This window comes from Bos indicus x Bos taurus, chromosome 3, assembly GCF_003369695.1.
Source record: "Bos indicus x Bos taurus breed Angus x Brahman F1 hybrid chromosome 3, Bos_hybrid_MaternalHap_v2.0, whole genome shotgun sequence".
NCBI lineage: Eukaryota > Metazoa > Chordata > Mammalia > Artiodactyla > Bovidae > Bos > Bos indicus x Bos taurus.
This window is the reverse complement of record NC_040078.1, coordinates 59,648,817-59,792,995: the sequence shown is the minus strand read 5'-3', so window position 1 is coordinate 59,792,995 and position 144,179 is coordinate 59,648,817. Positions and strand designations below refer to the sequence as shown.

Sequence of the window (144,179 nt, the reverse complement as noted above, 5' to 3'; positions counted from 1 at the left end):
TTTTAATTCATGAACAAAGAAATCATCTCAGTTCTCTTAGCATCATTTTCTCCTAGTGAGATAGTAATATTTTACATGAATTTAATGCTTAATGGTATATAAAATATTTTCATTTCAGGAAATAATTCATTTAATTCTTATAATACATCTTCAGTAGGAGTTATAATAATGATTGGTAAGATTAAAAATGGCTACTATTTACTGAGTACTTATTCTGTGCCTGCTGCTGCTGCTGCTAAGTCGCTTCAGTCGTGTCCAACTCTGTGCAACCCCATAGACGGCAGCCCACCAGGCTCCCCCATCCCTGGGATTCTCCAGGCAAGAACACTGGAGTGGGTTGCCATTTCCTTCTCCAATGCATGAAAATGAAAAGTGAAAGTGAAGTCGCTCAGTCATGTCCGACTCTCAGCGATCCCATGGACTGCAGCCCACCAGTGTTATGCTAAGTACTTTACATACATTATCTTATTTAATTCCTGCAATAAAGTTGGGATATAGTTCTCTCCCTTCTTCCATGAGAAAATTGAGGCTAGAAAATGCTAAGCGACTTGTCTAAGTGCTCAGCAGAATTGTTGGGATTCAAATACAGTATGTCTGGTTCCCAGTCCAGGAAAATTTTCACGCATTTCAGCTTTTTATCTGAGATGACATCAGTTTTCCTACTAGGTTCAATTAAAATACCTGAAATTCTTCAATCTATAACCTTTCCTAAGCACTGTGCTGTGCTTAATCACTCGGTTGTGTCCGACTCTTGCAACCCCATGGACTGTAGCATGCCATGCTTCTCTGCCCATGGGGATTCTCCAGGCAAGAATACTGAAGTGGGTTGCCGTGTCCTCCTCCAGGGGATCTTCAGAACCCAGGAATTGAACCCAGGTCTCCTGCATTGCAGGCAGATTCTTTACTGTCTGAGCCACCAGGGAAGTTGAATTAATAATGGAGTGGGTAGCCTATCCCTTCCCCAGCAGATCTTCCTGACCCAGGAATCGAACCAGGGTTTCCTGCATTGCAGGAGGATTCTTTACCAGCTGAGCTACCAGGGAAGCCCTTCCTAAGACTAGATAAACACAAAATATAATTGTGAATGAACTGTCCCAAGATTATACCAAAAACATTTAGAAGTAGGGTAAGGGAATTTAATTGCTTTCCTCTTACTAATAATGATAGTTTTACCTTATGTAGATATTTCATTGTCTGGTCTCAGTTCTGGACAGTATTAATTATTTGTAGGACAAATCCTTAATGTAGGATTAAGGATGTGTGTGTGTCTGTTTATGCAATAGTAATGTATAAACCTAACCTCATAGGAATTAAATTTATTCTTTGACTTCATTAGCACTTCAGGTTGAATCACTGAGTTAACTAGCCACAGATCAAATTAGTTTCAACTTCATTTAAAATGGAGGAATATGTTGCTAAAACTGAAAGTTATTCCACTTGCTATCTTAAAATTCACTAGGTAACAATCCTAATGTCACTTGTTAAATTATTTGTTGTCATTTGGAAAAAAAGAAAGATTTACTGAAAAAATCAGCCATTTTAGAAACTAAGTGGATAAAATGTACACTTTTCATCATACTGAGCTAGATTTCTCTTTATTAGGAATCATGTATATTTTTTAATCATTATTTGTCTCAAAATGCCTACAAAAATATTTTGATTCTGTGCTTCTATTCAGGGCACAAATAAGACAAGGAGAAAATGAACAAAAGTGGCAAAGTGTTTTATTACGTCTTATCAGGTTTATTTTGAGGCCATGGCAACCCACTCCAGGATTCTTGCCTGGAGAATCCCCACGAACAGAGGGGCCTAGTGGGCTACAGTCCATGGGATCGCCAAGAATTGGACACAACGACGACTAAGCACACACCAGGTATATTATTAAATATGGATAAATGTATATTATAAGCTTTAGTTAAAGCATCATCTGTAATTTTTTCCTTATAAAATGTGCATGGGAAATAAGAGATACAAACTTTTCATCACCAAGTAAGAATTTTAGTAAGTAAATGATTATCAATAGAGACCCAGATTTTTTATTCAGCCTGTAAGCTATTATTATTCTCAGTGAATGGAATAATTATTATAAACAATACAATATTTTCAGAAAGAACTGTCCTTACCTCCTTATCTCCTATATGTGTATAGACTTCATACTTACATATATATATATATATATATACCCAAAAAAAGAAGTCGAGGTACAAAGAGTTAAGTTAAATGTTTTGTCCACAGTCACAGAGCAGAATCCAGATGACAGCCTGGTCTCCTGACTCCTTTCACAATGCTGCCACCCTTGCTTGATAGGCTTCACTCCAGCTCAGTCTGAGAAGGACACTATGTCCCACTGATATCCTTGAATCAGTTCACTCAAGCAAAAGGTCATTTTAGACAGAAAACTGGTTCGACTGATTTATTTCACCGTGTTGACCAATTTAAATAAAATGAGCAAACCAGGGTGTTTGTTTCTGTGTCACACAGACATAGCCTAAATACTCAGTGCTATTACACTGGCCTCCATGACCCATTTTCGACCCTGTCCCCTTAATAAACACCTCTCTAATTAGAAAGTGACTGAAAGGCAGGACAGAGAAGATGAAAAGACAAAAGATGACACCTTCCTAAGCAAACACTACTGAATTACAAAAGCAAAAAAAAAAAAAAAGCTATTTTTAAAAATTGCAACCACAAGGGAGCAAATGTATTGATCGTATCATTGTTTTTTTTCCTCCTCGTTGCTAGGATGTGGTCTATATTAAAAGATAGCAGTTACCCTGGTGAAAAGCTTCCCAGAGCAAAGTAGCAGTGCTCCCCCTGCTGACCAAGAAGCCCAGGTTATTTTTTGTTTTGTTTTGTTTTTTTGTTTTAAAACAAACAAAAAATAGGGCAATTAGACATTGTTAATAAATAGCTTTAAACTTTACCTGCAAAACTGTATTCCAAAGATATTTAAATTTATTTAAAAGACAGTGGAAATTTCCTTTCTTGCTCCATATGATGAAACATAAGGCAAATTCTGACTAGGTGCCAGGCTTCTCACATCTTCGGGCTATTTCTTTGTTTGGTCTCTTCAACTCAGATTCAACCTGGAGATTAAGACTTTTTTCACCTTTATAATTTAAACTCTGAGTTCAATTTGAACTTTTGAAATGTCCAGGGGTAAGAAATTGCTTGTAATATTAGGTAGTGATTTTTGAAAATTACTAGTTACTTGTAACGGAGAAGAGAGGGAAAGAAAGAGAATTCTATAAAGATCCTAATTTTTTTCAGCATGGAAATTACTGAAAGCATCTAACATTGAGCTGAAAAGTGGCAGAGATTGGGTGATCAAATTATGGAGGGGCAGGTAAGCTCCACTGAATTTGAGGGGTGTACAACCTATCCAGTTAGCTATTAATATTACCAAAGAGAGTAGAATTTAGGGGAAGGATTTGGAAATAGAGTTATAGATTTAAAAATCAACTTATATATCACAGTTAAAGTCACATGTATCAGTGAGATCATCCACAGAGAAAATAAATAAAGTAGAGAAAAGAGCTGAATATGAAAACTTGTAGAACATCACCAACATTTAAAGAATGGGCAGAAAAGGAACCATTAGTAGAAACAGAATCTTCATAGATTTTGGAGGAAAACTAAAGAAATGATTATAAGATTGACCAAAGTAGGAGAACATGTCAAGAGGGAATATATCAACAATGTCAAAATCCAGAAAGGTCAAGAAGGATGAGAACTTAAAGAAACCATTGGCTTCGCTATTTAGAAGAACCCTGGTGACCCCAAAAGAGCACAATGGTGGAGGCCAAACTCAATTTTAGTGACAGCTTAAATGGTAGATTAAAAAGTAAAAGTAATGAAAATAAACAGCACTACTGATACATCTGGGACTGAAGAAGAAGAGAGAGAAAGACAGTGGTGTCCTGAGGAGAGAGTAGGGCAGGGGAAACTTCCTAAGACTTGATTTGAACAAGTCTGAAGGTTAATGAAGAGCCAATGAAGAGAGAGAGACAGATGAGAAATGATTGGTTCAGACAGGCTAGTTGGGAGGGGAAAGGATCAAGAGCCCAGGTTGAGTCTTCAAAAAGAATAAGAGTACGCGTTCTTCTTGGACACCTGGGCAGTTAAGAAAGTATGTACACACCACTTTTAGATGGTGGTGGGGGTGGTGATTTCAGAAGAACAGCACTGAGATGAGGGCTTAAGGAGAACAGTGAAGGTTTTATGCTAGAACAGTTCTGTAGGAGGAAAGGGAAATCAAACCAACTAAAGGTTTGTAAAAGAATCCCTGGGCAGTATTGAGAGGATAGTGAGACTGGAAATGTAAACTGAAGGAGATAAGTGTTGGCACAGTCAAATGCTTTTCTACAGCAGCAACAGGTAAACCAAAGGTATAAGAAGGAAAAAAAAAAATCTGTAATTGGGCTGATTAAGTGATAGATTACCAAGCAATGCAATAAGTAATATCCTGGTGAGCCTGCAGCAAAGAGTTTGGCTGTGGTGTGCAGGAAGAATGTGGAAGGAAATGAAGCCGTGGGCAGAAGGGATGGGATGGAGTGTGGAAGGTTGACAGTCTGGGAAGCTGAGATGAGATCCAGAAACCAGGGATGTCAAAAGAATTGAAAATCCCATTTAGTGGGAGACTGAACTTGGAGAGAGAGTTTGAAGGACAGAAGCTGGAGTATGGAAGGGGTTTTGAGAATTCAGAATCTCTGGGATGGAGCCATTGCTGGCCTATGAATTGCTGACTGAGGCAGAATGAAATGAAGAGCCAGATGCCAAAACCCTCAGAGAATTCCTTATAAGATGTGGAAAGATGAACCTGAATCAGATTATAATGACTATAAAGATGGGAATCTATAAGAGGTTCCCATTTTTTAAGCCCTACTCTGTGCCAGGCACTCTGTGGAGGTAACTTACACATGCTATCTCATTTAATTATTTCATTGTTGCTACTCTGTGTGGAGCTACTATTGCTCCCATTTTGTAAAAGAGAAAACTGAGGCTCAGTGATATTAAGTGATTTGGCAAAAGTCATTTAGTCAGTAAATGGCAAAGATGGAACAGGAATTCTCCCGAAGCACCATACTGTGTAATTTAGTGTTGTGACCCCAGCAGCTAGCAACACCGAGCACATTTTAGGAGACAAAAACTACTGTCAAGAGAAGAAGGAAGGAAGGGAATAAAAGAAGGAGAGGAGGGAGGGAATGGGGAAAAAGTATAGATTAATGACAAAAAAAAAAAGAAAGACTTGAAAGCTCCCATACTTTCCTCTATATCCCATTGCCTCTGCAGAAGGGTGTGGTCTATTGTGATGGCAAAATTTAATTACCGGGAATAAAAAACAAAGGAGCCTTCTATTTACTTCCCTCCGCTTCCCTCACCATTAAACATGGGGGTTTTATTTTTAAATCGGAAGCCTAAACTAAATTAAGTTGCCTACATCAAGCTTCCTGATTATCTTCTATCTGTCCTAAATTGTCCTGTGGGCCAAGTAAAGAAAACAATGTGTTCTCTAACATGGACTTTTCCAATATATGATCACTGCTATCAGCCTGGTGCCAAGCCTCCCTCCACTTTCATTAAAGTAATGGAAATGGGCTTAGATTTCTCTGGGGACACAGACTATTGATATGAAGGGCAATTCAACTGGATTTTGCCCGTCAAAAGCTGAAGGGAGAATGAGAATTGTTTTGTGTCTTTGCAGACGCTAGTGCTTTCTCACCACACTCACTGGAAAGGAGAACATTTTCACAAGTCTTTATTTTTGTTACAATATTTTTAAGAGTGTAATGCTGTAATAAAAGAAAACTTAGCCCTTGTATGCTGGCTCTTGGAATAGTTTCCACGACCCTTATCCATCAAAACAAGCCTCGTGACATTCACCACAGTGAAGTGTTGTTAGCCTCCAGGCAGGTTGCTGCTGCTGCTAAGTCACTTCAGTCGTGTCTGACTCTGTGCGACCTCATAGACAGCAGCCCACCAGGCTCCGCCATCCCTGGGATTCTCCAGGTTGGGGGCAGGTAAATAACAGCCTCAAGTTTTTGAGAGCAGAGATCAGACCTCCAAAAGGCAGGAGGAAGTACACAAAATGAAGCTCTTGGGCAATCTACATCTAGCAAATCAGGCGGTTTGCAGAGGTCTCTGTGGGAGAGTGTTTCTACCGTGTCTCTGGGGGCTCTGCGGCTGTGGAGAGTGAGAAATTAGAACATGTGGGGACCCATTACACCTCCATCTAGCACAGCTCTACTCTCACTTGTTTTATATGCTGGATTTCTAAATAAGGTTTCTTTTAAGCAAAGATCATGAGTACTAAAAAAGCAAACAAACAAAACCAGAAAAGCCTAAGGTTCTTTCTAGTTCCAAAAATATACTCTGGTTATAAATCTACAGTGCAGCTACCCCAAAGGTAGAATGTTGTGATTTACTGTGGTTTGACGAGATCCATGAGGATTTATTTGTTTGCTCAAAAATTGTTCCTATAAAATTCTAGATGAAGGACTGAAGAAGGAAAGGTTAGGAGAGGTTGAGATTGCTCTCGGGAGGAAGGAGACCTCTCAAGTGACCCTGAGGCACCAGTAGCCAAGGGACATCACGGGGCCCTGAGGGGCTGCAGTGGAGAAGGGCCTCAAACAAGGCTTTGAGCACCTAGTAAAATCCATGCTTTAATAAGACTGGCCCTAAATACAGCTTCAGCAAAGAGCTTGAACGTTTTTTTCTGGTATCCAGGGAAACATAACTGAGGGAGCACAGGTGGTAATCCATCCTAGAATTGACAGGGAAATTCCTTAAAGGCATGAATACTGAGTCTGTGTCAAACAAACAAGCTTGGCTAGTCAGAGGGAATCAGCAACTATGATCAGAGAAGACAAAATAAATATTTAAGAACTTTGGGCGTGGGCTTCACTGGTGGCTCAATGGTAAAGAATCTGCCTGCCAGTGCAGGAGACAAGGGTTCGATCCCTAAATCGGGAAGATCTCACATACTGTAGAGCAACTAAGTCCGTGAACCACAGCTACTGATTCTGTGCTCTAGAGCCTGTGAGCAGCAACCATTAAGGCCACATGCCACGGCTACTGAAACCCACGCACCCTACAGACCGCACTCCACAAGAGAAATCCCCGCAATGAGAAGCCCGCACACTCTAACTAGAGAGTAGCCCCCATCTGTCACAACTAGAGAAAAAGCCCATGCACCAGTGAAGAACCAGCACAGCCAAAATAAAGAAATACAATTATAGAAACAACAACAACTTTGGGTATGGGTGGGAAGTAGAAGGATAAGGGACAATAGATCCTTCTCTATTCTAAGCCTGAGGAAAAAAGACAGTTAATTCTCAAATATGGGGTCAAGATAGAATATGTAACATTCTATATCTGTACATTTTATGATTAAGATTTATTTTCAGTTTATGAAAGTAATCCTTAGGGACAGAGGTAAAGTTGTTAATAGTAGAAAAGTATTAGTTGAAGATAATGCATACATTTTCTAGGCTATTTCTTTTTTTTTTTTTTTCTAAGAACAATGCCAGCTTATTTTACACTGCCTCTCGAGGCAGTGAACCTGGGAAACAGCGGGCTGATCATGTAAATTGTCTCTGAGTTTAGCTTATTCAGCACACGTCTCACTCTTGCTCATGAGGTCAAAATGCAAACAAATCAAGCCTGGGAGGGAAATCCAGGCCAAGGGAAGCATCTTCATTTTTTTTTTTTTTACTTTATTTTATTTTTAAACTTTACAATATTGTATTAGTTTTGCCAAATATCGAAATGAATCCACCACAGGTATACATGTGTTCCCCATCCTGAACCCTCCTCCCTCCTGCCTCCCCATGTGGATCCTGACTTTCACAAACGGCTCGGCATCTTCCACAAATGGTGGGAGAACTTTAACAAAAATATATTCTTTTGAACCTGGCCCCTTCCTGCACCGCTAGAAAGCAGCTTTATTGGAGACAAGCGATCCATTTATTTGAGCATACTCTTTTTAGGCAGTTGTAACTTTTTCCACCGTCGTACCACCACTCTGTACTTCTCATTGCTGATCTTCTCCCTCAGCACTTTTTTCAGGAGAATCCACATCACTTTCTCTGTTTCCACTTCTATATCCTCTCCAATGAGAAGATCCAATGCATCTCCCACTTTAACCTTTCCCGGTATCTAGGCCTGTCTTCAGGATAACATCAAACTGTAAAGACTGTACTACTTTGTCCAGGTCTTTATAGCCTTTGACCTCACTAGGGTCGTCCTTTGGCTCCTCTTCCAGCTCATTCATGTCATTATTGTCCTCCTCTTCATCAGAGTGCCCTTTGTCTTCTACTTTTTGCAGTCTTTTTAGTGGATTTTTTATAGCTTTTATTACTTTTGAGTTTTATGGAAAAATGGCAAAATATATTCTGGAGATATTAAAAGCCCTGGGAATCTCACTGAGAAAATGTTACGGAGGAGTGTTTTATAATTTGATGCCTTTAACTTGGCACTAGACAAATACAAGTATCGATTCCAGGAAACACAGCCTTTATGTGAAGGTGTCCCTCGTTGTGCTCTGCAGAGTCCAATCCAGGCATCTGACTTTCTTAAAGTGCTGCTGGGCAGTTTGAAGCTAGTTATAGCTATGGTACATACTACCTGTACATCAAGGATGTTCCTCCCTCCCTGCCCCCCTTTGCCTAGGCTATTTCTTTTGATTCTTGAATATCTAAATCCTCTCACAGCAGCTTGCACATAATAGGTGTCCAATAATTATATGTTGAGTGAATAAATAATAAAAGATTTTCGTGAGCATTAAGTCATGGGATCATTGACAGCTTCTCTTACCTCACGCCACTGACAGAATCTTTTCAAGGACAAGAGGTATATCCTTGAGAGCTGCCACATTAGTGGTGGCTGAACACCATCAACACTATTAAAGCCTTTAATGCTCAAATTAATGATTCCTGAATAGAAGGGTAATGTAAGGGAACTCTGCAAATTCAAAAATGTGTGAAGCTCTTACTCTGTGTGTGTGTGTGTGTCCGTGTGTGTGTGTGTGTGTGTGTTAGTCGCTCAGTCGTGTGCACCTCTTTAGCCCACTAGGCTCCACCATCACGTGATTTTCCAGGCAAGAATATGGGAGTAAGTTGCCATTTCCTTCTCCAGGGGATCTTCCTGACCCAGGGATCAAACCCAGGTCTCCTGATTGCAGGTAGAGTCTTTATTGTCTGAGCTACCAGAGTATATACAGAAACCACAGTCTGCTTTCAGGGACTAGCATTTGGGTCATAATGCTAAAGTTTTCGAAACATTAATTTTGAAAAACGTGAATTTATACATGTTTTTTACAATACAATACAATGGTGATGCCGTGCATTTAAGGTAGTTCTAGGAAAACATAAACAGTTGCAATGTAATCAAGACTGCTGGGAAGCAGAACTGCTGTGAAGGCTGAGTACTTATATATAAAAAGGAAAAGAGAACAAGTTTGCATTCCGTTTTTTGTCAAAAGATCTTCCTAGCTAAAATGTTTAGACTAGATTAACACATTCAGGAAAGGGTTGCTCTTAGAAAATGAACTATCCCTAAGTATCCTAAGTTTCTTTCTATATAAGTCACAATTTTGTAAAATGGGGTAGGTTTCTATGAACATAAAATACTAATTAAAATCATATTTGCAATCTACTCATTTGCTGTTTAAACAAAAATTTCCTTGTTGATTACTGTTGAGAATTCTAAAAATTATTCCCTACTCAGTATTCAACTTTATTATATGGTAACTCATTATTAATAACAAACCCTTGATGATGACCAGTACCCTGTACATTATTAACGAATTCTTCATTCATGAATGTATGCATACTCCAGAATAAATGATGGCATTGAAACGGAGCAATACCATATGGTCCTTGCCCCCTCCACCATGTCCTCTGGATGCCTTAGACTGTGGAAAACTTTAGTCAAAGAATAAGTTTAATCAGAGAAGTGGGAAATGCTGAAACAAAGAAAAACAGTCAAAAGAGACTAAATAATGATAATAATGTAGTCATTAAGCATAGTCAAGGATTTTTAGTTCTTTCTCAAAGGCTATGGATATAATATTCTGAGCCATATCCTGTGAGCTGTCTTATAGATACCAAAACAGCAGGTGGAGAAGTTAGCTACATGATGACCAGACTGGACCCTGGACTTGAGCTGCCACAATTCCAAGAACTGACCACAAAGAAATGGGAACAAGTGCACCCCGGAGCTAAAGATTAACCGTACCTAAAACAAACAAGATGATGCTAGTCAGACCACGGATGACCAGTTGACGATGACTGTTAGAGGTGATTATGTTGTTTCTGCATGCAACCTCCCCCCAACCCCACTCTGTCTTTAAGAGCTCTCACCTCCTGCTTGTTAGTGGGGGTAGTTGGCCTCTGGACAGATGTCTACCACCCTCCCCTTCCCAGCTGCTGGCATCTGAAACAAAGCAAACTTTCCTTTCCACCAACCTGGCCTGTTTATTGGCTTCTGAGCGGCTAGCAGCTGGATTCCCCCTACACACACCTTCTGGTAACAGATTTTGGTGCCCAAAATGGGGGCGGGTAGATTACAAAGTCAAAATCCAGTCTTCTAGTCATATATTCTACTTTCACTCTAATCTGTTTGCATTCTATTCTGTTAAAAAATAAGTCAAAATATCTCACTTCTCTGCTCAAAACTTCACAATGGCCTAAAATCCCAAATCCTTGCAAAGGCTATAAGATTCTGTCTGGTCTCATCTTCTATGACTCTGCTGCTTGTTCACTCAGCTCCAGCCATGCTGGCCTTCTTGCTGTCACTCAAATAAGCCAGGCACACATTCCCTTCTCAGGACCTTTGTACTTGCTGTTAGCTGTGCACGGAACATTCCTCTCCCAAATATCCTCGTGGCATGGTCTGCTCTTCCCCTCACCTCACTCTAATATCACTTCCTCAGTAAGGCCTCCCCTGGCACCCTAGCTAACACTGTAATATCACTCCTCACTCTGGATGTTCACTACCCCCTTTCTCTGTTTTATTTTTCTCCTTAGCACTTACCACCATCTAAAATAATAGACTGTGAGCCCTTCAAAAAACAAAGGGGTTGGGGCACCAACCCTCTGTGCAGTCAAAAATCAGTGTGTAACACATAATTTCTCTATATGTAACACATATAACCTCTATATCTGCAGATTCAACCAACCATCAATCCTGTAGTACAATAGTATTTACTAATGAAAAAATCCAAATAAGAGTGGATCCATGCAGTTCAAACCCATGTTGTTCAAGGGTTAACTGTATATTAGTATCTCTCTTATCTGTTTCCTCACTAGAAGATAAGCTCCATGAGGGCAAGGTTTTTCTCTATTTTGTTCTCCAGCATCTGAAAAAGAGTGTTCCTAACAGATGCACCAGAGAAGGAACTGGCAACCCACTCCAGCACTCTTGCCTGGAAAATCCCATAGACAGAGGAGCCTGGTGGGCTACAGTGCATGGGGTCCCTGACAGTTGGGCACGACTGAGCGCCTTCACTTTCACTTTTCACTTTCATGCATTGGAGAAGGAACTGGCAACCCACTCCAGTGTTCTTCCCTGGAGAATCCCAGGGACGGAGGAGCCTGGTGGGCTGCCATCTTTAGGGTCGCGACTTAGCAGCAGCAACTTAGCAGCAGCAGCAGCAGCAACAGATGCACATAGGTATTTGTTGGATGAATTGCATGGAGCCAAATAGCACCAATCTCCTGAACTGAGATTAAGTAGGAAATGGTGAGAAAATATGTAACTTAAATGCATCAGGCTTTACTACTTTGGATCAACTGTTTTTGATCAAGTTAGAATATCTGTATAATTGAATCTCTGATTAGTGGATGATTTTACCTTTTCTATCTTTCCTCCAACAAAAACTTTACAAGACAATGTAATAAGTAGCAAAAATACTGTTTTGTATTTCATTCACTTTTCTATTGCTTTCTACCACTTTAAAGTGATAATGAGAGGGATTAGAAGTAACAGTAAAAAATATCAAAGACCAAAATAATACCAAATTGGGCAAATACAAATAAGGTCAACAAGACAGTTGACCTTATCAGTGGAAATTATCAAATGTGGGCACAAAGATACTTCTTCAGTGAGGCACCCTCTCTGGTTGGGGTTGTTTAAGAGATTAAATTCAAACAAGGGGCTTCCCTGGCAGTCCAGTGGTTAAGACCGCATACTCCCAATGCAGGGGACACAGGTTCCAAATGGTGCAGCCAAAGAAAGAAAAATAAATAAATTCAAATGAAAAAATATATTTAAAATTATACAGATTAATGGGTTAGAAGGTCATTCTCATTACACAAGGAGGCAGTGTTGCTCAGAAAGACAAAAGATGCCACATCATTAGCTGAAGTCAGGGCTGTGAATCATAATCAGATACCAAAACTACTATGGAAAGAGCCAGCATAATTTTCCATTTAACTACTGGTCCAATTTCTCCAAAACTCACTACATTTGAACTAAGGTTGCAAAAAAACCAACACAGATGCATTTATAAAACTCCACTGGAAGGTGCTCTGTTTGAATATTCTTTCAAATACAACCTTGTTTCAGACCAGGACTTTGCCTTCCATAGGAAGACTTTCTTTCAAGAATGCTCTTTAAAAATTTTTAATTATTTAATTAAAAAAAAAATTCTGTAAAACAGAATTATCCTTCAGTAAAAAATAAATTAATTTTAAAAATTTTATTGAAGTTTAGTTGATTTACAGTATTGTGTTAATTTCAGGTGTGCAGTAAAGTGATTTAGCCATATATGTATAGATTTTCAGATAATTTTCCACTATAGGTTATTACAAGATATTACAACATAGTTCCCTTTGTTATGCAATACATATGTTTCTTCAGTTCAGTTGCTCAATCGTGTCCTACTCGTTGCAACCCCATGGACTGCAGCACGCCAGGCTTCCTTGTCCATCACCAACTCCTGGGGCTTACTCAAACTCATGTCCATTGAGTCAGTGATGCCATCCAAGCATCTCATCCTCTGTCAACCCCTTCTCCTCCTGCCTTCAATCTTTCCCAGCATCAGGGTCTTTTCCAGTGAGTCAGTTCTTCACATTAGCTGGCCAAAGTATTGGAGTTTTAGCTTCAATATCAGTACTGTCAATGAATATTCAGGACTGATTTCCTTTAGGATGGACTGGTTGGATCTCCTTGCAGTCCAAGGGACTCTCAAGAGTCTTCTCCAACACCACAGTTCAAAAGCATCAATTCTTCGGTGCTCAGCTTTCCTTATAGTCCAACTTTCACATATATACATGACTACTGGAAAAACCATAGCTTTGACTAGACGGACCTTTGCCGACAAAGTAATGTCTCTGCTCTTTAATATACTCTCTCGGTTGGTCATAACTTTCCTTCCAAGGAGTAAGCGTCTTTTAATTTCATGGCTGTAATCACCATCTCCAGTGATTTTGGAGGCCCCCCCCCCAAAAAAAAGTCTCTCACTGTTTCCATTGTTTCCCCACCTGTTTGCCATGAAGTGATGGGACTGGATACCATGATCTTAGTTTTCTGAATGTTGAGTTTTAAGCCAACTTTTTCACTCTCCTCTTTCACTTTTATCAAGAGGCTCTTTAGTTCTTCTTCACTTTCTGCCATAAGGAGGGGTGTCATCTGCAGATCTGAGGTTATTGATATTTCTCCTGGCAATCTTGTGGAGAAGGCAGTGGCACCCCACTCCAGTACTCTTGCCTGGAAAATCCCATGGACAGAGGAGCCTGGTAGGCTGCAGACCATGGGGTCGCACAGAGTCGGACACGACTGAAGCGATTTAGCAGCAGCAGCAGCAGCTGGCAATCTTGATTCCAGCTTGTGCTTCATCCAGCCCTGCATTTCTCATGATGTACTCTGCATATAAGTTAAATAAGCAAGTTGACAATATACAGCCTTGATGTACCCCTTTCCCAATTTGGAACCAATTTGTTGTTCCACATCAGGCCCTAATGTTGCTTCTTGACCTGCTAACAGACTTCTCAGGAGGCAGGTAAGGTGGTCTGGAATTCCCATCTCTTTCAGAATTTTCCATACTTTGTTGTGATCCACACAGTCCAAGGCTTTAGGTGGAGTCAATGAAACAGAAGTAGATGTTTTTCTGGAACTCTCTTGCTTTTTCAATGATCCAACAGATGTTGGCAATTTGATCTCGGGTTCCTCTGCCTTTTCTAAATCCAGCTTGAATATCTGGAAGTTCATGGTTCACAGACTACTGAAGCCTGGCTTGGAGAATTTTGAGGATTACTTGGCTAGCTTCTGAGATGAGTGCAATTGTGAGGCAGTTTGAGCATTCTTTGGCATTGCCTTTCTTAGGAATTGGAATGAAAACTGACCTTTTCCAGTCCTGTGGTCACTGCTGAGTTTTCCAAATTTGCTGACATATTGAGTGCAGCACTTTCACAGCATCATCTTTTAGGATTCCAGCATCAACAACTGGAATTCCATCACCTCCACTAGCTTTGTTCATAGTGATGCTTCCTAAAGCCCACTTGAATTCACATTCCAGGATGTTGGGCTCTAGACGAGTGATCACACCATCATGATTATCTGTTGTGAAGATCTTTTTTGTATAGTTCTTCTGTGTATTCTTGCCACCTCTTCTTAATATCTTCTGCTTCTGTTGTGCCCATCTTTGCATGAAATGTTCCCTTGGTATCTCTAATTGTCTTGAAGAGATCTCTAGTCTTTCCCATTCTATTGTTTTCCTCTGTTTCTTTGCACTGATCACTGAGGAAGGCCTTCTTATCTCTCCTTGCTATTCTTTGGAGCTCTGCATTCAAATGGGTATATCTTTCCTTCTCTCCTTTGCCTTTAGCTTCTCTTCTTTTCTCAGCGATTTGTAAGCCCTCCTCAGACAACCGTTTTGCCTTTTTGCACTTCTTTTTTCTTGGGGATGGTCTTGATCACTGCCTCCTCTACAATGTGTTGAACCTCCATCCATAGTTCCTCAGGCACTGTATCAGATCGAATCCCTTGAATCTATTTGTCACTTCCACTGTATAATCGTAAGGAATTTGATTTAGGTCATACCTGAATGGTCTCTTTCAGAATTTTCCACAGTTTATTGTGATCCACACAGTCAAAGGCTTTGGTGTAGTCAATAAAGCAGAAATAGAGGTTTTTCTGGAACTCTCTTGCTTTTTCGATGATCCAGTAGATGTTAGCAGTTTGATCTCTGGTTCCTCTGCCTTTTCTAAAACCAGCTTGAACATCTGGAAGTTCACAGCTCACGTACTGCTGAAGCCTGGCTTGGAGAATTTTGAGCATTATTTTACTAGTGTGTGAGATGAGTGCAATTATGAGGTAGTTTGAGCATTCTTTGGCATTTCCTTTCTTAGGAATTGGAATGAAAACTGACCTTTTCCAGTCCTGTGGTCACTGCTGAGTTTTACAAATTTGCTGACATATTGAGTGCAGCACTTTCACAGCATCATCTCTCAGGATTTGAAATAGCTCAACTGGAATTCCATCACCTCCACTAGCTTTGTTCATAGTGATGCTTCCTAAGGCCCACTTGACTTCACATTCCAGGCTATCTGGCTCTAGGTGAGTGATCACACCATCATGATTATCTGGGTCATGAAGATATTTTTTATACAGTTCATAGGAATACCAGACCACCTGATCTGCCTCTTCAGAAACCTGTATGCAGGTCAGGAAGCAACAGTTAGAACTGGACATAGAACAACCGACTGGTTACAAATAGAAAAAGGAGTATGTCAAGGCTAAATATTGTCACCCTGCTTATTTAACTTATATGCAGAGTACATCATGAGAAATGCTGGACTGGAAGAAGCACAAGCTGGAATCAAGATTTCTGGGAGAAATATCAATAACCTCAGATATGCAGATGACACCACCCTTATGGCAGAAAGTGAAGAAGAACTAAAGAGCCTCTTAATGAAAGTGAAAGAGGAGAGTGAAAAATTGGCTTAAAGCTCAACATTCAGAAAACGAAGATCATGGCATCCAGTCCGATCACTTCATGAGAAATAGATAGGGAAACAGTGGAAACAGTGACAGACTTTATTTTGGGGGGCTCCAAAATCACTGCAGATGGTGACTGCAGCCATGAAATTAAAAGATGCTACTCCTTGGAAGGAAGGTTATGATCAACCTAGATAGCATATTAAAAAGCAGAGACATTACTTTGCCAACAAATGTCCATCTAGTCAAAGCTATGGTTTATCCAGTAGTCATGTATGTATGTGAAAGTTGGACTATAAAGAAAGCTGAGCACCGAAGAATTGATGCTTTTGAACTGTAGTGTTGGAGAAGACTCTTGAGAGTCCCTTGGACTGCAAGGAGATCCAACCAGTCCATCCTAAAGGAGATCAGTCCTGGATGTTCATTGGAAGTACTGATATTGAAGCTGAAACTCCAATACTTTGGCCAGCTGACGCGAAGAGCTGACTCATTGGAAAAGTCCCTGATGCTGGGAAAGAGTGAGGGCAGGAGGAGAAGGGGATGACAGAGGATGAGCTGGTTGGATGGTATCACCGACTCAATGGACATGAGTTTGGGTAGGCTCCAGGAGTTGGTCATGGACAGGGAGGCCTGGAGTGCTGCAGTTCATGGAGTTGCAAAGAGCTGGAGACAACTGAGCAACTGAACTGAACTGAACTGAATGGTCTAGTGGTTTTCCCTACTTTCTTCAATTTAAGTCTAATCTGACAATAAGGAGTTCATGATCTGAGCCATAGTCAGCTCCTGGACTTGTTTTTGCTGACTGCATAGAGCTTCTCCATCTTTGACTACAGATAATATAATCAACCTGATTTCTGTATTGACCATCTGGGTTATACAATAAATCCTTGTTGCTTACCTATTTTATTTTTTATTATTTATTTATATTTGGCTGTGCTGGGTCTTTGTTGCTGCGCTGCCTTTTCTCTAGTTGCAGCGAGCGGGGCCTACTCTCTAGTTGTGATTCACAGGCTTCTCATTGTGGTGGCTTCTCTTGTTGTGGAGCACGGGCTCTAGGGCTTGTGGGCTACGGTAGTTGCAGCTCTGGCTCTAGAGCATAGGCTCAGTACTTGTGGTTCACAGGCTTAGTTGCTCTGTGGCACGTGGGATCCACCGGATCAGGGATGGAACCCGTGTCTCCTTCATTGGCAGGCGGATTCTTTACCACTGAGTCACCAGGGAAGCCCAGGAATGATTTTAAAAGGTAACTTTAAATAAAAAAGGTAACCATTTAAATTCTATAGCTTTAGAATTCTATAACTTGTTTCAGCAGAAATTGAAATCTTACTTCATTTAAAGTAGGCCTGCAGGCATCCGGGGCTTTGTTGGCTGTGCCAGTGGTGAGGACTGAGGATTTCCCTTCTCCTGCTCTATCAGTGTCTTATTAATTCACTCTTAGAGATAAGAACATTGACAAGGTATGCCATGGAGATTAGAGTTACAGCTGAATTAAATAAAAAGTCAACTAGAGTCATGAGTTTTCCTTGTAAAATCAACTCTCAATTATTCCCTACGTGGCTTACTATTTGGTTGATTTTCCACAAGGAATGTTAATACCAGGCTGACTTTCTCATGCTATCAGCATTCTCTCAAATCGACAGCCTGTCCCCCCCTGATGAGTGCCTCTCAAGGGAAAGTCATTTTAAATGCCACTCACCTAAAGCAAATCATAATTAGGAAGGGAAATTAGGTTAGGAATGCTGTGCATTCCCAGGCCAAATAAACTATTCACTCAAAATTTTGAATCATTAGTATCAGAGTCCTGCTTCCTATAATAGGGAAAAACTGGTTGCTGGTAGAACTGTACTTTTCCTTAAGACAGATGATATTTTGGAAGCATACTTCTAAAAGTCTAATCCAGAACTCTGGGTGACCCAATAATCTGCATTTTCACAAGTGGGTCCTAGAGAATAAGAGGGCATATTCAGGGCCTTCATTGTATTCTAAGTAGATCCAAGGAGCATTCTTCCAGCTGTTGCTTATCTTTTTTTCAGTTCCCCCTCCCTTCCAAGCCAACATTGTGTAACAGGAAAATCAAAATGGCATCGGTATTGCCAACAGAGCTATTTAAAATAGAGGTGGGAGGCCATCAAGGAAGAGTGACTGACATATGTCTCAGCCCAGATGGGGCTTTCCCTAGTGGCTCAGCAGTAAAGAATCATCCTGCAATGCAGGAGTTGCAGGAGACACAGGTTCAATTGCTGTCGGGAAGATCCCCTGGAGAAGGGCATAGCAACCCATTCCAGTATTTTTGCCTGGAGAATCCCATGGACAGAGGAGCTTGGCAGGCCAGAGTCAGACAGGACTGAAGTGACTTAGCACGCATGCACTTACAGCCCAGATGAAATCTGAGCTTCAATCACTATTGTCTCAACATAGGCATCCAGAACATCTTCCCAATGATCCAGAAACTCAAAATACTTATTTGACCCTTACCCTAAAATAAGTCATGACAGCTTATCCATCTATTAAGGACAAATACTTCCGATTTTTTCCTATTTTAAGGGAAACTTTCCCAACCCAGAATATATCAGACTCCCTGATGTGCCTAGAACTCAGTGTGCCTATTTTTTAGAGCACTTACAGTAAAAAAAAAAAAAAAAAAAAAGGACAAATACTTCCTTTCTTGTGTCATAGTTAATCATAATTGCTGCCGGACAATTTTAACCATTTTATGGCTTGTGCCTTATAAGCCCCTGACTCACTTTCCAGGAACACTCTTGTTTTACCAAATCTGTATCTCCTGAACTGCAAATCTTAAGATCCTGAATAAAGTTCTTTGTTCTTTGCAGCCTTGATACTGATTATTGTTTGACATTTGATATGTGTTTGAACTTAATGGAAAGTAAATTACAGAAAACACTTCCAATCTCAGGATAAGAAGTAGGATTTTTTTTTTTAAGTTGAACATTCAAAATACTATAAAATCCATTGAGGCCAGATATGATTTTTTTTTCTATTATATATGAGTGAAGAGAGTTTAAACATGTGTTCTTGACTAAATATGCTATCCATTTATTTCCCTTGATTAGTGATTTTTTTCCATTTTTAAAACCCAAAGCTCTTTCTTCAAAAAATCTTATTTAGGATCCCAATTTTTAAACAGATAAAACAAGGCTACACTGGTTGAAATGAAAATGGAGGCCCAGAGCCACTTTTATGCTCATCACTTAGCAACCTGCAGATCCCAGAAAAACTTCTGTGCAACCCTAGGTTTCTGTAACCAGTGGTTTGTTCCACTGCTCAATATACTCTTAATTTTATTATTGGATCAAGCCAATCTTCAGAGAAATACGTATTTGAAAAGTGATTTGGGCCTTCATAGAATTGTCAGACTTCCCAGATAGCACTAGCAGTAAAGAATCCACCTGCCAAGGCAGGAGACACAAGAGACACAGGTTCGATCCCTGGGTCGGAAAGAACCCCTAGAGAAGGAAATGACAACCCACTCCAGTATTCTTGCCTGGAAAATTCCATGGACAGAGGAGCCTGGCAGGCTACAGTCCATGGGGTCACAGAGTCAGACATGACCGAGCACACATACACAGAATTGTCTGAAAGTATAGAATTAAATTTATTCAAATTGCATTGTTATCCTTTTTTTTAATTAAAATAGATTTACTTAAAAAGTAACCCAAGGATCAAGAGTTATATTTAGTATAATGGCCAAAAGCATAGACTTTGGAACTAGATTGACCACGTTTCAAATCCCAGCCTTTCTATTTATTAACCACCTGACCTCAAGCAAGTTACGTGACTTCCCTATGCCTTTGCAAAAAAGGAGATGAGGACAGTAATACTATCTACCTCAGAAAACACTGTATTAACATGCTATATATAAATGAGAAATAAATGAATTCTAGTTTATAAAGCAATCAGAAGAATGCTATAAAATGCAATAAAGTGAATGGTCAGAAAATTCTTTTCTGTAACCTCAGTATTAAGAAAATTTCTTTCACCCAAAAATATGTATTTTTATTATGAAAGCACTGTGATTCTTATAAATGAATACTTCTTCACTGTGGCAAAAATACGAAGATATGTCTCTACTTCTCCCTCTAAGGCCCATGGGAGAAAAATTAGATGACTTCTCACTGAAACCATACAAAGCCCCAGAGTATTTAAAAAGTAATCCATGTAACTACTACTAGGTCAAAGCTGGCACATAAGTATATAAAACCTATTACTCTCTTTGGGCTACAAGTACTCTTTCCATTACACCACCCTGCATTCTAGGTGGAAGGAACCACAAGCCCAAAGAAATGAATACAGAGCATGTTTATAAAGTAGTAAATATAAGAAAATAGCATAGGTTTTTATTTACCAAAAATTCATATTAAATTATTATGTATCATTAATTTAAAATATTAACATTAAATAATATAAACTTCATAATAGTAGATGGGAAAACAATGGAAACAGTGACAGATTTTATTTTCTTGAGCTCCAAAATCACTGCAGATGTTGACGGCAGCCAAGAAATTAAAAGACGCTTGCTTCTTAAAAGAAAAGCAATGACAAACCTAGACAGCACATTAAAAAGCACAGACATTACTTTGCCAACAAAGCTCCATATAGTCAAAGTATGGTTTTTCCAATAATCATGTGTGGATGTGAGAGCTGGACCATAAAAAAGGCTAAACGCTGAAGAATTGATGCTTTTCAATTGTGATACTGGAGAAGACCTTGAGAGTCCCTTGGACAGCAAGAAGATCAAACCAGTCAGTCCTAAAGGAAATCAATCCCAAATATTCATTGGAAGGGTGGATGCTGAAGCTGAAGCTCCAATACTTTGGCCATCTGATGCGAAGAGCCAATTCATTAGAAAAGACCCGGATGCTGGGAAAGACTAAGGGCAAGAGGAAAAGGGGGCAACAGAGGATGAGATGGTTGGATGGCATTACCAACTCAATGGACATGAGTTTGAGCAAATTCTGAGAGCTACTGAAGGACAGGGAAGCCTGGCATGCTGAAGTCATTGGAGTCACACAGAGACAGACATGACTGGGCGACTGACCAACAACCAAATGTGCTGAATACCTATTCAACAGGCCCTCTTTTGAGTATTTTACACATATTCAGTCATTTAATTTTCACAACAAATCTGTGAAGCCAATAAAATTATGATTCCCATTTTACAGATAAGGTAATTAAGAGTTGGAGACATTAAGCAATGACACATAGGTAGTAAGTATCAGGGTTAGGACTCAAACCAGTTTTACCTGACTCCAAACCTGTGTTCCAAACTGCTCACAAAACATGACTTCATGTGACATACGTGAAAAATAGGAATGAGAAAACTTATGTAAGACATACTGCAAAGAAGGAATCCATGGAGTTCAGCAACTGTTCCAATGTATTAGAGAAAGGGAGGGAGTTAAAGATGACTCAAGTTGGAAATGTGAGGAACACGGAGAATAGGGACGGTGTTCAAAGAGAGAAGTCAAGAAGAGCTGGCTTCTGGCAGCGTGATGAGTTCATACGTAAACAGCACTCCTTCCAGAGCAGGAAACAGTGTGTACAGCAGAGTGTTACTATTTTCACGCTAGTTTATGCTACTCAGCCATCAGATTTTCCAAAAGCCTAGGCAGAGGCTAGACTGGAACTCCTACTTCTTGACAGTCTGAACAGATTTTTCTATCCTCCTTTACTATTTGAACAATAAGCATGATTTTAAAAGTGGTCAGAAGAAAAAGAAATCAAAGAAAGGTGCTAGTTTCTTAAGGAATGGGTAGTCTTTTTCTCTAGGAGTTAAAGCAATGAACACATCCTTCTGCAGAAGAGCCACCAGTATTTTGGCAAGAGCTATACAGGGAATATCAAAATGGGCAGTGCCATCTCAGCAGAAACAGAAGTTCCACTTTTTGTGAAAACTTCTGTTTCTTCCACAGCCACCACCATGACTACCACCACCACCACCACAAAATAAGGGGAAATTTTTCTGAGAAAAAAAAAATTCATGATTGAAAAAAAATGTTAGGTTTCTGCTTTTAATTAGTTGTTGGCTTAGGCAAGTAACTTGACTTTTCTATGCTCACCTAGTTCCCTCCTCTAAGGACTTGGTAGGTTGTTTAGATTTTATTTAGCTCAGTCTTCGCTTGGACTGAACTGATGCTACAGTTGTGTCCACTGTTTTATATTCCATTATTCAAAAAGGTGGAGAGGAGAGACCAAACAATATTACAGCTGAAAGTACTGCTACTGTTTATTTTGTGCAATTCCTTCAGTTTATAAATAAACAACAAAAAAAATGAAGCACAGGGTCTTGATTCAGCTGGTCAGCAACAAAGTCCAGTCTAGAACTGAGCTACTGATTCACAGTTTGGGCTTTACCCAATGCACCACTGTGTCCTTTCTAACCAGCTGGTTTAGAAATACTCACCTTTGGACTTCCCTGGTGGTCCTGTGGTTAACACACCATGCTTTCAAAGTAGGGGACATGGGTTTGATCCCTGACCAGGGAACGAAGATCCCACATGCTGCGTAACACGACCGAAGAAAAATACTCACCTTGGATGAACTCAGAGTGAGTCACAGGGAAAAAAACAAACAAAAAATATTAGGCCTCACTGACTGGAGTGAGATTTATGTGTAGGACTTAAGGTTCTTATTAAATGAAATTTCATAACACATCACTTGAGACATAAAAAAAACTGTGTTATGTGCTGTTTATAGCACAGTATAATAGCAAAGTCTTCAGACAGAATCTCTGGTCTCACCATAGCAGACACAGCATACCCTCAGAAAACCTGCTGCTGTGACTACAAAAGGAAAGAGATGGTACCTTTCTACCTGAGAGTGCCCACAACAAAATCTTCAGTTGGCTCCCACTTTGACTTTGCTGCTAGAAAAGGAAAAGAAAAAAAAAAAAAAAAAAAGACTATGTTCTGAACTAGGCATACAGGAGAGAAATTGGGTGATAGACGGTGCCAGCCAAGTCCTCCAGCAACATCCCAGGTTCCCATCTTCAATTCTCTTTTTCTTTACTGCTGACCTTTAGAAGGATACAGAAATACTGTTGTAAATAGAAAACTCAAAAATGGAAACTCTGGTGAGAGTCAGCTGGCACTGGTGAAGGAGCTGTGCGCAGAAGTACATGCTGTCTGCACCAGGGGCTGGCTCTGCTCACAGCCTCTGTGGTGAGCTGTAAAGCTTCATACAACCATCTGGTGGACACCCTGGAATTCCACAGAGATAGGCACTAAATGGACACGGAAAAGACTTACAAAGCCAATTCATTGTTTTCATAGATCAGAATCTTTTTACCATCTAGACAAGAGTGAAAATGAAAAAATGAAATTAACTGCTTCCCCCTTTTGAGGTAAAAGCAATCTGGAAAACAAAATAACTGCCCACTCTGAACATAAAGGAACATATCTCCTCTGACACTTGTGTGCCTCAAGTCTTCCAAGGGGTTCTTTTCTTAATGATGTGGCTTTATGCCGTTTACAACCCCAGATCCAATATACTTAGTATATCTCTTACTCTAAAATGAACTTTTTTTTTTAAAGTTGCACTAATATTCATTTATTTATTCATTCATCAATAAATATTTATGAGTATCTCTGATGTGCCAGGCACTATTTCGGGTGCTATGGATATAGCAGTGAATAAACTAAATTCCTGTCATGGAACTTATATTCTATTTGAAATCTCTCCCTAGATGTTTGTTGAATCAGTGAATGATAAATAATACTGGGGGTAGCCTGTGAGAATTAGGTGAATTAGAGCATAAAGATGTGCTCAGTTGCTCAGTCATGTCTGACTCTTTGAAACCCCATGGACTGTACCCCACCAGGCTCCTCTGTCCATGGTATTTTTCATGCAAGAATACTGGAGTGGGTTGCCATTTCCTCCTTCAGGGGATCTTCCAGACCCAGGGATCAAACCCTCATCTCCTGCATTGGCAGGCAGATTCTTTGCCACTGTGCCACCTAGGAAGCCCAGTTTAGAGATGGGCTGTGAGCTATATAAAACCTAAGATTAAAAAATATATACATATATATTTTATAAATTGATCCTTGAATTTCATCTCATTCCCGTTCAACTCTCTCTTTAGGTTTGTCTAAACTGCTATAAAATAAAATAGAAACAATTCCTAAGAACTATTTCTCCCAAGACACTGAGCATAAAATAGCAACAAAGGAAAAAGAGGTCCTTATAAACAGAAAAGAAAATAGAACCTGGTAATGATCACCCTCATCCAGTGAAGTCCTACCTCCTTCTACAAGCATCAGTTTTTTAAAAAATCCAGTGAATCTCAAAGACCAGCACTAAGATAAGTAACAACCTGGTCGAAAACTTACTTCAAGGAGGTTCAGAGATGACCTTCCACAGCCTGGACTTTGGGGTTCCATGTTGATTAAGTTCATCTGAACCAGTGGTTTACTGCTGACCTCCAGTCGGTGGCATCTTAATTTTCATAGTGTCCTGGGTGGTGCAGCCAGTGGAGGGATGGGTCAGACAAACTCAAGTGTTTCATAATGTAGTCAGGCACAGAGCAAGTCCTTTGCCTCTGGGAAGTAAAGTTATGAGGATAAAAGCTTATGACGGAAACCACTTCTAGCATCAAGGAATGTTAACAAACAGGGCAACATAGACAACAAAGCCTAGGTAATTATTAAAACAAATGTCCAAAGAAAGGCCATCATTGGATGAAGCTATCTCTCTCTTTACCCTCCTAAGCTTACTGAATGAAAGAGGTTTATTATTACATCAGGAAAAGTTAAAAAAAAATACCAAAGCACATAATATTTGCTACCAAAAATAATGCTACCTTCATCTCAGGGTAGTTTCTCCTTAGAAGGCAAACCTATAATAAAAGGAATGAACTAGGTTTTATTTGCCCTCACTCTTGTATAAAGTATCATAAATATTACTATTGGCTATATTCATATCCAAGAAAAGAGCTAAAGTCAAACAATAGTTTTCAAATAATACCAAGGATATGCAAGTTTAAAAAAAAATCCTTAAAAAAAACCCCGAAATATAAACATGAACAAGAATATAAAACAACTTGATGAGGTCTAGAGTACAAGTTGCTTCCATCCTGAGGAGAGAATTAAGAGGTAGGTTCAAATCCTGATTTGCTCCCTGGATCATCCTCTCAGGCAGTTCCTCACAAGAAGGACAACTTCATTACCAGTAATGATTAAGTAGTTAGAAGCAGTTCTTATTTAATTACAGGAACCCAAGTAATGATGAGCAATAGATATAAAATACATATATTGAAAGAACATGTACAAAACTAGTATTATTTTTGTGAAGTATCTTGTATCAGAAAGACTTGGGGAGGGGGAGATAAATGGGGTGGGGGTGGGGGCGGGGGCAGGAAGCAGATGTAAAATGAGGAGAGGAAGCATAAGCAACACTTGTAAAAATGGTTGTTAACTAATTCTAATCTCTTGCTTTTTAAAACTTTCAAAATATTTTGAGTATCGGTTCTCTTCTTCTTCTCTTTCAAGTTTTCATTCTTTTCTCCAGTTTCCTTTTATAGCTTTTCTCCCTTTGGGGACTTTTCCTTTTTCTTTGTCTCCATCTTCTCCATACTGCTAAGCTCCGAGGTTCTGTGGTTAAGAAAGGGATGATATGAGAAGAGAGAATAAGAGTGTGACCAGAATTAGAGACTGAAACATTTACCTCTCTTAAGCCCTAGCTCTATAAGGATGTCTTTATAACCTGGTAAAAATGATCACAGAACATGGCAGAAATGAAGACTTAGGAAAGAAAGTCCACCATTATAAAGTCCAGTCATGAAACATGTTCAAACATGCACAGTCATTTGCTGCACCTCCATATATTCCACCATCTGGATTTGATATTACATAAAAGCATAATAGGAAGCACTGAATGCCAGAAGGTGTGAATGAAAGAGATGACTAAACAACACCTCGCCAGTGACCGAAATCCAGTGTTTAAGATGGACGGGTTGTTGTCCATACATTCTTGGAAACCCAAGAAGTGTGGCTTTCCAGAGCTGTTTCAGATGATTTTGCATTTCAAAATGCATGAAAATTGTTCATCTTGTAAAATAGGCATAATCATTGCTGGCATTACAGGGACTTAAAAGGGCCACTATGTACCCAGGAAAACAACCTGATACATCTTATAATAAATGTACACCCTCCATCCATGAGTAAAGTATAAAATGAAACAAAATACACAAACAGAAAAAATAAAGAATGCTAATGAAGATATCTTGAAAGATAACCACCAGGGGCTTCCCAGGTAGGGCTACTGGTAAAGAACCCATCTGTTAATGCAGGAGACATGAGACACGGGTTCCATCCCTGGGTTGGGAAGATCCCCTGGAAGAGGGCATGGCAACTCACTCCAGTATTCTTGCTTGGAGAATCCCACGGACAGAGGAGCCTGGTGAGCTACAGTCCATAGTGTCGCAAAGAGTTGGACACAACTGAAGCGACAGCATACACACCATTATTTTTATTATTAAGCTACTGGAATATTTTGAAGTGTTAATTGCCTTTCTTTTCCTCCTCTGTGTCTTTTTATTTTTCTTTCTTAGTGTCCTTCATCATCCTTATAATTTCCTATGTGGTCATTCTACTGAAACTGAGAAGCCGGTCTTCTGAGAGCCGGCGCAAGGCTCTGTCCACGTGCAGCTTACATATCATCACTGTGCTTCTGGTCCTGGTGCCCGCCATGTTCATGTACATTCGACCCTCCACCACCCTGGCTGCTGACAAACTCGTCATCCTCTTTGACATCGTAAAACCACCTTTGCTGAATCCTCTGATCTACACGCTGAGGAACAGTGAGGTGAAAAATGCCATGAGGAAGATCTTCAGGGTCAAGCGGAGCTCGGGGGGAGAAGTCAAACTACAAGGCTTCTCATGAGCCTGGACTTGGGAGACTTCCCATCTTTGTAGCATCTAAGACGGTTTTGCATCTCTGGTCTGATTCTTGTAATGACAACTCTTATTCTTTTTCTAATAATATTCCACTCGCCCCCTCAATCTTTGCAGATTATCTGCAGAGTGAGGCACTAGGAATACAAATAAAAGTAAAATGTAATCACTACAACAACAAAAAAAAACTTGCTTCCCAATTCAGGCACATAGAAATGATACATTTATTGCCTCCAAGTAGTTTTGGGACAAGACAGAAAGTGGAAGATGGCAGCAAATCATTTTCATCATTCTTCCAGGATCTTAAGAGAACACAGTGGTTTTGTAAAGGGGACGTATGTTTCTTGCTGAACATCGAAAAAGTGTCTTGGCTAAAAATAAAAAGGGAAGAAGACTGTCATAAATAGATTCCCTCTGATCTAGGTTGGCGGCTGAGGGGAGAAGAGAGAGAGAGGCGGAGGCTTGCAGATTCTGAAAGCAAAGTAGCTCATGTCCTACCAGAATACTAGTGCAGCAGCGAGACCCAGAGATCAAAGGCTGCCTGCTGTGTCTCAGCTGGGAGAGCACAACAACCTAAGTACAAAATTTTCAGATAAAGTCCGTCAGGTCAGGTCAGGTCAGTTGCTCAGTCGTGTCCGACTCTTTGCGACCCCATGAACTGCAGCACGGCAGGCCTCCCTGTCCATCACCAACTCCCGGAGTTGGTAGCTAAAGGTAAAGCATATCATTCCCACAGGTGATGTATAAATTAAGGTTTTTAGCTTGGCAGCATATTGTACCTGGTTTGAGCAAGAAAAGAATGTATTACCTTAAAAGTGGAATTTATTGGAAGGTTATAGGGAAGTTCAGGCTTTCCAGATGGTGCTAGTGGTAAAGAACCTGCCTGCCAATGCAGGAGAATGAGAGATGTGGCTTCAATTCCTGGGTTGGGAAGATCTGGAGGAGGGCATGGCAACCCACTCCGGTATTCTTGCCTGGAGAATCCCACGGACAGAGGAGTCTGGCAGGCCACAGTCCATAGGGTCACAAACAGTCCGACATGACTGAACCGACTTAGCATGTATGCATGCACAGAGGGAAGTTCAAGGAACCAAAAGCAATTTGGGAAGATCTAGCTTCAGAAGGGGAAGATTGAAGTAATTTTGATGACCTGAGTAACAGGAAGTACGGGCTTCCTTCAGGGTGCTGACACCAAGTTCATCAGCTACAATTTTTTCCCATCCTGAGTCACTCCTCACAAAATTTAAATTCCAGGAAAAGCTGGATGAAACTTCCTTAGATCCCTTTTCAGCTAAAGAGGGTAGAATAACTTGTCTGATACTTGCAGGAGATGGTAGGTATTGGAAGGGTTAATTCCTGAAAGGAAAATTTAACTGCTATTACAAAACATGACAGAAAGAATGGATGCTGGACAGGCATAAATAATACATGCCAACTATAGGTGCCAACTTTATATATACATAAATCTCATATGGTTGATCACTTTTTTAAAAAAGTATTTATTTATTTGATTGTACTTGGTCTTAGCTAGGGCATGAAGGATCTAATTCCCTGACCAGGGATGGAAACTGGGCCCCCTGTGCTGGGAGTGTGGAGTCTCAGACACTGGACCACCAGCAAAGTCCCCTGGTTGATTACTTTTTGATACACTGTTCATGTGTAATAATCAACTGGAAGAAGTTGAGGTTCAATTTTTTTGAGTATTCATCATGTCACTCTCCTGTTTACAACTATTCACTGATCCTTCATTCTTTCCAATTCCTTTATATTCTTCCAGTCCTTGCCTATCCCTCCAGCTTCGTCCTCAGGCCCCTTCCTTCAGCACTGTACATTCCCATTATACTAAGGGACATGCAGTTCCTTGAATACATTATCTTAATATTCACAAGTTTTTACACATGCTACTCCCATTGCTTGGAATGACCATCCCTATTCCTTGTCTGCCTGCAGAATCCTCTCACCCAAATCAAACACTTCCTCTTTAGGATATCTTTTTCTCCCTAATATCCTTTCCCCATCACTTCTCTTCATCATGGTTCAGTTCAGTTCAGTTGCTCAGTCATGTCCGACTCTTTACGACCCCATGAATTGCAGCATGCCAGGCCTCCCTGTCCATCACCAACTCCCGGAGTTCACTCAGACTCACGTCCATCGAGTCAGTGATGCCATCCAGCCATCTCATCCTTTGTCGTCCCCTTCTCCTCCTGCCTCCAATCCCTCCCAGCATCAGAGTCTTTTCCAGTGAGTCAACTCTTCGCATGAGGTGGCCAAACATCATCATGGTATCCCCAAATAAATTCATTTTTCTATTACAATTATTTGCTCATATATTTGCCTCACCTATAGATACATGAGCTTTTAGGAGTAGTTTCTGAATATATAGTTGTTGAATTGGGACTTCCTTGGTGGTCCAGTGGTTAAGACTTCGCCTTCCAATGCAGGGGACTTGGGTTCAATACCTGGCTGGGGAGCTAAGATCCCACATGCTTCAGGGTCAAAAAACCAAAACACAAAACAGAAGCAATATTGTAACAAATTCAACAAAGCCTTTAAAAAAAATGATCCACACACCAAAAAAATCTTTAAAAAAAACTTGTTGAATATATTAGTGAAATTTTCCAATTATATACCACTATTCACCCAGGGCTCACTCTGCTTGGAGTTATATACAGGAGATACAGTAGGGATTCATACAGAACATTTACTACCACATTAATTCCCTGTTAGGGGTATGCAGTGGGGAAGGAAAAGTGTTCTAGGAAAGACATAGGTTTTCATTAGAATCTCTTAATATTCACTATTCCTTAATTACCATGTCTACTTGCAAGCACAATGCACCATTTCCTGCCTATTTTATTTGCTGATATTACTTTTGCAAATTTTATTTGTCTTCATTTCATTTCTGAAATGGTAAAGTTCATACTTCAAATTATTTATAAATTACTAATGAAATACTGGTTTTACATTCCACTGTACAGCACTGTCCCCTAAGAGCAAGCATGCAGGAGCCACATGGCCTGGGTGTGCATCCTGGCACTGGTCAGGTGACTCTGGGCCAGAATATTCGAACTCTGTGCCTCAGGCACCTAATTGATAAAAGTAAGGTCCGTAATAGCACCCAAAGCATTGAATCATTGAGAGGGTTAAATGGGTCACAGATGTAAAGCACTTAGAACACTGGTTGGCAGGTAAAAAGTGCTAAATAAATGTTAGCCACCATTCTTATTGAAGTAAAATGTATACCCTACCACAGTATCACAATTTTTTGTCATGAAAATAATACAGTACATGAGAAGTATAATTACAGAAAGCATTCAGAAAACATGAATTTGTTTCTATCACAGTAGGATTCAGGTTCTTTGGTGTAATAATCAGGACACAAGAAACAGTTCAAAACCACTGTAATTTAAAACCACCCTTAGGAGCTAATGAATGAATGGGGGAAATAGGATAATATGCGGACGTGCTAATTCACCTCAGCCGTGTCTGACTCTTTGTGATCCCATGGGTTGTAGCCTGCCAGGCTCCTCTGTCCATGGGATTCTCCAGACAAGAATACTGCAGTGAGTTACCATGCCCGCCTTCAGGGGATCTTCCTGACCCAGGAATCGAACCCGCGTCTCCTGTGGCTCCTGCATTGGCAGGCAGGTTCTTTACCACTAGCGCCATCTGGGAAGCCCAAAATAGGGTAAACAGAAATCCAAACCCACTCAGGGATGCTTTCTCACACAAGAGCTTAGTAACTGGGAAATAACCAAATAGGAGCCCAATGAGATTATTTAATCTGAAGTGGCTAAGAGAGGAAGTGGATTGCCTCTAGTTGGGAGAATTTACTATGAAACTGACCTTTGATAAAGGAAATTTAAATAACTTATCTACTCACTGTAAGTCCAGTTGAAATGAAGTTGGTACCATATAAAACTGGCTTTCCTAGTTTTCTAAACATGCTGGTCACTCAGTAAGATTTATGTAATAAAATATGTTTTAATCTTGTTCAGGAGTTTCCAAATTGTCACACTATTTATATGACAAGATGCTTGGAAAGACAAACATTTCTGTAGTTTGTGCTTACTACAAATTGATTAAGGACACTGCATGTTTTTATAGTCATGAAAATAAGCATTGGCCCTAATGTCCAGGATTAAAGCCAATTGATCTTAAGGACAGTCAAGCTTTAAGACAACTTAAATCACTAAAATACCTTCCCTCCTCCCTAATCTCTCAGAGTTTATCTTTTGATGGGATGTGTATTAATGAGTCAAATCAGATTACTGGCTAGGGAAAAATAACTGTGCTATTTTGGCATGTTTGGAATAACATGAGGATGACTTACTCGGTGAGTAAGATAACTTACTCTGTAAATTATAGTATAGAATGAATAGTATTCTATAGTATATCTATAGTATTCTATATTATTTATGGAATGAATGAATGAATGAGTACTAGAACAATCTTAATAAGATTGTTAATAAGTAATAATCTTAATTAATCTTACTTAATAGTTTATATGGACTGAATGTACTATATTCATTAAACACATTTCTAAGTTTAGGAAGACTTCCATTTTTAATAAAGATGCCTAAGAATCAATGCCATGACTCCTATTTAAGTGTTTGATATGACAATACAATCATCCTCTGGAAAAGACAACACACTGTATTTTCTCATCTAGAACATCACACCTGAGCAATCTATGTTAGATGTTAGTTTCAAAACAATTGTAGCAACGTTTCTGTTAATTTGAAAGTGTAAGTGTGAAAGCGTTATTTGATCAGTCACGTCCAACTCTTTGTGATCCTGTGGATTGTAGCCTGCCAGGCTCCTCTGTCCATAGAATTCTCCAGGCAAGAATACTGGAGTGGGTTGCCATTTTCTCCTCCAGGGGATCTTCCTGACCCAGGGATGGAACCTGCATCTCCTGCACTGGCAGACAGATTCTTTACCACCAGGAAAGCCATGTTAATTTGAAATAAAATATTAAATAGATGATAACTTTTATTAGCTATGTACAGTACATTAGGTGCATCTTCATCTTGTACAATGCAAGAAGGCACTAAATCTCCCCATAAATGGTGTGAAAGTAAAATCTTATTCAGGCATTTAAAAAAATAATTTTATTTATTTATTTTTGGCTACGCTGGGTCTTCGGTGCTGCACGGACTTTCTTCTAGTTGCGAAGTGTGGGAGCTCCTGTCTAGTTGTGGTGCTCCACGGGCTTCTCTTTGCGGTGGCTTCTCTTGTTGTGCAGCATGGGCTCCAGGGCACTCCAGTTTCAGCAGGTGCCGCACATTAACTCAGTCGTCGTGGCTCCCGGCTTCCATAGCTGTGGTGCATGGGCTTCTTAGTTGCTTTACTGCCATGTGGGATCTTCCCAGACCAGAAATCGAACCTGTGTCTCCTTCACTGGCAGGCAGATTCTTTACCACTGAGCCACCAGAGAAACCCCTTATTCAGGTATTTGAAAACTATTTTGTTCCTGAGAAAGAAATCTGGAAGAGAATTTTTCCTGGCTTCTGACCAACAATTTTGTTATTGTGTCAACCAAATAATTTTCAATTTATTATGTCAGGAAATCATAAAGATAATTCTTTCCCACTTTTTACAACTGGGAACCCCTGAGGTTAAATCTCTTTTTAGTTATAGATATGGGAAAGTGAAAGGGAAATCACTTAGTCGTGTCCGACTCTTTGTGACCCCATGGACTGTAGCCTACGTCTCCTCAGTCTATGGAATTTTCCAGGCAAAATACTGGAGTGGGTTGCCATTTCCTTCTCCAGGGGATTGTCCTGACCCAGGGATCGAACCTGGTCTCCCGCATTGCAGGCAGATGTTTTACGATCTGAACCACCAGGGAAGATATGGCAAACAAATACATCAAATATATATACATACATATATATATATATATATATATCACCTCCACAAGAAAAAACATGGTTTGAAATAATTAAATGAAAAACAAATATTGTTTCAAACTTCATGCATCTGCCTCTATTACAGGATCCACATTTGACTTCATCAAGGGCTTTGTTCCTGAGAATTCACTGCAGTCAAGAAAAGAAAATGAGTTATATGCAGCTGTATGGGGTTGTGTTCAGTTAATCATTTACTCTAAGTCATATGGACTGAAAGGCATGACCCATGGTAAATTAAAAGAGCAATGGACTAATAATTCATAGCTTAATCTGAACGCTGTTTTAAATCTCTTTGAATTTCCATTTTCCCACTGGAAAAATGGTGAAAATGCCTGCCTTGCAAGAATTTTAGGAGGACTGAGATGCTATAACAGAAATACTTTGAGACTATCTAAGGTTAGTTGTATCATGCTGCTGCTATGTTGCTTTAGTCGTGTCTGACTCTGTGTGACCCCATAGATGGCAGCCCACCAGGCTCCGCAGTCCCTGTGATTCTCCAGGCAAGGATACTGGAGTGGGTTGCCATTTCCTTCTCCAATGTATGGAAGGTGTATCATAATTCCAAGTATTTTTAAACAGCTTTGGTTTTTTATTTTACATAGATACTAGTAAGGAAGACTGGGGGGATGATGAATGGTTCCTTCTACTGCAAGCCTTTTTTAGAATTTCTTAACACATATCAGCGACCAGAACAAGATAATATTTGTGATCCTTGATTACTTTAAAAAACAAAACACAATTTTAAAAAAGCACAAAAGTTAAGACTGGTAACTTTCCGTTCAGCTCAAAATTTATTTTAGAAATGATAACTTCACAACGAACTATTCACCTTCAGTCTTAAGCGTATTTCATAGGGATGATTTAAATTTCTGATATTCTGGTTCCCACTGATGAATTCTCCATTTTCACAAGTTTTGATGAAGTCTATTCACTCTAGACAATTTATGCAAACCTAACTTGAATAGCTGATTTTTACTTTATCCCCTTGAGTTCCTAGAACTGCCCTGATTAAATTTTAAAATATAATTACAGGTAGCACATTGAGTCAGTCAGTTAGTCAGAGAAATCTGAGCTCTGAAAGCCTACTTCCTGCACCACACTGCATTAAGTACTCTGGAGGAGGGCGGGGGTGGATGGGAACAGTCATCATGAAATGATTTAAGGATTATTATTAACACAACAGATCACCAAGCACAAAGTACTCAAGTGGAAACTCTATACACAAAAGTTCAAGAAATGGAGGATAAAAGAAGCACCTTTCCAGCTTTAACTGCCTGTCCTATATATTTAGTAAATGTGTTTTATGACTGCTAGTACTTTGCTGGCATCCCAACAAAATAAACAACATTGGTCTACTTAACAAATGGGCAGTCTGGGTTGGTGGAGAGCAGTTCTTTAATTTATTTCACTTGGTAATACTGCTACCGCTTTACCAAGTGAAGGGTCAGGGAGACATTTTTTTTAAAAAACAAAACTTTTTATTCTGGAATAATGTTCAGTCAGTTCAGTTCAGTCACTCAGTCATGTCCGACTCTTTGCAACCCCAGGAATCGCAGCACGCCAGGCCTCCCTGTCCATCACCAACTCCCGGAGTTCACCCAGACTCACGTCCATCGAGTCAGTGATGCCATCCAGCCATCTTATCTTTGTCATCACCTTCTCCTCCTGCCCCCAATCCCTCCCAGCATCAGAGTCTTTTCCAATGAGTTAACTCTTCGCATGAGGTGGCCAAAGTACTGGAGTTTCAGCTTTAGCATCATTCCTTCCAAAGAAATCCCAGGGCTGATCTCCTTCAGAATGGACTGGTTGGATCTCCTTGCAGTCCAAGGGACTCTCAGAAATGTTGCAAAAATAATACAGAGTGTTCCAATATACCATTACCCAGTTTCCCTTAATGTTAATATTCTACATTGCCATAGGACGTTTTTCAAAACTAAGAATCAACATTGGAATGTTACTATTGACTAAACTCTGGAATTTATTCTAATTTCATTTATTTACACTAATACCTTTTTCTATTTCAGGATTCAGTCAGTCCTTACACCCTACATTACATTTCATAGGAGTGTCTAATGTCTTACTGCTGAAATTTAAAAAATCAACTGTTTCTGGGCAATGAGGCTAATCAGTCAAAATATTAATGTGGAACAGTAATAAAAATAAATTGAGTGTTCAAGAGGCACCTGGGCACACCAGAGTATCAGATTCTTAACCTTAGCAAAAAGTATGTATGATTTTGTAGGTAGTCATTAACCTCTTTTATTTACCTAAAGATGATTGTATCAAGACAAGTTCTACCATCATTTCTAGAGGGCTCTTGGTCATTGTTGTTTGGTTTTTGTTTTGGGTGTTTTTTTTTTTTTTGTATATCCATGAGAATGTTTTGATAAGATTACTCTTTTGCTATCACCTACTGTAGACACCTAGATTTTCCAAACAAAGACATGAGAAGAGGCTCACTTGGGTCCCAGTTAAGGAAACTTACCTTAGATACTAGAGAAACAAAACCTTAAGTAGTCTGCTAAACATGTATCAGGGGGCTTCCCTGATGGCTCAGTGGTAAAGAATCCTCTTGCCAATGCAAGAGACATTTGATCCCTGGGTAGGGAAGATCCCCTGGAGGAGAATCCCCTGGAGGTGGTTGCCACCCACTCCAGTATTCTTGCCTGGGAGAATCCTATAGACAGAGGAGCCTAGCGGGCTACAGTCCAGGAAGCCTCAAAGAGTTGTATACAACTTAGCAACTGAACAAAAACGGAACGTGTATTAGAAGATCATTATGAGTCAAGACCAATGGGTTTCCAACTTGGGCATGCACAAGGATTACCAGAGGGCTTGTTAAAATACAGATTTCTGAGTTCCATCCCCAGAGTGTCCAACTTAGAGGGTCTGGGCTAGCCCAGGTATTTGCATACTAACAAGTTCACAGGTGATGTGGATGCTGCTGGTCCTGGTACTACACTTTGGGAATTACTTTTGTTGATAGTCGTATGAAAGAAAAATAAAGCCATTTTGTTCTGATGAGGTTAAGTATAATCACAGGTCTCTGGATTTATCTGTTGCCTACCAGTTTGATAAGGGATCTGTTAAATCTCATTTCATGTCTGTGCGAGGGCTAAGTTAGAAAAATAAAACAAAGATATGAGCTTTCCACAGCAGTTCTCACAAGTCTGTCTTCCCTTCAATCAATTCAATCATTTTTAAAATATTTGTTGACAATAAATTATTATAAACCAATCATAAATTTTTGGCCTGAAACAAGGCCTCTGATCAATGAAACTTAATAGGGTTGGGGGATTAAACACACATCTTCAGCAGTGTTTCTGAAACTCTGCTGTGTTTATGGATCACCTAAGGATCTTTCAGGTGGTCTAGGTGTGGACCCTGAGATTCTGCATTTCTATCAAGCTTCCAGATGATGCATTGCTGCTGGGTCATGGATCATACTTCAGGTTAGGTATATGCCTTTTGATGATTTTATCAAATACAAGATGTTCTAGCATCTAGTACTCTCTGGAGAATCTTGGAACTTCCTAGTAATGCTCTGTCATAGAAATAGTTCTTTGGGTGCCTGATTCACTTTGCTGTACAGCAGAAAGTAACACAACAATGTAAAGTGCCTACACTGCTGCTGCTGCTGCTAAGTCACTTCAGTCATGTCCGACTCTGGGTGACCCCATAGACGGCAGCCCACCAGGCTCCCCCGATCCCTGGGATTCTCCAGGCAAGAACACTGGAGTGGGTTGCCATTTCCTTCTCCAACGCATGAAAGTGAAAAGTGAAAGTGAAGTCGCTCAGTTGTGTCTGAGTCTTAGCGACCCCATAGACTGCAGCCTACCAGGCTCCTCCATCCATGGGATTTTCCAGGCAAGAGTACTGGAGTGGGGTGCCATTGCCTTCTCCACCTATACTCTAATTTAAAAAGAAAGAAAGAGAGAAAAAACCAACAAACAAAAAAAGAAATAATGCCTTTGACTAAGGCAAGTTTCGGAATATACAAATCTGCATCCTGAACCCAAGTCTTTAGAATAAAAGGATAACTGTAGGGAAACTAAGTCAACAAAATCTCCCTAGAGTGCACTGGTACACGGTGGAAACTTCTTGAATCTGGTCACTTACTGAGGGGTCTTTTATCTTTAATCTCTACTTTTTTACCCTAGTTAATCTACTAAGTAGGAGTGACCTAGGGAAAAAATACACAAGAGTATAATCCAGTTCTGCAGTTTCTGCCCAGGTCACTGCCATGAATGCTCATCTCATGAACATGTCTTCAGTTCCTGAGACTGTTCTTCCATCTCCTTAACTGTCTCTGTCTCAGAGATCCTCCTGGCTCTTATGATGGAATTTCCAGGAAAGCTACTGACTTTTGTTATTCCCCCAACAATATATAAGAACTTATCAGACCTTATCATCCCTGTTAGAATGTAAAGGGATAAAGGATAAGGAGTCTTTTATATCTATTTCATCTGGTTGCTACAGAGAAAAAAAAAGGAAGCTTCAGAAAAATTGAAAAGGTTTGCTGATTGCCTCAAGAAGAGGAGGACTGGCTATGAAAATGCATTCTTTTCCATAGTGGGTTGGAAGAGAAACCTTACTCAGAATCAACTAATAGTATAAACTGTGGGTCTCCCAAGATGCTGCCTGAGGATCCATCACAGCTGGGATGGTAGCATGCATCCTGAATAGGGTAGAAGGACCCCCACAAAGCCCCCCTCAGACTGCCTCTATAACTAGACTCCCAGAATATATTCAGGTGAATGGAAAGGTGTCTCTAGCTAACTAATGGTGGCAATGGAAAAGTCAGGCAACCTTCAGGGGTCCACAGATGAAAAAAGGTAACAGTGAGATGGCCTAGCCCTGGGTGGTATACATCAACAAAAGGCCCTCACTACTCACAAGTCTAATTCCCTGATTCTAACCCTGCATTGCATTATGGGCACTACCATCAGTAACCTGGAGCCAAAAGAAACCCCTATTCAAAAAAAGCAGAACTTCAGAAAACTATTCACTACTGTAAGCTTGACAACTTACTAGTACCAGAGGACTTCTCTGATGAAACTAGTAGTGATTTCAACATTGTGATTTTTTTTGATACTGTATAAAGAGTGTGTCAATGTATAGAAGAAATGCATAACTCAGTGAACCAATATTTTTCAGATGACCAATGAATGCATGATGTTACAAAATCATGCATCAGTAAAAGATCCATTCAAAATGTAAAACAGACCAATGGAGTTTAAGGTAACAGAACATAAAGAGCTTGTTGATATGATTTTAGATTATACGGTGCAATTAATCTTTAAAATTCAGGGTTTTCTTGATAGCTCAGTGGGTAAAGAATCCTCCTGCAATGCCGGAGACCCTGGTTCCATTCCTGGGTTGGGAAGATCGCTGGAGTAGGGATAGGCTATCCACACTGGTATTCTTGGGCTTCCCTTGTGGCTCAGCTGGTACAGAATCCACCTGCAATGTGGGAGACCTGGGTTTGATCCTTGGGTTGGGAAGATCTCCTGGAGATGGGAAAGGCTACCCACTCCAGTACTCTTGCCTAGAAAATTCCATGGACTACACAGTCCATGGGGTCACAAAGAGTTGGACACAACTGAGGGACTTTCATTCACTTTCAATCTTTAAAAAACTTACTAGTCAAATATTAATGTAATATCAAAAAGAACATCTTTGGCTATCTGCTAAAGTTCTTAAACACTCCTCCCTTTTCCAATCACAGACCTGTTGGAGGCCAGATTTTTCATTATATTCTTTAACCAAAATGGTATGCCACAATATGTTAAACACAGACATTAGATACAAATGCAGTATCTCCCATTAAGTCAGACATAAAAGAGATTTGCAGAGCATGTAAAATGTCACTTCTCATTGGCCTTTTTGTTTGGAAAAATATATCTATTTTCATAAAGTGTGTATATTACACATAATCGGTTTATTATCATTTTTAAATAAATTTTTTCTAAGAAAATTGAAGAAATTAAAATTTTCTACATGGTAAATATTGATAGATATAAAGCATATAAATAAATGTTCTTTGGAGTCCCCAATAATTCTTTTAAGCTTTTTATTTAAAAAAATTTTTTCCAATAATTTTCAAGGATAAAAATTTAAAAACTGCTAGCCTAAGCTATGGGTTTCCCTTGTGTCTCAGCTGGTAAAGAATCCGCCTACAATGCGGGAGACCTGGGTTTGATTCCTGGGTTGGGAAGATCCCCTGGAGAAGGGAAAGACTAACCACTTCAGTATTCCGGCCTGAAGAATTCCATGGACTGTATAGTCCACGGGGTAGCAAGGAGTCAGACACGACTGTGACTTTCACTCCACTTCACTTCAGCCTAAGCTAAGGACTACGCTTCTATCAGCTTTCATTTTTGTGTCTGATAATTATACAGAATGCTTGCTGTATTTTGTTTGTGAAATGGTAACAGTAGAATATATTTTACATCACATTGTAATTCTATGATAACGGAAAATTAGAACATAAATGTGGCGGAAAATAAACAGTATTGGTTATAAACAACTGATATTTGTATCTCTGCTTTGGGTGATCTAATCACAACACATGGGTTAACAGATATGGAAAATATATTCTGAGCTACCACAAGTAAGTGAAGTAATGAAGCAAAGTCGCTCAGTTGTGTCCGATTCTTTGCGACCCCAGGGACTGTAGCCTAACAGGCTCCTCCATTCATGGGATTTTCCAGGCAAGAATACTGGAGTGGGTTGCCATTTCCTTCTCCAGGAGATCTTCCCAACCCAGGAATTGAACCCAGGTCTCCCGCGTTGTAGACAGATGCTTTACCATCTGAGCCACAAGTGACTTACAAATACACCTAATCTGGTTCTTTGAAGAAGATGTGAGAAGAAATTTGGTCTTGATTATAAAACATGGTAATGGTCATAGAACCTCTCATACTCTGGGGATTTGATTCTGTACTTGGGCTCTCCCCATTGGAATTCTTTGAGGACAGGGAGTTGCTTTTTGTTTTTTAATTCTATGAATACATATATTAAAAAAGCCAGAGGATCTGGCATTAAGTATGACTTAATAAATATTTGTTGAACGAATCAATCAACAGAATACTAAATACTCAGATATACAAAAGTCATGCCAGGCTGATTTCTAAATTATATTTATGCTTGTTCCATAGTCAGAAATATCATCCAGAAGCACTGAATACCTTACAAAAATATAAATAAAAGCTTTTGTGATGAACTCAAAAAACAAGAAATCACTTTGCTGCTAAGTCACTTCAGACGTGTCCGACTCTGTGCGACCCCACAGACGGCAGCCCACCAGGCTCCCCCGTCCCTGGGACTCTCCAGGCAAAAACACTGGAGTGGGTTGCCATTTCCTTCTCCATACTAGCGTGTGAGATGAGTGCAATTGTGCAGTAGAAATCACTTTAGGAGATGATATTTTAGTGAAACTGGATTTTTATTGTGGTGTTACTTTTCTTGTTAAGGATCAGAAATGTGTATCAACATTTCTGATATGGTGGAACTACATGCACTCTGCAAATATTAGCAGACAGAAAAAAGAAAAAAAAAACCCTGTTTATGCAAACAGCCCACCTTGAAAGTGAAAGTGAAGTCGCTCAGTCATGTCCGACTCTTTGCGACCCCATGGACTGCAGCCTGCCAGGCTCCTCTGTCCATGGGATTTTCCAGGCAACAATACTGGAGTGGGCTGCCATTTCCTTCTCCAGGGGATCTTCCCAACCCAGGGATCAAACCCAGGTCTCCCGCATTGTAGGCAGATGCTTTTACCATCTGAGTCACCAAGGAATGCTAAGGATAAGACTACTCAGAACATAAAGTGAGGACTGTCCTTCCATCCAACACCATCATGGCCAAGTTTAGTGTCTACTGAAAAAACGTTAAAAGTCTCAAGGAAATTATTACAATCTATAAAAACTTCTGGAAGAAAACTGTTGGTTTCCTAATATATTTCTGGTTTCTGGAAAGGCCAGGATATGCATTATGTCTATTTCATAGTGTGGAGTACATAGAGATGACAGTATTAACCATACAGTTAATCTGCAGGTTTCCAGCATTTGAGAAGTCATCGTATTTGAGTCATTCTAATTCAGTTTTGGGTAGGAGTGTGTGTGGCTCTAATATGGCCTCACAAAACTGTATTCATTCTACTCATTGACTTTTTTAACTTCTTTCAAAGGAGAGCTGACATCCTGAGAATTGTACTGACACTGTGAATTCTTGTAATAACTTCTCTACCATCTTCATTAGTCACTAAGACAATTTAAGGTATACAATAAACAAAAAAGAGGCTTCTCAAACTTCTATGAGATAAGTAATTTAATTGCCAAAAACAGGTCTTGGATACCAGGGAAATATTCACAAATGAGAAACTAGCTCTGTAATAGTTCTATTGTCCCGTCAAAAGAAAATTTGGAGAGCTTTACTTGATATAAGCATTTTATTGAGCAAGAAACACTGCTCAAAACAGGGCAATTTTGAGCTGAAATGTGGTTAGAAGCTCAGCATGCAGCAGTGACAGCTGAGTTTAAAAAGCATGAATGAGGGAGCACATTTGTGTGTGTGTGTTGTGTGTGTGACTGGTTACTAGAAACTTACAGTCTTTATATGGTAGCAGCACTGTGTAAGCTTAACTGTCTATAGCGATTCGCTGGGAAGCTATAAGGTCATATTGACCTGAAAAAAGCTGTTTTAGTTTTAGAGCAGAGTCAGACTTTAGGCAAATCTGGACCGTTTAAAAGTTTTAGTTGTATGAGTGTTTGGTCTAAAAGTATATTCAAAATGAGGTCTCTATTTTGGTTTTTCTTTAACCATTAACAAACTGAATGACATAATTCAAGCTCAGAGAGCATTAATTTATTACTTTGTGTTTCTTAAATAGTTATAGCACATTGTAAACAAAAAATTTTTTATCCCTAAACTTTGTATTTCTTTTTCCTCATTCAATAGACTAATATTTTGTACTTTTGGAATGATTTCTGTTATGTAAAGAGCTTAAGTCATACTGTAAACACAGATCAAATTTTCTCAGCAGAATCTTAGGTTATATTTGTTTGGATCACTGAACTCATCTGGTGTCCATGTGTTGTATTCCAGGGTATTCTGGAATATCATGTATATTTGTATTCTCACATATCAAGTAAAAAAAGTTATTAACTATCAAAATTAAGTGTGTTATTTTAAAATAATGTATAGTCTATTAGGAGTAGGCCCTGCAAATAATAAACAATAAGGCAGTTACTGAAAAGAAGTGCATGGAAGAAATGGACCTCAAACTAAGGAGCACTCAACATCGAACACTACTGAATACTTACACTAGAATTCTGTTTTATCTTCTTCCAAACTGTAAGCTACTTGAGGGCAAGCATGATGTCTTTTTTCCTCAACAATGTTTAGTTTAGCCTCTACATCTAGAAGTAATAAAAATAACTAGTTAGCATTTATTGCATGTGTATGTTTCTTTAATGTACGTTATCCAAAGAAACTATGTGGTAATATTAGCCCAGTTAACAGATGAAGAAAATGAGGCTCAGAGAGATTATTGATTTAACTGAGATTTTACAGCATCTATGTGACTGAATCAAAATCTAAACACAGATCTGAACACAGAGCCCACTGTTTACATCACACTTGCTCTCCCTATTCATTTGAGTAGTATTAAACACACTTTTGCTGAATTGGTCAATACTTTTGTGATTTCTTCCAGATAAGAATTCTATTCTGATCATAAAATCATTTTATTCAACTCATACAACCATCATTATCAACAAGTAAGGAAGGCAATAAGCAATGAAGGCAGCCTCTATAAACAGCTCATGTATGGCACCTCTAAATAAATAAAGACAGTTACCCACTTCAGGATTATTTTATTTTTACAAGGAAAGAATGTACTATATGTAGAGAGACAGAAAATATTAAGACTAGAAGAGACTTCCAAAATATTTCAGTCTGTTTTTTAGATAAAGGTTGGTCTGTCTCCTCCTGCTGCCCCACCCCCACCTCAATTACAATCTGATTATTCCTTTTTAAATAAGTCAAGTAATATTTTCATGACCACTTGAAGCTAAACCTGTAGGCTAGTGACTTTTTAGCTCCACACTACTTTTTCCTTTTTATTGTACTGTATAATTCAAATCCAGTTTTGGATCTAAACAGACAGGTTTTGTTTTCTAATCACAATTCTAGACTTGTAGCTTGGTAGAAGGTTTTGGTGGGGCTTGTATTCTAAAATACAGTTTTGGTATCTTTAATATCGTGTTTGAAAGAACTTGAAAAGGTGAAAATGAAGGATGGAAACCAAAATATTAGACTATCAAAACACCCAATGTCAATATTGAAACATACAACTTGAAATTATGGTAATTTCTTGAAAATCAACTGTTGACAGTAAACCAAAAAGATTGTTTGGAGGTCATTTTCCTAAAATTAGAATGAGGAATATAGCAAAATTTAATCACTGGGAAAACATGTTTGCTTTCATGACACGCTACTCTCTTGATTTTTCCTTCTCATTCTCCTTTACTAGGTCCTCCTTTTCTTTCTAGCTCTTCATGTGAGACTGCTTCAGGGTACAGTCCATCATTCTCTTCTCTATTTCAGTTCTTTATCTACACTCACTATAACAGTTTGAATTACTATCCATTAGCTGATGACACCCCAGTTCTGATCTCCAGCCCATACCTCTCTCTCCAACCTTCCAGTCATTCAGTCAAAAATCTGGGAGTCATCTGTGACTCTTCTCTTTCGCCTTTCATTCAATTGTCAGGAATTCTACCTCCTAAAACAATCTGTTCACCTCTTACCACCTCTATTAGAACCACCGGTTCAAGACATTCATTTCTCCCCTCCTGTCACTTTCCCTCCCCTACAGTCCACTCTCAGAAGAGTCTGAGTGATGCTTTTAAAATATGTCATCACACCATTCCTTTATTCAAAATCTTCCAAGAAATCTGCATCTCACATAAAAGCCAAAGTCCTTACAAAATCTTACACAATCTGTCACCCTAACCTCCCACGCCCACTCCTGCCCACCTTTACTCTCCTCTCTCATTGACCTCTGGCTTCAATGTTTTCTGAACAAGCCAGGCTCGCTACTGACTGAAGCCTTGGAGCTGAACGTTTCCTTGGCCTGGACAGCTTTTCTCCTAGATAAAAAGCTTTGCTTTTCTCATATTAACAGCTCTTCCCCCAGATAACTGCCCTGTATACTCCATTTGTTGTTACTGTTCAGTCACTAAGTGGTGTTCCACTCTTTTCCGATTGCATGGACTGTAACGCACCAGGCTCTTCTGTCCATTTGAATTCTGGGGCAAGACTACTGGAGTGGGTTGCCATTTCCTTCTCCAGGGTATCTTCCGGACTCAGGGATGGAACCTGGGTCTCCTGCATTGCAGCCAGGTTCGTTACCCCTAAACCACCAGGGAAACCCATATGCCCTTCAAATCTCTGCTCAATAATTAAGACCACTCTCAGAATCCTATTTAAGAGCTGTAACCCATCCCTTTATCCCCTCAACACTATGCATATTTAATAGCTTACAACAGTAATTATTTGGGAGATCATTTTAGTTTCTAGTAGAATGTAAATTCTATATTGTTTTGTACTTAGGCCATAGTGGCTCAGTGGTAAAGAATCCGCCTGCAATGCAGGAGACCCAGGTTCTATCCCTGGGTGGGTAAGATCCTCTGGAGAAGGAAATAGCAATCCACTCCGGTATTCTCGCCTGTAGAATTCCATGGATAGGGGAGCTTGGCAGGCTACATACAGTCCATGAGGTCGCAAAGAGTCCGACAGGACTGAGCAACTAACACTTAGGTTTGAAGGGCTCTCACATTGATAACAGTCAATAATGGATTTCAGCAATTCATTTCACAGTTCACACGCCTGGGCAAGCTCCGTATACTCTCCTCAAGCCTAAATTTCAGCACCTCCATAAACTGATAAAACTCAGCAAACATACACTTTCCTTTAAGAACTTCCCGACCCCGGAAATACTAGCTTAAGGACGGGGGTGGGAAGAGGAAGCTACTTCCGTTTCCGTACAGACCACAAGAAGCAAAAATACCATGGCGAAAGCCGGAGATAAGAGCGGCGGCAGCGGAAAGAAAGGCCTGAAACGCAAAGCCGCTACTGAAGAATCTCAGGAGGCTGCAGTCGGTGAGGATGGGACGACGGAAAGCGGAGTCCAACCCCCAAAGACGGCTGCCTTTCCTCCAGGATTCAGCATTTCGGAAATTAAGAACAAACAGCGGCGACACTTAATGTTCACGCGGTGGAAACAGCAACAGCGGAAGGTATGAGGCGGCGTAGTCGCCAGGGCGCGTGCGCGGTGTCGCTCTGGAGCCAGTGGGGTTGGGCGGACTGGATGATGCACATGCGTGGTCACCCCTGCCCGGGTCGCAGGCGGCGCTTATTAATCCGGAAGGGGTAGAGGCCAAGCAACCTTGCCCTGGTTCCTGCATCCTCATTTTTACCACACTCTCGGCTCAGCTTTCCGTCTCAGCAGCAAGGATTGCTTTCCTTGTCAGCTCTGTTGTCCTTGTTTGCGAAAGAAAGCAAGAAGTCTTGCTCTCCCTATATTAAAAATTACTTTCCTGCCTGGCTCCTCTGCCCCCCGCCCCCACCCGCCAGACTTAAAAGGCAAAAATTTTGGTCTCCGATTTACCTCGTCAACCCAAAGTTGGTTAATGCCTAAAATCTGCAATACAGGCAGTACAAACATCCAAAATGATCCTTCTCTGATTGCTGTAGCCGCCCTTACCGAAGTTAGACTGTAAAGTTTATAGAAATTGGATTTACTCTTTCCCGCATTGTCCTACGAATCTAGGAGGTAAACACATAGAGATAAAGCCCAAGTCACGGTGCTTACTTGTGGTTTAATTACGCTTTGAAGCAAGTTGCTTATTGCATATCGCGAAAATTCATACACAATATTCTTTTTACTTGCCTGCTGCCTCTTGCTAGACTTGTTAAGGCCCTGCACAGTGTCTTATTTGTCGTAGGTGACAAAGTGCTATTGGAGTACTTGGAAGGGACAAAAAATCCATTTTGGTGCGCACGTATGGTGCAAGGGTGTCTTAGATTTCTTGGGTCTGTAATTTCTAATCGGAGACCTGGTGGATTGAGGATCAACAGGCGCTAGGGAAAAGAAATTTTTTAGATTGTGTGTCAAGCATCCTGTTCAGAGGTCCCCAGAAGTTACAGATTTACAGTACATCCTGCAGATTCTGAATAATAAAATCATATTTTGATTATACAATGTTTGAATAGCTAATAATGGATTTATTGTAAACAATGTGAAAATTCTCATTATCATTATTTTTAGCTCTTTTCAAGAGAAGCCACCAGATTAGCCGTAAGTTTTCTTTAGGTTGCAACTTGTTAGGAATGCAAAACAACAAAAGCTTGTTAATTTGTTTAGTATACATTTTGCACTTTCACTTTATTTGAGGCTTTAGAGTAAACGATAAAGCTAATGAAATTTTAAATATTCAAATTTGTCAATTTAGATTATTTTGAGGGAGCAAGATCATCTGGTTTACAATAACTTGGGTGTGAAAATCTAAATCTGGATGTTTATTTTAATACAGTTCTAAGACTGGTCAGTTTAAATATTCATAGCATTAGTAATTTCATTATGTGTTTGCTATGTAAATAGTAGTTTCTCAATATTGTTCTTTTCTTTTTTAAATCCTTTAGGAAAAATTGGCAGCTAAGAAAAAACTTAAAAAAGAGAGAGAGGCTCTTGGTGATAAGGTAAATAAAATTTTTAGTCTTCTGCTTTATATCTTGTATTAAGGAATGTTCCCTGATATTTACATTGAATCACTTTATTTTAAAATTTATTATTAAATATTTTGAATGTTTAAAATAATGTAAAAACAATACAGCACACCCCTTTCTATCCTTTACTCAAGAAATTAAGCATTAATAAATAGTGTTCAAGTGTCTTATGTGGTATTTTCTGATTGCTTTCCCCTCCAAAGACAACCACTCATTGGGACTTCCCTGGCAGTCCAGTGGTTAAGATTCCACACTTCCCCTGCAGGAGGCAAGGGTTTGATCCTCGATTGATTGGGGAACTAAAATCCCTTTGTCCCGAAGCAGGGTCAAAAAAAAGAACAATAAACCATGAAATTGCTTTTTATTATTCCCATGCACTTTCTTTGTTTCCTTTATTATGTTTGTGTGCATAAACAGTAAATACAGTAGTAGTGGTATTTTGCATGTTTTCAAAATTTCAAAATGGTGTATATACTTCCAGCTTGCTTATTTTACTTTATGTGTTTGAGAGGCATAGACACATTATCCCTGACTGGGAATGAAGAAGATCCCCACCATAGGCCTGTAACTGGAGTTCTTCAGACTGGAAGCAAAGGCATTTTGTTATGCTAGGCTGAAGAAAGGCATGGTAGGGCCTCTTCTTCTGTAGGGTTGGGATGTGTGAGAATGAGAGCTGACACAGAGGGTATAAACCTGTGAAGAGTGAGAATGGGGAGTAGGAGGAAGGTGAGACACCTGAGTGGATTGTGGCAAAGAAGAGAGCATCAAGAAAGGATTTAGCTATTTTTGTGATACTGACAAAAAATGAAATCTTTCTATTGAAAAATTTAAAAAGAACTATTGAATGCTTCTGCATTATTGCACAGCCAAATTATTTTCATTTTATTTATAGTTCTAAGTTGCATTTTATACTTGAAAATTTTTTTAAATGTTCAGTTCCCCCCTCCTCCCATCTCTTACTTAAGATGGAGTACCAAGTAATAATAAGCATTTGTGAGGAATGGAAAAATACAGACTATATACATATACTGTATACAAACTAAATACTACTTTTTCGTGAATTCTCTTGAATAGTATTAGATTAAATCACAGGAAATTCCAATATTAAGACTGTTTTCACCTGCAAAATCCTATCAAGCAGTGTTAGTCTCTTTTTAATTCAGTAATCAGTTAGTTACAGCAAATTAATATGCTGATCACCATTTGAAAATATCACCGTTCTTGTTTTTGGATTGATAGATGATCTAGAACTGCCTCTTTTTAAAAAATTACTTAAAACTTAATATTTATTAAAATAATAAAGAATTCCTAAATAGTTTGTCAGGTCATATTCATCTCTGTTAGTGTACATGTATTTTAGATTAGTTTTAATCATGTATGGTTATGGTTTTGTGTTCTTGCTCCTTAGAATTTCATTTACACAATTTCTTGATCTAAGCGGAGTGTGTGTGATTGCTGATGCTAACGGTATTCCATTCAGTTGGCGATGCTGTAGTCATCATCTTGTTGTTGGACATTTGCCCTATTTACTGTTCATTCCTCTAACCATAGTGATTATACATATTTCTTTGTATAAATTGCTCCCCTTTTCTTTCCTTACCAGAAATTCTCTAAACTAGAATTACTAGTTCAGCAGAAAGATACAGATTTGTAGCCTTTGTTAGATATTTCTGAATAGCTTTCTGAAAGTATTCGAACAAAGCTTCCTAAATATGTACCTTTGTAATTTTTCTGTTATGTTTGATATTTTTCATCTTTGTGAATAATATTACATCTTGAATTCGGTTTTCTCTTTCTGCCACTTTTGCCTGGTTTTAAGCCATTTTATCCTGGCAGCAGTTCTTCCAGTAAGTGCATGTGTGTGCTCAGAGAGTTAAAAAGCCTCTTACTCAGTATTGTTACTAGGACTGATGTAGCAGTGGGCTGAATGAGAAACAGGTTGACTTTTTGCATTATTTGCAGATTTTTGTTATTCTTCCTCAAGCATAATGCAAAATTATTAATGTGAAATGCTTCCCACACTTAACATTTTTTTCTTTTATTTAGGCTCCACCAAAGCCTGTACCCAAGACTATTGACAACCAGCGAGTATATGATGAAACCATAGTAGATCCTAATGATGAAGAGGTAAATGTTAGAAGTCTTAAATAAATTTGGGTAATCACATTTGATAAATTATCTGTTCTTATGCCAGTGTTTAAAGTTCTAGCTGGTGAAGTTGTATTAATGGATTGATTTAGCTATAATGCTGGCATGTTATCTTATTATTTGTTGAAGATCATTTCATAATTGGGTTTTCCAACAATGCTATAGAAAAAGTCAATTATTTATTTTCTCAAAAGGTATTTTATGCTTAGATAAACTTGTCATTTAATCAATAACATTTCCAGTGTTTTTTAATGTCATTTGAAAAGCAGTCCTTGTTTTATAAATTTTTACTATAGATATGTGTAGTATTTGTTAGACATTTTGACAGCTAAGGTAATCTGATGCTATTTTTATGTGTGTCCATATAAAACTCCTGGTTTCAAGATAATTTTTCACTTTTCCCTTTAGTTTGCAACAGTACAGTGAAAGAGTCAAGGTTTTACAACACATTCATGTACTTAATTATCAGAAACGGATTTCTCTTATTAGAGTGAGAAAGGAAATCAGTTTCTTTCTTCCACTCTTCCTTCTTTATCCCTCTTACATAACCAGTTTCCCAGCACCATTTTTGAAGTAGTACAGCCTTTCTCATAGTAAATTTTAGTGCTGTGTGATATATTAGTTGTCCGTGTGTGCTGAGTGGTTTTTTTTTGGTAGCTTGTCACTGGATTGGTTCTTTAGTTTCTTAATTATTTAGCTTCATGGTAAGTTTTGATAGCTGTGAGGGAAAGATGCCCCTTGCCATTCCCGTTCTCAAATCCCTCTCTTCAAGAGTGTTATCTTCCTGGATCTTTCATCTTCCATATAAAAGTATGAATCATACAAAATCAGATCAGTGTCAGAATCTAGGTAGTATTGGGTTGGCCAAAAAGTTCGTGCGGGTTTTTCTGTGTCATCTTAACGGAATGTTTTACAGAACAAACTTCTTGTCCAACCCTATATGTGTGTGTGTATATATATATCCACTATATATATATATATATATATATATAGTATATATGCACGTAGGTAGGTAGTGAAGTGGCTCAATTGTGTCCAACTCTTTGAGACCCCATTGACTCTAGACTACCAGGCTCCTCCATCCATGGGATTTTCCTGGCACGAGTCACTGGAGAGGGTTGCCATTTCCTTCTCCAGGAGATTTTCCCCAACCCAGGGATTGAACCCGCGTCTCCCACGTTGTAGGCAGATGCTCTACCGTCTGAACCACCAGGGAAGTCTTAGTATATATGTATGTATGTATATATATCTTATTTCAGTTCAGTTCATTCAGTCGTGTCTGACTCTTTGCGACCCCATGGACCGCAGCATGCCAGGCCTCTCTGTCCATCACTAACTTCCAGAGTTTACTCATCTCATGTCCATTAAGTCTGTGATGCCATCCAACCATCTCATCCTCTCTTGTCCCATTCTTCTCCCTCCTTCAGTCTTTCCCAGCATCAGGGTCTTTTCAGATGAGTCAGTTCTTCACATCAGGTGACCAAAGTATTGGAGTTTTAGCTTCAGCATCAGTCCTTCCAGTGAATATTCAGGACTTTTTTCCTTTGGATGGACTGGTTGAATCTCCTTTCTGTCCAAGGGACTCTCAAGAATCTTCTCCAACACCACAGTTAAAAAGCATCAATTCTTCAGTGTTCAGCTTTCTTTATAGTCCAACTCTCAGATCCATACATGACTATTAGAAAAACCATAGCTTTGGCTAGATAGACCTTTGTTGGCAGTACTATAATGTGTCTGCTTTTTAATATGCTATCTAGGATGGTCATAGCTTTTCTTCCAGGGAGCAAGCATCTTTTAATTTCATTGCTGCCATCAGCATCTGCAGTGATTTTGGAGCCTCCCAAAATAGAGTCTGCCACTGTTTCCATTGTTTCCCCATCTATTTGTCATGAAGTGATGGGACCAGATGCCATGGTCTTAGTTTTCTGAATGCTGAGTTTTAAGCCAGCTTTTTCACTCTCCTCTCTCACTTTCATCAAGAGGCTCTTTAGTTCTCCTTCACTTTCTCCCATAAGGGTGGTGTCATCTGCATATCTGAAGTTATTGATATTTCTCCTGGCAATCTTGATTCCAGCTTATGCTTCATCCACCCCAGTGTTTCTCATGATGTATTCTGCATATAAGTTAAATAAGTAGGGTGACATTATACAGCCTTGACGTACTCCTTTTCCTATTTGGAACCAGTCTGTTGTTCCATGTTCAGTTCTAACTGTTGCTTCTTAACCTGCATACAGATTTCTGAAGAGGCAGGTCATGTGGTCTGGTATTCCCATCTCTTTCAGAATTTTCCACATTTTGTCATGATCCACACAGTCAAAGGTTTTGGTGTAGTCAGTAAAGCAAAAGTAGATGTTTTTCTGGAACTCTTTTACTTTTTCGATGATCCAGTGGATGTTGGCAGTTTGATCTCTGGTTCCTCTGCCTTTTCTAAATCCATCTTGAACATCTGGAATTTCGTGGTCCACGGACTGTTAAAGCCTGGCTTGGAGAATTTTGAGCATCACTTTGCTAGTGTATGAGATGAGTGCAATTGTGAGGTAGTTTGAGCATTCTTTGGCATTGCCTTTCTTTGGGATTGGAATGAAAATTGACCTTTTACAGTCCTGTGGCCAATGCTGAGTTTTTTCAGATTTGCTGACATATTGAGTGCAGCACTTTCACAGCATCATCTTTTAGGATTTGAAATAGCTCAACTGGAATTCCATCACCTCCAGTAGTTTTGTTCTTAGTGATGCTTCCTAACGCCCGCTTGACTATGCATTCCAGAATGTCTGGCTCTAGGTGAGTGACCACACCATTGTGATTATCTGGGTCGTGAAAATCTTTTTTGTATAGATCTTGTGTATATTCTTGCCACCTCTTCTTAATATCTTCTGCATCTGTTAGGTCCATACCATTTCTGTTTTTTATTGTGCCCATCTTAGCATGAAATGTTCGCTTGGTACCTCTAATTTTGCTTCACGGGGCCTTTAAATACTGAAAATGTATTTCAGTGAATATCATTATTTTCTTCATACAAGTTATACACATAAATCTTGTTAGAACTATTCCTGGGTATCATATTTTTTTCTTATTAGTATAAATCACATCTCTCTGAAAACTATTTGATTTGCTAATTTACAAAAATGAGATTGATTTTTGAATCATGATCTTTTAATCAGAATTCACTAATAATTTTTCTGAATGGTTTCATTTGATGTTTAGGTAATCATTTCTGCAAATATGTTTTTGTTTCTTTCAAACCATTAACAATTTCTTTTGTGCTTACTAGAACTGCACCATAATGTCAAATAAATTTTAAAAAGCAGTATTATCCTCTCTTCCGTGTTACTAATTTTAAAGAATACTTCAGTGTATCATCATTAATGCATGTGTCATTAGTGGTAGATTTTCCTTATGAGTTATGGAAATTCCATTCTTTTTTTTGCTGCTTTGTTTGTTTAATGATTGAATTAGAAAGTTAGATGTCTTTCCTGCAAATATTAAGATAATTTATGCACTTTTCTGCAAATATTGAGATGAATATCCAGTTTTCTCCTTTATTCAGTAATTTAATAAATGAAATGGACTTTCTAGTGTTAAACCTGTTCTATTCATGGGGTAAATCCAATTTAGTTAAGGTGTTTTATCTTCTTAAAATTTTGTTTTGGTTTGTTAAATGCATTGTTTAGAATATGCTCATGAGTGAGACTGAAGTAATACCGTTTTCATTCCTAAACTTCTTTATTTGAGCTTTCACCAGAGACATACCTGTTTTGTTATTCTTTTCAAGTTACTATTTTATTTCTCTATTAAATGTTTTCTAATTCACTTATATCTCCTCTTACCTTTATTATTTCTTCTATACTCTGAGTTTATTCTATTTTTGTTTATTTGATTAACTCATTTTCATCTTTTTATGATGAGCAGTTATGGTCATAAAATTCACATTTGCTATAGCCCACAAGTTTTAAGATGCATTTCTTTCATCATCTATATCTGAGTACCTCTTCTAATGAAAGATGATTTCTTCTTGCTTGCTGTATTTTTTTAGTTCATTGCCCCCCCCCCCCCCCCCAATCCTTATTTTTTCTTTCTTTCTACTCACTTGGGGTTTTAGTTGCTCTAGCTTCCTAAGATGGAAGCTTAGATTATTGATTTTATTTTTTTTTCTAATATAAGCATATAAAACTCTGGTGTTCGCCCAAGCACTGCTTTAACCACCTTCCATACATTTTGATGTGTTTGTGGTGTTTTCATTTTCATTCTGTAGAAGATATTTTCTGGTTTCTCTGGTGATTTCTTCTTTGGCTTACAATTTTCAAGAAGTATATTGTTTAATTTCCAAATATTTGAGGATTTCCCCGATTTCTGCTGTTGATTTCTAATTCAATTTTATCGTGGTCTGGGACATATTTTGTTTCATTTCACTCCTTTTCAGTTGAATAAATGTCCTAGCATAAGGTCTATTCTGGAGAATGATTTATCACAATCTACTTCTAGTAAATACTTACACAATTCTGGTAAAATACAGCAAGTTTGCACCGGTATAGCTTTGTGACCTCCACTCTTACTCATGCTGTTAATTGTCAGCTCATGTTGTTATGTTATCTATGTTATAAACCCAGTGTTGTAATTACTGCTTTAAACATCCTCATATTTAAAAAAAAAAAAAATTAAAGAGTTTACACACAAAACACGCCAGCAAAGTCTCATGTTTACCTTCAGCATTACCTGTTTACAGTCCTCTTCTTTCCTGCTTCTGGGTCATCCAGTATTGTTCTCTTTCAGCTTGCAGGATTTTCTTAAGCCTTTGTTTTTATAGCAGGTCTGAGATCTAATTATCTCAGTTTTTGTCTTTTTAAAAGCGTTTATTTTGCCTTTTTTTTTTTTTTAAATTTTGTGGGACATAGAATCCTTGGTTGACCTGTTTTTTTCTTTGAACTTGTTCTATTGAATTTTGACCTTTACTGTTTCTTTTGAGAAACCAGTCATTACATTTTTCCCCGGCACATGATTTATTAAAGTTTTCTGGGTTTTTTTGGCTTTTACCGTCTGACACTGGTGTGTTTAGGTATTGTTCTTTTTTTTAATTCTACTTAATGTTTGTTGAGTTTGGACCTGTCAGTTAAGTTTTTAATCCATTATTTCTTGAAATTTTTTTTTTTTCTGCCATCTTCTGTCCCTGAGGAATTTCCTTTTAACACACTGTTGAAATGGTTAACATTATCCTAAAAATTTCTGCAGCTTTGCTCTTTTTGCTATGATTGTGTTCTCCATCCTTCAGATTGGATCGTTAGTAATCTGTTTTCAAGATTATTGATTTTTCTGCATCTTAGATCTATTTTACAATATTTTTACAGGCTAAAAAAGCCTGTATTTTTCCTTAATTCCTTGGATATATTTGTTATGACGGCTTTGAAATTGTCACTAAATTCACCATCTGGACCCATTCGGTCAGTTTTTATTGACTTCTCTTCCTGATTATACATCATACTTTTCTGTTTCTTTGTATATCTAATATCTTGGTTGAAAATTGGACACTTTTGGAAAACATTGCAGTAACTCTGGATTGTTTTTATTTTCTTTTACAGGTTATTGATTTTTTTGTTGTTGTTTTAGTAACTTGTCTGGACTTAAACTGGAATCTCTCTGACAGTAGCATTACACTACTGCTTAATTTGTGTTATTTTTAACCTCCCTTCCTAGAGATTTTCCCCTGTGTTTGTGTGACTCAATGGTCAGCCACTGATTTGGGTAGAGGTTGCATTGTGAAACCTTGGGCCCCCAAGACATACATACCCTCTGCCAACTGCGGTGCGTGTGGATTGAGGAATGCATTCAAAGTTGCAGCCTTTCTCACGTCTCCCTTGTCTTTCATGTGCACTGGATTCTCAGGTCTCTCTTACGTGTAGCTTAGTTGTCAGTCAAGGATTTGGGGAGAGATTATGTCAGTTTGTCTACGATTTTTTCACTTCCAGAGCTCTCATTTAAATTTCTGGCAGAATCACACCTACCCTGAACTAGGCCTGTAACCTTGGACTGGCGAAGCCAAGTTCACCTGCCCATCCTCGATTCTGGTCTACCACCTCTGGATCCAGGATTGCTGGTTCTCGCTTACTATTAGTCCTGAAGTTGATAAAGTTACTGTTTTCACCACCCAGGTTGATACGGGAAATGGAATAGCTCTAGGCAAGATTCTTGATGTTACTTGCCCACAAATGGATCCATTTTTCTAGAATGAATGCATCTCAATTTCTTGAAATTATTTTTGACAGTTTTTTTTTTTTCCAGTTTTATATTAGTATTCTTCATCTAGAAAATTATCCAACGTCTTCATGTTGCCATTAACCTGACCTTCCTGGGCCCTCTTTAAATCACGAGTCAGCTAGATACCCAGTGTTATAGAATCCTACTAGAATTGCTTGTAAAATGCTGGCCCAGTAGTGTTTGATGTAAAGTTATCTCTCTTTCTGTTTTCAGGTTGCTTATGATGAAGCTACAGATGAATTTGCTTCTTACTTCAACAGACAGACTTCTCCCAAGATTCTCATCACTACATCAGATAGACCTCATGGGGTAAACATATCAATTACTATAGTTCTTGAATTCTTAATTTTCTTACATAGGTTATTTAAAATAACTTCGTTCAGAAGAGTTAAATTTTTAGTAATTGCCTTAGGTAATGTCTGTAAATAAGCTAAATGTATCGGTGATGTGATGTAGGTTCACCAAGTGTGATTCTTCGTGATAGGCTTTCTCAGCCTCAGCACTGTGTAAACATTTTGGGCTGGATTTTTTTATTGTTCAGATTGTCCTGTTCATTATAGGATGTTTAGCAGCATTTCTGGCCTCTATCCACTAGATACCCATAGCAGCCAACTTCTACCACTACCATCAGTCATGACCACCAAAAATGTTTCCAGATATTTCCAAACATCCCTTGATTACAAAATTGTCCTTAGTGGAGAATGGCTGCTTTAGGTAGATCAGCCTTTGATGGAGGATGAAACTGGATTTCATTCTTCCCTAGCCTTGCTCTCTATTAATAACACTATAATGATTACTTCTTTCCTTATAAATATATGCCACTTAGATTTTTATTCTTTTTCATTTTTGAGGATTTTGTTATTTTGTTTTATAGAGAACAGTACGACTCTGTGAACAGCTCTCTACAGTTATACCAAATTCGCATGTTTATTACAGAAGAGGACTGGCTCTGAAAAAAATTATTCCACAGTGCATCTCAAGAGATTTCACAGACCTGATTGTTATTAATGAAGATCGTAAAATACCAAGTATCCTTTGTTCTTTTTAAGGCGTTTTCTTGTCTCCCCTTCACCCCCTTTTAAGATATATTTAAAAGAATAAGAAAAACTTTTAGAACATAATTTTTTCAACCAGAGAATTATAGATCTCTATTCCAGACTCCGAACTGATTTTTCCTTTTCACTCTGCAAGCATTTGTTAAGGACATGCTATAAGCAAGACATTATTTGTTAGTAAAAGATAAACAAGAGAAAGTCAGCTTCAGGGAATTGATAATCTAGTAGGATAAAATAGATATGTAAACAAACAAAAATATTGTGTAGATAGTACAATTACAGAGGGCAGTAGAGTATACAGTACAAACTTTGGTAAAAATCTGCCCTGGGGACATTAGGGAAGAAGTACTTGACAGAAAAAGACGCCTAAACCCTGTCTAGGTGGATATGGGTGAATGAGGTAAGGCAGAGGAAGAATACCTATTGCAAAAATATAACTGAAAAGATATAGGTATGAAGGTGCTCTCCCAGTTGGGGATCTGCAACTATTTTGATATGGCTAGATTTTGTGTTGCCAGAAGTGGTGTCACAATATTGCATTTTTGAAGTAGGTATTTGGGCCCATATTATGTATTTCAGATACCAAGAATAATCTGTCCTTTTACTATGATTCTCAGATCCAAGGTGAATGTGTTACCTCAACCCTAGGTATTTCTTCCTATTTTGAGATAAGAGATCATACAAAGGATGCCTAGATTTGTTTTTGTCATTGATGTTGTTTTACTTACTCATTGCCTGTGAACTCAGTAACTTTAAAGATGGCCAACTGAATGTCAAAATTATTAAAATTACTAAGGATTTATAAACAATGGGGATAGTACTTCCATGCTGCCAGGATAACATTTTTAAAAAATCAACGAATACTGCTTTTTAAAAAATAATGGTCCACAATCTATTTTTTTCCATCTAAATAACTTTTATGGTGTTTATTGTTTTCAGTATAAGTTAATTAAAGACATCCACTTGATCAGTCGTGTCCGACTCTTTGCAACCCCATGGACTATAGCCCATCAGGCTTCTATGTCCATGGGACTTTTCAGGCAAGAATACTGGAGTGGGTAGCCATTTCCTTCTTTAAGTATCCCCTTGTACCAGTTGCTTTTCAGAGACTTTTAAGACTGAACTAGCTTTGTATTGTTAGTCATTTTATAATTTGGCTGGATTGTGAGTTTAGAAAAAAAGTCTCTTGAATACTTAGTCTATTCCAGAAGAGATCTGCTTTGAAGATAGTAATCCCTGCCCTTTTAAAACATGTTGTCCCCACCTCCACCCCGCAATGAGGTTTCAAGACCTTTGTTCCTCTGTTTGGGGCAGTACTTCCTCACTTTCACTTTTTTACTCTTCCTTATTTCTAAATGGAAATTTGACGTAGAGAGCAGCTTATATAGGGTGTTTTACATTCCTGGCCTTTGAGTCGGTCATAACAAAGTAACTTTCACATCAGTGGTGACAAAATGCCTCTGTGTATTTCTGACTGCAAATTACCAGCTAAGGTTTAGGACTCAGGTGTAATCCCACCCCAGTTTAGGTACGCCGTGTAGCACTTGAATGAATCTTCCTGACCCTTCTCAAACTCTTCATTGCTAAAATCATTACTGAAAATCGGGATGAGTCCTGTGTGGCATGGTTTGTGTTAGAGATTAGGAATAACATAAGTAACACCTTTTGTACAGTGCAGGTACTTAGGAATTGATACATTTGGATTTTGTACTTTCTTTTGACACAAACCACAACTTAGTGGAAATTTCTAGAAAAGATTCAAGCCTTGATTTAGGTTAAATGACTTCTACTTCTCTTAATCCCCTTAAGATTTTATGATTTTTTTTTTTGTAGTACAAATGATATAGAAATACTTTTGGCTGTACCTCATGAGTATAGCCAAACCTTGAAGCGAAGGGAAGTATTCAAATATTTACTAATAATCTGCTGTGTAGTAGGCATAGTATCTGTCAGAAGTAGATCTTAGAGTTAATGGATTCATTGGGAAGAAAGGCATTTGCGTAATTGTAACTCAAATGACAAGTGCTATAGTAACAGAGCTGAGAATATTTAGAGCTTAATTTTGACTGTAAAAAGAGATGGCATTTGAAGCAGGCCTTAATTGATGAGTAAAATATTGTAGATACTTGAAATAGCATAAGCAAAAAGCACACGATAGGATTAATGTTTATGGTGTATTAGAGAGACTGTCGGTGTCTACCAGTTATGAAACAAGATGTAGAGATAGGTTATTAATAAAAGGGTAGTGCAGAGCCGCAGTTTGAGTGCTATGCTGATGTTTTTATAGATGAGTCTGTTAAGAGTAGTTTCAAACTACCTATAGCTGGCAAAACTATCAAGGCATCTAGTTTTTCACTTAGCACATAAGAAGCTATGAGAAACCACAAATACAATGGCACAGCCGAGTCCCATAGCTTATTACTTACAGAACCAAGGCCTAAATCCAACTTGATTAGCCTATATTAGGAGACAGATGTTCTTGAAGTGGTGAAAGAAGTCAGATCGAGCAGAATAGTGTTTTCCTAAGCTGGGTGGAAAAATCTCAAGGACCTCAAATAAGACAGTAACACCTGGGGTAAAAGAGGCAGCTATAGAAGTGAGGAATTTATGAAGGTAAAAGCAATAAATGGGATCTGGTGGTGGGAGAGGAAGAAGTTGAAGATGATAACCACCATAGTTTCTAATTTAATAAATGAATGGGAGAATGTTGATGTCTTTTAAAGATGGCAACATCTGTTTTATAAAACTTATATTGTGTGCAGATACTTGTAAGTCTAGTTCTGACCTCCTTTTAAGGTTAAGTATTTGAAAGAATCAAGTTGTGCTACAAAGGCTTGAGCTGCATCCCAAACTTTTAAAGCCCTTGGGCAGCTAGCCTTGATTGTAGGTAGTTATTTTATATTTCATTTGTAATTTACAGTTTATAGCCTAATTCTGTTTGTGGTAGGGTCAGTAAGTGGTTAATTAATTGGTTGATTTTAAACTGTAGTACAGTAGTCCCAAGAATTAAGACCTTGTCTCTTGAGAACACTAATAACCTTGATTTCCAGAAGATGTATCTGGACTTAGGGGATATTCAAAACTGCATATCCTGGCCTTACAAATGTATGAAAGGTATATACAGACTATATTCCATTTGTGGTGCTACAGTTATGCTAGAATCTTATCCTTATTCCTGTATTATAGTAGTGGATTTTAGCTCTTTTCGTTTACTTCAGTGCTTAACATAATCTGTCTTTCTGAAAGATTCGGGTTGATTTAGGTCTTTTGAGTTTTGGGTATGGTGTGAAAATCAAGTCAAAGGAATACATGCACCCACTTATTCACCTGATAGGTGAATTACCTACAGATTTTAGGAGACTTCGGGCATACAAAGAACTAGTTATTTAAACAGCTTAAAGTTTAGATTACAGAGTTCAGTGTGTCCTTAGCTTTTTGAACAGATGGATTAATTCTGAGTCACCTGCCCAACGGCCCAACTGCTCACTTTAAAATGAGCAGTGTTCGTTTGCGTAAAGAAATTAAGGTGAGTTTTATGCATTCCTTGACTGGCACCGGTCTCCTCACAGTATGATTAGTATATGCTGTAATCTGTAGATTAATTGATTTAATTTGGGGGTGGGGCTGCTTGGTTTTGTGATGCCGTGTGGTGAGTGGGAGCTTCTGGTTGTGGTGCACTGGCTTCTTGCAGTGGCTTCTCTCCTTGTGCAGCATGGGCTCTAGGCACGCAGGCTTCAGTAGTTGTGACTCAAGGGCTCTAGAGCACAGGCTCTGTAATTGAGCATGGGCTTAGCCACTCCATAGCATGTGGGATCTTCCCAGATCAGAGAGGCTATCTATAGTAATTTGTCATTAAGATAACTAAAATGTTTCAATGTCATGTGAATTCTAAAACTTCAAACTGCAATGAGATGTATTTTTGCTACTTTCTTGTGACTTTTCATCATTTTTCTAGAGAAGAGGCAAAGACCCAACAGAACACATACCAGAAATAATTTTGAACAATTTTACAACACGACTGGGTCATTCTATTGGACGTATGTTTGCATCTCTCTTTCCCCATAATCCTCAGTTTATTGGAAGGCAGGTTGCCACATTCCACAATCAACGGGATTATATCTTCTTCAGATTTCACAGGTGAGTAAAGTGCTTTAACTCCTTGGACTTTGACTTCAATTATGAAACACGTTTGCTATATAAACCTGTTTCCCAATGTATTCTGACAAGTACTGTAGATGAGAAATTAAAACTGACATATTAAAGAAGAATAGTTGGGTTCATTCAGACTGACTTCCTTAACTCTTTTTCTTTAAGATACATATTCAAGAGCGAAAAGAAAGTGGGAATTCAGGAACTTGGACCACGTTTTACCTTAAAATTAAGATCTCTTCAGAAAGGAACCTTTGATTCTAAATATGGAGAATATGAATGGGTCCATAAGGTATGTGCTTACTCTATGAAAAGCCATTTAGGCAATTTTAAAAAGGATGGAATGAGAATAAAACCATGCACTTTAAGTTTTGAGTATTTATACCTTAAATTATGCTTGTGCATTTATTCCCATGAGTTAAAACTAATCTCTGATATAGCATTCTGGTCTAGAGATTAATCTTTGTTCACCTAAAACATCCCTAAAGATCAGTGGTTTGAAAGGTGGACCAGTAGCATCACCTAAGAACTTGTTACAAAGGCAAACTGTTGGGCCATAGACCTGCTCAATCACTAGCTTGGGGAGTGGGCCAGCAGTCTGTTTATAAACCTGTTATAATGATTCTGCTGCATGCTTGAGAATTATTGCTACAGAGAAGTTTGGAGATCATTTTAAATCATAAATGAAAATGATACTTTAAAAATACATAGGCCTGACTTTAAAATTATATATATATGCACACACAGGCCTGAAGATTTAAATTCAGTCTCAGAGACAAACCAAGAATGTTTTGCACTATTACCTATGAATGTTAACTTTTTTTTTCCCCCTCCCCAGCCCCGGGAAATGGATACAAGTAGAAGAAAATTCCATTTATAAAGGACTGAGAGGATGGTATTAAACTGTGCTGAACAGGCCTGGAGTTTATGAAACAAGACTTCTCAAAATGGCAGTTACTGATTTTATAAACCGTCTTTCATATCTGAACAAAGTGTCAAGTGCCATGAATTACCACTATTTATGTAGCAAATAAAAAGGTCATTTTGTTAAGAGTTTGTAAGTTTCCTAAAATCTAATTCTCTTATTTTTAGGTAACTGTGAATAAACTGGAATCAAGATTCAAACTAACATTCCCATTTGTACTTTCATGGAACATGTGGGCTGCTGAGAAATACAGTGCTTTGGTAGATACTGTGTAACCTAACCTACTGGTTTTCTATCAGACTAGTATTCATAGTTTCAATTCTGTTTCCTGAAAACACATATTTTGGGCCAGGTGTCTAAGATGTTTTAATTTCTTTAAGCCTTTCAAGAAGGATAAAAAGTTTTAAAGCAAGATGGCTTCCTAAGGACTTAGAACAAAAGTTACAAATTATTGATGCTTGCTTTTTTGGTTCCTTTTTTCCTTGGTACTTCTTTACCTCATTACATTGTACTCTAGGGCTCCATTCAGGAATTAACTCAGGCTCTGAAATTTTTCTCACATCTTAAAATGGAATTATGTCTAGTCTTTACTATCCTTATTAGGAGAGCCACCTAATATGAAGTAACACCCAACAAAGGAATTTATTAAAAAGTTAACCATGTAAATAACTCATGAACAGAAACTAGTATTATTAGCAGCCTTCTCCTGACCTTAAAAAAATAACTTTGCAGTCTTTAATTCTCTAGTAATCTTGTAAATACATGGCATAAAGTTATGAGATGAATGGTTAGAACACTAAAAATTTAACCACTTAAAAGTATGATGGGGAAATTTTCATTTTTTAAGTGTTCAAAACAAATTAATACATAAAACTTTTATACTAAGTATTTTATTGTATGTTGCCATCAGTGTATATAAAATAATTACCCTTGTGAAACAGAAAATTATGAATATTCAGAGAGGTAGACATTAAGGACTGACAAAAGTAGAAGTTTGTATAGTATGGCACGTTACAGAGAGGCTTTTGTACAGGCTTCAAATTTAGCTTTCCTTTGAATATTCACTGGTTTATGAAACGTGGTTTGGAAAACCTGAAAAGGAAAAAGGGAAAAAGGGAATTAGGGTAAAGTATCATAAGAACAATAGCTTTTTTTATGAGTACCAGTACATCTTACAGTACATCACTTTTAGGGTATTTATTTGAATGTCAGCTTATAAAGTGCTTTCAATTAAACTGAGCCTGTTTTTTTTTTTTTTTTTCCTTAAAAAAAAAAAAGACATCCCAGTTGGTTTTTTTTGGTGGGGTAGGGCGGAGCAGTGGATAGGAAATGAGAAACCGGATAGAACATGCCTGAATGAAAGGACCTAAAGAGTAACTTACCAATACATCAAAAAAAAAAAAACACTCTGGGGATTCTAATTTTTAAAAAGGTTAATATAAAAATCTCTTACGATGGGAGATATCTGAATACCTCTAGAAAATGAGCAACAACTGAAAAGAGCAAGATGCAGTCACTTCTATATACCCACATAAATCTATACACAAAGAAAAATATACACACAGATATTGACTATAGCAGGAGAAGGAAGTGGCGACCCACTCCAGTATTTTGCCTGGAGAATCCCAGGGACAGGAACCTGGTGGGCTGCCGTCTATGGGGTCACACACAGTCGGACATGATTGAAGCGACGCAGCAGCAGCAGCAGTGTTTTAATAGCAAAGAACTGCAAATAGCCTAAATGCAACTCAATAGGACAATGAATAAATAAACTAAGGTTTATAAACATGATGGAATACAACAATTAAAATGACTAAACAATCTGTGGATTAACACAAATCTCAAAAATAATGCACTAATAATTATTCCTTAAAAATAACAGCTGGGTTTTAGAACTATAAAACAATAAATACACAGGCATAACAATGCCAGAGTAGGTTATTTATATGGAAAGGTAGAAAAAGTATCTTTTACTTCTTTATAAACATTAAAGGTTGGGAATTCCCTTGTGGTCCAATAGTTAGGACTCTGGTCTTTCACTACCAAGGGACCAGGTTCACTCCCTGGCTGAGGAACTAAGATCCCATAAGCTGCACAGCTTAGAACTAACAAGGTAAACCATTTAGTTCAGACAGTAGATAATTGGTTTTTTATACTGATTTAAAATTTTCTGTTACTTCATTACAAAAAGTTTTATAAGAAGCATAAACAGAATCAGTGGTGAAAATGTTTAACCTCAAGTTTTGCAAATTACAAAACCGAGATAGGCAGGAAATAGTAGCAAACAATCTGAGATCTGTTTGGCAGGGGCTCAGCCAGAAGTACTCTTAAGCTCCAGGTGGAAGAGCAAAGTTTAATTTGGCAATATTTTCAAGGTTATTAAATTTTAAATGTCATTTCTTACTGAATAACTTTACTTCCAGAAGTTTATTTTAAAGAAATGGGTAGAGTATATTTATAGGTACCAAGATGTTCACCTCAGTGTAGCCTCAAATTTGGAAACCTCAATATTTGATGAAGTATAATTTAAGTTATGGTACAACCACAGAAAAATCTCATTTACAAAAACTATTAAATGAGAGCACCAAAGCCTAAGCACCAGACCACCAGGGAATTTACAGACTATTAAATGAAACAAGAAAATTCAACTTCAAAAAAAACAAAACTGCATACTATAATCACTTTTCAATGATTTTTTTTTTTTTTGTCTTTAAAGGAAACATCTGTTAACAGTGGTTATTTCTAGGTGTGCAAATCATGGTAACTTCTATTTTAATACTTTGGACTATTTGTTGCTAAAATATCTATGCTTTAAATTACACATATATTTTTAAAAGTTATCAGTGTGAAGACTTAAATACAGATTTAAATATAGATGTTTTGCATCCATGCCACTCAGTGTGCCAAGGACCACCAACATCAGTATAATATCCCAGACCTATTGTTTTAGAATCTATTTTAACACAGTGATTTGTAGCTACATTCAAGTTTGAGAAGGAATGCTTTTACATCCAAATACTTTTCCTAGCCAAAAGTGCTTCAAATCATAATATTCATAAACCTGTGGGTTTTATTATACTGCCAGGATTAATAGCCATTATTTTACTTTGAAATCAGGATTCTTATCCCAACCAGAGTCAAGTTAATTAGGCACTGATCTGTATTCTATGAAATGAAACTATGAACAGCCAGTTAAGAAGCCACACTTACCAGTATTTTAAATTAAAATAAACTTATGAAGAAAATACAAGAGGAACCATAACAATTTTGGAATTTCTCAAAATTGCCAGAAGCAAAAAAACTTTTTAACTATTAAATATGAAGGTGCTTGAATGTTGAATTACTTCCTTAAACTCAAAGGTGTTTTTTTTTCCCTGTGTTTGGAACCTTAACCAATTCAACCAATCACGGTATTTACTAGAGACATGTTTTTACTTATACAGACTTCCTGGACACTCCCAAGTCTGCTGCTGCTGCTGCTGCTGCTGCTGCTGCTGCTGCTAAGTCGCTTCAGTCGTGTCCGACTTCGTGCGACCCCATAGACAGCAGCCCACCAGGCTCCCCCATCCCTGGGATTCTCCAGGCAAGAACACTGGAGTGGGTTGCCATTTCCTTCTCCAGTGCATCAAAGTGAAAAGTGAAAGTGAAGTCGCTCAGTCGTGTCCGACTCTTCGTGACCCCATGGACTGCAGCCTACTAAGCTCCTCCGTCCATGGGATTCTCCAGGCAAGAGTACTGGAGTGGGGTGCCATTGCCTTCTCCGACTCCCAAGTCTACTAAATTTAATTAGGGAGGGCACAACTATGCAACATGGTATTTTAGGAACCAGCTTCTGCATTGTGAGGAGTCAGAATATTTGCAGAGGGTGTGCAACATATACAGAGTTGTCTTTATAACAAGTAAATGCTCTGACTAAAGTCCTATGACTTCATGAAGGCAGTACCGTTAGATTCCATTTTCAATTAACCACACATCATGTTGTCTGGCCACCTCTCTTGTGGGTTAACATTATACATTTTTGGACACATTGGCATCTGTTCTGCAAGGTACAGGTTAACATATAGAAGTATGCTTTAAACCCACCCTAATTTTATTTTCTTAATCCTCTGAAAACCAACCCACTGTCTCCCACCATAAACTTATATACTTCATTTCCCTCTCATGTAATCTTTACCTAAAAAGAATAAAGTTAAAACCTTTGGTCTCCAACTCCAAATGCTTACACTATGTCAGTTTATGCAGCTATCTCCTCTGTTGGCACTCACTACTTCAATTCTTTTCTATGCTATTCTAGTAGATCATAATTAATCCAAATCCAATGACAATATTTTAAAAGTCACCACCATGAACACAGTAGATTTCTTTAAATGTCTTAATATTTCCTAGGTACAAAAAAATTAGTATTTGGGAACACCAAAGTACACCATCAGGCAATACTATAAAGGGTAACATGGCTTATCACAATAGTGAAATTTTCTAGGAACCCCTATATCCTCTTATGGTTATTAAATTATCTACTTAACCCTCTGATAAAATAGAAACAACTAGTCTTCATGACTACTAAATCAGCGAATTTCATCAATCTTCACAAAACAAGACTGGAAAATCCAAGTGCAAAACAAAAGTATGCTAAGACCCTGCTCAACTTATAAAGTGCTACAAAGAAAGAAACCTGACTAGTTATCCCTACTAATTTTGTTGTTTTAATTTAAGGAAACTTACCTTGTCAAGATTCGTCTTACTACAAAAAGGAACAGACTTTCTGGGGCCTGAAGGGATTTGTACTTGAAGATACTCCAGTCAGCAGAGGGTCATGTTGAGCATTCTGCAGACAGAACTGTTTCAAATCTGCAGCTGCCTGGGAAACCTGTATATAACAAGCAGTGGGGGAAGAGTGTGGGAGGTGATGACAATGTTTTAATTGAAGTTTCTCAAATCTTTAATAAAAATATCTTCCAATAAACACTTAAAAATATATACACTAATTGAAGATCAACAGTCGTACTGTTGTTTGGTGGCTAAATTGTGTCTGTCTAAATCATGTCTGACTTTTGCGACCCCATCAACTGTAGCCCACCAGGCTCCTCTGTCCATGTGCAGGCAAGAATATTGGACTGGGTTGCCATTTCCTTCTCCAAGGGATCTTCCCGACCCAGGGATCAAACCTGCATCTCCTGCTTGGCAAGTGGATTCTCTGCCACTGAGCCACCAGGAAGCTCATCAACAGTCATATACTGTCAACATACACATATGTTTGATATACAGTCATATACAGTCAAAACACTCCATGTAAATAAAACAAGCACAAACAGTACAACTCCGTTTTATCTGCAAAGCATAGCACATCTTGCTAGTTTACTAATAAACAGGATGTTCTAGTGTAACCATGAAGGTACTCAAAATTTTTTTTATTAAAAGCAGTACACAGGATATTATAGGATAAAGATAAATTAAAATGCTAGTAAACTATCACTCTGTCTTGAAAGCAGTATACTGAGAAAATGCTGTAAGTGTCTTGGTATTGCATACCATCAGCTGTTCTATGTTATAAAATTGGACAATGACAGTTTCTGCTCAGTGACATGTGACTCAAAGGCTGATTATTAGCAAACTTCAGTTTAAGAACTTTATTGAGCAGCCTGCCTTTAAGAAACTGTTTGCCTTAAATGTGACTTAATAAATTCATATATATACAAAACCATTCAAACATGACTTACAGAACTTCTGTGGTTTCACAGTTAAAACAACTTTATACCAACTTCAACATCTACTATTTGTATATATTCTGTTAAGGAGTGGTGCAGGACACCAAAACAATAAACTGAATAGTTCAGATATATAACATGAATGACTAAAGGATGCCTCATTTATAGTATCCTAACTCTTGAATTGTGGTTTAGGAAGATGGGGAAGGCAATCATTTATTGTATTCTGTTTTAACTATCCACAAGAAGGATAAGAACAGGTGTCCAATCTGGCTGGGTAATATTTAGCCTCTGAAAGGGAGCTAAGGGCATCACAAGGGCTCTCTATACAAAGAATTTCTGCAGATGACAGCTTCTGGTAAACAGATCCATCACCATGAGATGAATCTAAACTCTTCTTGGAATCTACTTATATGTTTGGTTTCTACACCAGCCCAGGATAAAGAGTTTGATGAATTTATTTAGCAACTGTGTAAGTAGTTTAGGGTTCCAAGTACTACAAGAAATGGGCACCCTGCTCTCCCTCAAGGGTGTAGCTCCAGTGGGGGAAGGGTGGTATCATTTTTCACTATCTTAAAACATGGTTTCAATTCATTCACATTAACCAGCAGTGAAGAATCTACTGCGCTTCCCCTGTGGCTCAGCGGTAAAGAACCCGCATGTCAATGCAGGAGATATATAAGAGATGTGGGTTTGATCCCTGAGTCTGGAAAGATTCCCTGGAGAAGGGCATGGCAACCCACTCAGTATTCTTGCTGGGAAAATCCCATGGACAGAGGAGTCTTGTGGGCTGTAGCCCATAGGGTCACAAAGGGTTGTGAGTTTACGCTAAGGACATGACTGAGCATAAACATGATAAAGAATCTGTTAATTTTCTGCCAAAAATGTAGGCAGACTCCAACTTAAAAACTTCTCATCACCTCTATGTGCCAAATATAATTCTAGGCCCTGAGAATATGTAAGAACAACCAGGTCCCTGTTACAGAGCTAACAGTTCAGATGAAGAGAGAGAAGATGATCTGCAGAAAAAAAAAAAAGAATAGTTTGTTAGATCAGGACCTGTGGCAAAGTGTTTTCAAGGAGGTGACATTTAAATTGAGATCTCAGTGACAAGAGATCCAGCCAAGGAACCAGCAGTGAGAAAATAACCAGCGAGAATTCCAATCAATGGGGAGAGTGGAGACGAAGGCTTAAAACTCAAACAAACTGCTAGGTCCTAAGGCACTCTAATAATAACCATCAGAGAGGTTGAAACCCTATAATCCTGGCATAATTATCAGTGCCCTCTTTCACTCTAAAAAGTGCCCTGGGTTGGGAACAAAGTGTATGGTCACCAACCTGGGGAAGTTTGTCAAGCATTTGTCATAATTTCTATCAACTACTCAAACAAAGGCTTTTTAAAAATAAACTCGTGCTAATTCAAAAGTAAAATGTCACTACAAAAGCATCTATAAAAGTCATGGGTAAAACAGAAGCACAAAATGAAATCTAACTCACCACATTTTGCAACATGTCCAAAAAAAAGTTCATTTAAATTCCTCCAAGGTGAGGTGCTTTCCTCCTTGCTACACACAGCCCTGGCATTTAGACTTGAGATTTCTATAACCAAACCCTGGTGATGGCTTTAATGATTCCAACCAAAACCTTTCGTACTGGAGGAAGGCACCTCGCTGGAGAGTTATTCCAGGGGCTAGGGTTTTTAAGGTAAAGCCCTCAGAGTACACTCATTTTCTTTGGAGACTGGAACTAAATACCCCTACTTAACACTTCTGCTTTCAATAAGCCTTTTTTTTGCGGCCCTTCCCATTTTTTTCCTTTCTTGGGCCACTCCAACCTAAGATGAAGGCACACCTGAATAATAACAATGATTTCAGAGTTAAATCCAGGCAAGGCTCACCATTAATCACTGGGATGAGGTAAGAATCTGGAAATTAGAGAAATGGATTCAACACAGCAATGGAGTTTATAGCACTTTAAGGACAGGAAGGGAGGGGAATCCCATCCCAAGACTGATGGGAATTTCCCTTCCCTCCAGCGATGACCACAACTGGGTAAACTAGGTTCCTGGCATTTCTACATAAGGAAATAGGTAAAGGGAGAGCGTCTTACAACACAAAACACTTCAGGGGGAAGTAAAAACTAGTGTGATGAGTAAAGAATCAAATCATCTTGGAAACTGGCTGTTTCTTTCAACAGAGTGCATGGTTTATATTCTTCCCTGTTTCTTTTCTAATTACAGTGTTTCACATGTAAACTGAGTGCACCAGAAAGAAGCCAATCCACGCAGGATTTAAAAAATCAAGAAACTTGAATAGCACTTAACGTCAGCTTGTCATATCAACACACACACACACGACTTTTTCCCCAAAGTAAAAACCCCAGGACAAGGTCAATGCTACTAACCAGACGCCAAAATAAATAACACTGGTCCACCCTAATTACTTTTTCGAGTATGCAGACCAGGAGATATGCCCAAGGTCAGATCACAGCAAAGTGCAAAACAGATATGAAATGCACGCTTTGTCCGAGGTTGCGCAGGGCACCAGTGGTAATCTTAGACACTGTAAACGTTTCCAAAACAGGCTTCTTTAACCTACAATTAAAGTTATGCAAGAATTCGTTTTCAAGTGTGTGTTCGGTGAATAAGTGGAGCTGGAAGTAAAACTCGACTACTAAAGGGAGTGGATTGGGGAAAGTTCTGACATGAAAAAATACTTCTGTTCTGAATCAAAAGGCGGATAAAACTCCGTCCGGTGACCAAGAAACGGGGGAAACGGTCGCAAGGGCCGGGAAGGGCGCGGGCGGAGGCGCAGGTCTTGGGGAGCCCTGCCGCGGAGTCACTGCCGAGGGAGAGAGACAGGGACGAGGGCCGGAATGCGGAAAGCGGCCGCTCAACCCAGGGCCAGCCCTCCTTAAACCGTCTTGGGGCGTAAGGGTGCATTAACCGGCCCCCCAAACCACAGCGCCGACCCGTGCCGCTACTGCTCTAAAGCTGGCCGAGATCGCGGCCGCGGAGCCGGCGTCCTTCCCAGGGGCGAGTCGCGGCTGCCGCGTCAGCTCGCCTGCAGTATCCCACCCGCCACCTCCCCGCCTTCCCCTCCCCCTCGGCCACCCGCCCCCGCTCACCTTCACCCGATTGAGCCCGGCCTCCAGCCGGAGCTGTTGAACCACTTTTTTCATAGCCGCGACGCTGGATGAACCAGACATGGCGCACTCGAAAGGATGGCAGATCCGCGGGCCGTCGGCAGGTCTGCGATGGGTCCGCTGGGCCAGTCGGCGGGGCTGGGGTTGAGGCTCGGAACTTTGTCTCTTAAGTTTCCGGTCCTCTACCCAGCGGCTCCACCCTCAACGCGCATGCGCGCTCTCCTTCGCCCGCTGTTTTGGCTCCACACCCGAAAGGGAGCGCGAGCCTCCGAGGGTGAGGGGAGAGTTGGGAGCTAGAAGGGGCGGAGCGGACGGTGGGCGCGGCAGCTACGGGACGCCGACTGGAACGGACGCCCCTCCTCTGCGTCCTCCCTCTCCCGAGAGCAGAGTTGGGAGAGGTAAGGAAAGAGATCGTAGTTATCCAGCGAGACCCGTTAGGGACTCCGAAGAGGATTGGTGAGGGAAGTCAGTTGTTGAGAGACTTTGTAACAGTCATGGTGGCGGGCCAACGAGGCGGTTCCAGTGTCCCTGGCGGAGTTGGCGGCAGAGATGGAGGAAAGGGAAGGGAGAGCCTCACTGAGGCGTAGGAGCTAGAAGTATGGGCTTGAGTCGCTGCCACCTTGTCCCCTTAGGGACGCGTCCCTAAATGACCCGTTTTTGTCCAACGGGCGGCCCTTCCGCAGATGGCTTCCCACCGACAGACCCCCGAGGCCGAAGGAGGGCGCGAGGTCTCTGTAACCGACTGAGAGGAGCCGGGCGGCGGGCAGCGAGGGCGCTGGTTCGCCAGAGAAAAAGGGATCTTCACAAGGTTTGGCTTCTGGCGCCTCTTACCTCTCATTTTTCTAGAAACGATTGTGAAGAAGCCAAGGTGCTGACCAGAAATTATATTTATCTCGTCCATTTCATTTGGTGGATAAACGTTTATTTTACTTTAAGAAATAAAAACTTTCTGTTGTGAGAAAGTTTGCTCTTTTATGTTTCAGTTGTAGCTTATTACCTGATGCTTGAAATTGACCTTCAGAGGAGCTTTCAGGAGAAATAGTAGGATGGAACTAAGCAAAGGAGGCTCAGCCACTGCATGTTTCACCCATGGGAACGTATGCCACGCACTTAGGACAGAAGTTTCTTGTTCTGCTGGTATAGTCCGTCAATGAATACACTAATATTTTCTAAACTCATAAGAACCATGAAATGTCAGTGCCAGAAGGGATTTCAGGGAGTATGTCGTCCAGTCCTTTCTTCTTAGTTTTTATCTAGCGTCTGTCTAATAAAGAACTTAATTCAGTATAGGAGAGAAGGAAAAAAAAAGTTCATTTTAAGTTCATTACCATCTGAAGTGATTACCCATAAATGCAGCTTGTGAGTCACCAATCTCTCCTGAGCAAGCCATGTTCTTTGAATTTCCACAACAATTTAAAGTAGTTCAAACACCTTATCAACCTTACAGACATAAAAGTTTATTTTTCAGATAGTTAAAGACAGGCTTGTTGTAAAAACAGTTTGATAAACCAAGAGAATCCTTATAATTGTGACAAGAAAGCACAACCAAGAAATCTGTCAAACCCACAGTTCACTAGGTACTCTTTCCTACTGAGGCCCATTGTGACCTTGGGATCCTTTTTCAGTAATTCACTGTTGTGTACCCAAAACCTGTTGATGGGATTCAATATGTAAGATAAAGCAAATTTTCCATTCCTGGCGGGGGTGGGGAGGGATCATAAAGCAAAAGGATGCAATAAATGAAAGATTAGTATTCTATTATCATTTGGTTATCCACTGTCTTTTTTTTAGTTGGATTGACATTATTTTGTTCATTAGCTAATTAATAATAGGTAAATAATTTGAAAACCCCAGAGACTATGTTAGGAGTTAACTATGTGAAATGTAATTTGGTTAAGATCAACTGCAAATTCTAAGCATACCTAAAGAAGCTAATGAAGCCTTTGATAGAAAACATTTACTCAAGTTACCTCAAGCAATAAAGAGATAATTGTAAAGATCAACATAGAGTAGTGGAGTAGTGGAGACAGTTATCCCATAGAAATTTAAAAAAAAAACAAAAAACACGAACTGTTGCATTGATAGGCCAAACTGGGAGCAGATACAAGTTAGGGACCTCAAAGGCAAAAAAAATTTTGACTCTTCTCTAGAGCTTAGCTATAAACGTGAATCACCTATGTATCTCTTCATTGGCATCTCACTACCAGTTCAATTAGTCATTGTCTCTAGACTTGATCTTTTTCTATTGTGCTTTACAAATAATTACAGCTTTCTCATAACATAGGCTTGCCTCATGAATATGATACTACTGCAGGACTTCCCTTTCTACATTCTTTTTGCTTCCGTATCTACTAACTATATACTTGAATCTTGAGCACTTCTCCCAGTTCTAATTCCTAAAGGGTTCATCATTTCATATCAGGTCACTTTGTCTCTGGCAGCCAAGATTTGTCTTTAGTGTTGATCCAGTCAGAAATGACAGGAAATTGTAGCTCAACACATGACTTGTTTGCTGTTCCTTTAGAAAGGATATTACAGTAGGGCAGTTTACCTTAGGATAATATTAATAGTAAAGCAGGTCTTGATTGCTCTGTGTTGAGTTCAATTAATCAAAAATTAGTTCTGAATTAAAATATCAAAATTTTAATGCATCCACTAAAAATGAAAGTTCTAGTCTCCCAATTGGCATACTAGTTAATGAATACCCATGTGCTGTATTTATTATAAATTATTACCATTAATTCTTAACTGATAAATTTCCACATGTGTGTGTGTGTGTGTGTGTGTGTGTGTATAGTTTAGTCACTAAGTTGTGTCCCACTCTTTTGCAAGCCTATAGACTGTAACCCGCCAGGCTCCTCTGTCCATGTGATTTCCCAGGCAAGAATACTGGAGTACTGGGTTTCCATTTCCTTCTTTAGGGGATCTTCCCAACCCAGAAATTGAACCTGTGTCTCCTGCATTGCAGGTGGATTCTTTATTGCTGAGCCACAGGGAAAGCCTCATACACCTATAAACGGTATGGACCTAACAGAAGCAGAAGGTACTAAGAAAAGGTGGCAACAATACAGAGAAGGACCATACAAAAAAGATCTTAATGACCCAGATAACCATGGTGGTGTGATCACTCACCGAGAGCCAGACATCCTAGAATGTGACGTTAAGTGGACCTTAGGAAGCATCACTACAAACAAAGTTAGTGCAGGTGATGGAATTCCAGCTGAGTTATTTCAAATTCTAAAAGATGATACTGTGAAACTGCTGCCTCAATATGCCAGCAAATTTGGAAAATTCAGCCGTGGCCACAGAACTGGAAATGGTCAGTTTCATTCCAGTTCCAAAGAAAGGCAATGCCAAAGAATGTTCAAACTACCACACAGTTGCACTCATCTCACACACTAGCAAAGTAATGCTCAAAATGCTAAATGCTCCAAGCTAAGCTTCAACAGTACGTGAACTGTGAAATTCCAGATGTTCAAGCTGGTTTTAGAAAAGGCAGAGGAACCAGAGATCAAATTGCCAACATCCGTTGGATCATTGAAAAAGCAAGAGAGTTCCAGAAAAACATCTACTTATGCTTTATTGACTACACCAAAGCCTTCGACTGTGTGGGTCACAACAAAGTGTGGGAAATTCTTAAAGAGATGACAATACCAGACCACCTTACCTGCCTCCTGAGAAATCTGTATGCAGGTCAAGAAGCAACAGTTAGAACCATACATGGAACAACAGACTGATTCCACATTGGGAAAGGAATACGTCAAGGCTGTATATTGCTACCCTGTTTATTTAACTTATATGCAGAGTGAAAGTGAAAGTTGCTCAGTTGTGTCCGACTCTTTGTGACCCCAAGGACTTTGCAGTTCATGGAATTCTCCAGGCCAGAGTACTGGAATGGGTAGCCTTTTCCTTCTCCAGGGGATCTTCCCAACCCAGGGATCACACCTAGGTCTCCTGCACTGCAGGCGGATTCTTTACTAGCTGAGCCACAAGGGAAGCCCCTATATGCAGAATACATCATTCGAAATGCTGGGCTTGATGAAGCAAAAGCTGGAATCAAGATTGCCCTGAGAAATATTAATAACCTCAGATATGCAACTGTCACCACCCTTATGGCAGAAAGTGAAGAGGAACTAAATAGCCTATTGATGAAAGTGAAAGAGGAGGGTGAAAAAATCTGGCTTTAAAAAAAAAAAAAAAACTGAGATCATGGCATCCACTCCCATCACTTCATGGCAAATAGATGGGGAAACAATGGAAATAGTGACAGACTTTATTTTGGAGGGCTCCAAAATCATTGCAGATAGTGACTGCAGCCATGATATTAAAAGACACTTGCTCCTTGGAAGAAAAGCTATGACAAATCTAGACAGCATATTAAAAAGCAGAGACATTACTTTGCCAGCAAAGGTCCATATAGTCAAAGCTTTGGTTTTTCTAGTAGTCATGTATGGATGTGAGAGTTGGACCATGAAGAAAGCTGAGGCCCAAAGAATTGATGCTTTTAAACCGTGGTGTTAGAGAAGACTCTTGAGATTCCCTTGGACTGAAAGGAGATCAAACCAGTCAATCCTCAAGGAAATCAGTCCTAACATTCATTGGAAGGACGGATGCTGAAGCTGAAGCTCCAGTACTTTGGCCACCTGATGCAAAGAACTGACTCATTAGAAAGACCCTGACACTGGGAAAGATTGACGGCAGGAGGAGAAGGGGATGACAGAGGACGAGATGGTTAGATGTCATCACCGACTCGATGGACATGAGTTTGAGAAAGCTCTGGGAGTTGGTGTTGGACATGGAAGCATACTGTGCTGCAGTCCATGGGGTTGCAAAGAGTCAGACACGACTGAGGACTGAACAGCTGCTGCTACTGATGCTAACTTATGTCGGTCGTGTCCGACTCTGTGTGACCCCATAGACGGCAGCCCACCAGGCTCCACTGTCCCTGGAATTCTGCAGGCAAGAATACTGGAGTGGGTTTCCATTTCCTTCTCCAATGCATGAAAGTGAAAAGTGAAAGTGAAGTCTCTCAGTAGTGTCCGACTCTTCGCGGCAGCCATTTTTATAGTTTTAGTCCTTCTACTTCCAAAAGTGTTATTTCTACTTTATGTAAAAAGCTATATATATTTAACCTTAATTTTTGACCGAGAGAAATGAATTATTTAGTAAAAAGAGTTCTAGTCACAAGTCTACTGTATTAATAATTTACCACTTAGTTTTATGGGATATATGATTTTCTTTGCATTTACCAGCCCTACTTATCAGTAGTGTATCATTTTAAATTATTATAAGATTGCATACTTATCTAAGTTTTCATTTTGACTCTATTCAAAGTTTTCATTTTGACTCTATTCAAATTTAAAGCCTTTTTGTTTTTCTGTTTACTTTTTGAACGAATCAAAGACCAGAAATGAGTGGAATGCTATAACTTAAGCAAGCCAAACCAAAAATCTGTTATAACCTTTATTAAATACTAAATGAAGAAAAAAATTTTAAAAACCCTACAAAATTCCAACTGATAATTACCCTATTCAGACATTGGTGAATATGTCCCTCAATCCAAGTCAACCTTCTTCATCAGAGGTAAGAGAATCTTTTTGTACTAAAATATAAGAAACACTTACCTACCATTGGTTTTTAAAAGTTTTGATAAAGCAAAAACATGGATTATATAAAGTATTAGATACTAACTCCACTGTGAACCCAATTTTCTGTATCCCATTATTTGATTACAGATCTTGTATCTCTAAGGACCCCAATTATACTGGTACCTCCAGTGCATTGACCCTATAATCTTTTTTTGTTTGTTTGTTTCTCTTCTCAGGATACCCTCTCTGGCTGTCTTAAATATCATGGAGCATTCTTGATCATTCTTGCACATAATTTTGACTCATTACCCCCTCTCATTTCAATGTACTCCTTGATAAAACAAAAACCCTGGTTAATCTTCATCTTTTCCTCATGTATACCTACACTGGCACATGGCTGGAGAAAAATATACCAGCATAAGGACTATTCTCACTTTAATGAGCATGAATCTCAAGTGGAACTTTTTGCTAGGAGGCAACAAGACTACCTCCCACTTATTCTCTGTTCCACTATTTTAGACAACTATTTCATACCTCCTCAAACCCCAATACCTTCTTCCCATTTTTTTCTTTAAATTAACTCCAAACAAGTTTTCACTCCTCTACTCCACCAAAACCGACTGCCCTGTTTGCCTTTACATTGCTAAAGCTATTGTTTAATTCTTATCTCACATACACTTGATCTGTATGTGCACAATAATTGACACCATTGATCACTCTCTTCTTTGACATAATTCCTTGTTATTCATTCTCAGTACAGTTCAGTTCAGTCGCTCAGTCGTGTCCGACTCTTTGCGACCCCATGAATCGCAGCATGCCAGGCCTCCCTTTCCATCACCAACTCTCGGAGTTCACTCAGACTCAACGTCCATCAAGTCAGTGATGCCATCCAGCCATCTCATCCTCTGTCGTCCCCTTTTCCTCCTGCCCCCAATCTCTCCCAGCATCAGAGTCTTTTCCAATGAGTCAACTCTTCGCATGAGGTGGCCAAATTACTGGAGTTTCAGCTTTAGCATCATTCCTTCCAAAGAAATCCCAGGGCTGATCTCTTTCAGAATGGACTGATTGGATCTCCTTGCAGTCCAAGGGACTCTCAAGGAGTCTTCTCCAGTACCACAGTTCAAAAGCATCAATTCTTTGGCGCTCAGCCTTCTTCACAGTCCAACTCTCACATCCATACATGACCACAGGAAAAACCATAGCCTTGACTAGACGGACTTTTGTTGGCAAAGTAATGTCTCTGCTTTTTAATACGCTGTCTAGGTTAGTCATAACTTTCCTTCCAAGGAGTAAGCATCTTTTAATTTCATGGCTGCAGTCACCATCTGCAGTGATTTTGGGGCCCAAAAAAATAAACTCTGACACTGTTTCCACTGTTTCCCCATCTATTTCCCATGAAGTGATGGGACCGAATGCCATGATCTTCATTTTCTGAATGTTGAGCTTTAAGCCAACTTTTTCACTCTCCACTTTCACTTTCATCAAGAGGCTTTTGAGTTCCTCTTCACTTTCTGCCAGAAGGGTGGTGTCATCTGCATATCTGAGGTTATTGATATTTGTCCTGGCAATCTTGATTCCAGCTTGTGTTTCTTCCGGTCCAGCATTTCTCATTATGTACTTTGCATATAAGTTAAATAAGCAGAGTGACAATATACAGCCTTGACGTACTCCTTTTCCTATTTGGAACCAGTCTGTTGTTCCATGTCCAGTTCTAACTGTTGCTTCCTGACCTGCATACATATTTCTCAAGAGGCAGGTCAGGTGGTCTGGTATTCCCATCTCTTTCAGAATTTTCCACAGTTTATTGTGATCCACACAGTCAAAGGCTTTGGCGTAGTCAATAAAGCAGAAATAGATGTTTTTCTGGAACTCTCTTGCTTTTTCAATGATCCAGCAGATGTTGACAATTTGATCTCTGGTTCCTCTGCCTTTTCTAAAACCAGCTTGAACATCAGGAATTTCACAGTTCATGTGTTGCTGAAGCCTGCCTTGGAGAATTTTGAGCATTACTTTACTAGCATGTGAGATGAATGCAATTGTGCGGTAGTTTGAGCATTCTTTGGCATTGCCTTTCTTTGGGATTGGAATGAAAACTGACCTTTTCCAGTCCTGTGGCCACTGCTGAGTTTTCCAAATTTGCTGGCATATTGAGTGCAGGACTTTCACAGCATCATCTTTCAGGATTTGGAATAGCTCAACTGGAATTCCATCACCCCCACTAGCTTTGTTCGTAGTGATACTTTCTAAGGCCCACTTGACTTCACATTCCAGGATGTCTGGCTCTAGGTGAGTGATCACACCATCGTGATTATCTGGGTCGTGAAGATCTTTTTTGTACAGTTCTTCTGTGTATTCTTGCCACCTCTTAATATCTTCTGTTTCTGTTAGGTCCATACCATTTCTGTCCTTTATCGAGCCCATCTTTGCATGAAATGTTCCCTTGGTATCTCTAATTTTCTTGAAGAGATCTCTAGTCTTTCCCATTCTGTTATTTTCCTCTATTTCTTTGCATTGATCGCTGAAAAAGGCTTTCTTATCTCTTCTTGCTATTCTTTGGAACTCTGCATTCAGTTGCTTATATCTTTCCTTTTCTCCTTTGCTTTTTGCTTCTCTTCTTTTCACAGCTATTTGTAAGGCCTCCCCAGACAGCCATTTTGGTTTTTTGAATTTCTTTTCCATGGGGATTCTCTTGATCCCTATCTCCTGTACAGTGTCACAAACCTCAGTCCATAGTTCATCAGGCACTCTATCTATCAGATCTAGACCCTTAAATCTATTTCTCACTTCCGCTGTATAATCATAAGGGATTTTATTTAGGTCATACCTGAATGGTCTAGTGGTTTTCCCTAGTTTTTTCAATTTAAGTCTAAATTTGGCAATAAGGAGTTCATGATCTGAGCCACAGTCAGCTCCTGGTCTTGTTTTTGTTGACTGTATAGAGCTTCTCCATCTTTGGCTGCAAAGAATATAATCAATCTGATTTTGGTGTTGACCATCTGGTGAGGTCCATGTGTAGAGTCTTGTGTTGTTGGAAGAGGTTACTTGCTATGACCAGTGCATTTTCTTGGCAAAACTCTATTAGCCTTTGCCCTGCTTCATTCCGTATTCCAAGGCCAAATTTGCCTGTTACTCCAGGTTTTTCTTGACTTCTACTTTTGCATTCCAGTCCCCTATAATGAAAAGGACATCTTTTTTGGGTGTTAGTTCTAAAAGGTCTTGTAGGTCTTCATAGAACCGTTCAACTTCAGCTTCTTCAGCGTTACTGGTTGGGGCATAGACTTGAATTACTGTGATATTGAATGGTTTGCCTTGGAAACAAACAGAGATCATTCTGTCGTTTTTGAGATTGCATCCAAGTACTGCATTTCAGACTCTTTTGTTGACCATGATGGCTACTCCATTTCTTCTGAGGGATTCCTGCCCTCAGTAGCAGATATAATGGTCATCTGAGTTAAATTCACCCATTCCAGTCCATTTGAGTTCACTGTTTCCTAGAATGTCGACATTCACTCTTGCCATCTTTTGTTTAACCACTTCCAATTTGCCTTGATTCATGGACCTAACATTCCAGGTTCCTATGCAATATTGCTCTTTACAGCAATATTTAATCTCAGTCTTCTTTTAAAAAATATTTATATATTTGGCTGCATCGAGTCTTAGTTGCAGCACATGGGATCTGTACTTTAGGCATGCAGGATCTTCAGTTGCAGCATATGGGATCTATTTCCCTGACTAGAGATCGAACCTGGGCCCCCTGCATTGGTAGAACAGTGTCTTAGTACTAGACTACCAAGGAAGTCCCTGTTCTGTCTTCTCTTTTAGGTGTTTTTGTTCTTCCTGATCTCTTGATACTGGAGAATTTCGGAGTGAGCTGTTTGTTCTCTTCTCTGTTTGCACTCATTGTGATCTTTATCCAATCTAGTAGTTTTAAATACCAACATTATGCTACATATTCACAAATTTATATCCCCATCCCAACCCTCTTTCCCAAACTCCAGACTGATGTTGTCAACTGCCTACTTGAAATCTCCACTTGGATGACCAATAGACAACAGAAACTCAACATGTTTGAAACAACTGTACTTCTCCCTGCAACCCAAACCTGTACTAACCGTGACCTTACTCATTTCAGTTTATGGCAAATCCATCTTTCTAATATCTGAGGCCAAACACCTTGGAGTCATACTTAATGCCTTACCAAACTTCACTTCTTGGACGCTCAGTTGAGTTCAGCCACTCAGTCGTGTCTAACTCTTTGCGACCCCATGGACTGCAGCACGCCAGGCCTCCCTGTCTATCACCAGCTCCTGGAGTTCACTCAGACTCACGTCCATCGAGTCAGTGATGCCATCCAGCCATCTCATCCTCTGTCGTCCCCTTCTCCTCCTGCCTTCAATCTTTCCCAGCATCAGGGTCTTTTTAAATGAGTCAGCTCTTCACATCAGGTGGCCAAAATATTGGAGTTTCATCTTCAACATCAGTCCTTCCAATGAATATTCAGGACTGATTTCCTTAGGATGGACTGGTTGGATCTCCTTGCAGTCCAAGGGACTCTCAAGAGTCTTCTCCAACACTGCAGTTCAGCTTTGATTAGACAGACCCTTGTTGGTAATGTCCCTGCTTTTTAATATGCTGTCTAGTTTGGTTGTAGCTTTTCTTCCAAGGAGCAAGTGTCTTTTAATTTCATGGCTGCCGTCACCATCTGCAGAGATTTTGAAGCCCCTAAAAATAAAGTCTGCCACTGCTTCCATTGTTTTCCCATCTATTTGCCATGAAGTGATGGGACCAGATTCCATGATCTTTGTTTTCTGAATGTTGAGTTTTAAGCCAACTTTTTCACTTTCCTCTTTCACTTTCATCAAGAGGCTCTTTAGTTCTTCTTTGCTTTCTGCCATAGAGTGGCAGAGTGGTGTCATCTATGTATCTGAGGTTATTAATATTTCTCCCAGCTTGTGATTTCAGCTTGTGCTTCATCCAGCCCAGCATTTCTCATGATGTACTCTGCATATAAGTTAAATAAGCAGGGTGACAATATATAGCCTTGACCATACACCTTTCTTGATTTGGAACCAGTCTGTTGTTCCATGTTCAGTTCTAACTGTTGCTTCTTGACCTGCGTACAGATTTCTCAAGAGGCAGGTCAGGTGGTCTGGTATTCCAATCTCTTTCAGAATTGTCCACACTTTGTTGTGATCCACACAGTCAAAGGCTTTGGCATAGTCAATAAAGCAGAAGTAGTTTTTCTGGAATTCTCTTACTTTTTCAGTGATCCAGCGGATGTTGGCAATTTGATCTCTGGTTCCTCTGCCTTTTCTAAATCCAGCTTGAACATGTGGAAGTTCATGATTCATGTACTGTTGAAGCCTGGCTTGGAGAACTTTGAGCATTACTTTGCTAGCGTGTGAGATGAATTTAATCTGAAAGAAAATAGCTGAATCACTTTGCTGTATACCTGAAACTAACACAAAATTATTTCAATTAAAATAAAAAATATATGACAATCAAATGCATATGTTATCCTTGATTGGATTCTAGATTGAAAGAACATTCTAAGGACAGTTGGACAATAGGGGAAATTTGAATATGGACTAGATATCAGTTGACATTAAGGAACTGTTAGTTTTCTTAGATGTGTATTTGGATTATTCCGTTTAAAACTGAAAATTACTCCCTCTTTTATATTCCCTATTTTTTTTTTTTTTTTTTTTGCCCTGCTCTACTTATTCTTTTTGACCAGGGATGTTCACTTTCTAATTTTCTATATCACTTATCAGTGTTTCATACTTAATGTTTATTGTCTGTGTCCCTCACAAAGCTGAGACTAGTCTGAGGCAAAGGAGTCAGTTGTCTTTGGTGCAAAACTTAAAGAGGCACCCAAAAAATTAAGTAATTAAAATAAATAATAAAAGATTTCTAAAGTGAAAAGTTAATGGAAAAACCAATGATGAACAAGATATCAACATTTTAAATAGAAACAGGATCCAATAATTCTATGCCTAGCTATTTTGGAGCCAGAGGCAAAAGGCAAAATATATATCCCTCTGTATATTTTTTAATGTATTTTTACTTTACATATTTATTTATTATAGAATAGTTATTTTTATTTTCACTTATTTAAAAAAATTTTTTTAATCATAGTGATTTACAATATAGTATAAGTTTAAGATGGGCTTCCCAGGTGGCTCAGTGTTAAAGAATCTGCCTGCCAGTGCAAGAGATGCAGGTTTGATCCCTGGGTCAGGAAGAAACCCTGGAGTAGGAGATGGCAAATCACTCCAGTATTCTTGCCTGAGAAATTTTGTGGACAGAGAACCCTGACAGGCCACACAGTCCATGGGGTCCCAAAGAGTTGGACACGACTAAGCAACTGAGCACTCCACAGGTAAGTTTTAGGTATGAAAGTGAAAGTCACTCAGCCGTGTCCAACTCTTTTCAACCCCATGTACTATACAGTCCATGGAATTCTCCAGACCAGAATACTGGAGTGGTTAGCTGTTCCTTTCTCCAGGGGATCTTCTGAACCCAGGGATGGAACCTAGGTCTCCTGCATTGCAGGCAGATCATTACCCTCTGAGTCATCAGGGAAGCCACAGCACAGCAATTCAGTTATACATGTGTGTATATGTATATTCTTTTTCAGATTCTTTTCCCTTATAAGTTATTACATATTCAGTATAGTTTCCTGTGCTATTTAATGTATTTTTAAATAGTTAATAGTTTTAATGAGAATATTATTGATGAGTTTACTTCCATTAAAGCCAGGAAAGTAAAATTACAATAAAGTTGAGTTTTTATATAAATAGAATGTTTAACCTTAAAGTGATGTCCTGAGTTTTAATACAGGCTTGCAAAATTTTCAATATTTTTTCAAATATGTTGTTCTGGAAAAAGTTAGCCATTAAGAAATGTATTTTTTTTAAAGCCTGTATATAGCAGTTTGATTTGTTTTTTTCTACTCAGGCTGTAATAGTACCATTCTATCTTTAAATTTATAATATTTTGTTCATCATGAATTGTTTGCATTGAATAGATCTTTAAATATTATTTACCTCGATGATTGAGGCTTTGGTGCCACTTTAAATTTTGTACCTGAGGTGAGTGCTTCACTTGCCTCACCCTTCTTGTCCTGATACCTCATTAAAATATCAGCTGCATGCAGGCATGGATCTTTGTTTTACTCACTACATACTCAGTGCCTAGAACAGTACTTCCACATAGTAGGTATGTTTGTTGGATGAATGAATAAATTAAAATTCTCCATAAATTAATTTACTTCACAAAATGTTTCAAAGGCCAGGAAATGTTTTATTATTATAATTACTTTTTCTTTATGTTGCCTCCTCATTCAATTGTGGAATGAAAGTATATACAAACACTTTGAATTATAATTCATGAATTGTTATAAAAATATTTAAGTAATTACTTGGTTTATGAAAGTGGAATAAAATATTTAGTTCAAGAAATATTTTTCTCCTATAAAATATTGATATATTCATATAAATGATAAGGCCATATTTACTTCAGATTTCTGAAGGTTTTATAAATATTTATTAGTATAGCTTTAATATTTACTATTGTAGTATTAGTACATAGTATAGCTTTTAGCTGTTAATAGGATGGTATAACCAGAGAGTAATCTTTTATATATTTATTTTTAAATTAATTTATTTATTTTACTTTACAATATTGTATTGGTTTTGCCATACATTGACTTGAATCCGCCATGAGTATACATGTGTTCCCCATCCTGAATCCCCCTCCTGCCTCCCTCCACATCCCATCCCTCTGGGTCATCCCAGTGCACCAGCCCCAAGCACCCTGTATCATGCATCAAACCTGGACTGGCGATTCATTTCACATATGATATTTTAAATGTTTCAGTGCCATTCTCCCATATCATCCTGCCCTTGCCCTCTCCCACAGAGTCCAAAAGATTGTTCAATACATCTGTGTCTCTTCTGCTATCTCACATATAGGGTCATCGTTACCATCTTTCTAAATTCCATATATATGCATTAGTATACTGTATTGGTATTTTTCTTTCTGACTTACTTCTCTCTCTATAATAGGCTCCAGTTTCATCCACCTCATTAGAACTGATTCAAATGTATTCTTTGTAACAGCTGAGTAATATTTTATTGTGTATATGTACCACAGCTTTCTTATCCATTCATCTGCTGATGGACATCTAGGTTGCTTCCATGTCCTGGCTATTATAAACAGTGCTGCGATGAACACTGGGGTATATGTGTCTCATTCAATTCTGGTTTCCTCAGTGCGTATGCTCAGCAGTGGGATTGCTGGGTCATATGGCAGTTCTATTTCCAGTTTTTTAAGGAATCTCCACACTGTTCTCCATAGTGGCTATACTAGTTTGCATTCCCACCAACAGTGTAAGAGGGTTCCCTTTTCTCCACACCCTCTCCAGCATTTATTGCTTGTAGACTTTTGGATAGCAGCCATTCTGACTGGCGTGAAATGATACCTCATTGTGGTTTTGATTTGCATTTCTCTGATAATGAGTGATGTTGAGCACCTTTTCATGTGTTTGTTAGCCATCTGTATGTCATCTTTGGAGAAATGTCTGTTTAGTTCATTGGCCCACTTTTTGATTGGGTCTTTTATTTTTCTGGAATTGAGCTGCAGTAGTTGCTTGTATATTTTTGAGATTAATTCTTTGTCTGTTGCTTCGTTTGCTGAGAGTAATCTTTTAAATGCCCTGAAATTCAAAATACAGCATATAGGAAATTTCACTATTCAATCTATGCAGACATCTTAAACTGTCAGTTAATATTCTGACATCAAAATATACAAATAATATGCTTGGTCTATAAAAACAACTTGAGCAAATTACTCATTCAAGAGCCATTTTCATTTCCTATAAGAATTACTAATATTAATGTGAGGTCATATTTAGTTCAAATTTAAAAAAACATTTTTTCAGATACATTATACTGTAGTATATAATCATTTAAATGCTTTAACTTTTAATATGGATGAGTAGCAAACTTTCATTGAAGTAAAAGTCTTTATTTGCTATAACTGTTTTGTGGAAATCTAAATATTCTTCTCAGTGGATGAATTCTAATTGAGGTCATAAAACAATAGAAAAGATGATAGTACATATAAGCACAGACAACATATAAACACAATCTAAGCTTACAGACCTGCCCTATGTGGAAACAACCATTCCTTTTCCATCACTGGTCAGGAATAGGTTCTTCCTCAAATTCTGGTAAACAAAAATATTCCCCAAACCCCTGTATTCACACTTCAGCAGGTTAGAACTAGCAATCATCACAGCTGTGTTAGGGAGACTATATATATATATATATATATATACACATATACATACACACACACACACACACACACATATATATATAGAATAAGGACTATATATGTGTGTGTGTGTATATATATATATATATATATATATATATAAAGAATAAGAATTCCACAAAATCACACAAATTAAACTATGTAGGTAGAGGTCAGGGAAAGGGGCATTGGTTGGTAATAGGAAATCTGATCTTGGCAATCTAGTGTCCTTACTGAAAGCCACAAATGTTTTGTGTGTCATATATATGTTAAGGAAATCTAGCACCACATCTAGGACATTGTTTCCAAGGGAAAATGTGCTCCAGTGCCTAGTAGCCAACTTAGCATATTTCAGGCTCTTCGTTTTATTTTTTTGTATGTGTTTGTTCAGAAGGATACATATATACCTTGTTTATTTCAATGATGTTTATTAAACTCAAATTCTATAGGACAGTAATTGATTTTTCTCACTTTAAAATGATTTTAACTGACTTTATTCTCAATTTATTCAGTTGGTGGAACTTCATGTTTTTTATGTCCCTGAAGGATCATGGAATTATAAATTAAATACCATTTCAATAGAAGTTGTTAACAAATTCATTTCAGCTGGCTTTATAAGGCAAGTATTTTGTAGTCACATTACAATGTGTCTGAAAAAGAGATCTTTTTTTTTCTGCAGAGAAAAATGCTTTGTGGAAATTCAAAAATTGTAAGTGAAAAATATCTTGTTTGTGTGATGGATCCAGTCCCTGCCTTAATGAATACTATCAATAAATAGCACTTTGTAACTGTTAAAAAGTGCCATAGGAACAGATGTCACTTAGCCATCGCACTGCCACCTAAAAAACAGAGTATAACTAATCTGTGTAGTAACCAGGCTATACACAAAGAGAATTAAGACTGTATTTACCTGAAATTAGAAACCTACTGAAGAGCTGTGAATAGTGGTTAAACCAGTATATCTACAATGACTTTTTCACTGAACTATTTAAAAATAAAAACACTATATATATATATATATATATATATATATACACACATACATATAACATATATATGGGCTTCCCAGGTGGCGCTAGTGGTAAAGAACCCGCCTGCCAATGCAGGAGATGTAAGGCATGCGGATTTGATTCCTCGGTTGGGAAGATCCCCTGTAGGAGGGCAGGGCAGCCCACTCCAGTATTCATGCCTGGAGAATCACATGGACAGAGGAGCCTGATGGGCCGATGTCAACTGGGATGTAAAGAGTTGGATATGACTGAAGCTACTGGGCATGCACACAACATATATATATTTTCACATGCACAGAAACACACATGATACTATGTGTTCTAACTGCCTGTTGTTATTTCTCTTGAGGACACCTCAGTCTTCCTAATCTTCCCCATCATTTTTTTCAAGCACATGAACTTCCTTTGTGTTCTGGAACACATTAGACATAGCCCTACCTCAGAACTCTTGTACTTGCTGTTTCTTTTGTCTAAAATGCTCTTTGTGCCTTTACATATGCTATCTTATCTCCTTCATTCTTTTCTCCAGTATTACTTTTTTGTTTATATTTTCTCTCATCAGAATACTCATCCTTACCTGCTTTACGTTTCTCTATAGTGCTGGGCTTCCCTGGTAGCTCAGCAATAAAGAATCTGCCAGCCAATGCAGGAGACGTGGGTTCGATCCTTGCATTGGAAAGATTCCCTAGAGAAATAAATGGTAACCCACTCTCTAGTGTTCTTGCCTGGAGAATCCCATGGACAGAGGAGCCTGGCAGACTATAGTCCATGCTGTCACAAACAATCAGATAGGACTGAGCGACTAAACAACAACAACAAATAGTACTTAGCAGTGTCTTACGAATTAAATTTTTTCTTACTTTGTTAATTTTTTCACTTCCACCATTAGATTGTAAGGTCTATAAGGGTGAAAATATTTGTTTTGTTGATTGCCTTATTCTCAACCCTACACAATATTTGACACAAGAGGAACTCAATATATATTTGTTAATTGAATGAGTTAATTATATTGTATTCCCCTAAAAGTCTAGAAAAATAAGAACTCAGAACAAGAGCTTTAAATTTTAGATGTTGAGGAATGAAGCGTTCCCAATAAGCAAAGATGTATAGTCTGATGACATTCGATCATCAAAGAAAGTCTTAAGCACTAGCTAACACTGTCAAACTTCCAAAATAAATATCTGTGGCTAAATCCTTCTTTAAGATACATATAATATTATATAAATATCATTGCATGGTTTTATTTTAATAAAAAAACTGAAGGTAGATGAGAAAAGTGAAACTGAAGGTAGATGAGAAAAGAAAATAAGTCCTTTTCAGTACAGAAAGGACTTTTATAAACTGTACATTTGGATAATTTAAAATTTTAATGATTTTATTGATTAAGTGACTTTTAACCATTTTGTAAAAAAATATTTACAGCCTTCAAGCCTACAAAGTTCCAAGCAATGTAGAAACACAATATATTAAGTTATATATGATATGTTAAATTAGGATTTGGACTTGAGATAAAATACTAAAGCTCTTGAATCTTTATTATAGCTGAAACCCATTTTATTTTACATTATAAGGAAATGTCATGATATTTCAGAGTATCTCCTCATCTAACTTTACAAGACCTGAGGGAGCATCTCAGTGAGTTCCTTGGTGAAGAAGCTGTTGCAGAGAAATTTTTATTTCTCAAATGCATTGGAAATAATCTAGCTGTAGTAAGTTTTCTTAATTTTTCCTTTTGATTAAAGAAAAGCATACCTTAACAAATTTTCTTTCTTAAAAGCTTATCAGCTCAACTCCTTAATATACTATGCAATATGTAATCTCAATCGTAACAAAATGGAAATATCATTTAGCACACAGGTCATCAAGAAAAGATGGGCCTTTCTGGTATATTACTGTGCACTAAAATATGGGGCCCTGGGATTTCTTTGGAAGGAATGATGCTAAAGCTGAAACTCCAGTACTTTGGCCACCTTATGTGAAGAGATGACTCATTGGAAAAGACTCTGATGCTTGGAGGGATTGGGGGCAGGAGGAGAAGGGGACGACAGAGGATGAGATGGCTGGATGGCATCACTGACTCGATGGACGTGAGTCTGAGTGAACTCTGGGAGTTGGTGATGGACAGGTGAACTCCTGGCGTACTGCGATTCATGGGGTCTCAGAGAGTCGGACACGACTGAGCAACTGAACTGAACTTGGTGTGTAAATTTCCCTGGGGAGAAAATAAAGGCAAATTTTAAATGTGATCATATATTTTTAAATTTAATAGCATTAGAAGATTTTTAAATGAGCACTTGTGGGGAAAAAAATGAATTCTTATTTGTTAGGCCACAGCTAGCCTTCTTTGATGTGGAATGACTCCAATATACTGTATTTGATGGGGCAGGAATCAGCTACTCTCAATTGAACACTCCTATTTGTAGCTTCAGGGGCAGGGTTTTCTAAATAGAGAGTTTTCCTAGCTGAAATCTCAGTCCAGCAAACCATTAGATCTCAAAGTTTCTGGTTTCTCATATTTATATAAGGTTTATTTCTCTAATCAAGATTTTCCCTATTTAAACTCTTAAGTAGACAAGAATCCCTTAGAAGAAATGGAATAGGCCTCACAGTCAACAAGAGTCAGAAATGCAGTACTTGGGTGCAATCTCAAAAACAAAAGGATGATCTCTTTTCATTTTCAAGGGAAACCAATATCACAGCAATCCAAGTCTATGCCCCAACCACTAATGCTGAAGGAGCTGAAGTTGGATGGTTCTATGATGACCTAAAAACCTTATTGAACTAACACCCAAAAAAAGGTCTTTTTCATCATAGGCAACTAGAGTGAAAAAGTAGGAAGTCAAGAGGTACGTAGAGTAACAGGCAAATTTGGCTTTGGAGTACAAAATGAAGCAGGGCAAAGGCTGACAGTTTTGCCAAGAGAACGCACAAGTCATAGCAAAAACCCTCTTCCAACAACACACAAGACGATACTACACATGGACATCCCTAGACAGTCAATACCGAAATCAGGTTGATTATGTTCTTTGCAGCCAAAGATGGAGAAGCTCTATACAGTCAGCAAAAACAAGACCGGGAGCTGACTATGGTTCAGATCATGAGCTCCTTATTACCAAATTCAGACTGAAACTGAAGAAAGTAGGGAAAACCACTAGACCATTCAGGTATGACCTAAATCAAATCCCTTACAATTATACAATGGAAGTGACAAATGGATTAAAGGGATTAGATCTGATAGAGTGCCTGAAGAACTATGGACAGAGGTTTGTAACATTGTAAGAAGGTGGTGATCAAAACCATCCCCAAGAAAAAAAAATACAAAAAGGTAAGAGTTGTCTGGGGAGGCCTTAAAAATAGCTGAGAAAAGAAGAGAAGGGAAAGCAAAGGATAAAAGGAAAGATATACCCCTCTGAATTCAGAGTTCCAAAGAATAGCAAGGATAAGATAAGATAAGAAAGCCCTCCTAAGTGATCAATGTTAAAAAAATAGAGGAAAGACTAGCGCTCTCTTCAAGAAAATTAGAGATACCAAGGCAACATTTCATGCAAATATGGGCTCAATAGAGGACAGAAATGTTATGGACCTAACAGAAGCAGAAGATATTAAAAAGAGGTGGCAAGATTACACAAAAAAAGATCTTAATGACGCAGATAACCATGATGGTGTGATCACTCGCCCAGCGCGAGACATACTGGAGTGTGAAGTCAAGTGGGCCTTAAGAAGCATTACTACGAACAAAGTTAATGGAGGTGATGGAATTTCAGCTGAGTTATTTCAAATCCTAAAAGATGATGCTGTGGAAGTGCTGCATTCAATATACCGGCAAATTTGGAAAATTCAGCACTGGTCACACGACTGGAAAAGTTCAGTTTTCATTCCAATCCCAAAGAAAGGCAATGCTAAAAAATGTTAAAATTACCACACAGTTGCATTCATCTCACATATTAGCAAAGTAATGCTCAAAATGCTCCAAGCTAGGCCTCAATAGTACGTGAACCAAGAGCTTCCAGATGTTCAAGCAGGATTTAGAAAAGGCAGAGGAACCCGAGATTAAATTGCCAACATACATTGGATAATAGAAAAAGCAAAAGAATTCCAGAAAAACATCTACTTCTGTTTCACTAACTACGCTAAACCCTTTGACTGTGTGGATCACAACAAAATGGAAAATTCTGAAAGAGATGGGAATACCAGACCACCTGACCTGCCTCCTGAGAAATCTGTATTCAGATCAAGAAGCAACAGTTAGAACCTGACATGTAACAACAAACTGGTTCCAAATTGGGAAAGGAGTATGTCAAGGCTGTATGTTGTCACCCTGCTTATTTAACTTATATGCTAAGTACTTCATGTGAAATGCAGGGCTGGATGAAGCACAAGTGGGAATCAAGTTTGCCCAGAGAAATAGCAATAATCTCAGATACACATATAACACCACCCTTATGGCAGAAAGCAAAGAGGAATTAAACAGCCTCTGATGAAGGTGAAAGAGGAGAGTGAAAAAGCTGGCTTAAAACTCAGCATTCAAAAAATGAAGATCATGGCATCCAGTCCATCACTTCACGTCAAGTAGATGGGGAAACAACAGAAACAGTGATGGACTTTATTTTCTTGGACACCAAAATCACTGCTGATGGTGGCTGCAGTCTTGACATTAAAAGAAGCTTGCTCCTTGGAAGAAAAGTTATGACCAACCTAGACTGCATATTTAAAAGCAGAGACAGTACTTTGCCAACAAAGGTCCATCTAGTCAAAGCTATGGTTTTTCCAGTAGTCATGTATGGATGTGAGAGTTGGACCATCAAGAAAGCTGAGCACTGAAGAATTGATGCTTTTGAACTGTGGTGTTGGAGAAGACTCTTGAGAGTTCCTTGGACTGCAAGGAGATCAAACCAGTCAATCCTAAAGGAAATCAGTCCTGAATATTCATTGGAAGGACTGATGATAAAGCTTAAGCTCCAATACTTTGGCCACCTGATGTGAAGAACTGACTCTTTAGAAAAGACTCTAATGCTGGGAAGAGACTGAAGGCAGTAGAAGGGGATGGCAGAGGATGAGATGGTTGGATGGCATCACCAACGTGATGGATGTGAGTTTGAACAAGCTCCGGGAGTTGGTGATGGACATGGAAGTCTGGTGTGCTGCAGTCTGTGGGGTCGCAAATAGTTGGACAGGACTGAATGACTGAACTGAATTGAAACTCTAAAATGCAGTTTATTCCTATTCTACTCTAGTTTAAACATATCATTATTATGTATTTGTTTATGTGGTTATTTGTTTAACATCTAACTCTGCCTAGACTGTAGCTCCCTGTGAGCAAAGACCTTATTCACTATTTTATTTATGAGTGCCTAACAAGGCTTTTAGCACTTACAGGCATTTAAATGTTTACTGAAAAAAATTAAATAATGAGTGATAATGGAAAAAATAAACATCCTCCCAAAGTAGTACTGTAGAGGAATTTGCTATTGGAATTCTTGGGCTTATCTACTAGATTTGAACATTTTGTCATAGAGTTCTGTTCCATACACAGAATATTAATTTACTGATCATTAAGTTAGTTTCCCTTAATCTTGGAAGAAAAAGAATTACTTTTGTTCTTTTTCATGATATTTAAAATTACTAAATATCAACTACAGAATCCTAAATTGGAAGTGATCTAACAATAATTAAAATTCTAAACTGTTTCTAATAATTTATTATTTTCAACAAATAGTTATTGATGTTTTTCTCTATACAAAATGAGAGAATAAAAAGAATTGGACATAGATTTTTCCCTTAAAGAATATTCAGTGTAGTGGGAAGACAAAATACACAAATAATTAAAACAGCATATTCTGTATATTTCGATGATCCAACGGATGTCGACAATTTGATCTCTGGTTCCTCTGCCTTTTCTAAATCCAGCTTGAACATCTGGAAGTTCACGGTTCACGTACTACTGAGGCCTGGCTTGGAGAATTTTGAGCATTATTTTGCTAGTGTCTCAGATGAATGCAATTGTGAGGTAGTTTGAGCATCCTCTGGCATTGCCTTTCTTTGGGATTGGAATGAAACTGACCTTTCCCAGTCCTGTGGTCACTGCTGAGTTTTCGAAATTTGCTGGCATATTGAGTGCAGCAATTTCACAGCATCATCTTTCAGGATTTGAAATACCTCAACTGGAATTCCATCACCTCCACTAGCTTTGTTCGTAGTGATGCTTCCTAAGGCCCACTTGACTTTGCATTCCAGGATGTCTGCCTCTAGGTGAGTGATCACACAATCGTGATTATCTGGGTCATGAAGATCTTTTTTGTACAGTTCTTCTGTGTATTCTTGCCACCTCTTTCTAACATCCTCTGCTTCTGTTGGGTCCATACCATTTCTGTCCTTTATTGTGCTCATCTTTGCATGAAATATTCCCTTGGTGTCTCTAATTTTCTTGAAGAGATCTCTAGTCTTTCCCATTCTTTTGTTTTCCTCTATTTGCATTGATCACTGAGGAAGGCTTTCTTATCTCTCCTTGCTATTCTTCAGGCTCTCTATCAGATCTAATCCCTTGAATCTATTTCTCACTTCCACTGTATAATTATAAGGGATTTGATTTAGGTCATACTTGAATGATCTAGTGGTTTTCCCTACTTTCTTCAATTTCAATCTGAATTTGGCAATAAGGAGTTCATGATCTGAGCCACAGTCAGCTCCCAGTCTTGTTTTTGCTGACTGTATTGAGAGCTTCTCCATCTTTGGTTGCAAAGAATATAATAAATCCGATTTCAGTATTGACCATCTGGTGATGTCCATATGTAGAGTCTTCTCATATGTTGTTGGAAGAAGGTGTTTGTTATGACCAGTGTGTTCTCTTGGCAAAACTCTAGAAGCAAGAGAGTTCCAGAAAAACATCTACTTCTGTTTTATTGACTATGCCAAAGCCTTTGACTGTGTAGATCACAACAAAGTGTGGAAAATTCTTAAAGAGATGGGAATACCAGACCACCTGACTTGCCCCTTGAGAAATCTGTATGCAGGTGGAAGCAACAGAACTGAACATGGAACAACAGACTGGCTCCAAATCGGGAAAGGAGTATGTCAAGGCTGTATATTGTCACCCTGCTTATTTAACTTATATGCAGAGTACATCATGAGAAATGCTGGGCTGGATGAAGCACAAACTGAAATCACAAGCTGGGAGAAATATCAATAACCTCAGATATACAGATGACACCACCCTTATGGTTGAAAGCAAAGAGGAACTAAAGAGCCTCTTGATGAAAGTGAAAGAGGAGAGTAAAAATGTTGGCATAAAACTCAATACTCAGAAAACGAAGATCATGGCATCTGGTCCCATCACTTCATGGCAAATAGATAGTGAAACAGTGAAAACAGTGACAGGCTTTATTTTGGGGGGCTCCAAAATCACTGCAGATGGTGACTGCAGCCTTAAAATTAAGGGACATTTGCTCCTTGGAAGAAAAGTTATGACCTACCTAGACAGCATATTAAAAAGCAGAGATGTTACTTTGCCAACAAAGATCCATCTAGTCAAAGCTATGGTTTTTCCAGTAGACATATATGGATGTGAGAGTGGACCATAAAGAAAGCTGAGTGCCAAAGAATTGATGCTTTTGAACTGCAGTGTTGGAGAAGATTCTTGAGAGTCCCTTGGAATGCAAATAGGTCCAACCAGTCCATCCTAAAGGAAAAAAGAAAGACAAAGAAAGTGAAGTCACTCAGTTGTGTCCCACTCTTTGCGACCCCATGCCTGTAGCTCACCAGGGTCCTCTGTCCATGGAATTCTGCAGGCAAGAATACTGGAGCAGGTTGTCATTTCCTTATCCGGGGATCTTCCTAACCCAGGGATCGAACATGGATCTCTCCCGCATTACAGGCAGATGCTTTAACATCTGAGCCACCATGAAAGCCCCAGATCAGTCCTGAATATTCATTGGAGGAACTGATGCTGCAGCTGACACTCCAATACTTTGGTCACCTGATGTGAAGTGACTCATCTGAAAAAACCCTGAAGCTGGGAAAGATTATAGGTGGAAGTAGAAGGGGACCACAGAGGATGAGATGGTTGGTTGGCATCACCGACTCAATGGACATGAGTTTGAGTAAACTCTGGGAGTTGGTGATGGACAGGGAGGTCTGGCATGCTGCAGTCCATGGGGTCAAAAAGAGTGGGACACGACTGAGCGACTGAACTGAACTGAACTGATTTCTCTGTATTTAGAAGAAAAAGAGATTGCTTCCAGAAAGAGAAGAGGTGAAATGGAGAACTTTAGGAAAGAAGTGGTCATCAGTTTGGATTTTGACAGATAAATATTTGATCTTGCAAACATGTTGGGTGGGAGAAGCTTTCTGAGTAGAGAAAGCAGAATGAGCATGGAAGTGGCTAAGCAGGCAACTACAGAAAAGTGAGTGGTTCAGTTTTTACTGGAGCACTGATTGTGTGAAAGGGAATAGTAGACAATTGTAAACGTAGGTTGTTGAAGGTCTTGAATGCCAGATTAATGAATTTGGATGTTTTTGTTTTTTTTTCCTGAAACTTTGTAGTTTTTGAGCAGAAGATAACATGATGAGAGCCTTAAGAAACCAGAGACAGGAATTGTAACCAGGAGTCTTACAGTGGCTATGCAAAAGATAAGAGTCTCAGGAACAGGCTGGCTCTCAGATTTCATCTACTACTATTTTCTTCTTGGTTCTACATTTTAGCCACAAAAGTCTTCCTTTGGTCCTCACATGAAGCCAAACTCACATCTATTTCATCATCTTTGTACCTGCCTGGAAATCACTTCTCCAGATTTTCAAATAGATTGCTTCTTTTTTTCATAATTCAGTTCTCAGTTCAATTATTGTATTTTTTTTTTAAAGGCCTTCCCTGACCACCTAATTTTCAGATATTCTTTCTCTGAACTACTCTCTATTACATCACTCCATTTTATTTTCATAAAACACATATCACTACCTTAAATCATGTTTATTTTAACATCTGCTCTCCAAGTAGAATATAAGCTACATGAGAGCAGGGATTTCACATTGTTTACCATCCCCTATAGAATACTACCTGACACATAGTATGCCTTCTGTAATTGTTGAATGAATAAACAAGTAACAAATTAACTCTGTGGGTCTAACATTTAAGAAGTAAAGTTTACAAAGTTAGATTCTGGAACTAGATTACCTGGTTTTGCGACCCAACTTGGAAACTTCCTATTTCTAAAATCTTAGACAAGATACTTAACCTCTCTTTGCCTCATTCTCTTCTGTGCCTCATACATACCATATGTATGCCTGTCACATGGAACTGTGAGGATTAACTGAGCTTTATATGTAAGTGTAAAGCATTTAGAATAGGGCCTGGCACATAGTAAGTCCATGCAAGTGAGAGCCATAATTACTGTTGTTAAATAACATAGAGTTTCAATTATGTTTAGTACACTGAACAGAAGTAGGATATATTCTAACCTTTTCTAGAATCTAGCTTAGTTACCAGCGTTAGTACCAACTGTTTGATGTGATTTTTATATCACAGATATATAACTTTTGCAAAACAGTGAGGTTAAAAGTAACTGGAAAATGCTACAAAAGCTTCAATTATTTTTTCATTTGTTTTTAGGTGAAGACAAAGCAAGAATCAGAACTGAAACTCAAATCATTTGTTCCTCCATATGTGTGTAATTTGACATTTTAAATTTATGCTAATTTTTAACTTATTGCTTTTTAAACTATAAACTAATTTTTAAATTTCCTGTATGTTTTAGGCTCTTCAACCAGAATTATATTTGCTTCCTATAATGGATCATTTAGGAAATATTTATTCAGCATCAGCAGCAGTTTCTTTAGATGAACAGCAGACTAATAATGGTGTTGCTGAGCCTGACAGAATAATACACAGACCACTTAATGTAACTCTGTCAAAGGAAGAACCTGGAACAGATCCTAGTGTTTTAGAAAATGCTTTGAAAGAACATCTTGACAAGAATCAGGAAGAAGGTGATTTCAACTGGAATGAAGTTGTTATAGTACATTTTAATAGTCAAGTCTGGGCAAACTGGGCAAATCTAGCCTTACAAATACAGGCAATATAATAGGAAAGCTCCAATTCAACTTGGGGATTTTTAAAAATAGTTGTACGAGTTGGGAGGAAAAAAAAAAGACTAATCTAAATACTATGCTAAAATAAAAATAAAATCAAAATACAACAAAGTCTACCACCTATTATAATTTCAGATAAAGTTAAGGCTAAAGGAGAAGAGAAGGGAAGTGATTGTTACATAAAACCTTACTGTTATAAGTTCAGAAGTATCTTATCCAGGTAAACAGTATCAGGCCAAAGCAAAATAACTTTAATATTGGGAGACATTTGGATTTCAAAGATTAAAATTTTTGTATGATTACACATACCAACTTACTGGTAATTTAGTTCTCAAAAAGTGGTAGGTTTTTAAAAACTCAAACTTTTAAACATATAAATTAAGCTGGTACTACACTCTAAGAATATATTGAAATAAGTTGGATTTTTTTTACCTGGCTGCATACAGCAAATAAATTGTGATGGAAAACCAAATATACTAAAAATTAAGAATTAAATGAAACCCCCTCAATTAATGACAACACTCTTTACAGCTGCAAAATACACTTATTCTTAATTAGTTGCATTTTTCTTCATCTTCAATAATAACAATTATTGCATTCTGCATTCTAAGTTTATACTGTGCCTAGTGATATTCCAAACTTAGCCTCTTCTTGTGTGTGTGTGTGTGTGTGTGTGCTTCACCTTAGGTACATTTAACATGGGCTTCCCAAGTGGCACAGTGATAAAGAATCACCTGCCAATTCAGGAGACACAAGCGACATGGGTTTTATCCCTGCATTGGAAAGGCCCCTGGAGGAGGAAATGGCAACCTGCTCTAGTATTCTTGCCTGGAAAATCCCAAGGACAGAGGAGCCTGAGGCTACAGTCCGTGGGGTCTCAAAAGAATCAGAAACGACTGAGCATACACACATTTAATGTGATCAGTGAGAGTCTTTACCTTATTTTTTTTTTATCTAGGTATATCCCTGCAGTTATATATATGGCTTTCCAGTTATGGTATCAATTAGAGGTTAAATGAAAAAACACCTGGGAAAAAAGTTAATTGTGGAATTCCAGTAGTCCTGAAAAATACAAGATCAAGTAACTAATGAAGTAGGCAATTACCCTACATAAAGTTATGAGTAGTATCATATTTTATACCCTAGGCTACTGGCCAAGTCCCTGAACTATGCTACTTTCACAAAACCCCAAAAAAGTATTTGATTGAGAATATTTAATCTTATGAATTTTGTGTAATTGTAATTTTTAAATAGTATTAATTTCTTGGTGCTTCACATCAAAAAAATTAACTATAATTTAACTGAGAGCCTAGTGTATGCTCATTTTTAAAAGTTCTAGAAACATCAATAACTATTAAGAAAATAAGGATTAACAATAGTTTCACCATCCAGAGATAGCTGTTGTAAAATGAAAGTGAAAATTGCTCTGTCATGTTTGACTCTTTGCAACCCCTTGGAATTCTCCAAGCCAGAATACTGGAGTGGGTAGCCCTTCCCTTCTCCAGGGGATCTTCCTACCCAGGGATCGAACCCAGGTCTCCCACACTGCAGGCAGTTTCTTTACCAGCAAGGGAAGCCCATAGCTATTAGTATCTGTTAGTATTTTGGTGTATATTCTTCCAATTTTTTTTTAGTTCATATAAATATGTTTTAACTTTTGAAAAATGAGGACACATACAAACTCTTTTAAATCCTCTTCTTTTAGAAAATGTCACAGACATGTCATGCCAATAAATATAGATCTACATCATTATAGACTTCTCTTGTGGTATATTTGTTTATATAACCTTGATTTAATATTCTTGCTATTATGAATGGTGCTATAAGCAACATTTTTCTAAATACAGTGCATATATTCTAAATAAATTCTAAATTTATGCATTCTAAATACATGCATTTATCCTACTATCTTCTTAGAAGTTTAATGGCTGTTTCTCAGGGAATGTGTTTTGTTTGTTATTCTTATATTCATCTGTTTTATTTTTTAGATTCCATGTATAAATGATAACATATAGTATTTGTCTTTCTCTGACTGGTATATTTCACTATGCTTCTTAAAAGAGCTTTCCAGCCTTGTGTGCCTCTTTCTGGTCACTCTTCCTCCTTCCCCAATAAAAAGAGTGCTCTGATTTTTTTTTTTAATTATATATTTTTTGCAGTGCTGAGTCTTGGTTACTGTGTGCGGGCTTTCTCTAGTTGCAGTTAGCAGGGGTTACTCTCTAGTCACAGTGCACGGTCTTCTTATTGTGGTAGCTTCTCTTGTTGCAGAACACTGGCTCTAGGGTGTGTGGGCTTCAGTAGTTGTGGTACACAGGCTTGGATGCCTCGTGGAATGTGAATCTTCCCAGACCAGGGATCAAGCCCATGTCCCCTGCATTGGTTGGTGGATTCCAAACCAGTGACCACCAGGGAAGTCCTACTTGATTTTTTGAGATAATTATTTTCTTACTTTTTTTATAGTTTTATTACAACCTCAATGTGTATTCCTTAATAATAATTTAGTTTTGTCTCTTTTGAATTTTATTTATAATCATATTGAAACTTTTTTCTTTTACTTGACATTATAATTGAAAGATTCAACAATGTTGTCATGTATAATACTATTTCATTTCTTTTTACTGTTGTATAATATTTTATTGTATGATCATATCATGATTTATTTACCTATTCTGCTGACAGACAGTTGGTTTCCAATTTGGGGCTATTACAAATATGCTATTTTGTACATTCTTGTACATGAGTCCTAAATGCATATGTGCAAAAGAATCTCAAAAAAGTATACCTAGAATTAGCATTGTATGTATATGTTCAACTTTACTAAATAATTTCCATGTGTTTTCCAAAGTGACTGTACCCAGTACCAAAAAGTTGTTTCTAAAAGTTGTATCAAAAGTTCCTGTTGAACCATAATCTTGCTGTCAGACTACATTCTGGATAATTTGTTCACCTCTTTCTTCCAAATCTACCTTACCAATTCTCTTTTTAGCTATGTCTAATCTGCTATTAAACCCTTACACTGAATTTATAATTCCAAATATTCTATTTCTCTTTTCTAGTCATTCTCTTTGCTTAAACATTTCTTCATATGTTTCATGGCCATTTGGATTTGTCTTCATCCAAGTGTTTTGCCTATTTTATGTTCTCTTAAATATTGATTCATTTTATTGTTGTTGTTCAGTCAGTTGCTCAGTCATATCTGACTCTGCAGCTGCATGGACTGCAGCATACCAGGCCTCTCTGTCCTTCACCATCACCCACAGCCTGCTCAAACTCATGTCCATTAAGTCAGAGATGCCATCCAACCATCTCATCCTCTGTCGTCCCCTTCTCCTGCCTTCAATCTTTCCCGGCATCAGGGTCTTTTCTAATGAGTCAGTTCTTCGCATCAGGTGACCCAAGTATTGGAGTTTCGGCTTCAGCATCAGTCCTTCCAATGAATATTCAGAACTGATTTTATTTAGGATGGACTGGTTGGATCTCCTTGCAGTCTAAGGGACTCTCAAGAGTCTTCTCCAACACCACAGTTCAAAAGCATCAATTCTTTGGCACTCAGCTTTCTTTATGGTCCAACTCTCACATCCATACATGACTACTGGAAAAACCATAGCTTTGACTAGATGGACCTTTGTTGGCAAAGTAATGTCTCTGCTTTTTAATATATTCTCTAGATTGGTCATAGCTTTTCTTCCAAGGAGCAAGCGTCTTTTAATTTCAAGGCTGCAGTCACCATCTGCAGGGATTTTGGAGCCCCAAAAAATAAAGTCTGACACTGTTTCCATTTTTTCCCCATCTATTTGCCATGAAGTGATGGGACTGGATGCCATGATCTTAGTTTTCTGAATATTGAGTTTTAAGCCAGCTTTTTCACTCTCCTCTTTCACTTTCATCAAGGGGTTCTTTAGTTCCTCTTTGCTTTCTGCCATAAGGGTGGTGTCATCTGCATATCTAAGGTTATTGATATTTCTCCTGGCAATCTTGGTTTCCAGCTTGTGCTTCATCCAGCCCAGCATTTCTCATGATGTACTTTGCATATAAGTTATTAAAGCAGGGTGACAATATGTACAGATATTTTTCCAGCAGTTGTATGTATATGTGTGTGTGTGTGTGTGTGTATTTCTATATAATTCACTCTAGATTTTAGTTTGTGGCTTGTCTTTTTATTCTCTTTAGATTCTTTTGAGGAAAGGAATTCTTAAATTTTGTCAGCATGTTTTAACAATTACAGAGATGAGTGTTGACATTTTCAGCTCTGTTTTGTTTTGTGCATTTTGAAGCTCTTTTATGAGATGTATGCACAATTTAGGATTGTTATGTTTTCTTGAAAAAAATTGACTTCTATGTTATTATGTAATGTTTCTCTTTATCTCTGGTAATGGTCTTCAATTTGAAATTCACTTAGTCTGATATTAATATAATCACTCTAGCTTTCTTTTGATTAGTTTTTTGATGGTATATCTTTTTCTATTTAACTTTTATCTGACTTTATATTCCAAATGGGTTTCCTGTAAACAACATATATATATATACCTTACCTTTTAATCCAGTTTGACCAACTGTGCCTTTTATTAATATTAGGCGTGTTTAGACCATTTACATTTAATGTAATTACTGATGTGGTTGGTTTTAAATGTACCATTTTATTATTTATTTTCTATTTGTCTCATCTGTTTTCTGTTTCTTCCTTGACTTTTTTTTTTGTTGAGTAGTTTTTTTTTATTCAATTTTATCTCCACCATTGGCTCATTAGTTATTCCTCATTTTAAAAAGCATTTAGTGGTTACTGTAGGTTGATGGTCAGAAAACACCTTTTTTAAAATTTAAATCCATGCCCTACGGCTTATTTTTTTTTATAAATAAACTTACTTGAACACAGCCATGCCCTTTCATTTACATATTGTCAATGACTGTTTTTGCACTGCAATGATAGAGTTGAGTAGTTGTGACAAAGACCATGGTCTACTAGCCTGAAATATTTGCTGTCTGTATTTTAAGAAGTGTCTCCAGGATATACATTATATATACCTTTAATTTGAAGTATACTTTCAATTATATACAACTTCATACATAGTATGAGAACCTTACAGCAATATACTTCTATTCTCTCCCTCAAATCTTCTGTGCTATTGTTGTTATACATCTTACCCCTATATGTGTTACAAACTCCATAATACATTTTTATTGTTTTTGCTCTTAGTGTGCATTATCTTTTTTGTGTGTGTGTGCATTATCTTTTAAAGAAATTAAAAATAAGGGGTAAATGACTTTTTTAAATTTAGGAGAGAATTTCTTTCCCCTAACCTAGTAGTAGTAAACCAATGCTTTGTATGTTTGTGATCCTGGGCCCAAGATGATCCTGCCAGCTTTTGCTTCTTTCCTTCCTTTAGGCTTTATCTAAGACTAGGGGTGGAAAGGTTTCCTTACCCTCCTCAGTAATAAAAATTTATTTATTTTTTGGCCATGCTAGGTCTTCATTGCTCTGTGGACTTTTCTCTAGTTATGGCAAGCAGGGGCTACTCTCTAGTGGTGTGTGGGTTTCTCACTGCGGTGGCTTCTCTTGTTGTGGAGCACAGGCTGTAGAGCACAGACAGGTTCAATAGTTGTGGTGCATAGGCTTAGTTGCACCACGGTATGAGGCATCTTCCTGGATCAGGGATTAAACTCGTGTCTCCTGCATTGGCAGATGGATTCTTTACCACTGGGCCACAAGGAAGCCTCCTTTTTACTTCTTCAAACAATGACAATTACTTCCTCCAATGCTCTGCCAAAAATGAAACATCTTATTTTCTCCTTGGAGGAAATTAGAATCTGATTTCTTATAAACTTAACTCTGATGAGTTCAGTTATTATTTTATAGATGGTGTTTTTCTCCTTGTTCAGGTGGGAGCAGTTTTGTCTTTCTATATCCTCAGCAAAAGTGGAGCTGCAGTTCTTTAGTCAAGTTTGTCAGCATTTTCTTTCATGATAAGTGCTTCCTCTGTATTAAGATGTCTTCTTTAAAAAATCCCTTTGCTGTGAGGATATGGCCCTGTATTATATTACAAATATTTTATGGTTAGCTTTTCACATTTAGTTCATTAATATACCAGGAATTTATTTTTATGTGTGATGTGAGATGAAGTTCCTTAATTTTTATCATATGTGCACTATCATTTATTGATGATAGTTGTACAGTGTCTTAAAATTGTCAGATTACTCTTTAGTGGTGCTTGAGAATACAAAATATCTGAGCTCTAACATTGTGATATTATCAAAATATAACTGGTAAAAATATGCACAGCATATTTCATTGGTTCTTTAATGAAGGAGAAAAGATGTATTTCTTATTTTTTCATATTAGAATGGATAGTCATTTCTATTTGTTATCTTTTAGTCTTTTCCAGCACTACACATCTCTATATTTTTTGACATGCCTCAACTTTATCATGTTTAATCTTTGATTGTTGTTGCCCCCAAGCCAGTACACTTTCTTATTTCTTTCGTTCCATCATTCTTCCAGTTGTTCAAACTTAAAGCTTTGAAAATTTCCTTATTGTAAAATGATAGATTCTTAGTTTAAAGGAAACTTAAAAACCATCTTGAGTGGCCTTCTTGCTTATATCTCCTTTCTAGTGTATCTTCTAGACTGCCATCGGCATCATTCTTGTTACAAGTTGGATTATTTATCTTCCTATTTAAAAACCCTTGAAAGAGTCACTGATTAAGCCCCCTTAAAAAGGCATAGAGAGGGGAGGAGGAGCCAAGATGGCGGAGGAGTAGGACGGGAAGAACACTTTCTCCCCCACAAATTCATCAAAAGAGCATTTAAACGTCGAGTAAATTCCACAAAACAACTTCTGAATGCCGGCAGAGGACATCAGGCAACCAGAAAAGCAATCCAACTCTTCGAAAGGAGGTAGGAAAAAATATAAAAGACAAAAAAAGAGACAAAAGAGGGAGGGACGGAGTTCCGTCCCGGGAAGGGAGTCTTAAAAAGAGAGAAGTTTCCAAACACCAGGAAACCTTCTCACTGCCGAATCTGTGCCGAGCTTTGGAAGCACAGCAGGAAGAAAAAATAAATAAACAATTAAAACTCGAAGATTGCGAGTCCTACGGTAACTCCCCCAGCGGAGAAGCAGCGCAGACGCCTGCACGCGCCATTAGCAAGCGGGGGCTGGGCAGGGAGGCGCAGCTGCATCGCTTAGAGTAAGAATCTGGCCTGAATACCCTGAGCACTATCTGAGCGAAATAATTTGGGCTAGCAAACCAGACTGTGGGATATCTACCACGCGAAAAGCCAGCCCCAACCTAAGACACCGCCAGGCCCGCGCACGGAACAAAGAATTGAACAGAGATAGCCGGCTGCAGACCTTCCCCCTCCAGTGACAGGCAGCCAGAGCCGGAAGGGGGCAATCGCAGCCCCAGAGAGACATTATCTATAAAACTGTAAGCAGGCTTCTTTGCTAACTAAAACTTTTTGGGGGTCTGGACGGTTAACATCTGCCTGAGAAGGTGCACCGGTTTTACACCCAGATAACCGAGGGGTGGGGAGGCGATAAGTCGCAGCATTGGCGCTCGCCAAACACCTCATCACTTGAGCTGCTCGGACCTGGGAAGAGCACAAAACTCAGGCCCAACTGAGTCTGCGCCTCTGAGGACTACCCGAGTGCCTGAACCTGAGCGGCTTGGACCTGGGAGGTACATGCAACCCAGGGCCAGCCTCGGATTGTTCCCGGCGGAACAACCTAGAGCCCGAGCAGTGTGGGCAGGGAGGCTACACGCGCCGTGAGCGGGGGCAGACCCAGTGTGGCTGAGGCACTGCGAGCGCACGCCAGTGTTATTTGTTTGCAGCATCCCTCCCTCCCTCCCCACAGCGCGACTGAACAAAGAGAAGAAATACAGCTCCACCCATCAGAACACCGACACAAGCTTCTCTAACCAGGAAACCTTGACAAGCCACCTGTACAAACCCACACACAGCGAGGAAAAGCCACAATAAAGAGAACTCCACAAACTGCCAGAATACAGAAAGGACACCCCAAACTCAGCAATTTAAACAAGATGAAGAGACAGAGGAATAGCCAGCAGATAAAGGAACAGGATAAATGCCCACCAAACCAAACAAAAGAGGAAGAGATAGGGAATCTACCTGATAAAGAATTCCGAATAATGATAGTGAAATTGATCCAAAATCTTGAAATTAAAATGGAATCACAGATAAATAGCGTGGAGACAAGGATTGAGAAGATGCAAGAAAGGTTTAACAAGGACCTAGAAGAAATAAAAAAGAGTCAATATATAATGAATAATGCAATAAATGAAATTAAAAACACTCTGGAGGCAACAAATAGTAGAATAACAGAGGCAGAAGATAGGATTAGTGAATTAGAAGATAGAATGGTAGAAATAAATGAATCAGAGAGAATAAAAGAAAAACGAATTAAAAGAAATGAGGACAATCTCAGAGACCTCCAGGACAATATTAAACGCTACAACATTCGAATCATAGGGGTTCCAGAAGAAGAAGACAAAAAGAAAGACCATGAGAAAATACTTGAGGAGATAATAGTTGAAAACTTCCCTAAACTGGGGAAGGAAATAATCACCCAAGTCCAAGAAACCCAGAGAATCCCAAACAGGATAAACCCAAGGCGAAACACCCCAAGACACATATTAATCAAATTAACAAAGATCAAACACAAAGAACAAATATTAAAAGCAGCAAGGGAAAAACAACAAATAACACACAAGGGAATTCCCATAAGGATAACAGCTGATCTTTCAATAGAAACTCTTCAAGCCAGGAGGGAATGGCAAGACATACTTAAAATGATGAAAGAAAATAAGCTACAGCCCAGATTATTGTATCCAGCAAGGATTTCATTCAAGTATGAAGGAGAAATCAAAAGCTTCTCAGACAAGCAAAAGCTGAGAGAATTCTGCACCACCAAACCAGCTCTCCAACAAATACTAAAGGATATTCTCTAGACAGGAAACACAAAAATGGTGTATAAATTCGAACCCCAAACAATAAAGTAAATGGCAACGGGATCATACTTATCAGTAATTACCTTAAACGTAAATGGGTTGAATGCCCCAACCAAAAGACAAAGACTGGCTGAATGGATACAAAAACAAGACCCCTACATATGTTGTCTACAGGAGACCCACCTCAAAACAGGGGACACATACAGACTGAAAGTGAAGGGCTGGAAAAAGATTTTCCATGCAAATAGGGACCAAAAGAAAGCAGGAGTAGCAATACTCATAGCAGATAAAATAGACTTTAAAACAAAGGCTGTGAAAAGAGACAAAGAAGGTCACTACATAATGATCAAAGGATCAATCCAAGAAGAAGATATAACAATTATAAATATATATGCACCCAACACGGGAGCACCGCAGTATGTAAGACAAATGCTAACAAGTATGAAAGGAGAAATTAACAATAACACAATAATAGTGGGAGATTTTAATACCCCACTCACACCTATGGATAGATCAACTAAACAGAAAATTAACAAGGAAACACAAACTTTAAACGATACAATAGACCAGTTAGACCTAATTGATATCTATAGGACATTTCATCCCAAAACAATGAATTTCACCTTTTTCTCAAGCGCACATGGAACCTTCTCCAGGATAGATCACATCCTGGGTCATAAAGCTAGCCTTGGTAAATTCAAAAAAATAGAAATCATTCCAAGCATCTTTCTGACCACAATGCAGTAAGATTAGATCTCAATTACAGGAGAAAAACTATTAAAAATTCCAACATATGGAGGATGAACAACACCCTGCTGAATAACCAACAAATCACAGAAGAAATCAAAAAAGAAATCAAAATTTGCATAGAAATGAATGAAAATGAAAACACAACAACCCAAAACCTGTGGGACACTGTAAAAGCAGTCCTAAGGGGAAAGTTCATAGCAATACAGGCACACCTCAAGAAACAAGAAAAAAGTCAAATAAATAACCTAACTCTACACCTAAAGCAACTAGAAAAGGAAGAAATGAAGAACCCCAGGGTTAGTAGAAGGAAAGAAATCTTAAAAATTAGAGCAGAAATAAATGCAAAAGAAACAAAAGAGACCATAGCAAAAATCAACAAAGCCAAAAGCTGGTTCTCTGAAAGGATAAATAAAATTGATAAACCATTAGCCAGACTCATCAAGAAACAAAGGGAGAAAAATCAAATCCATAAAATTAGAAACGAAAATGGAGAGATCACAACAGACAACACAGAAATACAAAGGATTATAAGAGACTATTATCAACAATTATATGCCAATAAAATGGACAACGAGGAAGAAATGGACAAACTCTTAGAAAAGTACAACTTTCCAAAACTCGACCAGGAAGAAATAGAAAACCTTAACAGACCCATCACTAGCACGGAAATTGAAACTGTAATCAAAAATCTTCCAGCAAACAAATGCCCAGGTCCAGACGGCTTCACAGCTGAATTCTACCAAAAATTTAGAGAAGAGCTAACACCTATCCTGCTCAAACTCTTCCAGAAAATTGCAGAGGAAGGTAAACTTCCAAACTCATTCTATGAGGCCACCATCACCCTAATACCAAAACCTGACAAAGATCCTACAAAAAAAGAAAACTACAGGCCAATATCACTGATGAACATAGATGCAAAAATCCTAAACAAAATTCTAGCAATCAGAATCCAACAACACATTAAAAAGATCATACACCATGACCAAGTGGGCTTTATCCCAGGGATGCAAGGATTCTTCAATATCCGCAAATCAATCAATGTAATACACCACATTAACAAATTGAAAAACAAAAACCATATGATTATCTCAATAGATGCAGAGAAAGCCTTTGACAAAATTCAACACCCATTTATGATAAAAACTCTCCAGAAAGCAGGAATAGAAGGAACATAACATAATAAAAGCTATATATGACAAACCCACAGCAAACATTATCCTCAATGGTGAAAAATTGAAAGCATTTCCTCTAAAGTCAGGAACAAGACAAGGGTGCCCACTTTCACCATTACTATTCAACATAGTTTTGGAAGTTTTGGCCACAGCAATCAGAGCAGAAAAAGAAATAAAAGGAATCCAAATTGGAAAAGAAGAAGTAAAACTCTCACTATTTGCAGATGACATGATCCTCTACATAGAAAACCCTAAAGACTCCACCAGAAAATTACTAGAACTAATCAATGATTATAGTAAAGTTGCAGGATATAAAATCAACACACAGAAATCCCTTGCATTCCTATACACTAATAATGAGAAAACAGAAAGAGAAATTAAGGAAACAATTCCATTCACCATTGCAACGGAAAGAATAAAATACTTAGGAATATATCTACCTAAAGTAACTAAAGACCTATACATAGAAAACTATAAAACACTGGTGAAAGAAATCAAAGAGGACACTAATAGATGGAGAAATATACCATGTTCATGGATTGGAAGAATCAATATAGTGAAAATGAGTATACTACCCAAAGCAATTTATAGATTCAATGCAATCCCTATCAAGCTACCAACAGTATTCTTCACAGAGCTAGAACAAATAATTTCACAATTTGTATGGAAATACAAAAAACCTCGAATAGCCAAAGCGATCTTGAGAAAGAAAAACTGGAGGAATCAACCTACCTGACTTCAGGCTCTACTACAAAGCCACAGTTATCAAGACAGTATGGTACTGGCACAAAGACAGAAATATAGATCAATGGAACAAAATAGAAAGCCCAGAGATAAATCCACGCACATATGGACACCTTATCTTTGACAAAGGAGGCAAGAATATACAATGGATTAAAGACAATCTCTTTAACAAGTGGTGCTGGGAAATCTGGTCAACCACTTGTAAAAGAATGAAACTAGAACACTTTCTAACACCATATACAAAAATAAACTCAAAATGGATTAAAGATCTCAACGTAAGACCAGAAACTATAAAACTCCTAGAGGAGAACATAGGCAAAACACTCTCTGACATACATCACAGCAGGATCCTCTATGACCCACCTGCCAGAATATTGGAAATAAAAGCAAAAATAAACAAATGGGACCTAATTAAACTTAAAAGCTTCTGCACATCAAAGGAAACTATTAGCAAAGTGAAAAGACAGCCTTCAGAATGGGAGAAAATAATAGCAAATGAAGCAACCGACAAACAACTAATCTCAAAAACATACAAGCAACTCCTTCAGCTCAACTCCAGAAAAATAAATGACCCAATCAAAAAATGGGCCAAAGATCTAAATAGACATTTCTCCAAAGAAGACATACAGATGGCTAACAAACACATGAAAAGATGCTCAACATCACTCATTATCAGAGAAATGCAAATCAAAACCATTATGAGATATCATTTCACACCAGTCAGAATGGCTGCGATCCGAAAGTCTACAAATAATAAATGCTGGAGAGGGTGTGGAGAAAAGGGAACCCTCTTACACTGTTGGTGGGAATGCAAACTAGTACAGCCACTATGGAGAACAGTGTGGAGATTCCTTAAAAAACTGGAAATAGAACTGCCTTATGATCCAGCAATCCCACTGCTGGGCATACACACTGAGGAAACCAGAAGGGAAAGAGACACGTGTACCCCAATGTTCATCGCAGCACTGTTTATAATAGCCAGGACATGGAAGCAACCTAGATGTCCATCATCAGATGAATGGATAAGAAAGCAGTGGTACATATACACAATGGAGTATTACTCAGCCATTAAAAAGAATACATTTGAATCAGTTTTAATGAGGTGGATGAAACTGGAGCCTATTATACAGAGTGAAGTAAGCCAGAAGGACAAACACCAATACAGTATACTAACGCATATATATGGAATTTAGAAAGATGGTAACGATAACCCTGTATACGAGATAGCAAAAGAGACACTGATGTATAGAACAGTCTTATGGACTCTGTGGGAGAGGGAGAGGGTGGGAAGATTTGGGAGAATGGCATTGAAACATGTGAAATGTCAATAAAATTAAAAAAAAAAAAAAAGGCATAGAGAACTATTCATATTCTTAACTTCAAATCCAGATTACAAATGTTGGGCCATGCAGCCCAATTCCAAAAAGCTTTCTTCACATAGATTATGATATGAATGGAGCTTTCAGGCTTTGTTTAATGTGGTAGTTGGTTCAATAATTTTTACCTGGTATTAGTAATAATACTATTATTGCCTGGAAAATTCCATGGACAGAGAAGCCTGGCAGGCTATATATAGTCCATGGGGTGGCAAAGAGTTAAACACAACTAAGCAACTGAGTACACACACACACACTGTTATTATTATAGTTTGGTGGTAGGAAGGGGAGGAAGAAGCACCATGTAGTACAACTGGAGGTAGGTAGGGATTTAGCTGCAAAATCCTTGTTTGCAAAGCTACAAAGTTTTGTAGGTAATGGAGAGCCATTTAAAGTTTTTAACAGGAATGGTGTAATTGGATTTCAGTTCCAGAAAAACAATGTGGGAGACAATATGGAGACTAGACTGAGGTGATAAAGACCTGAACTAGGAAATGCTATGGAATGGAAATCAGAACTTGAAATCTAAAGCCTTCTAATGATTGCATACTGTGCAGAAAGTGTTTTATATGCACTATTGCCATTTTAGAGCTAAGGAAACTGAAGTGAGAAATAACTTACCTGAGGTCACACATGCTGTGATAATGCCCGGACGGGAACACTTATATGTTTGTGTATGTAAAATAACAAATGACATATGCTCTGTATTTATACCCTGTGCTTCCCAGAGGAGGATCCTCAGAATACTATTTTAAAACATACTTTTGGCAAAAGCTTTTTAGAGACAACTAGATTTGAATAAAACCCAACTTACCTCACCTTGTATATATTGTACATAAAAACAGAGAAATCCTACAATAGGTGTGTGTCTTTATGGGATTTGTGTTCCTGTTAGGATTGCTTTAATCCAATTTTCCGCAAACTGAATTTACCAAAGAATTCTCCTTTTGCAAAAACTAAAGGTTTCATGAAATTCAGTTTGGAAATAATAAAGTTCATGGAGATATTGAAACATGGATAAGAATATATAGTATATACATGTAAATATTATTTTAGTATTTTCTTAATATTGTAAACTTTCTTTGCTATGGGTGGATATCAGCATCAGCTGGGGGAAAAGCTACTCCAAATGAGAATCAGTTCGGAAATAATCAAACTGGAAATCCTGAATTGCCAGGATCACAGGAAGATTCAGATAATGATTATTTTAGCCACAGTAAAAGGTAATTAGTATGAATGTTGATTCTACATGTCATAATCTATAAGAGTGAGATAGCCAGGGTACTGTCTTAGAATCTTCTAATTAAAACAAGGACCAAGTGAAGTTAATGACATTTTTAGCTAAAACCACCTTGATTCTGATGTTTACTGTTGTATACTAGTATTTCCCTCCAATATAATGGGGGATAATGTATTGCTTAAATTTATTCTATTGTTATTATTTTGTCATCAGGGGCAACCTAAATGGCAAAAAAGTTTCTGTCCTCATTTTTGTTTCCTAGAATTAATTTTTCTGGCTCTTTTACATTCCTGGTTATGGTAAACTAATCATTATGCTTGTGTTTCACATTGGTATAATTTCAGTCAAAATTATAGTACTTAAACCACAGTTTGCATACAGCCTTTTGCAATTAAGGTAAGAAATTTTATAAATAATTATTCTCAAAATAACTATAAATAAAGTATGTTTATTAAATTTCCAGTTAGTTTACCTTGCTATCAACATTGGACTGTGATTTGAATTTAGCTATAATGGATGAGTCTGAGCAAACTCCGAAAGATAGAGGACAGGGAAACCTGGTGCACTGCAGTCCATGGGGTCACAAGGAATCAGACATAGCGACTGAACAACAACATAATGAAATATTATCTTATAACTCATGCTAAATGTAGTTTATGTTAATCATTAATGAGTTTGAAAGATAAAATAATAGTTTTGAGATGACTTTAAAATTTTTTAATGTTATATTTGTGTTTATGGAATGTTAAACAATTAAAAACATGAAAAGCTAATATTCATGGAATCATTTTTAATATGACTTTCAATTTTATCATTCCCTTTTAAGTCAGTTTCTTTGGAAAAATGAAGATGATAGAGCTAATATCATTAGAAGAGAGGATAATCCGGTATGATTTCTAAATTTTTCTTAAATGTGATATTGTACCATATTTATACTGAAATTGAAATGAAACTGCAGATTAAAATGCCTAAGTCTTCTACCTTATACATTAGAGACGGGGGAGACAAACCTCAAGAAAATTCAGGAGCCTGCCAATTCAGTGAAATTTCTGGGGGTTTTATGGTCTGGGAGATATGCTGAGATATGCCCTTTAAAGTAAAAAACCAGGTATTTGAACCTTGCCCCAGCTACCATTGAAAATGAGTCACTCAATATAGAGTCATTCGACCTCTTTCAAATTTGGAGATTTATTGCATTCAAATGTGTGGCTCCAATATTTCCTTTTTTTTTTTTTTTAAATCAAGTAATCTAAAAGACTACCAACTTTGGGCAGAAACAACTCACAAAGTAATCCAAGAGACACAGCAAACAGTGTGGCCAGTTGTGTGCTAACATTCATCTAGTCCATTGATACTTGATATGTAATAGGTTGGAATGCTGAATGGAGTCTGAGACAAGTCCTAGTAGAAGAATCACAGCTCCGAGCCTTTGAGTTTTGGAGTAAAGGCATGCCATCTGCAGCAAATAATTATTTTGTTGTTGCTAGATATTACTAAAACATGCTATCTTCACACTTAAAAATGAAATTTTTCCACCTGGTGGGTACTGAATGCTATTTCACTATGGCCTGAATTTTAATTTCCCAGGTTACCCATACAGTTGGTTTGATCCTGTTTATATAGTTTATGGGCTCCATTTTAATAACTTTTTTGAAGAACTACCTTTTCAAGTAGTTGAAGTATTTTTCTCTTATTGCAAATCAAGATACTAACTTCTTACTTCTTCTTGTTTACATCTATTTGGTATACCCCATCTTCCTCCTCTACTTTTTCCCCCAACTTTTCTGGATTGCATTGTTTTAGGTACCTCTTTATAGGCATCATAAACTTGGGTTTCATTTTGTAAACAGTCTGAAAGGCATTTTCATTTAGTAGATGAGTTATCTCCTTCTATGTTACGATGGGATTGATATATTTGACCTCAAATTTGTCATTTTACTTTGCTATAATTACTATGTGGCTTATTTGCACTTTCCCCCTTCCTCGAATGTAGGAAGGTTGAATCTTATTCTAGTGTTTACCTTTATACTAATACAAGTTTTTGTTAGTATTCCTCACCCTCCTTTTTCCTTTTTTAAAATTTATGCTTCTTCAAAAATTTGAAATTTTTGATTCGTTACCTCTAAAATTATCCTCTGACTCCTACCTTACATTCAAGGTGATTAAAAAGTCATCCCTCTCTCTTTTCTTCCCTCATATACTTTTAGTTGTATCATTTCTACTTTGTCAAAGAACAGAACATTTATGGGCTGTGCTTCTTGTCTTCTCCTCACCCTTGTTTTAGTCTCAGATCTATAATTAAATACGTTCAACACTTACTGCCAGTTCTTTTGCACAAGATTTTTCAATCATTTCCTGGCTGGGTTAAGCTCCACTTATTTAAAAAAAAAAAAGCTCCTACATACAATATTCCTTTACTTCTTCCATATTTAAATCTGTCTAGAGCAGGAATAGACAAACAAGGCTCAAAACCAGTTTAGTGAAGCAAATGGGACCTAAAAAAATTTTTTTTTAAGTTAGAAAAAGAAGAATTATGACAGATACCATTTGTGGCCTGCAAAACCTAAATTATTTATTCCGAGGCCTTTTACAGAAGAAGTTTGCTCATCCTTGCTTTGAGCCTTGATACTTGATGGATAGCTTGATTGTCTGTAACATCCTCGCCTTATGCAATTTTTCCTTGAATTTATTTAAATGTTCCCCTATTGATGTCTTATTTTATTTGTTACTATTAAGAAGTGTGATGCCAAATTGATTTCATTTTCCTTGTAAATTGGTTTGGGTATTTTCTTCTGGAAGGCCAGAGTATTCTTTTAATATGTAGTAGTTTTATCAGGCTGTACTTCAGTTGAGAGTTCTAGGTCTGGTTTTTATGAGTACCTAGTGGTTCCATTGGAGAAGGCAATGGCACCCCACTCCAGTACTCTTGCCTGGCAAACCCCATGGATGGAGGAGCCTGGTAGGCTACAGTCCATGGGGTCGCTAGGAGTCGGACATGACTGAGCGACTTCACTTTCACTTTTCACTTTCATGCTTTGGAGAAGGAAATGGCAACCCACTCCAGTATTCCTGCCTGGACAATCCCAGGGATGGGGGAGCCTGGTGGGCTGCCATCTATGGGGTCACACAGAGTCGGACATGACTGAAGTGACTTAGCAGCAGCAGCAGCAGAGGCTCCTTTTAGGGCTTCCCCGGTGGCTCAGCTGGTAAAGAATTCAACTGCAATGTGGGAGACCTGGGTTAAATCCCTGGGTTGGGAAGATCCTCTGAAGAAGGGAACAGCTACCCACTCCAGTATTCTGGTCTGGAGAATTCCATGGACTGGGGAATCCAGTCCGTGGGGTCGCAAAAAGCCGGACATGACTGAGCAACTTTCACTAGTGGGCCCTTTCAGTATGAAGATCAAGCCTTCTTTTATTTCAACAAATTATAGTTCTAGAAAACAATATAAATAGCAGATCCATTCAATGTTTTTTTTTCAGGGACCCCAGTTTGTCTTTATTAGTTCTTCTTTACCTTCTATTTCTATTACTTTCTCTCTGATCAAGTTTACCATTTCTTTTTTTTTTTTTAATTTTTAAAATTAATGTATTTATTTTAATTGGAGGCTAGTTACTTTACAATATTGTAGTGTTTTTTGCCAAACATCGACATAAATCAGCCATGGGCACACATGTTTTCCCATCCAGAACTCCCCTCCCACCTCCCTCCCCACCCCATCTCCCAGGGTCATCCCAGTGCACCAGCCCTGAGCACCCTGTCTCATGTATCAAACCTGAACCGGCGATCTGCTTCATATATAATATACATGTATCAACGCTACCCTCTCAAATCATCCCACCCTCACCTTCTCCCACAGAGTCCAAAGACTGTTCTTTACATCTGTGTCTCTTTTGCTATCTCACATATAGGGTCGTTACCATCTTTCTAAATTCCATATATATATGTGTTAGTGTACTGTATTGGTGTTTTTCTTTCTGACTTACTTCACTCTGTATAATAGGCTCCAGTTTCATCCACCTCATTAGAACTGATTCACATGCATTCTTTTTAATGGCTGAGTAATATTCCATTGTGTATATGTACCATGGCTTTCTTATCCATTCGTCTGCCATTGGACATCTAGATTGCTTCCATGTCCTAGCTATTGTAAACAGTGCTGCGGTGAACATTGGGGTACACATGGCTCTTTCCATTCTGGTTTCTTCAGTGTGTATGCCCAGCAGTGGGATTGCTGAGTAGTATGGCAGTTCTATTTCCAGTTTTTTAAAGAATCTCCACACTGTTCTCTATAGTGGCCATACTAGTTTGCATTCCCACCAACAATGTAAGAGGGTTCCTTTTTCTCCACACCCTCTCCAGCATTTATTGTTTGTAGACTTTTTAATAGCAGCCATTCTCACTGGTGTGAGATGGTACCTCATTGTGGTTTTGATTTGCATTTCTCTGATAATAAGTGATGTTGAGCATCTTTTCATGTATTTGTTAGCCATCTGTATGTCTTCCTTGGAAAAATGTCTGTTTAGTTCTTTGACCCATTTTTTGATTGGGTCATTTATTTTTCTGGAATTGAGCTGCAGGAGCTGCTTGTATATTTTTGAGATTAATTCTTTGTCAGTTGTTTTGTTTGCTATTATTTTCTCCCATTCTGAAGGCTGTCTTTTCACCTTGCTTATAGTTTCCTTCATTGTGCAAATGGTTTTAAGTTTAATTAGGTCCCATTGTTTATTTTTGCTTTTATTTCCATTATTTTGGGAGCTGGGTCATAGAGGATCCTGCTGTGATTTATGTCAGAGAGTGTTTTGCCTATATTTTCCTCTAGGAGTTTTATAGTTTCTGGTCTTACGTGTGGACCTTTAATCCATTTTGAATTTATTTTTGTGTATGGTTTTAGAAAGTGTTCTAGTTCATTCTTTTACAGGCGGTTGACCAGTTTTCCCAGCACCACTTGTTAAAGAGATTGTCTTTAATCCATTGTATATTCTTGCCTCCTTTGTCAAAGATAAAGTGTCCATAGGTGCATGGATTTATCTCTGGGCTTTTTATTTTGTTCCATTGATCTATATTTCTGTCTTTTTGCCAGTACCATACTGTCCTGATGACTGTAGCTTTGTAGTATCATCTGAAGCCAGGCAGGTTGATTCCTCCAGTTCCATTCTTCTTTCTCAAGATTGCTTTGGCTATTCGAGGTTTTTTGTATTTCCATACAAATTGTGAAAATTATTTGTTCTAGTTCTCTGAAAAATACTGTTGGTAGCTTGATAGGGATTGCATTAAATCTATAGATTGCTTTGGGTAGTATACTCATTTTCACTATATTGATTCTTCCAATCCATGAACATGGTTTATTTCTCCATCTATTTGTGTTATCTTTGATTTCTTTCATCAGTGTTTTATAGTTTCCTATATATAGGTCTTTTGTTTCTTTAGGTGGATTTATTCCTAAGTATTTTATTCTTTTCACTGCAATGGTGAATGGAATTGTTTCCTTAATTTCTCTTTCTGTTTTCTCATTATTAGTGTATAGGAATGCAAGGGATTTCTGTGTGTTAATTTTATATCCTGCAATTTTACTATATTCATTGATTACCTCTAGTAATGTTCTGGTGGAGTCTTTAGGGTTTTCTATGTAGAGGATCATGTCATCTGCCAACAGTGAGAGTTTTACTTCTTCTTTTCCAATCTGGATTCCTTTTATTCTTTTTCTTCTCTGATTGCTGTGGCCAAAACTTCCAAAACTATGTTGAATAGTAGTGGTGAGAATGGACACCCTTGTTTTGTTCCTGACTTTAGGGGAAATGTTTTCAATTTTTCACCATTGAGGATAATGTTTGCTGTGGGTTTATCATACATGGCTTTTATTATGTTGAGGTATGTTCCTTCTATTTCTGCTTTCTGGAGGATTTTTATCATAAATGGGTGTTGAATTTTGTCAAAGGCTTTCTTTGCATTTATTGAGATAATCATATGGTTTTTATCTTTCAATTTGTTAATGTGTATCACATTGATTGATTTGCAGATATCAAAGAATCCTTGCATCCCTGGGATAAAGCCCACTTGGTCATGGTGTATGATCTTTTTAATATGTTGTTGCATCCTTTTTGCTAGAGTTTTGTTAGGATTTTTGCATCTATGTTCATCGGTGATATTGGCCTGTAGTTTTCTTTTTTTGGGGGGAGGGGGCATCTTTGTCTGGTTTTGGTATTAGGGTGATGGTGGCCTCATAGAATGAGTTTGGAAGTTTACCTTCCTCTGCAATTTTCTGGAAGAGTTTGAGTAGGATACGTGTTGCTGCTGCTAAGTCGCTTCAATCGTGTCCAACTCTGTGCGACCCATAGACGGCAGCCCACCAGGCTCCCCTGTCCCTGGGATTCTCCAGGCAAGAACACTGGAGTGGGTTGCCATTTCCTTCTCCAATGCATAAAAGTGAAGAGTGAAAGTGAAGTCATTCAGTCTTGTCCAACTCTTAGCAACCCAATGGACTGCAGCCTACCAGGCTCCTCCGTCCATGGGATTTTCCAGGCAAGAGTACTGGATAGGTGTTAGCTCTTCTTTAAATTTTTGGTAGAATTCAGCTGTGAAGCCGTCTGGTCCTTGGCTTTTGTTTGCTGGAAGATTTCTGATAACCGTTTCGATTTCCATGCTTGTGATGAGTCTGTTAAGATTTTCTATTTCTTCCTGATTCAGTTTTGGAAAGTTATACTTTTCTAAGAATTTGTCCATTTCTTCCAAGTTGTCCATTTTATTATCATATAGTTGCTGATAGTAGTCTCTTATGATCCTTTGTATTTCTGTGTTGTCTGTTGTGATTTCTCCATTTTCATTTCTAATTTTGCTGATTTGATTCTTCTCCCTTTCTTTCTTGATAAGTCTGGCTAATGGTTTGTCTATTTTATTTATCTTCTCAAAGAGCCAACTTTTAGCTTTGTTGATTTTTGCTATGGTCTCCTTTGTTTCTTTTTCATTTATTTCAGCCCTATTTTTTATTATTTCTTTCCTACTAACCCTGGGGCTCTTCATTTCTTCCTTTTCTAGTTGCTTTAGGTGTAGAATTAGGTTATTTAATTGACTTTTATCTTGTTTCTTGAGATAAGCTTGTATTGCTATGAACCTTCCCCTCAGCACTGCTTTACTGAGTCCTGTAGGTTTGGGGTTGTTGTGTTTTCATTTTCATTCATTTCTATGCATATTTTTATTTCTTTTGTGATTTGTTGGTTATTCAGAAGTGTGTTGTTTAGCCTCCATATGTTTGTACTTTTAATAGTTTTTTCCCCCCTGTAGTTGACATCTAATCTTACCAGACTGTGATCAGAAAAGATGCTTGAAATTATTTCATTTTTTTTGAATTTACCAAGGCTAGATTTATGGCCCTGGATGTGATCTATCCTGGAGAAGGTTCCATGTGCACTTGAGAAAAAGTTGAAATTCATTGTTTTGGGGTGAAATGTCCTATAGATGTCAATTAGGTCTAACTGGTCCATTGTATTATTTAAAGTTTGTGTTTCCTTGCTAATTTTCTGTTTAGCTGATCTATCCATAGGTGTGAGTGGGGCATTAAAGTCTCCCACTATTACTGTGTTACTGTTCATTTCCCCTTTCATGCTTGTTAGCATTTGCCTTACATATTGTGGTGCTCCTATGTTGGATGCATATATATTTATAATTGTTATATCTTCTAGATCAAAGGCTTGACCCTTTGGTCATTATGTAGTATCCTTCTTTGTCTCTTTTCATGGTCTTTATGTCAAAGTCTATTTTATCTGATATGAGTATTGCTACTCCTGCTTTCTTTTGGTCTGCATTTGCATGAAACATCTTTTTACCAGCCCTTCACTTTCAGTCTGTATGTGTCCCTTGTTTTGAGGTGGGTCTCTTGTAGACAGCATATATAGGGGTCTTGTTTTTGTATCCATTTAGCCAGTCTTTGTCTTTTGGTTGGGGCTTTCAACCCATTTACATTTAAGGTAATTATTGATAAGTATGATCCTGTGCCATTTACTTTGTTGTTTTAGGTTCGAGTTTATACACCTTTTCTGTGTTTCCTGTCTTGAGAAGATCCTTTAGCATTTGTTGAAGAGCTGGTTTGGTGGTGCTGAATTCTCTCAGCTTTTGCTTGTCTGTAAAGCTTTTGATTTCTCCTTCATATTTGAATGAGATCCTTGCTGGGTACAGTAATCTGGATTGTAGGTTTTTCTCTTTCATCACTTTAAGTATGTCCTGCCAGTCCTTTCTGGCCTGAAGAGTTTCTATTGAAAGATCAGCTGTTATCCTTATGGGAATCCCCTTATGTGTTATTTGTTGTTTTTCCCTTGCTGCTTTTAATATCTGTTCTTTGTGTTTGAGCTTCGTTAATTTGATTAATATGTGTCTTGGGTGTTTCATCTTGGGTTTATCCTGTTTGGGACTCTCTGGGTTTCTTAGACTTGGGTGGCTATTTCCTTCCCCATTTTAGGGAATTTTTCAGCTATTATCTCCTCAGGTATTTTCTCATGGCCTTTCTTTTTGTCTTCTTCTTCTGGGACTCCTATGATTCGAATGTTGGGGCATTTGGCATTGTCCCAGAGGTCTCTGAGGTTGTCAGCATTTATTTTAATTCTTTTTTCTTTTTTCCTCTCTGCTTCATCGATTTCCACCATTCTATCTTCCACCTCACTCATCCTATCTTCTGCCTCAGTTATTATACTGTTGTTTCCCTCCAGAGTGTTTTTGATCTCAGTTATTGCATTATTCATTATTGATTAACTTCTTTTTATTTCTTCTAGGTCAAGTTTACCATTTCTTTATGTTTAATTATCTTTGCTCCTTTTATTTCTGTTCTCTATTATGCTTACTCTATTTTTTTTTTTTGGTCGTATCTGTTCCTGTTCGGATATCTGTTATTCATTTCTGAGACAGTTTGTTTTTTTCTTTAATTTCTTGCTTCAATTTGGTCAATTTCCATTTTACATCTTCCTGGGTTTTTGTTTTTCCATTTTTATTCTGAATGTCTAAATTTGTGATTTATGGTGTTCATTAATACCTAAAATGCTTTGAATTCATTTAATACAATCTATGTTGGGATATTGTTAATTTTTTCTGCCTCTTGGCTGCTGGTTTTGTTTTGTTTTATTTCTCAATTTTGAGGGTTTTCAAAAAGTAACTTAGCATGAATGTTACATTATTTTGTAGATGTTGTCTTTGCTTACTTGTGTTGGATTTTTCTGAATCTGTAGTAGGTGTTCTTACAGAGGAACAGGGAGTAGTGTTCTGGTGGTTTAGTTTAGCTTGTAGATTAGGAGTGCCCTCTTCTGTTGTTATAATAAAATGCAGTTGTTTCATTTGGGGGAAATGGTCTTTTTTCTTTGTATACTTTCTTACTGATTTAATTCAGCAGAGCTCTTAACTAACTTGACCACCTTTCTTTCTCTTACTACCTTGCTTAACAGAACATCTCTTGCTTCTGAAGCATTTTCCTCTCACCTAGTAACTATGTTTTCCCATAATTACCACCTCTGGTCCTCTACATTTTAAAAGCCCCTTTCTTTTAGATTCCTCATAGAAAGAGCTCTGATTTACCAGTTCATACCCTATCTCTCAATATTTCTCCACCACATGTAGGACCCTTTCCTTTAAGACTGAATTGTGGTTAATGTTCACTGTGTTATCTGTGTATTATCTCTCTAATGCATAGTCCCCATCTGACTCTGCTTAGATGTGAGCTCCTAAGCACACACAGCTGGCCCAGAGTGTTTATTTCTCCACTTACATGTAAATTAAAGTATATGTAAATTAGAGGATTCTGTGTCCTACTTACACTGCAGACATAAGTTATGGGTGATTATATTTGCTTTCTTTTTATAGTAGTTGAGAGCATGTGTGGAGAGATTCTAATTTAGGTGGTTGCCATTATCCTGTGGGAATCTATCCTTATAAGTTAACAAAATAAAATGCAATAAACTAGAAAAAATAATAAAACAAAGTAGGGATAAGGGTTTCTTAATGAAGATAAAAGTAGAAACTAATAAGTTACAGAAGTAAACAGCCTAGTAGAATTGAAAAGAGTTCAAGATCTATAAAGTGGTAGTGGCAGAAACATCAACATCAGTAAGGCTTGAGATAGTTTATCAAAAAAGGGTAGAGACACAAAAATTAGGTGAGATGAAGGCAATGTAACACAAATACAGAGGTGATAAAATATATGAGAATATAATGTATGCTAAAATTTGAAAATGTGCTAGGATGTCCAATTTTCTAAGCAAATATAAGTGATCAAAATTGGCTCAAGAAAAAAAAATTCAATAGCCATCCGAGAAACATTTAAAAGTTGTCATAACAAATAATTGAAATCAGAAATCTTGGAAGGAAATCATGCTTAGAAAGGAATATGGATTCTTTTATTTTTCTTCTTTGTAAATTTTTAGTTTGAAGCACCTGTGATATAACATCCAAGTAATAGAGGAATGGAGAAAATAGAGCAGTAGAGAGGGTCTATAGCTACAAAGATAGATTTTGGAGTTCATCACCTTATAAGTAAAAAACTGCATTACTGTTGGCATTATCAGATGCTTACAAATGGGTGAAAAATAATGTGTCGCCCTACCAGATCTTACTGATTTTCATGTTTGCTTACAGCTAGGTAAAACAGAGTACATCCCCCTACCAGATCTTATTGATTTTCCTTCACTTCCTTGTCAACCTGCTCTTTCTCCAGGAATAACTGATATACCTTTATCACAGACTGAGAGTAAGTATGATGATACTATAAGTACAGATGATTCTATGAGGTAAAGTTAAATAATGTTAATGAGGAGTTAATTGTTTAATGTGTACAGTTTTAGTTTGGAAAGATAAAGTTTTGGAGATGAAGGAGTGGTGATGCTTGCAAAATATTATGAATGCAAACAGTGCCATTAAACTGTACATTTGAATATGATTAAAATGGTAAATTATGTATATTTTACCACAAAAAGTTAAATTATTTTAAAGTATATGATTGTTATGTTGATTACTGCATATGTGTGTCACTAGTATTATTTCTACATTTAAAAAAATATAGTCTAAAATATACATTTTTCTATGTAAGATTTAAGTACAATAACTTTGGACCCAAGATAAATTTACTTAAAGAATTAAATCAAGGGATATAACTACACAGCTTTACCTAGTTTCTATGTGAAGTTGCTCAGTCGTGTCCGACTCTTTGCAACCCCATGGACTGTAGCCTACCAGGCTTCTCCGTCCATGGGATTTTTCAGGCAAGAGTACTGGAGTGGGTTGCGTTTCCTTCTCCAGGGGATCTTCCCGACCCGGAGATCGAATCCAGGTCTCCTGCATTGTAGGCAGACGCTTTACCCTCTGAGCCACCAGGGAAGCCTACCTAGTTTCTATACATATATATATAAATGCAAAAGAAACATACTGTATTGTTTACATATATATAAATCTCCTATAAATACTGAAATGACTCCTTAGTGTTTTCCACAGTGGCAAATCACTGTACTACAGGTAGAAAAACAGAGTTTGGGGTAAAATTTATACTTGCTGTTTTAAGCATTTTTTAGTTTTATATTCTATATTTTAGGACTTGACCCATCTTTTAGCTTTTAGGTATTTATGAGTATGGCTTATAATCTATTAGGGGACAAGATTATTGAACAAATGAAACAAACAGAGGAAGAAAGAAGATATCTGGAAAGAATTAGAAAAGAACTAATGAAAAAAGCTGAAAGGCTATTGGAACAAGGCAAATTAAAGCGCTATCATGGTAAAATTTATTACATCTTTTATCACTATAAAGGAAACTCAAGGTTTACAGAATTTATCCCTGTAAATTCTGTGCCTGTGATTTATTTTACAAAATAAATCACAAAATGATATTTACTGTTATACTGTTATAGTCTAAATAGTACACTATTGATATAGATTCACTATAGGAAAGATGAAATCATTGTTTGACTATTTTATACACTAAATGCAACATGCTTTTTATTAAAATTCAATTATTTTTTATTTTAATTTATTTTTTTATTGAAGGATAACTGCTTTACCGAACTTCATTGTTTTCTGTCAGATCTCAACATGAATCAGCCATAGGTGTACATATATCACCTCCCTTTTGAACCTCCCTCCCATCTCCCTGCCCCATAGGTTGAGAGCCCCTACTTGAGTTTCCTGAGCCCATCCAGGAGTCCAAAGTCAAGTGGACCTTAAAAAGTATCACTCCAAACAAAGCTAGTGGAGGAGGTGATGGAATTCCAGCTGAGCTATTTCAAATCCTAAAAGATGAGGCTGTGAAAGTGCTGCATTCAATATGCCAGCACATTTGGAAAACTCAGCAGTGGCCACAGGACTGGAAAAGGTCAGTTTTCATTCCAATCCCTAAGAAAGGAAATGCCAAAGAATGCTCAAACTACCTTACATTTGCACGCATCTCACACACTAGCAAAGTAATGCTGAAAATTCTCCAAGCTAAACTTCAACAGTATGTGAACCAAGAACTTCCAGATGTTCAAGCTGGATTTAGAAAAGGCAGAGAAACCAGAGATCAAATTGCCAACATCCATTAGATCATAGAAAAGGCAAGAGAGTTCCAGAAAAACATGTACTTCTGCTTCATTGACTGTGGCAAAGCCTTTGACTGTGTGGATCACAACAAACTGTGGAAAATTCTTAAAGAGATGGGAATATCACCTGACCTGCCTCCTGAGAAATCTGTGTGCAGGTCAAGAAGCAACAGTTAGAACTGTACATGGGACAATGGACTGGTTCCAGATTGGGAAAAGAGTAAGTCAAGGCTGTATATTGACACCCTGCTAATTTAACTTACACGCAGAGTATATCATGCAAAATGCCAGGCTGGATGAAGCACAAGCTGGAATCAAGATTACAGGGAGAAATATCAATAATATTATATATGCAGATGATACCACCCTTATGGCAGAAAGCAAAGAGGGATAAATAGCCTCTTGATGAAAGTGAAAGAGGAGAGTGAAAAAACTGGCTTAAAACTCAACATTTGGAAAACTAAGATCATGGCATCCAGTCCCATCACTTCATGGCAAATAGATGGGGAAACATTGGAAACAGTGACAGACTATTTTGGGGGGCTCCAAAATCACTGCAGATGATGACTGTGACCATGAAATTAAAAGACATTTGCTCCTTGAAAGAAAACCTATGTCCAACCTAGACAGCATATTAAAAAGCAGAGACATTACTTTGTCAACAAAAGTCCATCTAGCCAAAGCTATGGTTTTTTCAGTAGTCATGTATGGATGTGAGAGTTGGACTGTAAAGAAAGCTGAGCACCGAAGAATCGATGTTTTTGAACTATGGTGTTGGAGAAGATTCTTGAGAGTCCCTTGGACTGCAAGGAGATCAAACCAGTCAATGCTAAAGGAAGTCAATCCTGAACATTCATTGGAAGGATTGATGCTAAAGCTGAAGCTCCAATACTTTGGCCACCTGATGGGAAGAACTGACTCATTGGAAAAGATCCTGATGCTGGGAAAGATTGAAGGCAAGAGGAGAAGGGGACAACAGAGGATGAGATAGTTGGATGGCATCACTGATTCGATGGACATGAGTTTGAACAAGCTCCAGGAGTCAGTGATGGACAGGGAAGCTTGGCATGCTGCAGTCCATGGGGTGGCAAACATTCGGACATGACTGAGTGACTGAACTGAACTGAAAGGCAGTTAATTCCATATATACCTTTTACCCTTTCTATCTTCGAATACAACCCAAAATGTAAGCCTCTTGAATTATTTAACATCTCTCAAATCATTATCCTATGCTTCCTCCACCCTTTCTCATTTTTTTCATTTCTATAAGTTCTAACAAATCTGTTTCTAATTATTGCAAGGAAACTATTTTTCTTACCTCACTTCTCTCATTCATTCACCCATTCATTCAATTTAGCAAAGCAAACAGACACACATACCAAAAAAATTGAGCATCTAGGGGAGACTAAGGGACTCAAAGAAGGCTTCAAGAGTGATATCTAAGCTGAGATTGAATGATTAGTAGGAAATAACCAGGAACTCTGAAGAAAGGAGTAGAAGGAGAAGATAAGATTTAGATGGCAGAGGGAAAAGACTGAAGGCATGGAGCCAAGAGGAGGCACACTTCAGATTCTAGTATGGTGGGTGGTGGTTTAGCCGCTAAGTCATGTCTGACTCTTGTGATCTCATAAACTGTAGCCTGGCAGTCTCCGCTGTCCATGGGATTGTTCCAGCAAGAATACTGGAGTGGATTGCCATTTCCTTCTCCAGGGGATCTTCCTGACCCAAGGATCAAATGGCAAATTCTTTACTGACTGAGCCACCAGGGAAGCTCAGATTCCAGTACATCTACCACTTTTCCTGGAAGCCTTTCTTGATCTCTTCCATTTGATTTAGGTGTTTTTCATCTGTACTCCCATGCATAGAATCTGTAATTCCTTTATCATAGCAGTTATCAGGATGTATCACTACTGCTTAACTTGATCATCATACCTCCACTGGACCATAAACACTTTGAGGGCAGGGACAAGATTATGTTGGCTTATTACTATCTCCCCAGCCCCTAGAACAGTGACTAAGCTCAGTAGGCACTTAATAAACACTTATTTAATACATGACTGTTAAAATTAATAAATGTCAGCTTTTAAAAATAATTGAATTTTTAATGCTCTTGCACTGTTGGTGGGAATATAGATCGATACAGCCACTGTGGAAGATGGTATGTAGATTCCTTTAAAAACTAGGAATAAAACCACCATATGACCTAGCAATCCCACTCCTAGGCATATGCCCTGAGGAAATGCGGGTTGAAAAAGACACATGTATCCCATTGTTCACTGCAGCACTATTTACAATAGCTAGAACACTGAAGCAACCTTGATGCCCATCAACAGATGAATGGATAAAGAAGTTGTGGTAATATACACAATGGAATATTACTCGGCCATAAAAAGGAACACATTTGAGTCAGTTCTGACGAGGTAGATGAACCTAGCACCTATTATACAGAGTGAAATGTGTTAGAAAGAGAAAGATAAATATTATATTCTAATGCACACATATGGAATCTACAAAAAAGGTTCTGAAGAATTTATTTACAGGGCAGCAATGGAGAAACAGACATAGAGAATAGACTTATGGACATGCGGAGAGGGGAGAAGAGGGTGAGATGTATGGAAAGAGTAACATGGAAACTTATATTACCATATGTAAAATAAGTAGCCAACAGGAATTTGGGATATGGCTCTCAGTGAGTGATCACACCATCATGGTTATCTGGGTCATTAAGATCTTTTTTGTATAGTTCTTCTGTGTATTCTTGCCACCTCTTCTTAATATCTTCTGCTTCCATTAGGTCCATATTGTCTCTGTCCCTTATTGTGCCCATCTTTGCATGAAATGTTCCCTTGGTGTCTCTAATTTTCTTGAAGAGATCTCTAGTCTTTCCCATTCTATTGTTTTCTTCTCTTTCTTTGCATTGATCAACTTGGGAAGGCTTTCTTATCTCTCCTTGCTATTCTTTGGAACTCTGCATTCAGATGGATATATCGTTCCTTTTCTCCTTTGCCTATCCCTTCTCTTCTTAGCTATTTCTAAGACCTCCTCAGACAACCATTTTGCCTTTCTTTTTCTTGGGAATGGTTTTAATCACTGCCTCCTGTACAGTGATAGTTCTTCAGGTGCTTTGTGTATCAGATCTAATCCCTTGAATCTCTCAGTTTACAGCAAAATTATTGCTCTAGTACTAGATCTGACTGAAGGTTACAGACAATGTCAGGAGGTACTTCTGAATGTTTTACCTCATAATATTAAAGTGTTACCCCAGAAGAGGTGGCAATGATTTGGCCATGTTATAGTGAAAAAAGAGCAATTTTATCAGACAGATTTGAGCAATGAATTAGAAATCATAGGACCAGGACCTGATACCAGAATAATCATTTACTTACACAAGTTATTTCTCCTCTTTGGGCCTCACTCTATTTATAAAATGAGAATTATCACTTACTTTCTATTTCAACAGGAATGTTTCAAGATAAAATGTATCTATCAGCCATCGAATATTTGATTGAACCTACTATGCACCTCAGTTCTCAGCATTGTTTTAAATACTGAGGTTACAGCAGTAAACAAGACAAACATGACCCTGCCCTCAAGGGGTTGCCTCTAATTGGAGGATACAGACAATAAACAAATAGCTGGTGGTCTCATCAGCTACTGATGAGAGCTAAAGAGTAAAGTAAAGAGTGGTGGAGCAGGAGAGATGGTTTAGCTAGACTTTTCAAGGAAGGCTTCTTTGAGGAAATATCATTAAGGTTTGATTAATAAAATGATAAACATGTGAAGGAGCTTCCCTGATGGCTCAGTGGTAAAGAATCCACCTGCCAATGCAGGAGACACAGGTTCGATTCTTGGGTTGGGAAGATCTCCTGGAGAAGAAAATGGTAACCCAACCCCCTCCAGTATTCTTGCCCGGGAAATCCCATGGACAGAGGAGCATGGTGGCCTACGGTTCATGGGATGGCAAAAAGAGTTGGACATGACTTGGCAGCTAAACAACAACAAGCATGTAAAAAGATAGGGGGAAAAGAGTCCAAACAGGAGGAACACTAAAAGTCAAGATATAGAGATAGAAATAAGCTTTCAGAATTAAGGACCTGAACCAAGACCAGTGTGGCTGAAGTGTGATCAGTAAGAAAGAATGTAGAGGGAGAAAATCAAAAGGTCAGCAAGGAACAGATAGGCCAGTTCCAGAAGTTGGATTTTGTTACAAGTAATATGGGAAGACATCAGAGGACTTTTAGCCTTTGGATTTAGGTGATTTAAAGTATTTTAAAGATGTTTTCAGAGAAGGCAATGGCAACCTACTCCAGTGCTCTTGCCTGGAAAATCCCACGGAAGGAGGAGCCTGGAAAGCTGCAGTCCATGGGGTCGCTAAGAGTCGGGCATGACTGAGCGACTTTACTTTCACTTTTCACTTTCATGCATTGGAGAAGGAAATGGCAACCCACTCCAGTGTTCTTGCCTGGAGAATCCCAGGGACAGAAAAGCCTGCTGGGCTGCCGTCTATGGGGTCGCACAGAGTCGGACACGACTGAAGCGACTTAGCAGCAGCAGCAGCAGCAGCAAACATGTTTTAGAAAGATGGAATAGCCTGTAGAGGGGCAAGAATGGAAGCAGAGAGGCCATTAGAAAGATAATACATCTTTCAAAAGATGATAGCGGATTGCCTAGGAATGCAGCACTGAAGAGGGGAGAATGTGGGAGATGCACAAAGGATTTTGGGAGTGGTACCAGTAGAACTTGCTGTCGGGTTAGATATAGGGCTGAGATAAATTGTTAAAATCTTGAGTTAAAGTTCCATGTAGTTTTTTATTTTTAATTAAATCACCTTATAATATAGAATTTTAAGGTGTTTTCATGATAATCTTAAAAAAGGAAATATAAACATATTCTGGTATACTAGCATGCAGTTTGTGTTCCAATTAAGTTTATATTTTGAATCTCATTAGTGTCAAAGCGATTCTTTAAACTGACAGAGTTTAATTTCTAATTTTCTCAACCAGAAGTCATGTTTAAGAAATTCTGCCCTACATAGGCAAAAAACTTTCTGACATACATCACAGCAGGATCCTCTATGACCCACCTCCCAGAATATTGGAAATAAAAGCAAAAATAAACAAATGGGACCTAATTAACCTTAAAAGCTTCTGCACATCAAAGGAAACTATTAGCAAGGTGAAAAGACAGCCTTCAGAATGGGAGAGAATAATAGCAAATGAAGCAACTGACAAACAACTAATCTCAAAAATATACAAGCAACTCCTACAGCTCAACTCCAGAAAAATAAATGACCCAATCAAAAAATGGGCCAAAGATCTAAATAGACGTTTCTTCAAAGAAGACATACAGATGGCTAACAAACACATGAAAAGATGCTCAACATCACTCATTATCAGAGAAATGCAAATCAAAACCACTATGAGGTACCATTTCACACCAGTCAGAATGGCTGCGATCCAAAAGTCTACAAGTAATAAATGCTGGAGAGGGTGTGGAGAAAAGGGAACCTTCTTACACTGTTGGTGGGAATGCAAACTAGTACAGCCACTATGGAGAACAGTGTGGAGATTCCTTAAAAAACTGGAAATAGAACTGCCTTATGATCCAGCAATCCCACTGCTGGGCATACACACTGAGGAAACCAGAAGGGAAAGAGACACGTGTACCCCAGTGTACATCGCAGCACTGTTTATAATAGCCAGGACATGGAAGCAACCTAGATGTCCATCATCAGATGAATGGATAAGAAAGCAGTGGTACATATACACAATGGAGTATTACTCAGCCATTAAAAAGAATACATTTGAATCAGTTCTAATGAGGTGGATGAAACTGGAGCCTATTATACAGAGTGAAGTAAGCCAGAAAGAAAAACACCAATACAGTATACTAACGCATATATATGGAGTTTAGAAAGATGGTAACAATAACCCTGCGTATGAGACAGCAAAAGAGACACTGATGTATAGAACAGTCTTATGGACTCTGTGGGAGAGGGAGAGAGTGGGAAGATTTGGTAGAATGGCATTGAAACATGTATAATATCATGTATGAAACGGGTTGCCAGTCCAGGTTCGATGCACGATACTGGATGCTTGGGACGACCCACTGGGACGACCCAGAGGGATGGTATGGGGAGGGAGGAGGGAGGAGGGTTCAGGATGGGGAACACATGTATACCTGTGGTGGATTCATTTTGATATTTGGCAAAACTAATACAATTTTGTAAAGTTTAAAAATAAAATAAAATTTTAAAAAAAATTAAAAAAAGAATAGCAAAAAAAAAAAAAGAAAGAAATTCTGCCCTACAGCAGTTTGGGGATATATTGGGAATAATTTTGATAAATGATGAATTAGAATCAACTGATTTCACAAAACAAGTCATTTTCGGGCTGAAAAATAAGGAAAATCTGAAAATATATATTTTGCCTTTTTGTTTTATATTTTTAATTATATAAATACTGAATTCAAATCAGATTATGGATAAAAGTAATCAAAATAAAAGTATACATATTTTGTTATAGGTAATATTTTGAAGAAAGATTTTCTAAAAAAGTACAAGCATGAAGAACTTGATTTTGGTCCCTGGATTTAAGAGTATTTTACTATATATGTAGGCCTTTTAATTCAATAAACATTTTTCTCTTAACTCTAATTTCCTCAGCATATGAGAGAGGAATGATTTGAATTAACTCCAGGGTCCTTTCCAGATTGAAAAGTTTAATCAAACTATAGCATTTGCGTTTTTTTGTTGTTGTTGGTTTTTTTTTTTTTTTTTTAAGCCTGTGGTGGTTGGAAAAAAAAGTGCTTTGAAACAAAGAAAGTTACAGCATCATTGGAGGAAGTTTTAACAAAACTTCGAGAAGATGTGGAACTTCACTATAAAAAATTGCTCATGCAACTTAAAGCCAGGGAGATCAAGATGAGACCAAAGAATCTTGCAAACATCACAGACTCTAAGGTACTATTAAATATGTTCACATTCTGTTGAGTGTGCCCTCTAAGTCACTTCAGTCATGCCTGACTCTTTGCAATCCTATGGACTGTAACCTGCCAGGCTCCTCTGTCCGTGGGGATTCTCTAGGCAAGCATACTGGAGTGGATGGCCATTCCCTTCTCCTGGGGGTCTTCCCACCCAGGGATCGAACCCAGGTCTCCTGCATTTCAGGCAGATTCTCTACTGTCTGAGCCTCCAGGAAAGCCCCTGTGCTGTATATTACATCCCTAGAACTTGTAGATCTTATATCTACAAGTTTGTAACTTTTGACCACTGTTACCCATTTCTCCCAACCCGCACCTCCTGCTTCCACCAACCACCAATCTACTCTGTTTCTATGAGTAAAAGTTTACCATTTTAGGTCATTTTAATATAAAATCCAAATAGTTTTAAATAAAGTTTTCTCCATATTAGCTGATACTTTTTTTAAGCATCACTGAAACTTTTTATCTTACTGTTTTCTCAAGTTGAATATATGATAATGTCCTTTTCATGAAAGCAGCTTAAATTCTTTCTTTCCAGACAGTTACACCTCACAAAGAATAGCAAAGAGAGATAAGAAAGCCTTCCTCAGTGATCAGTGCAAAGAAACAAGAGGAAAACAATAGAATGGGAAAGACTAGGGATCTCTTCAAGAAAATTAGAGATACCAAGGGAACAATTCATGCAAAGATGGGTACATTAAAGGACAGAAATAGTATGGACCCAACAGAAGCAGAATATATTAAGAAGAGGTGGCAAGAATACACAGAAGAACTATACAAAAAAGATCTTAATGACCAAGATAATCACGATGGTGTGATCATTCACCTAGAGCCAGACATCCTGGAGTGAGAAGTCAAGTGGGCCTTAAGAAGCATCACTACAAACAAAGCTAGTGGAGGAGGTGATGGAATTCCAGCTGAGCTATTTCAAATCCTAAAAGATGATGCTGTAAAAGTGCTGCACTCAATATGCCAGCAAATTTGGAAAACTCAGCAGTGACCACAGGACTGGAAAAGGTCAGTTTTCATTCCAATCCCAAAAAAAGGCAATGCCAAAGAATGCTCAAACTACTGTACAATTGCACTCATCTCACACACTAGCAAAGTAATGGTCAAAATTCTCCAAGCTAGGCTTCAACAGTATGTGAACTGAGAATTTCCAGAAAATCCAGTTTGAAAATCCAGTTCAAGCTGGATTTAGAAAAGGCAGAGGAACCAGAGATCAAATTGCCAACACCCACTGGATCAGAGAAAAGGCAAGAAAGTTCCAGAAAAACATCTACTTCTGCTTTATTGACTATGGCAAAGCCTTTGACTGTGGATCACAACAAAGTGGAAATTTCTTAAAGAGAAGGGAATACCAGACCACCTTACCTGCCTCCTGAGAAACCTGTATGCAGGTCAAGAAGCAAGTTAGAACCAAAGCACTGGTTCCAAATTGGGAAAGGGGTACGTCAAGGCTGTATATGGTCACCCCGCTTATTTAACTTATATGCAGATGACATGCAAAATGCCGGGCTGGATGAAGCACAAGCTGGAATCAAGATTGCTGGGAGAAATATCAATAACCTCAGATATGCAGATGATACCTCCCTTATGGCAGAAAGCAAAGAGGAACTAAAAAGCCTTTTGATAAAGGTGAAAAAGGAGAGTGAAAACGCTGGCTTAAAACTCAACATTCAGAAAACTAAGTTCATGGCATCTAGTCCCATCACTTCATGGCAAATAGATGGGGAAACAATGGAAACAGTGACAGCCTTTATTTTCTTGGGCTCCAAAATCACTGCAGACTGTGACTGCAGCCATGAAATTAAAAAACACGTACTCCTTGGAAGAAAAGCTATGACAAACGTATAGAGCATATTTAAAAGCAGAGGCATTACTTTGCCAACAAAGGTCTGTATAATCAGAGATACGGTTTTCCTCTCGTAGCTCAGTTGGCAAAGAATCTACCTGCAACCCAGGAGACCTGGGTTTGATTCCTGTGTCAGGAAGATCCCCTGGGGAAGGAAATGGCAACTCACTCCAGTATTCTTGCCTGGAGAATCCCATGGACAGAGGAGCCTGGCAGGCGACATTCCATGGGGTTGCAAGATTTGGACATGACTTAGTGACTAAACCATCTCATGGTTTTTCCAGTAGTCATGTATGGATGTGAGAGTTGGACCATGGAGAAGGCTGAGTGCTGAAGAATTGATGTTTCTGAACTGTCATGTTGGTGAAGATTCTTGAGAGTCCCTTGGACTGAAAGGAGATCAAACCAGTCCATCCTAAAGGAAATCAATCCTGAATATTCATTGGTAGGACCGATGATGAAGCTGAAGCTCCAATGCTATGGCCACCTGATGGGAAGAACCAACTCATTGGAAAAGACCCTATGCTGGGAAAGATTGACAGCAGGAGAAGGGGACGACAAGGACTAGATGGTTGAATGGCATCACCGACTTAACGGACATGAGTTTGAGCAAGCTCCAGGAGATGGTGAAGGACAGGGAAGCCTGGCATGCTACAGCCCATGGGGTCGTAAAGAATCAGACACAACTAACAACTGAACAATGAACAATAGCAACTCACAAACTTTTCTGAACAAAAGTAACCAAAAGGTTACTTAAGTAATCTTTACTTAACTAAAATAGGTTTTTTCATATTAACAGATTTTCTTATAAAATACAATATTTCATTATTAAATATTTTAATGTGATTCTATTATGATTCCACTGATAAACCATTATGCCAATTTCTGAAGTCATGCTAAGTATCTTAAACCTAGTATATTAATCTTATAGTAATAGTTGTTGGATTCTATGGTGCTAATTTAATGGTAAATTTTACAAATACCTATTTATTTTTATAATACATTAAAATGGTAGTAGAACATAAAGGAAAGTGGTCCCTAAAGCATAAGAAATTAACAACTCAATAATTTAAACAACTCAATAATTTACTGCAAAGCAACAAGCTTATTTTATGGAATAGGTTATTTTCATGATATGCTCTTTTGATATTTGATCTTTTTGTTGTTCATATTGACAAAGAATTAAAAATTTAAAAGGCAGATGTTATACTAAACAAAGACATCTTTATATGTCCCATACAGAATTACCTTATCATCCAGATCACTGAAGTACAACATGCTATTGATCAACTTAAGAGAAAACTGGATACTGACAAAATGAAACTCATAATAGAAATTAAGGTACTTTGAATTTCCCCTAATAAGATTATAACATTTATCTTGAAATAAACTACTTTGGTGTTTTAACTTTGCTTGTTAATAGTGTAAAGGCAGTAAGGACTGTCTTAAAATTGTTAACAAAAAAGCATGAGTGAAAAAAGTACAAGAATAATAATGAAATCCTGTGAAAAGATTCCTAACAAGGCCAAAGCAAAACTTAGTAAAATTTCACTAAGAAATAAAGTAAAAGAACCTTGTGAATCAGTATCCCATCCATTCATCATATGCTCAGTCCTGTCCGACTCTTTGTGATCCCATGGACTGTAGCTCGCCATGCTCCTCTGTCCATGGGATTTTCCAAGCAAGGATACTGGAGTGGGTTGCCATTTCCTTCTCCAGCAGATCTTCATGACCCAGGGATCAGACCCATGTCTCCTGTCAGAACCAGGAGACATTGCAGGCAGATTCTTTACCTCTTGAGCCATCAGGGAAACCCATGAATCAGTACAGAGTTTCCATAAAATATTTTTAAAGAAGTAATTTTCATACATTAGCATCATTCATACCTAAGTCGGACAAACCACTGAACTCTCTGAGCTCCCATTTAATTTTAATATTTTCTCCTCTCGGGTAATTCTCTCATTTACTCTGGTTGTTTTCGTGTATATATATATATATATATATATATATATATACACACACATATATATACAATGTTATACGAGTGCTCTCTTTATCAGAAATAGCTTTATGACAGAGAATAATGACCCCTGTCAAGAATTAGCACTGTCCAATACAACTTTCTGTGGTGGTGGAAATGTTTAAGACCTGCACTGTCTGATAAGGTAGCCACTAGCCACATAAGGATGTTGAACACTTGATATATAGATTGTTGTGTGACTGAGGAATTGAATTTTAGATTTAATTTTAGTTACTTTCAGGTTAAATAGTTACATGTGGCAAGTGGCTACTCTATTGGACAGCACTGTTCTAGATTCTTTTCACTAGCAGCATTCTCCAGACTAAACTCTGGCTCAGCACTGAGAAGCTTAAAACTACAGGAAAGGAAAAAGGTAAAGGACAATTTTAAATAACAAAAAAAAAACGAGTTATTTGACATTTTTATACAGTATACACTAAAAAAAAAAAATAGTACATTCAGTGAATGAAAACTCCTGTGTATTCAGAAAAAGGAGAGAAATCAAGCGTAAAACTTGTCCACTTAAGGATAGTTGAATGGGTAGAAGACCCACCAAGGCCTTCAATTACAACTTCCTCATGCCCTTTTCTTCTGGAAAGCATACACATTAGTTCTTACCATTTTTTGCATATTTTAGCCTTATAAATATTACATATAAATGGTTTGAACCCAAATTAGAATTATAGTGAAAAAACAGGAAAGACATGTAAAAAAGAGAACCATGTTTTCAGCTTACAGGCTGCAGGTGAAAAAAATCCTACATTAACCATAGGACCTAACTGTCACATAGAAGACATTATAAGATACATTATAAGAATTTATGTATCTACACATAAGATACAGATCTAAGGAGCAGAAAACCTATTTTGACTGTTGCAATCATATTCAAATAATATAACACAATCTGCTTCTTAAAGTTCAATGTTGTATCACCTGGAGATCCTGTTAAAACTAGCAGGATCTGATTCAATAGATCTCTGGGGGAAGCCTGAAAATCTTCAGCACTAACAGACTCCCAGGTGATGCTGATGCTGCTGGTCCACAGACAATACTCAGAATGGCAAGTTCTGGTAGCAGATGGTCTAAGTTTGAATTCTGGCTGTGCCACTTTCTGGTTTTATACCTTAGCAATTTACTTAACTTCTAGGCATTTCAGTTTTCTTAGCTGTAAAATGAGGAGGAATAACAGTATCTGCTTCAATTAAATTTCTGGAAGAATCTAAGGGGTTAATGCACTTAAAAGAGTGCTTACCACACTATTATATTTCTTAAGTACTTGCTCGGTTTCTAAGGTCAGGAAATTAAGTTTTTTTGTAATTTCTTTAGGAGTCAGAGGTTTTTTGCTTTTACCATTTTCTTTACACATTGAGAAGATACTGAAATAAATGAAAGATAAAATTCTTTCTCACTCTAGTTTTTTAGAACCATTTATTTTTTATCATGCTTATATACTAATAAGTGAAATTATTTGGTAGCATAACTAGCAGTAGATAAGCATGCTTACTCAAAGGGACTTATGAATGATACATTTACCATAGTAATCCAGTGCAAGCAAAGGGCCTGAAGGCAAATGAGAGAAGACATGAAAGCTATTTCAAAAACCCTTATTTATATGACAATTATATAATTTTAGAAAAGATGGAAGTTCATTTTTGAAAGACAATTCTTTTTTATAGATGAGAAAACAAGCAATTTCAGATTTACGCACATTGAAAGCTGAACTGGCACAGAAGAAACTTAATACAACTTTTCAATCTCAATTAGGTATGTTAATTTAAAACTTTTATTGGTCAAAATCCAGTGATTAAGACTCTGCACTTCCATTACAGGGAGTGCAGGTTCAATCTCTGGTATAGGAATTAAGATCCCACATGCATTGCGGTGTGGCCAAAAAAAAAATTTTATTTACTTACTTGAACATATTTATTTAACCATTGTTCTCCTTGTTTCATATAAATTATAAGTTTTACATCTTTTCACTTTTCTTGTGGCTATTATACAGTGTTTCAGGAAATATAGGTGTAAAAAAGCAAAATGGTGGTTATTTGGCTATTTTTTAAGGTTTCAAATATATTACATTTTATTTTACAGTACTATATTTTATCATTTTCACTTTTAAGTAGTCTTAAAATATAATACCTAGTATGACTGTAAAATGAAAAATTATTTATTTTAATAAATATGAGTCTTCACTCTGTGTAATAGGCTCCAGTTTCATCCACCTCATTAGAACTGATTCAAATGTATTCTTTTTAATGGTTGAGTAATACTCCATTGTGTATATGTACCACTGCTTTCTTATCCATTCATCTGATGATGGACATCTAGGTTGCTTCCATGTCCTGGCTATTATAAACAGTGCTGTGATGAACATTGGGGTACACGTGTCTCTTTCAATTCTGGTTTCCTCGGTGTGTATGCCCAGCAGTGGGATTGCTGGGTCATATGGCAGTTCTATTTCCAGTTTTTTAAGGAATCTCCACACTGTTCTCCATAGTGGCTGTACTAGTTTGCATTCCCACCAACAGTGTAAGAGGGTTCCCTTTTCTCCACACCCTCTCCAGCATTTATTGCTTGTAGACTTTTGGATCGCAGCCATTCTGACTGGCGTGAAATGGTACCTCATTGTGGCTTTGATTTGCATTTCTCTGATAATGAGTGGTATTGAGCATCTTTTCATGTATTTGTTAGCCATCTGTATGTCTTCTTTGGAGAAATGTCTATTTAGTTCTTTGGCCTGTTTTTTGATTGGGTCGTTTATTTTTCTGGAATTGAGCTGTAGGAGTTGCTTGTATATTTTTGAGATTAGTTGTTTGTTAGTTGCTTCATTTGCTGTTATTTTCTCCCATTCTGAAGGCTGTCTTTTCACCTTGCTTATAGTTTCTTTTGTTGTGCAGAAGCTTTTAATTTTAATTATGCAGAGTTAAGTAAGCCAGAAAGAAAAACACCAATACAGTATACTAACGCATATATATGGAATTTAGAAAGATGGTAACGACAACCCTGTATGCAAGACAGCAAAAGAGACACAGATGTATAGAACAGTATTTTGGACTCTGTGGGGGGGGGGGGGGGATGATTTGGGAGAATGGCATTAAAACATGTATAATATCATATAACAAATGAATCGCCAGTCCAGGTTCGATACAGGATACAGAAGCTTGGGGCTGGTGCACTGGGATGACCCAGAGGGATGATATGGGGAGGGAGGTGGGAGGGGGGTTCAGGATTGGGAACACGTGTACACCCGTGGCGGATGCATGTTGATGTATGGCAAAACCAATGCAATATTGTAAAGTAAAATAATAATAATTAAATAATTTTTAAAAAAAGAAGCCCAAAAAGGAAAAATGAGAAAAACAGCATAAATAAAAAATACACAAAAAGATGACAGATAAGAGTAACAGAAACTTGTAACGGTAATAGTAACTTGTAACAGAAAAAATAGAGGTATAATTTCTGTATTTAATGAGAACATACAATTGAATTAAAAATCTGTTTGATCTAAAAAAAATAAAAAATAAAAAAATGAGTCTAACTTGCATTCACAGCTATAAGAGATTAGTACTGAGAATTTAAATCTTTTATTTTAAAAATACAAAGACAATAGTAATCAGCAAATACTATGGAAAATGATTGGTTTTACTTTGCCATAAATAATCATACAAGTAGGAAATGAATTATTCTCATAACAGAAGACTCAACCATCATTTATCCCAATTTGAAGAGGGCAGAATGCACAGGGAAGGCAGGATTTATGTAAATCCAGAGTTTAAGAGTGCAGATTTTTAATCTAAGAATTTATAGGAATTAATATAAATGCAACACAATATTCTAAATTGGCTTGAGAAAGGAAACATAGACCCTTGTACATTTATTTGCACAAAATTTCTCTTTTAGGAAGAAAACAACAGTTAAGAAACTAATGTCTTTAGATAATCAAAACACAGATGTAGAAATTGAAAAAATTTAACTATGCAAACAAAACTAACCAGGATATACAGATGTCCATCAGTGAAGGAATATTAATAATTTGGGAGGGTAAATGACAATGAACAGAACTGCGTTCAACATCAAGTTTTTTGTAAACATTTCAGATACAACCTCAAAAAAAATTTAGTTGGTAAATATTATATATATCTAACGTACTAATTCAAAAATTACTATTAAGTTACCTTCTTGTATTTTCTAAGTATTTTGATCTTTTATATTCATTTTTTCCCCCTTTGGAGACTTAAGTGAGTTTCATTCAAGTGACTCCAAGAACATGAGTGTTATAAGAAATCGGGAAGCAGAAAAATTATTTGCATCAATTTGATGAACCTAAAGACACAAAATTGCAGGTTTAAAATTTATTGAAAAAAGTATAAAACAGATTCCCAGACTAAATTTTTAAAAATCTATCCCTAGGCAAACAATTTCCACTTCAAATTATACATATTTATAAATTGTCACTGATTTGTAAGTATATATTTTATCATTTATTATCATTTAAAATTTTAGCATAATAAAATTCTGAAAGCAATTGTTCCCAACTATAGTATTAAACTTCTTACAGGGGAATATTTGACATGGTAAGTTGACTTGCTTCTTACCTTTACCTTTATGTTGTTGTACACAGAAGATATACATAGGTATTTTTCAATTTCAAACAAAGCATTTCTTTGTTCTTTATCTGTTTTTGAGAATACTAATAACTAAAACATATAAGAACATGAAAAAAGGTCTAAATTTTTTAATCTCTTCCAGAAACTAGATAGATTTAAACAGATCATTTTTCTAAATCTTCATAGTTTAACACAAGATGTTCATCTCTGGTCACAGGTTTGGTTTTAAGGCTTTCCACATTTCTTCAGTTTGCTGTCTTGCTATAGCATCTCCAGAGTAGTCAAGGCAGTTTGCATGCCACATGCCAATGCCGAGTATGCCACGTTTTTGTACATATGATGCCTTTAGAGAAATGCTCTGAGGGTCATCATACCACACTTGATGGAAATGGCCAGCCTGATCCTGTACAAATAAATTAAAATGTAACTTGAAAATAGTCTGCACAATAAGAGGAAAAAGTGTTTCTTAAATCCAATGATTCAAATAGGGTACAATTGAAATAATAAAACTTTCAGGACATGCATAATACAGTCCATCATTCTATATGTGATACTTTCTAGATATCATTGCCTGTAGTACTTTTATAACAATAGAGATTACACAAATGAGCCTCCCAATATATCCTATTTAAAATCCTCCTCATGCCCTAAGATTCCTTCCTTGCTCTGATTTGGTGATTATCAACCAAGATGTGCTGTTCACATCTGAATCACTTGTGAGGACTTTTAAAAACAGATTCCTAGGACCCACACCACATGAAAACTATTGAATCAAAATCTTCCAGGGCTAGTGCTATAACATATATTTGTTTCTTTGTGTTATGTTTTAATGTTCCATTAGGTGATTCTGATATGTAGTCAAGATTAAGGAGGATCACTGCTCTTGCCTTCTAAAACCAACTTATACACGTTTTGTTTTGTTTTGTTTTTTGCATTCACTTACAGTTCCTGGGAATGTACCTAGTTAGAAGCTCAACAGGTGTCTTTGTTTATGATGAAACAGTCAGATCAAAAGGTAATGGCAATGGATGAAGAAAATATCTCCTTTTCTAGGTCTTAAAGAATTGAGTCTAAGAGCCTGTGGGTCTGGACCCCATGGGTGACGTAGGCACACACCTGATTAAGAACCACAAACTAGAAATTGGTCTTATGCTTACTTTCCTTAAAAGTCCTTTTCCCCACTACCACTTGCCTCTATCTAGCACTAACCGTAGTCTCTTTTAGAAGGTATATAAGCTACGGATAAAGGATAAAAGAAAGAGGAAAGGAGCAGAATTAAGCAAAAGGGTAAAGGAAAGGGGAAAGATAGGAAGTAAAAAATAGAACAATCTGCGATTTAAAATAATTTACTAATTTTTATATACATCTGGGGAACTCTTTAAAGGCAATTCTCAATGAATGTCAGTAATATTTTTATTTATGCTAGCACCATGAGAATTAGAATCATCTCATAAGATGACTGCTTTAAAGGATAGTAGTCACTTGGTAAATGAATAAGGTGTGTATATATAAGTATAGCTGATTCATTACATATAAGTGTAGCAGATTCATTACTATATCTTACATCCTATTATATAAATTGTTTAGAAAAAGGCATACATGCTCTAGTATCAATTGTGATTCGATATTAAAAGACAACTTGCAAACCTTGTCCCTAAATATAGAAAGATTTATTTTTTTAGAGGCAGGAGCAAAGACATATTGCCCCAAAGACATATCCCTTTGAATTTTGTCATCATTCTATTGGGTTGGCCGAAAAGTTCGTTTAGCTTTTTTCCATACTAGCTTACAAAATTAGGATGAAATTTCTGGCCAACCCAATAGTACTTTGAGTCTTTCTGACATATTAAAAATTTCAAATACCTCAAATAGTGAAGGATCAAAGGATGAAAAACTGGATATTTGTAAGTTTGACATATGCCTGGTTAAGGAACATATGCCTCCAAGAATATTGACTGCAACAGGAAGCTGCTATTGCTGAGACAGCTTTAGAAAGCACAATGATTCTCTTCAGTAAAAACAGAAACTTGATTTGGGTTGCTATGGAATTTTACAAAGAATGAAGGAGAACAAATTGGTTATAACTAGATGGCTGTCTGAAGTGCCATGAAATGAATAGTTTTCAAGGCTCATCAAGATGTTTCCTCAGTTCTAAAATCTTAAAGAATATGTCTTATTATGCATTAAGGAAAAAAAAAAGGAATTACAAAAAAACTACATAATAGGGTAAACTATTTATTTTAAAATATGTATTTCCAAACTATATATAATTGGTTAAATAAGCCATTTACCAAACTGATGTCCGTGAAAAACTGTTCCCCTGCAAGTTTCTAAGAGTGTTGGGAAACAGGGTTCTATGTCAAACAATTAAATTACTTTATGTACTATGCTGCTGCTGCTAAGTCGCTTCAGTCATGTCCAACTCTTTGTGACCCCATAGACGGCAGTCCACCAGGCTCCCCCGTCCCTGGGATTCTCTAGGCAAGAACACTGGAGTGGGTTGCCATTTTCCTTCTCCAATGCATGAAAGTGAAAAGTGAAAGTGAAGTCGCTCAGTCGTGTCCGACTTATAGTGACCCCATGGACTATAGCCTCCCAGGTTCCTCCATCCATGGGATTTTCCAGGCAAGAGTATTGGAGTGGGTTGCCATTGCCTTCTCCGTATGTACTATAGTTAGTTCAGTTGCTCAGTCATGTCCGATTCTTTGTGACCCCATGAATCGCAGCACTCCAGGCCTCCCTGTCCAACTCCCGGAGTTCACCCAGACTCACATCCATCGAGTCAGTGATGCCATCCAGCTATCTCATCCTCTGTCGTTCCCTTCTCCTCCTGCCCCCAATCCCTCCCAGCATCAGAGTCTTTTCCAATGAGTCAACTCTTCGCCTGAGGTGGCCAAACTACTAGAGTTTCAGATTTAGCATCATTCCTTTCAAAGAAATCCCAGGGCTGATCTCCTTCAGAACGGACTGGTTGGATCTCCTTGCAGTCCAAGGGACTCTCAAGAGTCTTCTCCAACACCACAGTTCAAAAGCATCAATTCTTCAGCGCTCAGCCTTCTTCACAGTCCAACTCTCACATCCATACATGACCACAGGAAAAACCATAGCCTTGACTAGACGAACCTTTGTTGGCAAAGTAATGTCTCTGCTTTTGAATATGCTATCTAGGTTGGTCATAACCTTCCTTCCAAGGAGTAAGCATCTTTTAATTTCATGACTGTAGTCACCATCTGCGGTGATTTTGGAGCCCAGAAAAATAAAGTCTGACACTGTTTCCACTGTTTCCCCATCTATTTCCCATGAAGTGATGGGACCAGATGCCATGATCTTGTTTTCTGAAATTTGAGCTTTAAGCCAACTTTTTCACTCTCCACTTTCACTTTCATCAAGAGGCTTTTTAGTTCTTCTTCACTTTCTGCCATAAGGGTGGTGTCATCTGCGTATCTGAGGTTATTGATATTTCTCCCAGTAATCTTGATTGCAGCTTGTGCTTCATCCAGCCCAGCATTTCTCATGATGTACTCTGCATATAAGTTAAATAAGCAGGGTGACAATATACAGCCTTGACGTACTCCTTTTCCTATTTGGAACCAGTCTGTTGTTCCATGTCCAGTTCTAACTGTTGCTTCCTGACCTGCATGCAGATTTCTCAAGAGGCAGATCAGGTGGTCTGGTATTCCCATCTCTTTCAGAATTGTCCACAGTTTATTGTGATCCACACAGTCAAAGGCTTTGGCATAGTCAATAAAGCAGAAATAGATGTTTTTCTGGAACTCTCTTGCTTTTTCCATGATCCAGCAGATGTTGGCAATTTGATCTCTGGTTCCTCTGCCTTTTCTAAAACCAGCTTGAACATCAGGAATTTCACGGTTCACATACTGCTGAAGCCTGGCTTGGAGAATTTTGAGCATTACTTTACTAGCGTGTGAGATGAGTGCAATTGTGCGGTAGTTTGAGCATTCTTTGGCATTGCCTTTCTTTGGGATTGGAATGAAAACGGACCTTTTCCAGTCCTGTGGCCACTGCTGAGTTTTCCAAATTTACATCTCAAATCCTTGAATATTATGTTATACATTATAAATTTTCAAGAGAGACTTACAGTATGTAGTGTTTTCCAGATATATTTGGCTATGGCGTGTATGTGTATTTGTGTGTATGTGTGTGGTTTTTTTTAGTAAATTCTTTTAGAATTTAATTTGACCTTTAAAATTTAAAATTACACAATTTTGAAGGTTACTTTCCAATATTGGCTATATTCCTTGTGCCGTACAATATATCCTTGAGCCTATCTTATACCCAAAAATTTGTTCCTCCCACTTCCCCACCTTCTATATTGCCCTCTCCCTGCTCTTCCCACTAGTAACCACTCAAGTGTGTGTATGTGTGTATGTGTGTGTGTCTATGTATTATTAACTGTTCCCAGAACAAAATTCTATAAATACGGTTTGGTAAAGACAGGATCACAATATTCAGTTCAGTTCAGTTGTTCAGTCATGTCTGACTCTCTGCGACCCCATGAACCGTAGCACGCCAGACCTCCCTGTCCAACACCAACTCCCGGAGTCCACCCAAACCCATGTCGGTGATGCCACCCAGCCATCTCATCCTTCTCCTTAAGGAGGAGAAGGATCACAATATACCCAAGTTTAATTAATAAGTTTATACTTTAGAGTCTAGATTCTAAAGTTTAAAAAGCTCTACACTAAAACTTTCTACATAAATGATATACAGGCATGTACATCAATTATAATTTATTAAATATGTATATATGTAGTCATTTATATATATATGTATATATATACATATGTATATATGTAGTCTGATATCAGACTATCAGAAAAATATATATACATTCTTGCTGGAATTAACATTCATCATATCATTTTAGGGTTCCTTTAATAGTTAACATAATCTAAGGCAAATTCAAAGATGGTTTGTATTTAAAAATTTTTGAGGTGTGGAAAAGTTTTTATTATGCTAAAGGTAAACTATGGATAATATAACTTTTTTTATCCCTTCAGTATGGCAATTCCTGTTTATCAAAAACTACCTGACAGAATTATTAGTCATTTACTCTGTTTCTTCAAGTTTCTGTTTGTAATATTTTTCAGTCTCTAATTTTTAATATTGTTTATAATTTATTTAATATCACAGTTTGAACTGTGGGATAAATTTGGAATGATACAATTTTCCATTGTAAAGTGCATGATGATGCATCTTCTAGTCTCAGTCTCATTTCTTCCAATATAACAGCCTCATAACAATCATGAGACTGCTTTGAAAAATGGAGATTTTCAGAGCAAGTAACCTATTTTGGTCCAAAGTCCTTTCAAAAGCCACAGGCATCATTTAAAATTGTCAACTCCTAAGAAAATTGTTTGTGATATACATGTTTTTATTATATCATCTAAAATGACAAGTGGCCCATGCAGATCTATCTGTTCCACTATTAGCATAACTTGAATTGCTCACAAGGGAAGTCAAGTTCCTGATTACTCAGGTTCAAACACAAGTCTACTCATGTAAACAGCGGTCTGTATGTTGTATCCTATAAGAAAACTGATAGAAGAAAATCTTACTATCAAATATGTAATTATGAAAACATGCAATCATGAAAACTAATAAAGATTTGTAACTTGTGGATAGTCTTACTTTATAGTGATAATAAGGAGACTGCTGATTTTTATCCCACAGTCTTCCAGAAGTAGAACTATTTACTTGCTTCATAATTTTTTGATATGTCACTTGATGATGTACAGCATCTCTACAAGGGTATTTTGCAGTGGTACAAACATGATCCTATAAACGCAAAAATGTTCATGTTATAGATTATCAATTAAACAAATCTTCAGAGTCAAATCAAAAATTATAAAAAATTATTATACATGAAATATAAACTATAAGTAGATAATCTGACTATACAAATTGAAGTTAAATTTTAATATTAAATAGATATATAGAAATATTCACACACTTGTATGGGATTTAATTATTTATTTAGT

At 37.9% G+C, this 144,179-nt stretch overlaps 4 protein-coding genes, 1 long non-coding RNA gene and 1 pseudogene across 5 annotated transcripts in view; 3 read left to right on the top strand and 3 right to left on the bottom strand.

Moving 5' to 3' along the window:
* Window positions 1-7,843: 7,843 nt before the first annotated feature.
* LOC113890333 lies at window positions 7,844-9,796 on the bottom strand (annotated as a pseudogene).
* A 34,642-nt stretch (window positions 9,797-44,438) lies between these two features.
* On the top strand, window positions 44,439-61,282 carry RPF1 (ribosome production factor 1 homolog). The gene is made up of 9 exons (XM_027536710.1): window positions 44,439-45,063; window positions 46,469-46,525; window positions 48,599-48,679; window positions 55,163-55,258; window positions 55,824-55,977; window positions 59,448-59,530; window positions 59,960-60,141; window positions 60,319-60,445; window positions 60,992-61,282. Exons 1-9 carry the CDS (start codon window positions 44,836-44,838, stop codon window positions 61,031-61,033), a joined length of 1,050 nt encoding a protein of 349 aa, XP_027392511.1. The 5' UTR covers window positions 44,439-44,835; the 3' UTR covers window positions 61,034-61,282.
* Window positions 61,283-61,949: 667 nt separating this feature from the next.
* On the bottom strand, window positions 61,950-70,188 carry GNG5 (G protein subunit gamma 5). The gene is made up of 3 exons (XM_027536711.1): window positions 69,910-70,188; window positions 65,801-65,945; window positions 61,950-62,170 (listed from the first exon to the last, which is right to left on the bottom strand). The coding sequence occupies exons 1-2, from the start codon at window positions 69,988-69,990 to the stop codon at window positions 65,820-65,822; spliced, it is 207 nt and encodes a 68-aa protein (XP_027392512.1). The 5' UTR covers window positions 69,991-70,188; the 3' UTR covers window positions 61,950-62,170; window positions 65,801-65,819.
* A 45-nt stretch (window positions 70,189-70,233) lies between these two features.
* LOC113889693 lies at window positions 70,234-70,889 on the top strand. Its single transcript, XR_003510322.1, has 2 exons — window positions 70,234-70,325; window positions 70,611-70,889. It is a non-coding gene; the product is annotated as an uncharacterized LOC113889693 (long non-coding RNA).
* A 4,534-nt stretch (window positions 70,890-75,423) lies between these two features.
* SPATA1 (spermatogenesis associated 1) lies at window positions 75,424-135,334 on the top strand (the record flags this gene model as incomplete). Its single annotated transcript, XM_027538247.1, is given in 13 exon segments — window positions 75,424-75,510; window positions 85,349-85,455; window positions 87,438-87,555; window positions 95,448-95,501; window positions 95,593-95,824; window positions 110,041-110,155; window positions 110,999-111,059; window positions 120,784-120,895; window positions 121,790-121,915; window positions 129,497-129,675; window positions 132,793-132,891; window positions 135,247-135,305; window positions 135,307-135,334. Coding segments are annotated over 13 exon segments (1,377 nt in total), but the record flags the coding sequence as incomplete, so codon positions are not given.
* Window positions 135,335-137,138: 1,804 nt separating this feature from the next.
* The window catches only part of CTBS (chitobiase), a 15,058-nt gene continuing 8,017 nt past the window's right edge, over window positions 137,139-144,179 (bottom strand). The window contains exons 6-7 of the mRNA XM_027536709.1: window positions 143,830-143,976; window positions 137,139-138,580 (exon numbers count right to left, since the gene is read on the bottom strand). Of these exons, the coding sequence (XP_027392510.1) occupies window positions 138,389-138,580; window positions 143,830-143,976 (339 nt within the window). The 3' untranslated portion in view covers window positions 137,139-138,388. The remainder of the gene's footprint in view (window positions 138,581-143,829; window positions 143,977-144,179) is intronic.

Coding starts and splice junctions, on each gene's coding strand:
- GNG5 (XM_027536711.1), bottom strand. CDS start 69,990: ATGTCTGGTTCATCCAGCGTCGCGGCTATGAAAAAAGTGGTTCAACAG. Junction 65,946..69,909: donor CCGGGCTCAATCGGGTGAAG/GTGAGCGGGGGC, acceptor TGTTATATACAG/GTTTCCCAGGCAGCTGCAGA.
- RPF1 (XM_027536710.1), top strand. CDS start 44,836: ATGGCGAAAGCCGGAGATAAGAGCGGCGGCAGCGGAAAGAAAGGCCTG. Junction 48,680..55,162: donor TAGATCCTAATGATGAAGAG/GTAAATGTTAGA, acceptor TTCTGTTTTCAG/GTTGCTTATGATGAAGCTAC. Junction 59,531..59,959: donor GTTTGCGTAAAGAAATTAAG/GTGAGTTTTATG, acceptor TCATTTTTCTAG/AGAAGAGGCAAAGACCCAAC.